General features: G+C 37.7%; 2 protein-coding genes across 7 annotated transcripts; both read left to right on the top strand.

The window, feature by feature from the left end:
- Positions 1 to 18,697: 18,697 nt before the first annotated feature.
- Positions 18,698 to 34,827, top strand: SLC38A11 (solute carrier family 38 member 11). The gene is made up of 12 exons (XM_072342065.1): positions 18,698 to 18,865; positions 21,080 to 21,197; positions 21,529 to 21,603; positions 22,675 to 22,809; positions 24,134 to 24,199; positions 25,641 to 25,747; positions 26,355 to 26,434; positions 29,315 to 29,385; positions 29,635 to 29,796; positions 31,506 to 31,618; positions 32,232 to 32,363; positions 34,582 to 34,827. The coding sequence occupies exons 1-12, from the start codon at positions 18,821 to 18,823 to the stop codon at positions 34,825 to 34,827; spliced, it is 1,350 nt and encodes a 449-aa protein (XP_072198166.1). The 5' UTR covers positions 18,698 to 18,820.
- A 19,593-nt stretch (positions 34,828 to 54,420) lies between these two features.
- COBLL1 (cordon-bleu WH2 repeat protein like 1) lies at positions 54,421 to 129,644 on the top strand. Of its 6 annotated transcripts, XR_011904337.1 has the most exons (15): positions 54,558 to 54,876; positions 96,222 to 96,401; positions 101,149 to 101,350; positions 102,358 to 102,586; positions 103,907 to 103,945; positions 104,799 to 104,896; positions 105,016 to 105,249; positions 111,762 to 111,903; positions 112,511 to 112,579; positions 117,994 to 118,258; positions 120,637 to 120,722; positions 121,317 to 122,941; positions 124,420 to 124,605; positions 127,112 to 128,017; positions 128,492 to 129,644. XR_011904337.1 is itself a non-coding variant. In XM_072342064.1 (14 exons), exons 2-14 carry the CDS (start codon positions 96,310 to 96,312, stop codon positions 127,196 to 127,198), a joined length of 3,354 nt encoding a protein of 1,117 aa, XP_072198165.1. In that variant the 5' UTR covers positions 54,421 to 54,520; positions 96,222 to 96,309; the 3' UTR covers positions 127,199 to 129,644. The 6 variants fall into 6 exon arrangements, 5 of the variants coding, with proteins under 5 accessions (XP_072198165.1, XP_072198161.1, XP_072198160.1 ...); XM_072342064.1 differs by lacking the exon at positions 54,558 to 54,876 and adding an exon at positions 54,421 to 54,520 and having other exon boundaries at positions 127,112 to 129,644; XM_072342060.1 differs by having other exon boundaries at positions 96,225 to 96,401; positions 127,112 to 129,644.
- Positions 129,645 to 144,179: the final 14,535 nt, after the last annotated feature.

The raw sequence follows: 144,179 nt of genomic DNA, 5'->3' as shown, positions 1-144,179 counted from the left end.
TAATGAGCACAGTCAGTTTAGAAATAGAGATACTAGAAAGACTAACAAGCTTTAGGAGAACTAAGTCCTAAAAACAACACATTTTTCACGAACACAGGTGTGTTTGATCAAAGGAACCACAATGACATTAAACCTTTTTGCAAGGCATGTGATTGGGCTTAAGACATTCTGAGATGAAAAATCAGTACTGCAGGAGAAAATCCTGTACGTGGTCTGAAATTGATTTTACCTGTGTCAATTACAGATATCCAAAGGTAAAGGTAAATGATGCGCCACTAATACAGGGGATCAAATCCTATATTGATGACATCAGCCAACAGAAAAGCAGGCATCTTTATGAAAGACACAAGCACATTCTGGTATATTCATTTGCAAGAAAAGAAAAGAAAAGAGGCTGACAAACAAAGTTATAAAGAATTCAGGAAGAGTTTCATATCTTACACAATAAAGAGTAAAAATTGTACTTCATGTACTATTTATTTCATCCAACTAGATACAGAAGCAATTACCATCTACACTACCTCATGTGCAGAAGAAATATTTTTATGTTTTTGAGATGCAAGTATTATGGGATAAAAATCGCTTATATGCTATTTAAATGCTCTCGATCTTAAGATGAGTTCTTGCAATTATTACTAGAATACTAGATAAAATATCAGAGTCAAAACACCTTTAAGAAATGAGATAACACTAATTAGAAGTTCTAAAAAAGAATGTCAGCTTCCCTTTAGTTAGTTTAACTGTACTCTCATACACTTAATTTTATATATAGTGGAATTTGGTTGAATTGCCTGATTCCAGAATCCTTTTCACCATTAGAGCAGCATTATTTCTTAATAGATACTTCTTTACATTACATACATCTTTTTATGAAACATTTCTGCTTTTGACTTACATTTGGATTTAGTCTTTCTACCCTTTCCACCCTTTCCTCATTCTGTTGTGCAGTTCACTTGCTTATGGTGCCACCTGAGCAACAATTATAGGTGAGCATCGGTAACCCTATTACTCAGCAGACTGTTTCTCCTCTCGGGTAGCACCTCTGGGCAGATGGTCTGGCAAGTCGGTTCAGTGATTCTCCCCAGACAGGGAGAGAAATGATTCATCCCTCCTGGCAGAGAAGCTGCTGACATTTCCATCTCTGTTTGCTGGGTTAGCTGACAGATTGTTGACATGATCCTTTTATTGCTCCCCATTCTTTTCACATAGAATTTACATGGAGTTTTAGCAGGTGAACACTTACTTTTGAGCTATAGTCTACAATCATCACATAGAGTCAACTTTGCTAATAATTTAATTTTTAAGGTAAAACAGTCAAAAACATGGTAAAAAAAAAAAAAAACCAACTACATTGCTAAACTCAGTTTAACCAGAAGAAAAATAGAATCATAGAATCATAGAATTACTCAGGTTGGAAAAGACCTTGAAGATCATCAAGTCCAACCGCAGCCTAACCAGTAGCCTATCTCTTAAAACACAACCACAAAACAATACCACAACAACAAACCTCTGCTAAATCATATCCCTGAGTACCACATCCAAGCGGCTCTTAAACACATCCAGGGATGGCGATTCAACCACCTCCTTGGGGAGCCCATTCCAGTACCTAACCACCCTTTCTGTAAAGAAGTTCTTTCTAATATCCAACCTAAACTTGCCCTGGCGCAACTTGAGGCCATTTCCCCTCGTCCTGTCACAAGTCAGTAGTGAGAATAGACCTGCCCCACTCTCACTGTAAGAACCTTTCAGGTACTGGAAGACAGCAATAAGGTCTCCCCTCAGCCTCCTCTTCCTCAGACTAAACAGCCCCAGCTTCCTTAGTCTCTCCTCATAGGGCTGATTCTCCAAGCCCTTAACAAGCCTCGTTGCCCTTCTCTGGACCTGCTCCAGTACCTCCATGTCCTTCTTGTGCTGAGGTGCCCAAAACTGGACACAGTACTCGAGGTGAGGCCTCACCAATGCTGAGTACAGGGGCAGGATGACTTCCTTAGTCCTGCTCACCACACCATTCCTGATACAAGCCAGGATGCCATTGGCTTTCTTGGCCACCTGGGCACACTGCTGGCTCATATTCAGCCGACTGTCCATCAGCACACCAAGGTCCCTTTCCGTCTGGGAGCTTTCCAGCCACACCTCCCCAAGCCTGTAGGATTGCCTGGGGTTGTTATGACCAAAATGCAGGACCCGACACTTGGCCCTGTTGAAACTCATTCCATTAACCTTGGCCCATCGATCAAGTCTATCCAGGTCTCTCTGTAGTGCCCTTCTCCCCTCAGGCAGATCAACACTCCCTCCCAGCTTAGTGTCGTCTGCGAACTTACTGAGGGTGCACTCAATCCCCTCATCCAAATCATCAATGAAGATGTTAAACAGAAGCGGCCCAAGCACCGAGCCCTGGGGGACGCCACTTGTGACCGGCCGCCAACTGGATTCCACTCCATTGACCACAACTCTCTGGGCCCGGCCATCCAACCAGTTCTTCACCCAGCGGAGCGTGCACCCATCCAAACCACGGGCAGCCAGCTTCTCTACCAGAATGTTATGGGGGACAGTGTCAAAGGCCTTACTGAAGTCCAGGTAGACCACGTCGACAGCCTTTCCCTCATCTACTAAGCGGGTCACCTTGTCATAGAATGAAATCAGGTTAGTCAGGCAGGATCTACCATTCATAAACCCATGCTGACTAGGCCCGATCCCATGGCTGACCTTTAGTTCGTCCATGATGATACCTGAGATTATCCTTTCCATAACCTTCCCAGGCACCGAGGTGAGACTGATGGGCCTGTAGCTGCCAGGATCATCTTTCCGGCCCTTTTTGAAGATAGGCGTCACATTTGCCAGTCTCCAATCCACCGGGACATCCCCAGTCAGACAAGACTGCTGAAAAATTATGGACAGTGGTTTGGCGACCACATCCGCCAACTCCCTCAGAACTCTAGGGTGCAACCCATCCAGCCCCATGGACTTATAAACATTCAGCTTTCTAAGTAGATCCAGAACCATCTCATCACGGATCACGCAAGGCTCTTTTGGTTCCCCCTTCCTGTCTACCAGTGTAGGGGGCTGCGTTCCCAGGGAGTTACAAGCATAACTATTGAAGACCGAGGCAAAGAAGGTATTAAGTACCTCAGCCTTGTCCCGATCCTCAGTGACCAAGTTGCCCTCAGAATCCAACAAGGGATGGGGATTTTCCTTAGCCTTCCTCTTGGTATTGATGTGTTTATACCAAATAGAAGGCCAAGAGAAAGGAATCACTCAAGTCACGTGATACAATTTTAGCTTCACATACAGATGTTATTTATTACTGAAAGCAGAAGATTTAGCAAAGATTAATGTACTGAAAAAATACTTCCGATGATGGAAACAGATATTGCTCACTCAGTAAATTAAATCAGAACTAATTTTTATAACTGCCATTGACAATTAGTTACATTCAATAAGAATTATAAAGTCAATTGACAAAAGAAAACATAACAGTTGTTAGAAAGAAACAACTGAGTAAAACTTCAGGAATGTATTTCAGACCTAAAAGCTCTATCTAGCTTTATAAATTTTAATGACACTTGGCAGCTCCATAAATTTTAAACAACTTAATCTTGAGTCTGATCAGCTATACAAGACACAAAACATTCTTATATATAACATATCTTCCTGCAGGACAGGAACCTATCGAGCCCTATGGGATATGGATAGAGGGAGAAGGGCAGGATTAGATACAGAGTTAGTAGAAAAAAAAGTGAGCCACCAGTGGTCTAAGGGAGGAAGCAACCATTAAGAAATGTGCCCTTAAATAGTGTAGTGGTGTTGGGAGTTCATGCAGCACACAAACACGCAAGCTCTTTATCCAGTCTCTCCTTACTGAAGTGTCACTAAAATATTCTTACATTTTAATATGCAAGAAAAAGAACAGTAACTTTGCACCACGACAGTACAGTTTCTAGACTATAAGGACAAACCATAAAGGTAAAAATCGTCTGAATATCAGACTCTGGATTCTCCCTTTTCTTAGTCCTTAAATTCAGCCTGTCATATTTTCTTTTTATCTCCAGTCTGTCCGCTGCTTTTGGGCTTCTCTCAGAAACAGCTCACACTATTTTCAGCTCCTATGTTGATGTGCTGCATTACGTTAAATATTCAAAGCCAGAACATTTACATGTAGAAATAAACGTTAAGTACCTATTAGGCTGAGTAACTATTCAGCTGTATTCCTCAACCTCCAGGTTACTTATTCACGTAGTATTTTTCTGAATAAGTACAATGGAATCAATGAAAATTCTCATATTTTGAATTTGAGTGGTACCTGCAAGCAACATGACACAGAAAAAAGTCATGTAAACAGGAACCAAATATTCTGTTTTTCACTGGTGTTCAAATAGACCCTATAAGTAGTTTGTTACTGTGTCAACTTTTCTTGGACCTTTACATGATAATCTTAAACAGAACTTTTTCCCACTTCAAAAACCTGAAGTTGCAAAAGAAATAATTCAAACGTGATAGATATCAAATACCTTTCTCCTATTTATTATTAATGATTTAAATAATCTACTAAATTCTAACATTTCTAAGAGAAAGAAAAAAAAACAACTCAGGTATTACAGAGATTGGAAATCATTCCTATTAGCAGGCTATTACTGGTGAGAATTATGCAGAATTTGTACTTTAGGATTAGGGAAAAAAAATATTAATTGTGAATAATTCTGATGATTCATATGAATATATTTTCATGAGATTAAATATTGAAAAGTTCTTACAGTTTGTGTTGTCCTGGTATGCCCTCACCTTTCTAGTTTGTTATTCCAGTGCAGCAAACAGAACAAAGCTACACTGATACCACCGTTTCATCCCTATTATATTTAAATGCTGTTTCCTGAAAGAAGGTTGTTTATGCACTGTAAACAGGTTTACAAGACACTCAATGCATTTAAATGAGCTCAGTTCTAAGATGAGTAACAGTCACCTCATGAAACTTTCTGACTGCTTGTCAGTGAGGATGGACCAGGCCACAGCACTTTTCCCTCCATTCTACTCACTTGCACATACAACCAACATTTGAATATTTCATATGCATATCAGTCTCCACAGGACAAAAAAAAAAAAGTTTCTGATAAAGAAGATTTTCAATATCCTTTGAAAAGGATAAACCTTAAAAAACCAAAAAAACCTTACTCCGCTGAAATACTTCATGATCTGCATCACTTTCACAAATCCTTAAACTCTGGTTTCCCCAGTGACTTTGTAACTTGACACCCTCAATGATAGAAAAAAAATACATTGTTTAAATCACTGGATCCACCAGAACTTCACTACTTATGATGCAGCATCTAGTAGGACAAAGAGATTTGCTTACTACAATTAAGAGGAAAAGAAAAGAAAAAGAGTATGGCAGTAGGCAAACCTATCATCCAAAAGAAATGCAAACCTTGAAATCACTGTCGAAGAATCAAAACTGAGATCATTACTTAGATTTAAAATGCCCGCCATACACAACTTCCATCACTGTCAAACCTCTACTCTGTCAGACTCCCACAGAGATACCACATATGAAACCCCAACACCCTTCTCTCACAGATTCTGTTGCTACCTGGACATTTTGATTCCCATCCACTTCTAGGTTTGAGTTCTACCACAGGTATTTGAGTAAACCGACTATTTTTGGTGAAACTGAAGAATTTAAACTATACATGACAGCATTAACTGTACTGAAATAGGACACAATTATTACTGAAGGGTCAACTAGGTGAATGAGATCTTACTAAGAATACAGAACTGTTTCATTTAAAGATTTGAAATTAGGGCAATTATTCCACATTATTCAAAATTACAAGTGTGGAATTAAAGAATCACAGAATTGTAGGGGCTGGAAGAGACCTCCAGGATTAACTCAGAATTTACAGTTTGCTAAATTCTTAGTCTCTAAAAGACTTGCTAATAACTTCTGGCAAATTTTTAAACTAGAATTGAGCAGAATGGTAATCCTCAAAGAGTAAAGACTAGGCTTCACCAAGCTACACAGGCAACTGGAAACATTCAGAACAGGTAGACACATCATTGCCCTATAAATTATTGTTTTCAGATACATTTGCAAACTATGTCAGCTTCTAGACCTGCATGTCACAGTTTCTACTTAAAAACAATTGTCTGTCCCTCTTCCTATCATCACTTCCTATTCAATTCTCATATTTCACCTCATTTTTTGACAGGAAATCAAAAAGGATTTTCCTAGTTTACAATTCCTTTCAGCTTATCTCAAGAAAAACACAAAATTAATTTGCTAGAAAACAAGCATCTTTTTGTATGTTATAAAATGGAGCCCTGCAAGTAAATTCAATTTGTGGTCAAAAGAGAGACAAAAAAAAGAGAGATGTTTCCTTCAAATGCATGGTAGGGTAGCTCAAAATGCTTGTAAAATGTGCTCAGTGATGCAAATGCTTAAAACATTATCTACCGCCAGTAGCTGCACCACTGGCAGTAGATTACAAGCGCAGAAAATTTCTGTCTACTATAGCAGAAAACTGACACTTCATACAAGCTTACAGCTAGGCAGAAAATCCTGACAAAAAGAACAGAAGTAAGTTTAATGAATATAACTATAAAAATCAGGTTTCAGATCTTTCCCCCCCCCCCCCCCCCCCCACCCATATACCATCACATCTTATCTTGGTGCTGGTAAAAAAAATCTATTTTAAAAAGAAATCTTAATCTTTTAACCTATCTCTATCAGAAAGGGCCTTTAAAATCTGAAAAAGGAATATTCTAGAATCTACAGTTTTGAACTCTCAGTGTGTTGAAAATCTGATTGTCTGCAAATGTTTCTATATTAAGAGAAAATTATGTTGTGCTAACATTTTCTTAGGCTACTCAATATTCCTTTTTACAGTTGCATCTCAGTACTGGATGAAGTGTCCCACACATCCCATCAGCTGCTGACAGACCATCACAGCAGGAAGCCTAAAGTAAAAGGCCATTCCCTTCTGAAATCAACACTGTTCTTAAATTTCATCCTAAACCATTTTTTCCACTTAGAAGTGGCAGAAAAGCATGTGAGGAAACAGGTCTGAATTTTGTCTGAACAGGTTACAGAACACTTGCTGTGAGTCTTCCTACTCATAACCCCACATTTCAGTTCATTTCCAGAACCATCAAGGCCTATGCTACTGGAGTTTCAGCTCTATCATAGGCCTTCTAGACCAAACAGATAGAAATGTAAGCTTATTTAGGAAAAGAAAAAAAGAAAAAAAACAGTAGTGACCAACATCACTCAATGACCTTTCAAAATGGAGATCTAAGGGAGAAACGTAACAAACCAGGAAACAATTCCTCCATGCCTTGTAAACACTGTTTGGCAACTCAGAAACTGGATTATGCTAGGTCAGAGTCTTCAGTAGTGAGCAAAGCCCTGGTACCAAGGATGAACTACTCATAAGGTCCTTCTTTGTCTTCATCTACTTCATAGCATGGAGAATTCCATATAGTTTAATCTAATGAACAAAGTCAGCAAAGTAAGAATAAAAGACACAAATTGTCTACATTGATTCCTTGCCTGTTAGCTATTTATAGCAGTTAAGTGATTTGATCAATACTGCGGCATGCATTTTGCACATGTATCTAGCTGGGTGATCTTCACTACCCACTCAGAGTATTTATAGCTATGTACGTACTAGATGTGTTGCAGTACTTCATTAAATGGCTTAACACCTCTAAAATGCTGTATGTACAAAAGCTACTGTCATTTTAAATGAAGTGCAAACCTCAGAAAGAGCTATTCAAAACAAAGTCTTCAAGAAAGTGTTTTTAGAATTTAGCATGATAGACAGTCCTTTTGTAGGTTATGCTTTTCTTCAGTAAAATAAATATTTTCTTATGTTATTAAACGTGATTTAAAATGTGATGCTGTGGAAAGTATTAAAACACCCAAACAGACGCAAATGGAAATTTGAGTGAAATATTTTACAATTTGTGAAGAAAGAGGGAAAGCACTTTTTTTAAAATGTATGCAAAGATATACAAGAAAAATCTACATGTATTATAGACTGGTAAAACAACACTATAAAGAACACTGCTCATGTATAATACCTCCTGGGATCATTTTTAAGTCTGTCTCTTATTTGTGAAGACAGGGCTGTTACACCTAAAATTAGACTTACTATATCAGCTATGCTTTAATTCTTGACTGCGACATCCTTCCAGCCTGCCCCTACACTGCACTCTTGTGAGCTAGCGTGGTAATGCAGCAGCTCAAGATGACTTCAGTAGTATGTGTTTTCTTCTACACAGAGATGCACAATGGGAAAAGAATGACATAGCTACACTCATGGGCCTTCCTCTGCTGCTCTTGGAGGATGTAACAAGAATGCTGGATTTAACAGAATTGCAGCTACTCTCTTCTGAACAGCTGCTGTACATCAGGATGAGTAAACACTAGGTATATAAAACTGACAAGAGACAAATAAGTCAGTCTGGCTTTTAATATAATCTAATGGGTCAGTAATAATAATTACTGAACAACTATGAAAAAAAATAAGTTTGATTTATTTTGTTTTTTAATGGAAATAAACTACTATAACTCACATATTTCCACCTCTTGGCTGCAACAGGAATCAAGGTATGCAGCTCCTTCATAGCAATGTGTTTCTTGGTTTTAAGAAGATCTAAGCTTATCCTGCCTGCAGTGACTGTGATTACATCAGGGAGCTTCTGAACCAAATTGGGTAAACTGTACTAGAAATATGCTGGCCATCAGCTGGATCATACAAACATCTCCAATTTTATTATCAGTATGCAGGAAGCATCTGGAAATTCATAACCCAGCCAGTGTTAAATTTCTAATGTTAAAATTTATTTACAGGATTGTCTTTCTCCCACATAAATCATGTTATCCCAATCCCTTTTACTGCCTCCCACTCAGCCGCACCTCCACCCACCCTACTTCAATGCTGTACAGCTTATGCAAGGTAATCACTGCATATAGTAAAATGATTCTATCTTCTGATCCCTAACAGTGTTTTTTCCACTGTGTATCTTTAATAACCAGTCACAGTGCATTCTCTGAACTCCAAAAATGAAATATTGGTGATAGTTTTATATCCTTAGCAACCCCACATAATAACTAGAGTTGTATTTTGCTCAGCTGTATCATCACATTCCTACTTCTGCTTGCAAACACTCTTGGTGTTGTTAAATAATGTGTGTCAACAACAGGCTTCAACAAGATATTTCATAACAGTTAATATTTAAAACATGTCTTTGCACCCCCAGAAATATCGGTACTTTGAGGTCTTACAACCTTTCAGCCTGGAAGTAGATCTCTACCAGTTAGTACTAAGCCTGATACCTATTAACACTTATTTAATATGCAGACATCTAAAGTATATGTATACACGTATACACGTAAATCTGATGTTGCCTTTAATACTGTCTCATTGCATGTAATAGAGAAGGTAAGAAAAATTCTTTATAGTGACTAATAAATCAGTTACATTTGCTACCAAATTTCATATCACTATTTAAAAAGTCAGGTGCAGGATACACAAGTGTTTGAAGAGATAATGTATCCAGCTTTAGTTACATTCTTGCATACACACACCTCCACATGATAATGGCAGGTGCATTAGAAGATCACCTTTCGTCATTCTGAACATAAACTGAATTCAGGCAAAGCAAACTGATCTGTCAGCATAGACCCAACCTGGATACAACCGTCATACACTACTGTTTACCCTTTTCCTAATACAGAAGACCACTTTCAGAAATGAGGAAAGCCATTAGGTTAGAAAATTCTGAAGCAACATAGCAAAAAGATGAGCTCTCTCTAAGAAATTCTCTGCCCAGTATGAGGATATGTCTACCATTCATATCCCTTGTCTTCTTTCTGGACGTTTTGTTTTGGATTTTTTTTTTTATTTTATTTTTTATTTTATTTTATTTTCTGTTTTGAGGGGGATTTTGGTTGTTCTTTCTAGACAATATTAGCAGTGAACTGCTTACAATTCTGTATTCATTTAAGACTGACCATGCTTCTAGTGATATAAAGAAAGCATAAAAAAAAAAACCAAAACCACATCACTTCAACCCTCAACCTCCACATCAAACAACAACAACAAAAACAAACACCTTAAGACAACTAAAACCAGACCTGGGAAGATTTTCTTCATGCAGTACTACAGCAACATCTTGTTCCATGTATAAGCATAGCTGTTATGACCTGTTTCCCTTTTACTTACATATTGGAATTCACAAAGCCTTGAAAGAATCATTTATACAGTTACTTATGTCAAAGTGAGAGTTTTCCCCATGTTTTGCCCTTCTTTCATCACTCTTCCACCAGAGCCTCACTTTCCTAAAGCTTCTCAGAAGACGGTCAGAGCTACCACATCCTGCCATTACGAATAGTTTAACTCAAAAGCAGATACAAATAATTATTCAATTTGGAACAAAGGAGGTAAGAACTACTGGGATCACTATTGTTCTCTCCGGCTATGAGGATAACCAGAAAAATCTATTACCTAATTTTCCAAGCATATTATTAAAATCAAAAAGCACAAGGAGCTATTTTGATCCAGTACAAGGTAGCCTGTTCCTTTAATATGATAAAACCATGTTTCCTTTTGCCTTGATGTGGAAAAGGTGCATTTTTCAAATACATAGCCATCTGTATAAGCTCAAAGTTCCTTCAGAGGAAGGAAGGCAGAAACGGGATAGCAGTTAAGGCAGCATTTCTTGTGGATGAGAAGGTAAAGACTTAGGCTTCTAAAGGAATGGTTATTGCAGCAGTATTGGACTAAAGCATGCAGAAAGTTATTTAATGATTAAACCAGAGCACCTGGACATACTCTGGAAATATATTTTAAGTGATAGAGGGGACAAATTAAATAAATGATGCAAGCTGCCTCTACTTCTATCAAAAAGACATTCTCACATAAAGCATGAATCTTTCATTCCAAGCTCTTAAATTGCCTCTGTTAATAACTTGCCTACAGAAAGCATGCTCCAGATTTCTGGAGAGATACTAATACCTTCATCTGAATTTGTCTAAGGACCAGAGTTAGGAGCATGTGTGGGAAATATATCATGGATATATTTACAATGTGCACATACACAATTATCAACATTTTTTTCCCCTCCACTGAAATTGCTCCTTGAGTGTTAAAAAAAAATAAAAATAAAATAAAATCTCTTTCCACTTATCTGTACTGAAAATAGAACAACAACAACAACAAAAGATTGTTTTTATGAGGAAATAGTTTAATTGTATGCAGCTATCCTTTCCTTCAGTTAGCTCTTATTACCAATGGAGATGATTCTTAGTCTTTCCCAGTGACGTTTTATTTGTCACTATTCTGGGCATTAATCCAAGACTAAAGATAGGAATTAAAATTATAGGCTCTTCCTACATAGCTTTCCTTTTTAGCAACTTCATGCAGGCTCCACATTAACAAGTTGAACTTCTCTCATTTCTTCCTACATAAGTCACTCCCAACAGACCAAAACTGAAATAAATTCAGCTACCTGCTGCAAGTAAAATTATTCTTTAATTTTCTACTTAAAGTAACTTTATTTGGATTTGAAAGAGATCAAGTCTAACAGGTTGTTCTTTTCCTGTAGTAATTTCTATAGTATCCATCTGTATGGGAAATTGGTAATCACAGCCTGAACCTCTGATTAATCACCTGAGGCAAGTGTTGGGCCAGCTGTGGGAGCACAGGTGAGAGTAATTTAGCTGTGCTCCTGGAAGGAGTGGAGCTTGACTCCATCTCCTCTAGACCTCATTAAAGGGCTGACCACCACTAAAGCAGTATCTCTTGGAGACTGTTCCCTGGTGGAGATTGCCTCAGCATTTTCCAGTGAAGGCATCCATATTGGTGAGTTTTTCCTTATAAATAACCTTTTGAATATCTGTTACCATCTTTGTATCGTTCCACCTTACACCATCACACCAGTATCTAAAGAAAAAAAGTAATGGAGCTTTCTATAAGATGAAAAGTACCATTTTTGTCATTTTTAGAGTAGGGAATTCATACACAAAATGCATGTTCAACATCATACAGGAAGATTGTTAAAATGAGAAATAAACCTTTCTGAAAATCCAATCTATTTTGCTCCTAAGTTTTTAAATGTTTTGGAAAACAATGCTATCTGGCTTTCTGCTGTTCCATGAGGTTAATTAAATGGAACACTAAACAATTTTTTGCTCTTGTTCATCATACTGTCCCTAAAGGCAAAGAGACCCACTTGTGGATCAGGATTCATTCTGTCAAATATTAACAAATTATTATGAGAAATACTAAATAATCACCACCACCACATAAAATTTAATTAATTCCTAGTCTCAATTAATTGACAGCAGGTTATTTTGAAGCAGAAGACTGAACTAAGGTTTCAATGATGCCCCCTGTAATTTATGCAGAGATTTGTAAGGCACTACTAATGGAAAAATCTCTGTATTTCAGTATACAAAGCCTATACATAGTGGTAGGAGTATGTTTGACTAACTACTGCTCTCTCAAATTTTTGGAAAATATTGAATAGATTCTTTAGAAATGCTGTGATATTTTACTGAAGTTAAAATTGACAGCACAAATTTGGGAAGTTGTCTAAAGAGGAAAGTAAGATCAAAGTCTATCAACTCCTTGTTCTTCTCTTTGTTTATAATAATGGAAAAAATAAAGTAGTCATATTTGCATGCAGCTCTTCAATCTCTCTAAAATAAGAAATGTCACCAAATTTTGGTTGCCTTTTACAATGAAGTGCATTCATTGAATGTTAAAATAAGCAATCAGATAAGATTACAAATTGAACCATGATTGGAAGCACTTAGTCACCTAACAGAGATAAAATTTTATGAGTGGCAAATCAGAAAAATACTTCTGAAAGAAAAATCTGAAAGGCTGCAAACACTATCAAGAGAGAAACTAAATTTCAGGGAAGTCATTAGCAAAACAGCATTTGACAAGCCCAATTGCCTCCTACTTATTTTTGTCCTACCATTTTAAAATCATTACTTCCCACAATTCATTTCTACTTCCCTCCTTCTTTCCTTCTTCCCCTTGCTAGTCATTTTGCAAAAAAAAACCAAAAAAACAAAAACAACATAAAAAGCTGACTGTTCTCCTACTCCCTCTCAAAACACATCCGTCTTTACACTGATTAACGTCCTCCAAATCTGTGTTGTTGTAGCACCTAACTGAGGACCTTACAGGTAGCAAAATTCCATCAGATATACAAGCAACAACAAGCAGCATAATGAGATGCTTGATTATATCTTTCTGATGCATGTAACTGGTGAACTCTCATGCTATACTCATAAAATATCAAAGCATTTAAGAGTTATACTGATGACTTCACTATGGTCAAGATTTCATCGTTAATATTCTGCCCATAAGACAAACTTTAAAAGAACAGCAAACAAAGAAAGACTTATTGGGAGCTAACAGTTTCCAAAGTATAGCAAAATATGTTTAGTAACTCAGTAATCAAACTATAATCTATGTAGCAATTGTAATATTTTGCAGTGTAGGTACTTACATGGCTTGACTCAGACACCAACTTCCTTCACCAGATTTGTACCACCTTATCTCTTTACTCTGCATAGAAACAGAGAAACATGAGATTGCAGTAAGGTATGTCAAGTTCCTAAGACTGTTATGAGCATTTTATGGCAAGTTATGTCAGTCATTGAGAAAAACGACTGGAACAGAATCACTGTATTTTATATTTTCTATCTTAAACAAATTCTCAAGGGTATCACAAAAACCCACAGATTATGAGTTAAAGGGTTGTTTTCCCCATTTATTTACAATTGTCATTGTGCTTATTAAAAGAAAACACACACTTCTTCCTCTAGGGCCTGTATAAGTGGTAACTGAAGTGAAAGACAACCCTGACAGCTTTCAGCATATACCAGATACCACACGGGCCGATAGCCTATTGAGGACTGCTAGCCCTTGACAGTACCCATCTAAAAGAAGTCAAATATTGCCCCCTGGTGCCTGAAGGATAAAGCACGTTGTTACTGACTGCTGACATTTTGATATCAGAGGTTTTGTTTCTCAGCAACAGTCTTCCAAAGGGAACTTGCAGACACCTAGTGGATGGCAGTAATGAACAATTTCAAAGCCCAAGAAAAAGCTGCTTTTAAATCGCTGCTGGCTTAGCCCGTTATAACACAGCTCAGAAAGGAGGTGAATGAGAATATCGCTATGTGAAAGCCACTTATTTCTGCAAAAAGGAATTAAAAACACTAGCAAATAATTAGTACTGTGTCCTAGAAATGCAATGTCAATGCATATCGGTATAAGAAAAATAACTCTATTCAATTTACATACATAGATAGAGTATAAGTAGTATAACGTAAGTTTCCTATCTAGAAGAAAAATACTAAGTAAACTTAAGTAAACTTCGGTTTTCCAAGAGGCCATAGTTTGTCACATTGAAGGCATTAGCATTTAAGTGTACGTAAAGTATATATCACTATACATTAAGTATATATATTCAGTTCATTACCTATTTCAGAAAACAAAAGAGATAATCCCTAAAAAGCAAATAAATCATGTAATTGCTATGTGTTTACTCTGAAGACACTGAAGGAAGGTGGAACCAAAGCAGCAGGAGCTAGTAAAAAATTAATACAGCAACACCAATTTCAACCCTTCAAAAAAAAAAAGCCAATAAATATTGCTCAAAAAAACAGATTTTACTTCTACACAGGACTTGCTAGGACACTGGAGAAATACAATATTAAAGGCTGCAGTACTGCACTTCATGTGCTTACTGAACTGCTAACATGTAGCAGAATACCAGTGCTTACATAACGCTGATTTCCACTACAGCTCAGAAAGGGAACCAAGCAATTAAGCCAACTAACTGGTAACCACAGTACAGTTGTACTCAGCATAAATCAGCTATGCACATAGCAAAGAAACTTCACACATTTAACAAAAACACAAATATCTATGCTAGCAAAACATACATCCTTGCCCTTACCTTCTACGTTTCTGAAAACTGAATGCCTTTAAGCTGGCCGGGGGCTGGCGTGCTTTCAGTCACTCACACCTTACTTTTCTCCCTCCAAGTCTCCCACTTGTCATAGTTAAGCCTATATTCTTACATCTAAAATAATACAGTAGTGTTGTTTTTATGTTTGTTATCCTGTAGTCAGGATTTGAAGTTTAATGTACACTAAAATAGCTCACTAGCTTTCTTTCAATTAAAAAAAATTGCATGGCTGGCAGTGTAAAATACCATAAATCAAGAGTATGTTCATTAAATGAATATCTTTCTGTATTTAAGAGAAGAGTAACTGAAATGAAAGGCCTGAAGAGCACAGAGATTAACATCTCATGGCAACACCTACTGATCCAGTATTTCACAACCAGTAAACAACCTATGATATACACTGCATATTACAATTCCTCTAAACATCACCAGAACAGCAATCTCTACCACTTAAGAACAAAACACCTCCAATATAAAGGCATTATGGTAAAATAAGAGCATGCGAAGAAAAGTGGGTATAAACAGAAATATCTGCAAAATTCAGAATAATACTAAAATATACTAAAATACTAAAAGCCAGAGACTTCAAGGGAGAACAAAGACAAGTCTGCCTACTTAATAATCCAAGGCTGTAGCCAAGCACCAGTGTCTCCATTTAGCCAGCACTGAAGGGAACCAGTAATATTTTACACCAGCTGCTTGGTGGTTAGGCTAGTCAACCAAGCAAGGCTAGGAGACTGCTTACAGCTGCAAGACAGTGAGGTTGCATTCCCTAGTATGTCTTGACTGTCCTCGCAGGAGTGTCAATTAAGAGGGACAGTTTCTATTCCATTGTGCTTAGACACATTACAACACCTCACTTATCAGCAATATCTCTTTTAAAAGTTGTCCATAACAACTTGCAGTAGCATGCAAGCTAAATTAACACAGTATTGAGAAGAACAGCAGCTCTTTTCACATGCCTCATAGACAAAGACACGACTAAAAAGTAAAAGATTGACCTTTTCAGGAAGGATTAAAGAGTTTGACATTAAAGTGTCATGTGATTGTATCACCCCTTACAAAAAATGCTCTTTTACGACTAATTTAGTCATTCATTTAAAACGAGAGATAACAGCCAAAGAACTCTCTTATGTTTGTCAATTCATATCACATGGCCTTTTTTTTTTTCTATGCCAGCTTTATATCTAAGTTTTCTCCTTTCTTTTATGTTTTCAGATGACCTGGAATACATCCTTGGACTACACCAACAACTTACTTACAAGTACTGAGTTTCCTCTGTTTATTAATGTCTTCTTTGCTTTAATGCATTTAGTGCTTATGAGTGATCATTCTTACTGGCATTCAGCAATTTAGCAGTAGCATTATCAAACAACAGATATAACAGTGCAGGCTACTCCACAAAACTCTGCCAACATGCTCGAAGGCATTGTATCCTATTATTTACTAGTTTCTTCTATTTTGCTCAATGAAGTTGTCAGGCCTATTGGGTATGTAATTTCCTGCATCGTTTCCTGGAGCCTTAATGTTACCTTGGCAATTTTCTGATATCACCTAGTCTACGTTAATCAAAAGCTTAGCACTCACTGTTCCTGGGACAGAAATTAACTCAGCATTCCAAGACGAATACATCTGATTATCTTAAATCATTATTGCTGATCTTTTCCATTCACTCCATGATAATTCAGATGGAGGCATATTCTCTGCATCATCTTCCATGTGGGAAGAGTCCTGCTAAGGAAAACTTCCAAAAATACTTTCCACTAAAAAAACAACAACAAAATCCCCTTTTTTTATCATGATTGCTCTTTCCCTCTCTACCCACTCATCACAAAACTTGATTCGATGTGGGTTCTCAGGATTCTCTTGCACAGTTTCTGGACTACTCTTTCTAATATTCTGTTTCACCAACAACACCCCTAACTCATTTTTAGCCTGTCTAAAAGTCTTTTCACATTTCCCTTGCAGGTTTATGAATGTTTCTGATTCCTTATTTCAAAACAATGTCATTTGTGTGTTCCTTTCTGGAAGATCTCTCTTTTTTTATATATAAACAACTGCCCTATCCTCTGGGTTAGCTATGTTAGCATCCTCCAGAGTCTGGCCCTCACCACAACCCCAGGACTAAACAATTGTAGAAACTGCAAACTGTGCTAACAGTAAATTCCCAAAGAAAATAAACACTGAATTATGGACTTCTGATGAAACCTGGAATTTTTCACATTAAAATTTCTAATCTCACTGTTAAGACAAACTAGGTTTTAACTTTCTATGCAGTAACCACATCCCAAAGCAAAGAGTAATCCAAATGATCAGAGTAGTCTCATAGCATGGGAAAATGACTACCTACACTACTCGGGAAGTGCTGATTCCTTTCCTTTCCCTAATTCGCTGTTAGCACACTAAACAAAAGCTTCTAGTTTACAAAGGCTGCTCAGTATCACAATAATATGACTGATGTAACAAAACCTCTGGAACTCTTAAATAAGTAGATGCCATTCTTGGACACAGGACTCCTCACATATTTAGAACTACATGGCAGGAGCTTGACTTAATTGGCATAAAAGAAAATGCCACAGGAACATATCTGATTAACAGCAAACAGGAGAAAGCATTTGCACAAAACAAAATATTTTCTGAGGCAATAAATGCATACTCCAAACTAGAACTAAAACAAAATCACAGAGCTCAGGACTCTCATAGAGCACGTGGATGCTGGATAAAAAAGCCCAAATAGCATCATGAGCACCTACCATATTTATAAGGCTTTATTACACTCTGCCTTCAAACAGCTTCTTTCCTTGTTTTGCACAGAACTCTGAAGAAAACAGAAATACCCAAATTGCTACTAAATCGCAGGGACTTTCTTTGCACTGGAGGCCTCTCCAATTTTCTCTGCTGACTCGCATCACCTGACTGGTCACACCACAATACATGTCAGATTTGCAACTTGTCATGGAGCTGATTACAGACTTATTTTTGAAGGAGCTGAAGCTCGTGTGCTTAAGCTGTGTAACAAATATATCATATATGTTCTTTATGTGCACTTTGTTCTTCACATTAAATTACACGCATCATAGATCTTTAAGGACAAAGTTATTGATGCACAACATACTTGCTCCTTTAACCATTGCAAACTTAGCAAAATATTGTCAAATATAAGAGTTAAGGGCATGCAAAGCAAACTATCTTGATTTGTTTTCTTCTGCTATTTAATGCATATTTCATATTTCTGTGGTTTTGGTTTTTTTCTTGCTTTAGTAGTTTAATCTTATTTAAAATGTTGTGTTCAGGTTCTACTGACTTGTCCCTCCAGAGATTGGAGAAAGCTCTCATTTGAGCTGCACGGACCCTTCATTTTGCCTATAGGAATTCTTCATGAAGTTAATGGCCATCTGCAATTACTTTTTGCTATCATTAATTTAAAGTTTTGCTTTAGATACACATTTCTTCGTGCACATTTTCCTGTATGTTTGCACAGTAAAGTTGTGAAGTGAGAGCTTTCAGCAGAAGACAACTGAAGTAACTAAGGATACCAAACATCGACACGGTGCTTTTACCTCTTTCCTCGTAGCTCAACCTAACCGAGAGAAAAAAACAACGAACGCAGTATCGGCTCTGCATACAAGTACGGCCCCGGTTCGTGCGGGCATTGCGGACCGAGACCGTCCGGCTGTGTGTGAAAAGGCGGGAGGGATCCGGATGCCGTTGCCTCCGCCCGCCACAGAGGAGCCCGCCCCGAGAGGAGCGCGAGAGCCGCCCCGCGCCTCTCTGCTTCCTCCTGTGGGGCTCGCGGGGGTCGGAGGCACGAGGGGAGCGGCACGCGGCCATGGAGCGCGGCGGGAGCGAGCAGCCGCCGGCCAGGGCTCCGCAGGTGAGATCGGCAGCTCTCAGCCGTGTCATGTAGGGGCTGCGGAGCTTTGCGCTGCGGCGTGGGCTGTCGTCAGGGTTTGTGGGACCGGCAGCAGCCGTAGCTTTTGTTATCTCTGAGTTTCTCTTTAACGCCCAGAAGAGTAAGAGAAAAGTAAACTGATGAGTCCGTATATAGCCATACATAACCTAGGTGAACTGTCAGAGTTGTACTGCTCTGGCACAGACTGCTTAGGAAGATGGTGGAGTCATTGTGCTTGGAGATGTGGTACTGAGGGATGTGGTTAGCGGGCATGGTGTGGAGAGCTTGGATGAGATGGTCTTGGTGATGTTTTCCGCCCTTAATGATGCCACAGTTCTTTGATTCTATCAGTATGGCTGTTTGATGGCACATGCTGGTCCATCAGAGTTCCTAAGAGCCACTCCAAGAGCCTGTTGCTATGGTAGTTGGCTCTAAGGGCTATGAAGTTTTCAAGCTGTACAGAAAGCACTGTGTTCTTATTCTAGTAATTACTCAAAACAGGAAAGTGGGCTGTTCTAGTTTGGTAGAATTCCTCATGAGCTGTGCTGTCGGAAGCAAAAGTCATTGAAGATCAAGGAGAGAATGCTCCTACTGCATGCATCAGTGATGAAATAACATGTACCATTCACAACTCTAGAACAAACTCCACAAAGGAAGAATGTAACCTTTTGTAATGCTGTAAGCATAATGGAAAGTATAGCAATAATAACAGGGTGGCACAATTCCACGTTACAACAAATGAGAACAAGCCCAAATGCAACAGCCATGGACACAAAAACAAAAGAAGAAAATCTGCTTACCTTCAGGAGGTCTTAAGCAGGCAGGAAGGAGTGGATTCTGCCTTTTCCTCTTCCTGTCACTGAGGGGTACTGCATGCACCTGAGCTCCCCTGGGTTGGCACCTTCCCACCAGGTGCTCAGACACCGTTTTGGGCCATAACTTAGCATTTGCACACCTGTAAAACTAGGTGTGATATGGAGAGAATAAGTAGGAAGTTATGGTTGTTTTCTCTGTGGTGATGCAGGTTTGTTGGAGAAACTATCAGGGATGTTTAATAGCAGATGCACCAAGCATTCCAGTCTTTTCATGCAATGTATAATTAAGATGTGGAACTTTTTGACACAGGACATTGCAGAGGCTAAAAAATATGTAGAGCTTCTTAAAAGGGCATGTTCAAGGAGTAATCTATTAAGGAAGGTAACACAATAAGAACAAGCCAAGACGTACCAAGGTATGCAAAATGTTGAAAGCTAGGACAAGGGAATCTTCCAGTGTGCATTCCATTGATTACTGCTAGAAATGAAATATCAGACAATGCTGGCCTTTAATCTGAGACAGCATTACTATTCTAATGTTGATATTGTATAATAATAGTTTTATTTTCATGGTAAGTGTACAATGTTTTACTTTCGTAGAAAATTCAAAAGGCATTTTCTTTGTTAAATGCATGTTCCTTTTTTAATTACATGACTTCATTTAAAATACTGGCATTCCAAAGAGCAAAGCTAAAATGTTCTCTGGCAATAAAGTGTTGATCTAAGTAGAGGACTATGTAGAGATGCTTTTTGAGGATAATTACTTTAGTTGCAGGAGCTGCCACAAATGTGCACCTTAAATTTTGCTTTGTACGAAACCTTCCCACAGAGCCCTTCTGGGGCTACCCAATTCTATGGTGTCATTTACTTTTCATGATGAACTGAACTACTGAAAAGACAGAGAAGTATTGAAAATACCAGAGAAAACTTTGAATTAGAGCATCTTAATGCACTGACACACTTCACAAGTAACTTTTGAAATTGATTTAATTCCCCTGATTCAGGCGGCTATTTTTACTGAGCTGTAAGATTAACCAAAATATTTTCCGAAATACTTGATTAGTATTTCTGCCTTTGGAACTTGACTAAAAAGCTCCTTATCAGCCTAACTCTGAGTTTATATAGATTTTTGTTCTTCTCCTTATATTTTTTCAGTGAAGAATTAATTACAGAAGATTATGGCTCAGGCTTATGAAGGAATTAGATGCTTTGCATCCCTTTGATTTCTCACTGGAAAAAATGAAATGTAATTATCAAAATACCTCTACAGATCTGGGTCAATGGAAGTAATTTTTTTTTAAGTTTGAATCAACATTTTTAAATACGTGTTAAGTTCATGTTATCACCTATTTTTAATCTTGTTGTTGTCTTCCTGAAACAGATAGAAACAGATGACCATACAGCTCTGGTTAGTAAGACCAGGAGTAAAGGAGGAAATGGTGATTTGGCATCAGCTGGATTTAACATTATCAACTCCATTATAGGATCAGGTATTATAGGTAAGTGTACTTTTCTTCACTATCATATGTTCAGCCTTGTTTATGCACAAGTGACTATCCAGTGTTGAGAAAAGTGCTGTCCTCTTAATTTTGGCTCTTATTGGTGAAAACTTTTTTTTTACTTTTAGTCTCTTCTTATGTGAAAATCCAATTTTGTCAACTGAGATCAGGTCTGACTCTGTGATAAATACCCTATGGCCTCTTTTGCTGTAATGGCCAGAAAGTACTGGTTGGGCAAGTGCTTACTTCTCACACAGAGGTGGCCTGTTGTCTTAACCTTTTTTGAAGCTATTTGTAAAAGTTCCTCTGTAAGCTCTTGGTTTTTTTACAGGACTGCCCTACTCAATGAAAGAAGCTGGTTTTCCTTTAGGAGTGCTCCTTCTGTTTGGGGTTGCTTATATCACAGGTACTGTAAAAGCAGTTTGTGTTATAATGTGAAAATGGGGAATTATTTTCACCTCACTAATCCCCAGAGCCGATTAGTAGAAGTAGAGAGTTACTCTGTACAACATATAAAGCTGCTTTTTGTGTACCTTTTATTTAGTGAAGCCTAATTTCTTAGACTAGGTCAAGGTGACATTTAGAAGAATAGATCTTATTTGTGTGTTATAATCACCTATTTTAGTCTACTGTATTATTGAGTTGGTTGTATGTTACTTGGAATAGTACTGCAGAATTAAAACCTTCCAGAGTAACTATAATTTTGAACATTTTGCTTATGATTCATTTAAAAAAAAAAAACCACATGGATTTTCCTTCAAGAAGAAGTCTTTTTTATAACTCGTAGAAGATAGTAAACACTGATGCTGAAAGGAGCTGTTCCTGTTGCAGCACAGATTACAAGCTAAGTGAAAGCCAGATGAAGAATAAATGAAGTCTAGCCCTATTTGTCAAGACATCTATCCAAGGTAGTAAATTCTGTGGTACAACTAATCCGGACTGAAAAATTACATGGTACCCAAACAGTTACTAAAGCATAGCGTGCAAGAACAGCACATCCCATACTGTTCTTTATAAAAGGATGAGGTTCTGTCTTGGAGCATTCCATCCATGACATAAGCACTCTGTCAAGGCACGTTGCTTCTTCATACAAGAGTGGCTCAGTCCCTGGTTTTCAAGATAAATGATTTGATGCTGGCATTGGTCATGTTTTACTTTACCCGAATATAATGAAATTTTTCACCTAATTAGTATAATTTTCCCTTGTTTATTAAATCTTACGTTTTTGGTGCTTATGACAGTAGTTTCCCTTTAGCCTTATTGGTTATCTACAAGAATGATGAGATTTCTGCTCTCTTGTTGTGACTTTCCTTACCATTCTCTTCTCCAGCCTTCCACTGCTTCCACTTCCACACTGCTGTTTTTCATTTTACAGACCTTTTTTTTAAGGAGTGAAAAAGAGTAGTAACTGACTGCTAGTTGTTAGCATTTCATTAATTAGTTGCTGGCCTTTAACGCTAATTTTCTATTTTAACAGATTATTCCATTATATTACTGATCAAGGGAGGAAATCTCTCCAGCACCAACACCTATCAAGAGCTGGTCAAAAAAACATACGGTTTTTTAGGTTATCTAATTCTTTCAACTCTTCAGTTTTTATATCCATTTATTGGTAAGATGACATAAAATATGAATATCTGAGCTTTATAAATAGTAAGGTTTCTTTCACATAATCTTATTCTTTTGTTTGATAACATTCAAGAACTCTAAATGTATACTATATGCACCTATTTTTTTAATAATTAAGCAGTTGTAGAATGCTGAAGAATGACTGAGGAAGAATTCACTGAATATGAGACCCAGAATAATAAAAATGAATTGAAATGTGATAACACAAAAAATTAACATGCTTAAAAATCAACAGCAAAAGTAACTATAAGAATAGCAAAGGGGAGACTTCCAGAGTAACAGTGCACTGCATATAGAACTGCTCGAGGTGATGATTTGAGATAGTAAGAGTCTGAGTTTGGTAACTGAAATATCCCAGAGCAAAGTTTGTCCTTATGATTATTCTGAAGTCATTTTAGGTACCTGAGATATATAGGGGAGTCAGGTTGGAGTTACTGTGGGCAACAATGCTGCATGTACCTGTTAATTATTTTGTCAAGGATCATCCTTTAAACTGAACTAGTGAATCACATCTGAAAATACTGATCCATTATGGCTGACTTAAAAGAGTGTAACTATTACATCACAGAGAATATGGGAAATAATTGTAAAGACCTCAGTTCTCACCATGAAACAAGTTACAAAATGTGCTTGAATTTATTTACATACATAGTGTTAATAACTTACACAAACACTCACTGCTGTGAAATGGTAAGTTAAGGTCATTGTCCATGTTAATATATGTGCATGTGTGTATGCACGTGTGCTTTCAGTGCAGAATACATTACAATCACAGTTCTTATTCACGAAGGAAAGTAATGGAAGTCCATTTTTATTATCTTCATCTACCCTTCTTGTTTCTTTGGGCTGAAAGATTTCACATACTTTTGACATGAACTAGGAAACCCTGTGCATTTGATTGCAGGACTGATTTATTATGTTAATACAGAAACATTACTAAATTGAAACAGAAGCTTGAAAATCAGCTGACAAAGAATTGAAATTGGAAATGAACAAAGCAATTTTGAAGCCTTTTTTTCCTCCCTTCTGTATTAAGTTTATATGGTAATAGCACAGTGGCCTTGCTTATCAGATTAGATTCTTCCTAGGTTATACTTGCTAGAAACAAGTAAAGGCAGTTGCTAGCTCTTTTATTTTATTTTTTTTTTGTCTTCAGCCTGAATCTTAAAAGTCAGTGTTAGCTAGAATTCATACAAGAGGGGTTGTGGCATGCCACCCTGAAGCCCACACAATACCTATATTTAACGTTTTATCAAATAATCTATATTTGATTTGTACTAACAATTTGTTTTTTAATTTTCTTTAAGCTATGATTAGTTACAACATAATAACTGGAGACACTTTAACTAAAGTGTTCCTGAGAATTCCTGGAGGTAAGATGCATTTTAAAATTACAGAATGGGAAAAAATTATTAGGTAGGAATATAGGATACTTATTTAGGGCTTATCATATTATGGCAAACTGAAGTAGTAATATACCTGTTACTCTCTGTCTGAAGTATTCTTGAATATCAGTCAAGTTATGAAGCTGAAGTGTTATTCTTTTAAAAATAGCAAAATTATAAATCCTGATCCTTGGTTGTCATTGAACTAAATGTTGGTAGAGAGGTCACATTATTTAATGAGATATAAAGCAAATAGTCTTCCACAGTGATGTGATAATAAGATCACATTTTGTCATATTTTTGGATATTTAATATAATAAATATTTAAATACTAATACTGCATTTAGTGAATAATTCTGGATGACTTGCGTATAATGGATTTAATCCATATTTTAGCTTGCATGTACGGTTGGTCATAAACTGTGCATGTAACCACAGATGATCTCTTGGATGAAGGCATTTCAGCTGTATGACCAGAGCGGATGGAGCCTGGTTGCCCCTCTCTTAGACCTTATTTAAGGGCTGACTGCCACCGGGGAAGAATCTCTTTTAGAATTCCCTCCTTTGTGTAGTTTTCCCCTGCAAACCTAGACTCTTCTGATATGGGTGAGCACGCTTATTCCCATTCCTCATGGTACTTTTCTATCATGTTGGTCCATCACACATCTGTTGTGATGCCTTTTCCATTGCATTCACTTGTCCAGTTGCTACAGATAGTGTAAAAACATTTTGTGGTCTTAATCTGTGTACTCCTTATCCTTTTGTGGTCATAAGTTTTCAGTGTGGAATTGTTGGAGCAATTTGTAGGCATTCATCTCTTTCAGCTGAAAGCCACCTAAGTTCAGGTATATTTCACTGGCAAATTAAACTAAAAAGAGCATGTATGCAGTGAAGTAGTAATTAGTGTTTGTACAAACTGATTGATTTCCCTAGGAAGACGATAATATTAAGTAGGAAGAGCCTGCAAGGTATGGAATACAGTTTTAACTGTCATGCTTTGTTCAGCTTGATAAAGAAAATGATTCATATACAATATAACTTTTTAATGGAAGGAATGCACGTCTTTTCACCTGGCTGGTAGAGTGCTTGTCTAGGAAGAAGTGGAAAAGGCATTATACTCTCCCAAAGGATCAGGGAGCTGTACATTTGAGCTATACGTTTCGCTTGTCAATTATCATCCAATTAGAGCATTACACTAGCATATAGGATGAACTGTTGGTTAAGTTTGCAGAAAAACTCTGACTGTGTAATGTGCTCTGTATGGCTTCCCTGTTAATACCTACGCTTTATTTCACTGTTACTCATCTGGAATAAAGGGGACAAAAAAGTGATTAATGTCGAAGTTTGTAGCTGTTGGACTTCTGAGTGCAACTATTCTGTTCTGGTGTCAGTCTCTTAGAGAAATAACTTACTACCTTCTTTGTTTTAGTTGGATCTGAAAATGTGCTTACTGATCGTCGCTTCATAATTCTTTTTACCACCGTCATCTTTACATTGCCCTTATCTTTATATCGTGACATAGCAAAACTGGGAAAGGTAAACTTCTTTTATATGCCATTAGAAAATTAGCACCGGTCATGCATAACTCAATGTATTTGAATTGAATTGCATCCAACTAGAGCATATATTTTTGAAGTTGAGACCATCTTCTATCCCAGGAAGTATCAGACAACTTAGAAAACCATAAACAGAACTTTGGTCTCTACATGAGTGGGTAGTTTATCCATCCAGTGGGTAGTAGTCCGTCTACTGTTAGTAGCAGTGAAGATATATACTTTCATATTATATATATATATATATATGTATATATGTATATATATACATGTATATATATATATATATACATGTATATATATGTATGTATGTATATATATATACACACACTAATGTTATATGTATATACATGACAAATATTTAAATGGAAAATATTTCTTACTGCTAGACAAATCATTGCAATTTACTACTTATCTAAGGAGAACAATGAATGAAAAGATAATGGCGTAGGACAAGCTACACAATTATAAATATTTGATGTGCAATATTTAAGAATTCAGTTGGTTAATAAGTCTTTAAATAAAAATTGCACTTTTTAGAAGAGAGATTTTCAGCAGCATACTGACTGAATTTGTGTTTTCTTTTACAGGTATCTCTTGTTTCTCTGCTTTTAACCATTGTCATCCTTGTTATTGTGATGGTGAGGACAGTAACGCTTGATCCACAGATGTAAGTATTCCTACCCTTGCTAGAAAGTGAATTTTTGAGATATGTCATCATTTGCCTCATTCTTATTTTATGTCTATATAGTTTTGAATGTAGTTGTTTTGGTAGGAATGTGTTTTTAAAGAAGTAAATCTCTACTGATAGTAATAAAAAAATGGGTTGAATCCAGATGATCATTATGGTCCTTTCCAACCAGGCCATTCTATGATTCTAACATAAATAAAATAGTACTTTATGTAGTTGTGCCAGAGAGGTAGCTTCATGCATAGAAATAAAGACCTTGGAGAAGGATGGGATTTCTGTCTGTATTCTTCCCTTTGCCCTCATTTTTCCTTAAGTGACTTGTTTTCCTTACTGTGTTGAAGGTGTACTTGGAAGGTAAATCTCAAAATTCCCTGTTGAAAAAGGAAGAAGTTTATATATAGTAGCTACTCCTGACCTAGTTACTATGGTAACATTTCTTCTCAACAGTGGCGGTGCATCAAAATATGAAATATGTGGCTTTATTGTCTCTTAAAATAAGTTGTTGTTTTTTGAGTAATTTTTGAAGTCTTACCACTTAATTTCTTAGTGACTTTTCTTTTTGCCTTTATGCTTCTTGTTTTCCTATTATGCTACTTATAAAAATAAGTTCATTTAGCATGTTCATAAACTGTTAGTTACTTTTTTTACCTCATAGATTGCCTTGAGTTGGCAATCTAGTGTAAATAATGAACTCTTCTCTGCAGAACTATGAGCTGGTGGTTTTTCCTTTTTTTTTTACTCTGTTCATGAAGTTACTGTAGAATTATTTTTTGCGATGATTTGATGTGTTTGAAACTGTAGGCTGGAAACAGCACTTATGAGGCTTATGAGTGTTGCACTTTGTTTTATTTTCTAGTTGCTTTGGGAGTGGAGGGAGTTGTTCTGGAATGTAATGACTGTTTATTTCTTGTTACTTCTTACAAAGGGAAAAGACATATTTCTGTTGAGAAATTATTCGATTTAATTTATTTCCTCTTATGATAAAGATGAAGTTGAGATCCTTTTTTCTACTTTTGATTAGACTGGGTATTTTATTATTGTTGTCTGAAGGATGTTATATTCATGTGAATAAAATCTGGTGTTCTGGACCCGGAGCTTATTATCAGTTATTTAAGATGCTGGATAAAAAATGCATTTAGATGACCTATTCTTTGCTGTTTCCACCTGCTTGTAGCTAGGGAACTATCTACTGTGATCAAAGAGTTAACTCGCACTGTGTTTTCAGATACCTTTGTACTGCAAAAAATAATGTTTCAGAAGTGAAGCTAACATTCATTGCTGGATACGGCAATACTTTTAAGTGTCTTACAAAGATGGATTATTTTAATTTGATCTTCTTTTGGGAAAGATGTCATGATGCTGGTCTATATTATACATAAATATACAGGAAAAAAAACTGGAAGAGCATCTGCTCCAAGTAAATATGATGTGAGAATTACTCAACTGGCAGCTGATCACAATAAGTGCACAGAAAAATAACTTGAAAGTAGAAAGCTGTTTCTTCTTTATGTTTAAGCCAACAGTAAACAAAGATAAGAAGTTATTGTGTTGAAAACACTAAGACTCAAGCTTTTATTTACAGACCTGTTAGTTCTTCATTAAGGAAAAATGGAGATTAAAGGAGCTCTAAGTAGGGCTGATATATTGCTTTACCTTGTCTGTGCTGTTTAACAATTACAGTTACATTGTCTATTTAGTGTTAACATTTCGTTATAACTTCTATATATTATAGATAGTGCAGCTTTCACTAAGTGCATTTAAAATCACAAATATTAACTTTCTTTGTGTTTCACCTGAGTTGCGCTTCTCCAGTGTGAGAAAAACCTTTATCAGACATAGCTTATGTTTATATACACCAAAAATAGAGAAGTAAGCTGGTTTATTTTTTTATCATTTGTGGATGTTCATTGCTACTGCTGTTCTTGTGAAAGCAGAAGATGAGATCTTTCACCCGCAGTTCAAATAGCAATGAAGTAGATCAGGTTGGGTCAGAACAAAGATCCTTGTCAAAAAAAGGAAAAGTGTCTTTAGAAGTAGGAGCAGGATTGAGAGTCAAGCAGCTGAAGTGTTACCTGGTATTCTGATATACTTCATCAGCCTGTGTATGCATCTACCTGCATATACACATAAATTTGTGTATGCTTTCCTTGGTCTGTATGTGGCTAGTGTGCTTGTTTCCTAGACCATGATACTCACTATTGGATCTCTATCATGTATTTCCGAAGTCTTTGTGGAATCATTTGTTTTTCACCTAAAAGTGTGTATTAGATGAAATTCTGTAATGCAAGTGTATTAAAGTTTAATGGGGATCTTTTAATGGGGATAATGTGTTCTTGCCTGGTTATCAACATCTCTGTATATTTTCTTCACCTTTGGGAACTAGCATGCTTCCTTTAAGATGAGGAACAGTTGAAAAAGATGTAAATAAATACAAACTGCGTCGCTTGATTTGTGGTCTATAAATAAGTCTCTAGAAACAATGCATTATGTGTGTAAATTCAGAAGAATAAAATGACTTCATATAGTCTGAGGAGGCTTTGGGTTGAGAAAACCTCATCCAAAGCTAGTGACAGCACGTACCTTTTCATTTACTGTTTCTTGATAAATGATTACTTGAATAATTTATTTACATAACAGGTTGCTGAAACAGACTGACAGTTTTGGCTGTAAGAAGTAGTTCCTGGGATACTTTTCTCAAAGCAATAAGTGGGAAAGGCATCTCTTTGGTTTGAACTTATTGTTAATGAACTCTTTGCCTTAATTCAGATAGGAATTCTGTATTATAGCACGGTGTTTAAAATTAATTTTAGTAACTTATGGTTGAAAAGAGCATAACATAACTGACAATTTCTGTTTTAGACCCAAATCAGAAAATGCATGGGTATTTGCAAAACCAAATGCAGTACAAGCCGTTGGGGTGATGTCTTTTGGTAAGTCATTTTCTTATTGTCAGTCTTAATATCAACTTTAAGAAATGATTTTCTGAACATAAAACTTGTTTTGTCTTTTTTCTTATTTTGGGGTGGTGGTTTTTTGAAACTTTATGGGGAAGAGGGGAGGAAACACCATGGTATTTCAGGGTAATGTCCTCAGAGTTATCTTTATATCTTCATTAATTTATTTTGTATGTACATATACATGGATTCATTTATTTCCTTTAACTATTATGTGTATTTCAGCATTCATCTGCCACCATAACAGCTTTTTAATATATGGCTCTCTGAAAGAACCCACATTAAACAACTGGTCTCGAATCACACATGTGTCTGTTTTACTTGCTGTTGTTATCAGTGTACTATTTGCTGTATGTGGATACATGACTTTTACAGGATACACAGAAGGTAAACTTCTCAATCCCTCGATCTTCATGCTTCCTTACAGTCTTTACACTTTCAGTCCTGTTGTTAACAGCTTTGTATGATTTTGGTGTGCTTGCACCTATTATCGACCTGAATAGTTAGAACAACTATTTCTCTTAGTTACCCATCAACCAAGGCAGGATACAAAGATGTCAGGTAGATGTTAATAGTGGAAGCCTCCCTGGTGAAAATCCCCTTTGAGTGCTTCCACATCCAAATGAGGACTAAACATTTATAACTTAGCCATGTGGCCTTCTAACAAAGAGAGAAAGAAGAAGAAAGTGTTGTCTTTTTGTATAAGGTGCCTACTATACGCTTCTGTACATTCTCCTGTCTGTGCAAATGTGGCATCCTAGCTCTGACTCAGGGATAAGGTATAAGGTGCCTAGTATACGCTTCTGTACATTCTCCTGTCTGTGCAAATGTGGCATCCTAGCTCTGACTCAGGGATATTTCCTGTCTTTACAACAGCCATCTGACATAACTGGTGCTTCCATCATCTCTCTGTGTATATACAAATATGTAAATACATAAAGTAATAAATATGTAATGCTGTTTAACATGATTTTGTTAAAAAGAAATTGGAGAAGTGCTTTCAAAAGAAAAGGCGTAATATTCGTCAATGTATTAGTTCTTCAAGGTAAAATAATACACTTTGCAGTCAGCTCTTTTGTTATTTAATAGTGCTGTATCAAATCACAGGAGAAGGTGTCCAAGCCGTAATGAGAGCAGGAATTGTGGGATGGAGGTTCCTGGTTTACCTGTCTTTTTTTTTATACTGTCTTTACTGTTGGTGCAGAATGTACTGTCCTAGACACAGCTATAGGTAGAGTAAGTGCAAACTGGCTTGACGTTTCAAACAAGAAAGTTCTGACTGCAACTATCCCTCAGCTTATGTCTGTGTTGCAGATGGGCTCCACCTTGTGTTCTGCATCTCCTGTCAAAATCTTTTAGATGTCTTTTTCTAAAGCACGCTTCATTCTTTTAGTGCCATCATGAGCCTGAAAGTAGTATAATAACCAGGTAGAAAGGATGTAATACATTGTCTTAGTGTGGTCTGGTGGTTTTTCTTAAGTCTCATCAATTGTTATTTCAGATTCATTGTTGTAACCAATGATAAAGCAAGATGATGATTTGTACTCTTTATCAGTGTTTTTGTTGTAACCAGATGTACTGGTTAATAATCCACATACTGGATGTTCAGGGTCAGAATATTTGAAATTTTTCACTACAGTTTACCAGCTGTGATAAGATACTGTAAGAGAAATACGGTTATGCAGAGTTAAGTTTCTGGTCTACATGTATAATTGTTCTTGTTCTATGACTTATATTTTTAAATGAAATATGTCTTTCATATGGAAGCTTTTTCTGTTTCCTACCAAGGTGAACACCAGCATTTCAAACAAAACTGATAATAAGGGGGGGATGACAGATGACACTCTGATATGCATATATTAAAATATTCCTATAAGATGTGCTGCTCCAAGTAAAGAACAAACACAAAACCGCAAAAAAAAACAAACAAAAACCTGCTAATAGTTTAAGGTGAAGATTCCTCTTGATGTTAGAGGAAAGGGGATTAGGGGGGATTAGGAAATTTCAGTTATGCCAGTGAGTGATTCTATTAACTTAACTTTACAAATAAGCAAAAGATGTGAGTTCAATCTAATTGTTGTTTTGCTATACCTCAGGAGATATATTTGAAAACTACTGTAGAGATGACAATCTTGCTACCTTTGGAAGGTTTTGTTATGGAGTTACTGTAATTCTGACTTTCCCTCTTGAATGTTTTGTCACCAGAGAGGTAAGCATTTATTACATTCTCCCCTTAACAATGTTGATACATTACTAGTGTTCTCACTTATTGTTGCTGGAGTCAGTGGCTGATGTGTAATAATTATCAGCGTTATCTTGTTCTGCTGCATGCTGTTCTGAATGTGATGGTACATGTACCATTTAGATTCTGGCAATATAATGTTACATTCATTTTCCAATATGTTAGTAATGATAGCTATATGGGCTGTGTGGAATTCCAGGATTGGTATAGCTATAAATGCTACTGTTGATGTAGCATTTTTATTATGCCTCCCATTTTTGCTTGATTAAAGTATTTCTGTTGAGGAAGTCCATTTGTTCAATAAACAATAGAAAGTGGGTTTATTCTGTAGCAGCCAAATGAGAGGAAAACAAATTCTGAAGATGTTCTAAGCCAGTCTGGAAAGTGTTCAGCAATTTTCTTAATGTTTGCTCTGAGTTACTTTTGGAAGCAGATGATGCATTCATGAAGCAACAAAGGTAAGGTTCAGTCAGTATATTCTAACCTGTTCTTTTTGTTTCTTAACATTAGAAGATTTGTTATAAGGCATTTGTTGAGATTGAGAGTAAAATCAAGGTTTAAAGTGATGGTTTTGTTTCAGGTGATTGCCAATGTATTTTTCCGTGGGAGCCTCTCAACTGCTTTCCATATTGTTGTGACAGTATTTATCATTGCTGTGGCGACTGGTGTATCGTTAGTGTATGATTGCCTTGGAATAGTTTTAGAACTGAATGTAAGTGAACCTGTATACTCTTATATTTAATTTTTCAAAAAAAAATTATTATTTTTTTTTCAAAAAAATCAAGCCAAGTTCTGAGATGTCCATAGCTCTAGTAGAATTCTTACACAGTTCAACATAGTATTCAGATAGAAATGTCAATAGAAGAAAAGGGAATTATTCAATGTAATTAAAGTAGAATGTTTTGGAAGAAAATTTCAAATGGATGGATGTTTTTTTATTTTCCTTAGCAATTCATAGCAACTTGGAATCTTTACCTGTCAGGTTTAGCAGGGAGCAAAACTGAATGATTTCATAGCATGAATGTCATAACTTGGTTTCATGAGAACTGCTTTGTTTACCAAACTTTGCATGGGAGTTATTCTTTATGCTTCATGATGCATTCAAGTACGTTGATATTGTTCTAATCTACTGTGCAGTGTATCTGCTCACTGAGAGGGAGTGAGTGATTCTGTAGCAGTGATAATGCAGAGTGTGCTTGGACTAAGCTTATACCATTGGTCTGAATATTCAGATAAACTGCCTAATTGCTCTCTGTTTGAAATATTGCCTACACAAATTTCTTCTCAGCTAACCCTTTCCAAATTGTAACTACCTGAAAATAAGCAGTGGTCCTCACTAATGACATGGTAATTTATTTTCTATCTTTTTTTCCTCCTGTTTTTACATCACAACTGAATTGATCAGTGTGTTCATATACACACCGATAAAATTATCTGTATTTGTGCATGCATACATGCCTATTTGGATCAAATATCTGAATTCTGGTAAAATGAACCTCATTAACTGTGTGTGCTCATCTTACTTCTATGTATGTGTATTAAGTTTTTATATTTCAAGAATAAATTTACATTAGAGAATAGTAATTTTTTATTATTTTTTTTTTAACATGAATAAATATGATTCCTATTTGGGATTGAATTATTGAATCAATGCAATATATGTTTACCCAAAGAGGCCTATGCATTTACAGAACAGTTAAGCCAACAGTTTGGTTTAGTTTCAAACAGAAGTTGTTAGCCAGGCTTTTGAGTGGGTAGCTTATGTCTCATATTTTGAGACAAGCTGACATTAGACATGCATGTATTTCTGGGATGTAGTTGTGCTTACAAAGAATGTTTGGAGTCTTGTTTGCTGCTAGTAGAAGGGCCTATGTTTAATATTAGCGAATGGACTAAGTTTTTGCATATGAAGGAGAGCTGATCTTCTAAGCAGACTTTTGGTCCAATAGTAGGACCATTTTCTGGTTCTTCGCTGGAGATGGCATTCACTGCTACTTCTGACTGCTTTCCTTTTCACTGTTTCTTGCTTTTAAAACAAAGCAAAACCTTCATGTTTGTCTGCTGTCAGTTCTCCAGGGAAAACATTCAGTCATGTGGCAGTTGAGCATCTATAGACTTAGCATCTTGTAGCGCTGGTTTGCATTTCTTCACATAATCATGAGCCTTATTTTTTTTTTTTTATAAAATATACCTGTTACAAGTACTGATCACTCTTAACAGGTTCTATCATAAAGATGTATGAAAGAGTGTACAGTGAGGCAAAGGTATTTAGTAGGTTGGATTGCTACCTCACCATAACTTAGTTAAAAAAGTTTCTTAGTTTGTGACAGAAGGTGTTCAACATTTTTGCATAAATTGATGTATTGGCTTGTTACTCATATGTTAATCAGCAATGTCTGTACTATAGTATTTGGTCATTTGCTTTTAATCTACATTTGTATGTGTAACGATGTGTACTGAATTTTAGTAAGTGATGTTTACTCTGCGAAGGAGCTTAGCTTTCATAGAGAAGTTGCTGTATATCAACACATTAAAGTTTATTACCACTTTTTGACCTACTGCATGCCATTCGCATTTCTTTGAGCAGATCTTGACTTATAAGTGGAACATCTTAAATATTTCATGTAAGTTAACATATTGAAGAACTATTATGCTTGGACCTTCTGAAGCTTAGAAACCTCTGCTAATCATATCTAATGATCTAATGGAATCATAAAATAATATTCTATATCACTAAAGCACAAATAGTCTTTTACAAGCTATTTGTGAATTAGAAAATAAAGTTTTCTATTTAGCAACACTGGTTAAGGCCTCTATTCTCCATCTTTACTGCTGCATCAGTCTATAACAGCTGTTTACAAACACAGGTTCTTGTTCTTCAGGTGCTAAATATACATGCTTATTAGAGTTTTCTTGTTTCCCATATGCAGGGAGTTCTGAGTGCTACCCCACTTGTTTTTATCATCCCAACAGCGTGTTATCTAAGGCTGTCTGAAGAGCGGTGGAACCATTCAGATAACCTCATCTCCTGCCTGATTCTTGCTGTCGGTGTGCTAGTGATGACAGTTGGGTTTGTTTTGACTATCTTGCATCCCCAGGAATGTAGCCATGGAAAAGAAATGTTCTACTGCTTTGCTAGTAATGTTTCTTTTCACAATGGTACACTTCCCCCATAGGTAAAGCTCAAATCTCTGAACTTGATCAGGGGCATCCTCCAGCAAGCCATATGTTCACTTTAAACAGAGCTGGAACAAAGATTTTGTTTTCATATGCACATAACTAAACTTACCTACTTGATTTTATACTGCCATCCTATTTCAGGTAAAACATTTAACTTTTGAAACAAACTCTCAGAGGTGCTTTGATGTGGACATTACTTGTATAACTGACAAACCTATCAAAAAGGCTGTGTTTTTTATGTCACCAGTACTGCTTAAAAGCTAGGTGAAATGTGTAGAAGTGTAAACATCTCCCATGTTTCATTGCTTTTCATTATGACATTTTTATCAATTTTAAAATAACTGTATATTTATTAGTATGCTATAGCATGAAGGTTTTTTGCCACCCTGAGAACAAGTGTGTCTGGGTCTCTCTCCATGTATTCAACTTGTGCTGTTAAAATGAAAAACATCTATTAATTGACTTTTATTTTACAGTAGGTGTTCTCTAGAGTTGAAAGCATACTTTGTACTGGCTCTCCAGTCAATGTTAATTTTGTATTCTAATTGAGCTGTAGCTGATAGAATCCAACTGTAATTTGTACAATTTGTGTTCTTCAGATAAAAAGATTTTTACATGAGTCAGTCTACATACCTGAATTTTTAAAAGATTTAGTTAAACATCCTTTGTAGAAATTGTAAGGTAAAGAAGAAAATGATGTGTGTAGCAATCACATCTTCATTTTTATATTTATAACTTATTTCTGGAACTTGTCTGAAGAATTGATGTGCACCCAGCATATGATTCATTTCAATATCTCAGATTTGGTCACAGTTTGTTGCATTTTGCTGATTTGTCTTGTTCTTCAAAATTCATTTAACATCAAGGATTTGTTAATGTTAGAGGGAGATGTAAATATACACATATGCCTATAGAATATGAGTAATTTATTACTGGTAAAAATCTTAAGGATTGTCCTTATCCTCCCTATAAACGCTGGAATTTCAAAAATGTTTTGTATCAAGTCATGCTGTGTATTTTGCCGTGTCAGTTTTTTATTTATCTAGATTGTTGGGATTCCTTTTGCTAACCAGACTTTAATAACTGGTCATGTAATGTTACTCAGTTTTTATACAGCTAAATGGCGATGCTTTCTGTCTCTGTTTGTTCTGCTTGACAAAGCTATTTCATTCAAATCTTTTTGCTAAGTAGATATTCAAGCAAGGGTCAAGCAAGGTGGTGATAATACTAGACTAGAATATTATGAAAGCACTGCATTTTTTAAAGTAAATGTTTTAAATACTGTTGGTTGGTTTGTTTGCTTGTTTATTTTTTGGTGGGAAGAGATGTTAATTAGGAGGTTGAGTTTTGGGGAGGATAGATTTGGTTTTTATTGTTTTCCCTCTAAGTTGTAAAGCTGTCTGAGAGAACTGGGAGTAAACATGTTCAATTTCCCTACTTGGAAAGTCAGCTTTCAGGGTGATACTTCATCAACTGCCCAGACACTTGTTACTATTGACAGAGAATATTTTTCTCCAGTTTAGATGCAACCAATAGCTCACTCGTCTTAGCTGAGTGGTCACTGGATTTATTCCCTTCCTTCTGTACTAAATGGAATTTAAAGTTACTGTTAGTTCATAACAGCTGCTGAAGATCTCAGTATCAGAAGACTCACGAGCTTTTATGTTTTTCTGATTATTTTTACATTTCTTTTGATTAAACTATGTTATCCTGCTTTAAGTATTAATTGTGATCCTTGCTTCTGAGAATCAGGTTCAAGGGAATTAATCTGTAGGATGTGTATTGCCTGTTCAACTTAAAGATTCTGCCGTCTCAATATTGAATCACATTTACCTGTCTTTTATGAAGGGTAAAATCTTTCTATGCCTTGCTACTTTAGAAATGTAGATTTGATTCATATGCTCTTTAAATTACAAAGTGCTAAAAGGTAAGGTAGAACTCATCAGTTTAATGTGTTGCCGATAAAGCTGCTTTTGCTCCTAAAAGATTGTTTCGCTAAAACTAATTGCGCCCATTTCTCCATATAATTATGAACATCTCAGTGGTTTTCAGTCATGAACTTGCCAGGTGAAGGTGGAGTTCTCTTGGCTATTAGTGTACTGTAAAAAGGGAAGTCAGTAATGATAAATGCCTGAAGTTGGTTAACTGCAGTTTGGCAAATGGCTTTTTAAAAGCTACAGTTCCCTCCTTTCCAGTATTGGTATAACTTATTTTTATTGAAACTGCAAATAGTAACCTGCTGTATATTTTCTGAATACAGAAGGAATCACCTTTTTATCATCATAATAAAGCTTATAATAGCATAATGGTTTTTTTTTAAACAAATAATACTCCTCAAAAATAAAGTTGTAGCTAGCTGTCATTAAAGGCAATGCATAAAGCATGTAAGTCTATAAATATTAAAAATTAAAACCCAAACTCGTAAGTATTACAGCATGGAAGTCCTGATGTGGCAGAAAATATTTAACCTGAAAAGAGGAAACATGGCACCAAAAAATGTACAGCCACAATAAAGAATTAGTAGTGAATGTACTTAACTTTTTTTTTCTTTTTTTTTTTTTTTTTTTTTTTTTAAGCAAAAAGCAACCATGCAACTAAGGCAAAAACAGCAACTTATAAGCTGCTAGCTTTAATGGAGCTCACTGAGAATGAGTGGAAGATAATTACTGCCCATGTTGTCCTACTGGACAGAGGTTTTCACTGAATTGGAAGGAGTGTTGGAAGCTATTCCAGACTCTGCAGAGAGACTTCATGGAGTCCAGGCTGAGGGAGAACAACAGTGTTCCATAAGCATTCACTGGCAGGGTTTTCACATCAGGAGCAGGTAGTGTGAATCACTGTTTCTACTGAATTCTTTCTTTGCAGCTGAGAAGGCATTTCTGGACACCAGATGTAAGATCGGCTCTCCTGTAGGAGCTTAGCAGACAGTTTCTTAACTTTCTAGAGCAGTATACTTCTTGATTCAAGAAACTTGTGAAGTATTTTTGGCTTGGTATGTGGGCAAACTTCATATATCACCAGCGTTTCCCTAGAGACTGAATTTGCCATCCTCCTCAAGGTTTTCTATGGAAGGGGCAAAATGGCGTGGGTTTGCTAAATGGACATTATCCTATATACTATTTCATGCAATTTTTATATCTCAACAGGCGTGTTAATTGGATCTGGTGCGGGAAGGATTTAACTCTTCACTGTTTTCTGTGAATAGCAAATGAAAATGTAGCGTGAGGATTTAATAGGACTCTGTCTGGTGTAAACATTTAACACTAGTAGGGGAAAAAAGACACAGATGATAGAATAACAAAATGTATTGTGAGTACAAAACATGAGACTGACAAGATTCCCATAGCAGGAAGGAGGGAGAAATCCCCTCTTGTGGAGAAAAACAAACAGTGCACAGAAGGTTTGTATTTTTATAATAGTGTTCTTACACGGAGTTCTCATTTTGAAAAGCAGTTCTTCCATTCTGGCCTGTTGCAATGTTTGGATTTTTTTAGAACAGAACTCAGGCTAGTGAAGGAAATAAGTAAAAATTTTCTTGTTTGTCATTCAATGCTGTATTGTAATCATAATCTGCATTCAGGTAACTACCTTAGTGGGATAGCGTTTGACTGCTATAAGAAATGCTTTGGTCTCAATCTGTTTTGGTTGTTATGAAGGCTACTTCATGGACATATGTGCTCACATTTGTTTATAAATACTAGGTTCTGGTATGCATCAAATACCCATACCTTTATACTTCAGGGTAATTACTCATTTTGAAACTGGACAAGAGACCCCACTTCATTCCTTTTGTGTATGCAGAAATACAGAAAATTATGCAGGAAGCTTGTTATTTTAAATTAAGAACTGATACTGCTATCTGCTTCCTACAAATATCTGATATTGTACTGCCTGAGAATATCAGTGGTAAAGACACAAGTCTGCTTGCTGCAAACATTCAGGCTTTTGGAACTGGTTTCAGATAGTTCTAACTACTTTGAAGTTGTTGCAACAATTGGTTAAAAAGTCAGGGAAAAGCAGGCAGTATAAAGAAACTTGAAAATAGCCTCTTGACTTTGTTGGCAGCTTCCTCATTAAACCTCACCTGAATGCAGATGTTGATGTAAGCATTTAAAATGCAAGACTTCGTTAATAGATATGATTGCTGTTTCCTTTAATACACCAAACTATCTGTAACACTAAAGAACAGTACATTTATTAGAGGAGACTTAGCTAGAAATTTGTTGAGTTTTGCTCCATGCTATATTGTGTAATAAATTGCGTGTAGTTCATTCCTGCCTTATTTTATTAGGATTTATTTCTTCCTTACATGGACATTTGCTTGTAATTCTTTTCTTTCTTGAAAGACTGGAACTTTCTGGGGCTTTCCAAGAGGCTTTACACCTTGGAACTAAAGCAGGATGCAACAAGTTAAACATCCTGAAACTTTAGTTGAGACATCAAAGAAAGAGCCTCCTGGAACTGAGGAAGGAACTTCACTGAAAATTTGCAAATACTCCCAACTGATTTTAATGCTTCCAACACGAGAGCCAAAAAAAACCCAACATTGTTCTTGTGCTCTAGTTAGATGTAAGCTGGGAGCTCTTGGATCTCCAGTACCTAACACCAGTGCTATACCAGTGTAAACTGTATTTCATTGGGCTATATTTTAAATTGCTGAGATAAGAATGTATTATAAGTAATTTTTGCTTATGATTAGATTTAGTGTAGCATCTTCTAGTCCTTTCCTGTAGTTACTAGAATGTTTCATGATCATAGGAATATAGAATTAGGAAGCAAATTCCACTGGTCAGAATGCCAGTAGGCTTTGAGTATTGCATGACTGATACAAGTCTACAAGGAATGTTGGGATAACCTCAGACCAGGAAGTTACTGGCATGAAAAGATGGAGACAACTAGTTACAACCAGGCAAATAGGTAAACTGTGGTGTTGCTTTCATTTTCACTCTACTTTAGAAACCTTTTCAACTTAAAAACTTCACTGTTAACTTACAGTCCTACAAAGTATATTGGTAACATCAGCTATTTTAAGCTTTCCGCCACATCTCATATGAAATTCTCCGTTATTAGATGTATTCTGTTACTTTCTTTAATGTGTTGATAATGTATGATTCATAGGAACTTCTGATAAATAATGAGAGACAGTAAATGGTAAGTTAACAGAGATCAGGTATTTAGCTGTTACTGGCCGTTGGGTAATCTGGTAGTTGTTTTAGAAGCAGACCAGCAGGTGGTGCTCAAAAGTTAATTGCAGCGTAGCTGAGTTGTGATAGCGTTTTGAATTTATTTTCTGTTCTTTTTTGTTCTATAAAGAACTTCTTAATTAAATGGGAATGTGAATAAGGATGAACATACAGAGCATTCACCACTTCCCAAAAATAGTTTTCTGAATTCTTACTGGTTTTACTTCTAGCAACAATTATTGGATTTAATTAATTAATCCGAGTTAATGTGTTACAAGTTCTGTCTTAAAACTCCACCCTTTTCTAATCAGACTAAGATGATTTGCCTTGTAGATGGTAAAGTAATTGTAATGATATTTGAAGAGGTGATTGAAGCTATAGACAATTGTCTCTGAATTTCAGGAAAATAACAACAACAAAAAAAAATCTCTGCTTGGACTGAAATTAAGCTGCAAAGATATCAGCAATCTTAAGAGCCTTTGAAGCTTGTACACAATACATCAACTATAAGACATTCTTCAAAACAGAAAATTCAGTGTTAATTTCATATTCACAAACAAAGCAAACTTAACATGCTCTGCCATCCTGTTAACTCCCAGTCTCAGTCTGTGACAACCTGTTGACGTGCTGTATTCTAAATGCTGTGAATGATATGCCCAGGTACTTTGAAAGCTGTCAGCTTTGCAGTCCCTGTTTTCTTGGATATTTCACTCACGGACACCTTGATAAATATTCACTTCAGTTTATGGAGCAGAGTGTGAAAATGAACCTAGCTTGGGTGTTTCGGTAAATGCCAACAAAGCAGTAAAGTCATTTTCATAATTAAATGTATTGGCATGTTAGTGAAGCTGTTTCATAAATGTTTAATGTTGGCAGTAACTGCCTTTAGGTAGCTGTACTGGAAAGAAGAGAAATTGTACTTGGAATCAAAAATGTGACAAATAGTAAACTGGTGCTGGCATTTTGTGGAGGATGAATTAACCTGGCCCTTGGTAGGATAGGGGTATTGTGCAGTGCTTAGATAGTATATCGGCAGAGACGAATGCAGGACTCCCAATTTCCGAGCACACACAAAAATATTCTTTGGAAACAAGAAATAACAATTTGGAAACAGGAAACACTTGAAAAATAGGACATTTACACAGAATACAAATATAACAAGTATCAGTCAGTCTTTATTTCCTGCTGCTAAATCTATTGTATGTAGTTGCTCTGAAAGTAGTGCCTCCTATTTATTTCTATGGAAACTACAAGAGATGAAAAGAGCACAATAATACTGTTTGATAGAGCAAATTTTCAATTACAAAGCACTATTTTTCAACATAGTCACCACTGTTAGTTATATGTTTTTGTCAGCAATGTACAAGAACCTGTACACTGCACTCGTAAAATTCTACACCAGTGCAGGTGGCCTACTCTTTCATAGCTGCTCTGATGGCATCAGTGCTAGGAATATGCTTCTCACATAGTCCATCTTCCATTGGCCCAAACAGATGGAAGTCAGAAGGAGGCAAATCTGGATTATGTATATGGTTGGACAGTCCAGCAAAGATTGGCATTGTGCTTCATGGTCTTCAAACAGATAAGGGACTTAGTGTTACTGTGTTACAGAAGAAAAGTTGTACTCTCCTCTGACCTGAGTCTGGAAGTTTTAGCCTTCAGCTTAGTCTGCATTATGATGTGGCTGTCCAGGTTCCATGAAATCCAACAGGATCACCCCTTTCCTATCCCAAAAGATGCATATCACTTTACACACTGAGGGCTGTATCTTGAGTGTTTTCTTCAATGAAAAATTCACATATTGACACTCTGCACTGTTGTTTTGTCTCCAGCTTATAGTGGTGACACTGCATCTAATCACCTGTAATGATATGGTCCAGGAAATTGTCACCTTCAGCCTCATTGGTTCAACAGGTCCTGGCAAACTTGCACGCAGGGTTCTTTCTATTCCTGTGTAAGCATTTGTGGGATCTGTGTGGTGCAAACTTTGTTATATTCCAATGTTGCCACCACTGTGGATCAGCATTGAGGCTGATATTCAGCTCCATAGACAGTTCCCTGATGGTAATCCACTGATTCATTTGGACTTTCAAAAAAGTATTTTCTGCTCATTGCAGCTCTTATAATTTCTCTGTAACCCTACAGAATGTGGTATGTCTGCAGCATCCATGAGACAAGTCTCCTTAGTTTTTGTGTTCTACATCACTGGGGTTGCTGATTTCCCAGACAAAAAAAACCAACAAAGTGCAGAAATGTATATTAGGATTCAGTGCAAAACTGTGATTTTAAGGAACTATAAATATGGCATAAGAGCTTTGATAGACAGAGAATGTTAGGCAGGTTGAAAGCCATATGGAGACTGACTGACTGACTGATTTCCATTTGTGCTGTATGCACGAGCAGAACAAGAAAGGTATTTTTGAAACTGCCAGTGTCACAATAATCTGGTTTGGAAGCTATATGTGCTGTGACATCTCTTTGAACTCAGAACTGATCAAAGTTTTCTGTTCCTTAGTTCTTATTTTGCTGGCAGCTTTGGCTCCTAGATATAGAACACGTCTCTTTGCTTGCTCAAATATAGAAATGAAGCCATTTGTTCATGTTTTTAGTGAACAGGCAAGCTTTGTAATGGTGTTTTCATTCTGCAGCCTGCATATAGTCCCTGAACCTCTATGGCAGAGTTAAGGGAAAATGGAAACAAGAATTCTATGCGGACAGAGGTTGTGGATGCATCAGTAGCTACATTCTGTACTGCAAATGAAGTTAGAACTGCATCTCATGTGCAGCCTGAATTCAAGGCCATTGGTTAGAGTTCATCTACCCTAGTACAGGATGTTCTGGGTATATTTCTTTGGAAATAATATGGATGTTGGTGACTATTAATATTAAACAAGGCCATAGTTTTTTCTTTGTCATGTTGCCATGATTGCTTTTTACTGACTTTCAGTGCTTTTGCTGCTTTGTTACTCCTGTTGCGTGTAATATTTACCACATTTCATTTAGTGTCTGTCAGTTCTCTTATTCCAGAAAAGCCTGTTTAAAAGCCTTGTTTCATGCTCTGAATGCAGAAGTGTTCAATTAGCTTTATTTGCATTCAGCTTTGGCTGTGAGATGAGATCATTCTTCCCTGAAGCTGAGCACATATCTTTATGTTTTTGTTGATCTCATCCCCAGTACACTTGGCCAGATGGAAAACCAGAACGGATATGCTGCAAAGAAGCTCATGGGGCTAAATGTCACAGAGTTCAGGCAGGCTGTAGTTGCTGACTGCTGTTTTTCTGTGGGCTGTAAGAGATCTTTTCTGTTGGACTCTGAAACTTCGGACCACATAGGGTGGACAGCCAGCAGTAGGCTCAGAGCAGGCCTCCATTAGGCCACTTAGAATGGGGGAAGGTCTGTGATAGATTTTGAACTGTCTGTCAACAATATCAGCAGATTCCACTACATCACTTACAATTTTCAGATAATGTCAGTGTGATCTTATATGGACCAATTTATTTAGTATCTACTTAAATGAATAGACAAACTCAAATCTCAGAATTATAGAGGTTTCTTGTTCTACCTGTAGAGGGCATTCATACTATTCAGTACATCATTCCTCTCCTGTTGGCAGTGAATTCAAGGCATTATTTATGGTTATTTCAGTTAAAGGTGAATGAATGAGCATTATGCTTGTTCTTAGTTTACTGAGCACACCTGCCTTCTGTAGAGACTCTGAAAAAAAGCCATTTTGTGTACTGAGCTATTTTTTTTCATTTTAATTAGAAATTTTATTGTTGTTACTAATTCCTAACCTTTTCCATTTTAATATTTTTTACAGTATTGTAGCTCGTGCACAGTGCCAAGCTTTTAAACTCCTTTTCAATAAATAAAGCTGTTCCACTCAGCTTGTACTGAACATGCAGAGAGCAACAGAAATTGCAAATAGGAAAGTTTTGGAAAAGACTTAATAAATGAAGCTAGAGCATAGGAAGATGTTTATCAGAATCATGAAGTTTTAGGGGAAAGAGATCATTATATCCAGATGATTAATGAAAATATTCTTCAAAGCATTTGTTCCAGTTTTAAAATAATAATTAAAGTGAATGCTGTTTCCTTGAAAGGAGAGCATGTGTCTTTGGGAGTCTCAGGAAGGATCTCCCCATCCTGGAAGTGGAGAAGGTGAGGAATGTAGACTAGCTGGAAGAACAGGTCTGATAAGTGGTAATCTAGGCCCATTGTATCAGACAATGGCAACTGCTGAACAAACAGTGGCAGCGCAGTTTTAGTCTGCAGAGGCAAACTGAACACTTGAGATCCTCTCTGCAAGATAGCTGTTGAAATTTAGATGTCTGGGGTGGAGATCACTGTTAGAAAATTAGCAGTCAAGAATGGTTGAAATTGTAACCTTAAGAAACGGAGAAAAGAGAATATTTTTCCTTCTTTTTGATCCTAATCAATCCACCCTTGGGCATTCACACTTATAACAAGCTAGAAGATAGTATTCTGAGGAAGTTGCCATTCATTAAGTCAAAGTAACTCTGATGTATATCACTGAGAATCCAGAACACCAGGTTGAGGATAAGGTGCTTGCCAGGAAGGTCATCCGTGACAGCAGCTGCACCTGTATCGCAGAGCATGCTATCACTAGGACTGCAAGTGGGGTTATAGCTCTCTGAATAATTATGCTACTGAAGGCTCAGTTTTCTTTCATGTAATAATCCAGCACGTATTCATGAAACTGAGAGTGACTGAATGCTAACTTCTGAGTGCCTGACAGCTCTCCCCCTTTGGATGCATATATTTCTGTAGTCTCTTTATACTGTCATAGGCTGTTTGACACACAGTTTTCTCCTCTGATCTCTCATCAGCTCTCTGGCTAAGCTTATTGATTATTCCATAGTGGAATTGTGCATAATAAATATTTGAGTGCAGTTACTGCAGATGGTGTGCTCAGACTTGCTGCTTGCTATCGTATTTTATGTACAGGGGCCTTTCTGCTTATTCACACTTCCAGTAAGAGAGTTTGAGCCTTAACAGTTTGAGCACTGAATGGAGTTACACTGTCTGCCAGGTGCAGGGAATTCAAGGAAGTTTTTCTTGCTGGTTAACAGGCATCATTTCACGGCATCCCCCTTCCTTACAGTGGCCTCTACCACATTCCTATAATTAGACTTAAAATGTTGCATACGTGTATTTAAGAATGGGAATGCAAAAAATACACATAGTACTGAGAGATCAGATGTTGCTACAGAGATTAAGTTGCAGTAGTTTTTGTATGCCTCTGGGTAGAGATAGGGAGGACTGGAGGTGTTGGAACTTGTTGTTTGCTTTAGATTTGACAGGGGCTTCTAACCATCATATTATTTCTCTTTTCTCTTTCATGTGCTGCAGATTAAACATGAGGATTATTCACGCAGGGCCTGCTATTGAGGTAGATCTTGAGGCAGACAAGAATGAAATTTCTAACAAGTGGGAAAAGGCATTATGACCCCCTTCCTTTACTCCCAGTCACTAAAAATAAAATAAAAATAAAATTAGATTATAATTCTAATAGGTCCCATATTTTTTTGTTATGCTTACTATCTTACATTGTGGCCAGACATAACAGATGTTGAGCTGACTCTTAAAAATGAGATCAGTGTTTGGTGGCTGTTTGTTTTTGTTTGTTTCAAGGAGCAAGGTGAAACCACTGATGATCTCTGGAATGTGTATTTGGTCTTGATGAGACTTGAGGTGTAAAAATGATAAGCTCTATGCAAAATCTAAAACATATACTACAGTCAGCACCTAAAGTTTTCCTGTAATTTCCAGCATGCCTTTTATTTGTACCTTGCTTTTACCAACGGCTTCTAAAAATTATTTATGTTAACCTGTAACTGAATTAGGCTGTTTGCAAATGAAATGCTAGAGTTCTAATCAGATTGTCCTGTAGCATTTTGCAGTTCATGATACTCTGGTATGATATTTGGTACAACCTAGAGAGGACTCTGGAATGGCAGATTTGCTGGATAAACACAGAGAGTAAACTGTTGTACAGAAGGATTTAAGAAATACTACTTCACCTTCTTTGTCTATAAATTATGTAAAGTTTTACTGGTGAAATTGCACAAGTTTTTGTGATTCCTACAATATTGTGACTCCTACAATACATCGCATTCACTTTTATTGTTTGCTTTGTACTCCACAGAGCATATTGGTTAGTCTCATTTGAAATTCATAAGCATCATATAAGCTGAGTAAATATGTTATTCAGGTTAACTATCGGTGGTTTAAATCTTTAAACTACTGTTTGCTTTTTGAGACAAACATAATTTTCATAATGAGGGACTGAAACTTGTTATTGAAAAACACGGACAGAAATAACTTTACATTCTGTAATTCCAGCCCATTAAAGTAGTTTAGGTGATTAGAAATTTAGTTTCTGCTATCTCAGTTCAAAAGATCAGGTTCAAATTCATAACCTTTCAGGTTTGCATCAGAACGATAGCTGCCTGGTGTAGTTGCAACCCTCTGCTTCTGTTTTCTTCACACAGATAGGTAGCAACAAACCTATTTCCTGATTCAGTCTTAGAAAATTAATCAAAGTTATGGGTGTCTGCACCTTGAGGAGTGTTAGTATTTCCTTTAAGCTCTCTGATTCTTGACTAGAAATGAAATAGTTGCAAAATTCATATTGAACTTTATTTATGCATTCTGCATGTTTGTTTGTTTTTTTTATCAGTCAAGTGAATTGAAAAAAAGATGTCTTGAGAAAGGTTTTTTTTTTAGGTTTTTTTTTTTGTTTGTTTGTTTTTTGTTTGTTTTTTAAAGTTTATTTGCTGGAAATTATGACACATAGCAGTACATCCAGATTAATAGTCAAACAGATCTGAACAGAATGGAGCGACGTGGGGTTTAAATCCTCACAATGCAGGGTTAACCTTTAGACCAGTGCAGTCAGCACAAGACCATTATTTTTTCTTGTCGCAAAACTTCCAGTGCACTCAGACACAACAAGCCATGTAGTCTAGCCTTGCTGGATGCTTTTGCCTCTTGATTCTCTTTTTCTCATCTCAGTCTTTGGATCTTATACTGAAAAAAGTAATGTTTCTTTTTAATGCTGATAATCACAATCTACTTTTTAAAAACAATTTTGCTTGCAGGGATCTATCTCCTGAGCTGTCATGCAGCTTTATCTCCTTATACTTTTTCAGTCACTTTAAACATTTCAATAATTTTCTGACCTTCAACCAAGGATTTTCTGAAGTGCATCTTGAATTTCTTAAACAGGTTGTGCTGCAGGGTTCTGTCTGCAAAGTCAAGAGAAGAGTTAACTCACTTGAAAAATGGTTGTAGGTCTTAACCCAAATTGATGCCGTGTTGACCAGAGTCTACAGCTTCTCAAATGTAGTTTCATAAGTAGCAAAATCAAAACTGTGCAAAAGTTTAGGCTGTTTTCACCCTTGCTTTCTCCTGCTCCTGCATTTCAGCAGCTCAACTCTGTTTCTGTTTTTTGTCTTTAACTGTTTGGGCTAAATAGACTCTCATGCTTTCAGTTAGCATATACATGTTTATCTTTGTGAATCGTAGCCTGGAATGAAGCCAGAGAACTTGGATCTGACTATAACGGGCTCACTTTGTAAGGTCCAGCCTGGTGAATAAGCATTTACTGGGACACTACAAGAAATAAAACATCTCCTGTCCCTACGCCATCACATCCACATGCACTGGCCTTAGAACTGTTAATGAAGCCATTCTGCGTGGCCACTTTCCACAGTGCTTCTAAAGTCAGCATTCAAGCAAGACATACAGCAGAGCTATAATTTACCTTCTAACACCGCCAAACTGCCTTTGCCAGTTCACTGGGTGCCTAATGAATGAGGTGTGGTGCACTACAATGAAAAAAAAAAAAAAAAAAGACTGATGGCAAAATCCTGAAGAAATAATTACAGTAGGTTCAAAGAAACCACAGACGTCTATAATACACCTTCACTTTTATTAAAAATTAGGCATTTCTCTTTTAAAGTCAGACATTCAAATATCTAAATAAGCCTCAGAACTTAGGAATGATCTTTCTAGGTCAGACCAAAGGTCTTATCTAGCCTGGTATCCTGTCTACCAGTGGACAAAAATGGACATTGAGAAAGAACTGAAAATGAAGGAACACATATGGAACTTCCACAAATGTTCAACCGTGCTGCAATCTGTAGTTCAGGAACTTCCTGATCCAGAGATGTTGCTTTGTGTTTATCAACTCTTGATGGATTTGCCTTTCATCAGCTTGGCCTTCTCCGGGAAGAAATAGTGAAAATAAAAACATCGCTCTTCATTTCATACCCTTTATTCCTGGGAAAAGCTTTGGCCCTGTTCCACGAGGACAGAAATAGCTATAATATTATAGCAGCTGAGTGGCCTGAGGATCCAGTATGCAACATGAATGGAAATCTCACATCACCTGGCAGAAACCTGTGGCACTGGAGCTACATGGAGTGGGACTGATGTGTTCAAAATCCTTTTGCTCTATGCAGCTGTTTTTGTTTGTTTGTTTTTAAATGTTCCTTTATTTTTAAGGAAAAGATTAACAATAATTCAATCTTTAATGAGCTAGCTTTTTAAAACCTGAATCTTCGGATCTTTTAATTGTGCAGTTGTACTGCTATGCTGAATACATTGCAGTTTTCTTAATCCGGTCTAATACTCAAGTCAGGTTGAGCCAAGGGGCATTTCTGTAGGTTCTGCGTGCAGCATGTCATGCTCTAGCCTAGCTTGTTCTCTCTTTAAAAATTTATTTTTTAATGAAAATATCTGGATAATTTCATGCAGTGTTCATCTCTGATTAGTACACAGTACTTAACTAGGGTAAATTGATAGATGTTAATGTGCAGTATAAAGCAACATAAACCACTGAAATGACTTGAAATTATTTATGCTAAATCTCAACACCAATCAGTAATAGTCAGCTGAAGACCTCAAGGAATTCCTGCAACCAGTGTTTCATCTCCCCCTTTTGAGGTAAATATGAGACATTAAGCCAAATTCAGCGGTAACTGAGCAGCCTGCAGCTCCGTCTGTGTTTGTTCCTGTTTCTTCTGATCAGCATGATAGGTGATGTACTTGGAAAATGTGTTTGGAAGGGTTATGGGAATTAGCACAGTGGCAAGCATGTCTACAGTTTGACTTCAGTAGAACTTAGTGAAGCAAGGTGTACTTGAAACTGTGACCATCTGAAGTAGGGGTGAACGTTATTTTCAGCAGAGTTCTCCAGGCCTCTAGAATACAATGTGTCTGCATAGATGGATGGAGTTATCTTAGTTTTGTCTGTGCTGAGCATCTCTATGCCACTTTGTTTTAAAAAACATTAAAATAGGTTTCCCCTTGGAGTTCTGCTGGGGTCCGTTCCAGCAGCAGATCCTTAGCATGTATCTGAGTAAGCACACTGCACCCTGCAGCATGACTTCTCCTGTTTGTGTTCCAAGAAGGGAGCGTCTCTTCCTTCTCTCCACCCCAGTCCAGTCATAGCACACATTTCATAACATCTCAGAGAGTTGGGTTTTTAACTCCTTCAAAGTAGCTTCAAAGGCATCAAAAAGTAGAGCACTGGATTCTACTAAAATGTATGCAGTAGATACTAAAATGTGTGACAGCAGAGGCTGTCCACAAGGCATGAGGCCTGCAGAATTACCCAGGCCAGCTCTAACTGACGTAGCTGGAGTACTGAGAGGAAGATTTGGGCAGCATACTACTTCTGTCCTTGTATGTTGCTTCCATGATCCAGTGCAAACTGCAAAAATAAAATAGTAGCGGAGTGAAACCATAATGGTAGCAATGGGAATGCATTGTGGTAAAGTGTGTTAATCTTAAATATGCTTCAACAGAGCAATGTGTCTCTAAGAAAGTAAACGATTGTAATGTACACTTAGAGGAGCAAAAGATATTTTGGAGTGTATTGAAGAAAAAGGAAAATTTTGTGGATTTGATCCTGCGTTTACTATTATAACTCACTATAAAAAGCCAAAGTGACTTACCTGACAGTATGTGGGCTGCTTTTTTGTAGTTAGTGTTAGACATGTTCATCTGTCAGGCCAGCGTATGCAGGCAATGGCATTGCACACAATTTAGAATAAAATGATCTGTTTCCTTCTGAGGGTGAAATCTGTCTTTGTGTAGATGGCCAGCATAGATATTGCAAATATAAATTACTGAAATATAACATTAATAACAAAGACTAAATTATACTACCTGTGTAATCTTGTCGAGGTTAGCAGTTACACTTTGGTTACTGTAATTGAACTGCAGTGGAAAGCAAGGCCCCTTCACAAATCCAGCTATGGGGTAATTTTAATGTTACCTTGAGTCATGTGGACACACAGTTCTAACTTGAAATATCATCACTGTTTTTCTTGTTTAACTGGAGTTAAATCCTTTACATGTTCTATTGCACTTAAAAAAATAATATAAGTAGTCATACCATAAAGTGGATAGAAATCCATCAGCGTACTATATATGATGTCTTTACAAAAGTACACGTCGGTGACTTGCTTGGTGAATCTCTGATGCAACCTTTGAGCCCATTCATTTTAAAATCAATTTTTTGTGTCCTTAAAAGCATAAGATATGCCCAGGGAGATGCCATTCCGAGTTGTGCTTGTTAACTAGATGGGATTCTGGCAAATTGCTTAATCTCCAGGCATTGAAGTTATTTAATATGAGAAATAGATGTAATGGTTTTAACTTCTCAATGGTAGTAAGAAACTGATGTTTAGAAATGCTTTCAGAACTCCTTAGAAAAAAAAATGATGTTACCAAAATTTTTGTTACACTGTTGCATATTTATAGATCAGGTGCGTATAGTATTCCAGAATGAAGGTGGGCACAAAAACCTGTCCCTGTGCCTACAGCAATACGTTCAGTGGCTGTATGCATGTGTGTGCATGCTCCCTAAAACCTCACCCACATGCTGGAATGCAAACACTGAAAAGGCAACTGTTGTTCAACAGGATGCGATGCAAACTGATTGCCTGTTCTGTAAAAAGAGAATTACATGCAGATTTGGCTTCATTTAAACAAAAGCGAGTCATAGAATAACTTCTTGATTTATTGTTATACTGTCACGGAAAAAAAATGATTTTATCATGTCTGGAACAACAGCAGAATAGAACTGCCCAGCTTTGTAACTTATTTAATTATGCATCATAAAATTAATTTCACAAGGAAAACACTTCAATTCTACTTTATTCCACACCTGTATTGCACAATATTATGCAAAATGACGACTATATGGTACAGTGTAGTTTTTTTAACTACAGAACTGCAGTAAATGCACATTCAATTTAAAATTAATTAAATTAAATCACACAGTGCCTGTAATATGCTGCTATTATGAATAAATTAAAGCAGACCTTGCAAGCAGACCTTTACAGCAGGGGAAACATTGCATGACTTCTGTGGTCTGTTTAGCACTTTCAGTAACTTCTGCCATGAGCAACAATGGACATACCTGTTTGAAAATTACACAGTATATTATGGCACCTTTCATCCCAAAATATTTGTATTCCGCATTTCTGGCAACCTCTTGAACAGGGGATAGCAGCCACCACATGGATGGAGGCAAGGAAGCTTTCCCCAAGACATCTAGGACAACCACCAGCTGTTACAAAAATGCCATGGGATATTACCACTTTTTCTGAACAGGCAGGACTTTGTTTTCAGTAATTTATCTTGTATGAAAAACCCATACTTAGTAGTTTCCTGGAACTCCATGTCCTTACTTGTGGTAGAAGTTCTTCAAACAGCCATTGGAATGAACAGTTCTCACTAGTTGAAGGTTATGCTAACAGTAATCAGAAATAGGTACAACTCTGCAAACATTTGTGTTGAAGTATACAATGGCACCAAGTACATGCACTGGGTACAGTGATTGGCGCCTTGCCATGTGGATTAATGCTTCCAGCTAAATGATTGTTTTACCTCAACGCATAGACAAAGGATAACATTATTGCAACTGTGCAATTAATAGCCTGCCACATTGTTAACCTCTACAATGTTATCTTCTCAGATTAGCTTGAAAGAAACACGAAATTTTTCTTCAAATGTTCTTTTATTCCTTTAAAATATTCAACTGGGGAGACATATAGTGCATTAATAGCCCAGTTATTTGGTATCCCTTGTTGCAGTCTTCTGTCTATTGTGTATGAGAGTTACATGTGCTTTGTGTGAGCAATGGTTTGAGTTCAGGCCAAATTTGTGTATATTATAAAAAATAAAGAATAGATTTTGGCTCATCAGCATCTTTAGAAACACGAACACAGAACTGATTTTCTGTTGTTTTCTGTGTGCCGTATCAGTCCTGATTTTGGTTTTGAAAATCCCTAGGACAAGAATTATGTCCAGTATCTCAGAAAAGTGACTGTTTTAAGTCTAGTCACCATAAAACTGTTACTGTAGAACACAGCCTGCCTGTGCTTGAGTTTATTGCCTGTGGTGTTCCTAGTGATCAGCATTTCAGGCTTGCTTAGTTGACAACTGAGGTTTGAACAAGGGAAGTGTTAGCATAAGAAAAGCATAACCTCTCCCCTGAAATGAGATTAGCATTACTGACAGAATTGCTTTATTGGCAGCAATTTTGTTTTAGTTTATTTTCCTTATATTGATGGTCACGTTTCTCCCTGTTTTTGTTGAGTTTCTGTTATTAGCCCATGTGAGCTATTCAGTTAACTGCAATCTTTATTCTGGATAAGTACTTGCCCAGAGAAGTAGGCTGTGTAGTATGTGGTTATTTTCAAATGAGATGTTAAAGAGGATGGTAGAGCAGTTTCTTATCAGCTTCTGGTCCAGCAAAGTGTACTAGAAGAGATAACAGCATCACACCAGTATACATAATTACTTTAAATAATGTATAATCAGATATGATGGTCTTCAGTTCAAATAGCAGCACTATAGTGTCAAATCATCTCACACCTTTGTGATGTGGACGTTTGAGCATTTAGAAGATGGGATCACTTAAACATACTTTAAGGCTATGCTCTGAACAATAAAAAGTCACCCACCCTTACTGTCAGCATCCAAAGGGATTACTTTTCAGCCTTCATCCGAGTCTGGAAAGTGGTTAAACAATTTGAGAAAAGAGTGGACTGCCAAAAGACAAGAAGGATCAGAGATGTACTTAAGGTCTTCTCTGGGACTGTTCTTCAGATTCTTCTGATCAGTTTGTCGAACTCTGAAAGCCATGGAAAATCCACCTTGACTCATCAGTGCTTTTTTGGGTTTTGAAACTGAGGCAGGCTTATGGGGCGTGCCTGATAATGGCATGTGGTTATTCAGGCTGTGATCAACCTCTGCATTTGTCAAAGCTTGAGGGTTATTTAATCTTATTGAGGAAAAAAAAAAAAAAAAAAAAAAGCAAAATCTTATTGGTGAAGCACAGTGTAAGTGAGAAGGGTGTACAGGGAGAAGGCGGACTTTGTAACTATCGTAGAATTGTGGAATCGTGCAATCATAGGGGTTGGAAAGGACCTCCAGAGATATTGAGTTAAACCTCCCTTCTAAAGCAGGTTCTTTACAGTAGGTTGGGCAGAAAAGTGTCTGGGCAAGTTCTGAGTAACTCTAGTGAAGGAGACTTCACAACATGTCTGAGCAGCCTGTTCCAGTGCTCTATAACGGTCACAGTAAAGTTCTTCTGCATGTTTTATGGAACTTGACCCTTGATCTGTTGCTGCGCACCACTGAAAAGAGCCCGGCTCCATCCACTTGAGTCCCTCCCAATAGATATTTGTAAGCATTGATAAGATTCCCTCCTCCCAGTCTTCACCAAGTTAAATGGTCACAGATGCCTCAGCCTTTCCTCATACAGAAGATGCTCCAGGCCTTTTATGATCTTTGTGCCCTGCTGCTGGACTCCCTGCAGCAGTTCCCCATTTTTCTTGGCACTGAGGAGCCCAGTACTGGATAGAGCACTCCAGATGTGGCCTCACCAGGGCAGAGCAGAGAGGGATGACCGTATCATACTAAACAGTGCATATATCATGCACTGTATTCACATCAAATGGGCTACTACAGTAGTTTTCCCCAATATTTAGTTGTAGAACTACTGATAAAAAGAGCAGTTATACCTCAATGCCACTCTAACTCTTCCCCCACAGAGAAAATAAATAAATAAATAAATAAATAAACATATATATATAAACAGTTACTGGCTGTTTTTCTGCTTGTTCTTAGCAGCGGCCGAAATACTACCCGTCTGAAAAGCTGTGTGTTATCTGAAAAGCTGTGTGTTATCTGTGCCGGCACCTCCTGCTCACCCGGAGTGACACCGGCACAGCTGGCGGCGCTCACAGCCAGGCTGCCGCGGGCCGTCCGTACCTGGAGGCGCTTCGCCCCGCGCCCTGCTGGCAGGAATGGGGAAGGGCTGAACCCGAGGCGGCGGCCGGGACGGTTCGCTCGGGGAGAGGAAAATTCCAGCCGAGAGGAGCGGCCCTGCCCCCGCGGGCCCTGACAGCCGCGGCCGGGAGAGCGCGTCCCGCACCGGGCGGGCGTCGGGCTGGAGCCGGTGGGTGGAGGCGGGCCGCGGAGGGAGGAGCCGGGCCGGGAACAGGGAGCCTCTGTGTGTGCGCGGGCGGGCGGGGGTTCCGCGCTTCAAGTTTCTCGCCGCCAAGTTGTTGTTGCTTTTTTTTCCTTTTTTTACCTTTTTCATTCCCTCCCTCTCCGCTCGAGGAGTGGTTTGGCGAGCGGCAGCCCCGGCACAGGCAGCCCGATGGCCGCGCTCTGAGCGGCGGGGAATGCCCGCGTTCGGGAGCGCGGCGGAGCGGGGCCGCCTTCCGCAGCCCACCCCGCGCAGGTGAGGCGGGTCCCCGCCGCAGGCATGGCCGGGCGACCTCCGCAGCCGGCCGTCCCGCCGTCCTCCGGGTAAGCGCGGCGCTTCGCGCGGAGCGGGGGGGGCGGAACGGGGAGCGCGGAGGGCGCGCGATGCGGCTCCCAGCGGCGCGAGCTCCTTCCACGCGCTCCGGCAGATGGAGCGGCGACCGTTAAACGGCTGCCGGCGGGGCGGGAAGGGGCACGGCGCGCGGCCCTCCGTTCCTCGACGGCACTCGGGCGCCGTCTGAGCCGGGAGCGGGCTGCGGGCCGGCGGTACGGTCAGCGCCGAGAGCCCTCGTGCCTCGCCCAGGGCGTTCCCGCCGTCCGCGGAGCACCTGCCCGGCGGCATTGCGGAGCGGGGAGCGGCTCCTCGGGACGGCTCCTTCTTGCAACCTCCGCTGTCGGCGCAGAAGCGGTGGTGGCGTGGGGGAGCGGGGCACGGCGCAGCGTAGCGCTTCGGTAACTGCGTGCGCTGAGAGCCTGAAAGGTAAAAGCGCGGCGTGTCTGCGGGGAGGTAGCGGGGGGCGGCAGGAGGGCTCGGGTGTGGGAAGCGCTCATCCCGTGGCAGGGCTGGTAGGTGTCCTGCAACTGGCTTTAGGGCGTTTGTGTTTTAGCTCAGAGACATTCTGGGAGCTTTCGTGTTAGATGCAGAAGTTGTCTAACAGGGTGCGTGGTAAGCTGATAGAGCTGGTGGTGCTTGAAGCAGTGATCAGATCGGTGTGGATGATGGGTGGTGGAGTGAAGGTGGAGAGCTAATAAGGTGCTTCTTCAGCTTGGTCCTTGTGGCAATCCTATGGTAATGCATGGCCACGCAGAAGTGAAACTGACAGCTCTAGGCGATGCAGAGGGTATAGTTGTAGCAAAGATAATTACTGCGTTTCTAAGACTTAGGTACGTGGGTTCAGTTGAAAGAACTGAATGTACAGGAACGGAACATGATAACAGGTTAGGAAGGCACTAAACCAGTGTGCCTTCAAGGTCCTCTGTTCTCCTTGAGGCTGGAACACAGAAACAAGCGAAGGCCACATCAGCAGATCCCATAGGCCTGCAGCCTGCCCTAGTGCTGCCGGCTGAGCTGTACTGCTGCTCAGCCTCCCCAAGTCAGGAGGGGTGTGTGTTCCCTTCACGTGCTTCAGGCACCCGTCAGCATCCACATCTCCGTTTTGTAGCTAACAGCGATGCTAGTTTTCATTAGCCCTGCAGATATATTTTCAGGTCTTTTATCAGCTGTTCCCATGCAAGTTAGTGCTTGGAAAATCAACTTATTATTCCTTACTTGTTACAACAAGAGTCCCACCTTGCCAGTCTTAATTACTTCCTGAAGATAGTCTCCTCCTTTGCTCATCCAAATGCTGAATTTGAGGGGGAAAAATAAAAATCTGTGTGTCCCAGCAGCCCCCTTCCAGTTAATGACAAGGATCCCGCTGACTTGTGTTAGAGCAGGCAGCAGTGCTGTAGTCCTCTCCACTGGGTGAGATTAGAGGGAACATTGTGTTTTTGAAATAGCAGCATTGTTTAAACGCATTGCTGAGCACTGTGGTATGGCGCTGTGACTCCTATCCTGCCTGACCAGGTGGGGAAGGTTGGTAAAACACAACTGGAATCTGTTACCAGCAAATATGTTCTTAAAGCCCCTTTGAAGCTGGGAGGTGTAATCTGTGGTAACTGTAGAGCTTGATAAGGCTCTTATGCATACTGCCAGGAGGGGTAGATGTAAGCCACGCTGTTATGTGGGTTTTCACATGTCACTAGTTAGTTAGCCTTGCAATTTCTGTATAACTTTGTCCTCTATGTTATGTTGTGTCTGGTCTGTATGGAATGTTCTTATTCTGTTGTTCTCAAAGTGTAAGATAAATCAGTAAAGGTTTATAGCTTTGCTTCTTTTTTTTTTTTTTTTTTTTTTTTTTTTTTTTTTTTTTTTTTTTTTTTAAAGTATGGTGAATAGAGGCCATGCCCAGTAACTGGCTGGACATGCCACAGAGTTTCTTCTGGTAAAAGAAGCTTGGCCGGACATACTTTTAATACTTCTATAACTCATCCATCTTGTCTCATGTCTGAGGAGCATGTACTCCTGCCAGGCCAGTGACACAGAGCGCTCCTGTTCAGAGCTGAATTGGCTTTGTGTGTTCACTGCGCTACAGGATGATAGGAAAATGTGTGTTTTAATACTTAATAAAAAAAAATAAAAATTGACCGTGGGTGGTATCCAGCATTTTGACCACAGTTTTCCTACTGTCACAAGAGAGCAGTGCTGAACTGCTGGTGTAAATAAATTTTTAGGTTAACAAGGGGATTTGACTACTTGACAAGGCTTTTACTGTGTGAAGTATTGCCAATAAATACGCTGTTAAACTACTGGAGCAAACTTGGATTTCAGTAAACTAAAGATTTATTTCCATTCAGATATCAGAGTGACATTGAGGTATGCTTTTTAATTCAGTTCTAATCGGTTTATGATAATTTTATGATTTAATTTGTTCCCTTTAATCATATGTATGCTTACTTTCAGAACAGCAGCTTCTGTTCTGCCTTAGCAAAGCAATAAAAAACTTTGTCTCTTTATTTCCATGTCTCATGAGAACACGGCTGGGGGCTACAGCTTTTCCCCAGGACTGAAGGCAGTGGGGTCAGTGCAGAATGGGGCGGTGCTGGGGTGCTGCAGGAACCTCCTTGGTGTGTCATCACGCTCTGCTCCCTGGCAGCTTGGCCTGGTGAGCGTACTGAACTTAATAAGAGGAGCAAGACAGAAATCTTTTCACTTGCTTAGAGCTGCCTTTGAGAAATAGAGGTGGGTGTTTTCAGAACGAACAAGAAATTTAACTTATCTGTTGTGTGACTTTGTCTCAGTACAACTGTTGAGTTCTTTTTATCAAATAATTTCAATCAGATTACAGATCTCCAGAGACATCAGCTGTGGTTCAGTGTTGAAAAATGTCTGGCATCAAGCTTAAAATGCTGGTTTGAGCTCTTCCCCTTTCAACTTGTCAGCTGAGCCAGTTCGCAGCCTGGCCACAGATTTAGTGCAGTACAAATGAAGATCCTCTATGGTGTGAGAGTGCAGTGCTGATGGCAGGGCAGATGGTCAGCTGGCACACTACAGAAGCAGGTTGGAGGAGAAAGTGGAGAATGCAAGTTTCCCGTTAGGTAAAGTGTGGGTTAGGCCTGAAAATGCATTTTCTGCTTCCAATGAATTAGCTGTTGCTAATGATCTGTGTTCTACTTTATCATGTATAGAAACTCGAGGATAAACTGTTGTGCTTGCTGTAGCACTCTAGAATCAGAGTGTAGGTTGGCCTGGGTGCAGTGGGGCCATCTGATCTTAAATCTACTCTACATTCAGGAGTTCAGGATAAATAGCTCATTTTTTCTTGTTCTTTAAAAAAGATACCAAAATGGAAAGAACTTTGAGAACTTGTGCCTGTAGCGTTTGCTAAGTGTTTAAAGCAGGGAGTTAACCACTTTGTGGGTGGATCCCAGACAGGAGCCACTTGAATGTTCCTCGTTCCAGGGTGTAGTTTGCCATCTGAATTTGGAATGTATATGGAACGCTCCTCAGGGTGATCTTGTTGTTCATTTTAATGTGTCTGCCTTAGTCAAGACAACACTGAAAAGCTGCTTGATGCAGTAGTGCCTTGAACTGAATCTTGTATTCAGTGGCTGGTTTGGATATTCATACGTCGAGTCTGAAGTCATAGCCGAGTATTGAGCAGTTACATTCTCTGTTGGAGTGTGTTGCTGTGGGAATGAGATCAAGGAAACATGAGGGAGCTAAGGAATGTGGATGCTAGAGTGAAAAGACGTGTGGGAGGGTAGTATACAAAAGAGAAATCAGCAACTATTTCAAAGCTTTGTCCTGCATGATGCTACCTCCAGAAAAGGGAGAGCTAGTTACTAGTGATGGTTGAAAGGCATGTGAGAAAAAAAGTGTTTTGGACTAGAATGTGGGTTTGTTTCGATGTTATCTTATGTGCAGTTCTTCTTTTCTGTTGTTACTGGATGCTTTTGTTAACTTTATAAGAGACTACAGTGTTCATCTAAGCCTGAAGATCACTGTATTTTGAGTAGTAGCATCTGTATTGGGTGGAGGAAGAAAAGAGCCCATTGTAAGGGTCCAAAAGTTTAGATCCCAGAGGAGACCTTTATAGCCATCCCATCATCTGACAGGTAAATTGACTCACCAGGAATGTTTCAGACTCGCAGTTTCTGCTCTAATCTAGTAACATCTAAATAGGCCTCCCTTCATGAAGCCCAGTACCGCTTCTGTTTTTTGACTGTACTGTGGAAGTTTTCTCAGTGTGGACGTTACAGTGTGGCTGCTGTCGCTTCCAGCTGCTACTGTTGTGTATGCTGGGGAGTGGCAGATACCAATTTATCCAAGCAGCTCTTGGATAGCGCCTGCTCAGCTAAATAGTTACCATATATATATATTTTCTTTTTCCTTGAAATTTACAAGCCAGTGTGAGTTGTATCCACTCCATTAAGAGAGCAAGGAATGCAGAGCATTCTTTTTCATGGCTGTTTGCAAGTTAAAACAGGTCTTTTCTTCCTTTTCACCTGGCTCTCCCTAGCTCCCCAGCAGCTGACCTGCTGCTTTGGCTTCATACTCACACAGCTGCAGGCTGCTTGAGAAAGGGCTGCTCTTTCAGCAGCTGCTGAGCTCTGCGACTCAGTGAGTTGACGTCAAGGCATTTGAGGATGACAAGAAGCTGAGATGTTTTCCCCTAGACTCCTGTAGAGTTCTGTGGCTGTGCCCAGCGTTAGCACAATGAAAAGGAAACTGTGCAGCATGCGACAATGGGGAGCTCTGGAGGGGAAAAAACAACACTGTTTAGACTTGTAACAGGCAATTAAAAATTCGAGGTTTCACTTGAATTCTCTCCTAAGTAAGGTCTAACATTTAAAAGTGCGACTCTTTGTACGAGAGTGAACTTTTACTACCTGGAGTTTAAGTGGTTGCATTCTAACTGAAAATTTGTATGGTGATAGATACATGTAGAAATGTGCATTTTATTTTTTTCACAGTTAAGGAAATATTTTTTCTGCATCAGGAGTGCAATCCCATAGAAGTCTTTACCAAACTAAGAGTTCCTGGATTTGTTTTTCATTTGCTTGCCAAGTTCAGAAAGGGCACTTGCAGTTTTGTGCATTTTTGGTGGCTGTAAATGATCAAAAAGATGAGGGTGGGTAAAGGATGGGTCCCTAACCTGTGAATGAAACGTCTCCCTGGGGAGCTTGGGAATTCATCAGCTGTTCTGCAAAACTGGAGCTGTCAGGATTACCGTTTTTGGTTAAAGAAAATAGAACACACAGATATTTTTAGCGAGGCATGAGCTTTTTCTGTGAGAAAGCATCATTTTTGTTGTCAGGATTGTTAATTCATCAAAGATGTAAATTGGAGAAATAGCTTCCAAGGTGTATTTTCTAGATGTACCTTAACAATTCTTTCTGCATGCTTATTTGAATGTTATTTACCTCTGTTCTGGAAGTACAACCACTTGGTTTAGACGATGTAATTTGATTTTGTATAAATTTATGTATGTAAACATTTATACACTTTAAATATATCTAAGTGAGCCTCTCCAGCTTGCCAAATAACGTCAATAATTCCTGTGTGTGAGCTTGACTTTTTCTCAAGTACTGGTGATCTTATATTTTGTTCTTTGCCCTGCGTCTGTCCTATGAAGTGATAATGTCTTAGTTCCAAAGAACACTCTATTTCAAAATAAAATAATTAGAAACTTGTGCATTTGTCTTCAGAATCAAGTCCCTTTTCACATTCATATCCCTAAAAAGAATTTCTCTGTATTGGCTTTAAAACTCTTTTTCCTTTAATTTGCTTTGATTTCTTGGGCATTAATTCTTCTCTTGGGAATTTTACCTGCTTTCATTTCATACCTTTGGATACATCATCTTCCAAGGACTGAAGCTTTGTATGTGGCTGCATGCTGCATAGCAGCTAATTTTTATGCATCTTTCTTATTGGAAGGCTTCAGCATCTCTTTCAACTCTTCCCAAAAGGCTGTGTAGTTAAATACCCATATCGGGTTATCACCAGTTTGATCGTGTCCTTTACCCAGACCTCTCCAAGCATGGCAGCGTGCTGTTCTTCATCCTCAGGTTACGATCTGCTGCAGAGCTCTGATTGAGCTGTATAGGGATGTTGTACTGTGGTCTTGGGGCTGTTACCTGCTTTGGTTCATATGATATGCTATCCTCAGAGGGCTTGTTCCAAAAGGGTGACACATGCTTGCTTGCAAGTTATTGATGCACAGATATTTTCAATGTGCAGGTAATGAGATGATTAGAAGTACAGTAGGGAAAAATACAGCATGGTAAGTTGAGTTCTTGTCATTTGGTATGTTGCCAGGTGTTTAACTATCTTTTCATTGCTTTTGACCTTTGTAGAACATAGTCCCATGTTTGCTGCCAAACTAGAGGGCAAAGCAGTTGGATGCTATAGTGTAGGTAGACTATAATCTGCTGAGCTATCTGATTACAAGGTCTTGTGACAAGTGTTGAAAGCCTTTTCGACTTGGGAGGTGTATCTTTGTCTTCTTTTTTCTTGTTTGGTTTTTATTTTCTTCCAAATGATATGTACAGTAATCAGAGGATTTGGTAATTAAAATAACTTTTGTTTTTTTTGCTCTACACTGAAGAAGAATATTCATACCTCCTCTGCTTGCCTCCACCTAGGTATAGTGGGGATAAGTCTCAACAGATGAGGTAATGCTTGTTTGCTTCCATAGAAAAGCAAGGTGGAAAATCAGTGCTCTAAAAGCAGTCTTTCAAAGCTGATTGTCAATGGCAAGGGAGATGTAGAGAATCTGAAGCAGCGTATTTTGGAACAGTAATAAGGATCTGACATCATTGTCTGAACTGCTGGAATCTGTCGTGAATCTAAGCATCTTTTTTTGAGTATTCTCATATTTCTGCTGCCCAAACGCTTACAAACTTTCCAGTCTTCCTCCCAAAATACACTGCTGTAATGCCACTTCATCTATAAATTTCAAATGAATAAAGGGAGAGGAGGGAAGTACAACGAACTGTGAAAGTTATATGAAACCTTCGCAATATGAAATGACTTAATCTTGCTACTTTTAGAAATATTCAGACAAATAAATTGTTGTTTGTTTTCTTCTTTGTCCTGGTGGTGTTCTTTAAGATACTGCTTATACGATGGTTTTCTTGTTATTTTTCTTTTCTTTCTTCCATCCCTGCTTTTACTAGCAGAAAAGTTTTCCTGGGTTCAGTAGTTCCAATACATAGAGCCTGTGAGCCAATGGATTTGCAAGGTGCTTTGTTGTTGTTTTTGTTTGCTTTTTTTGTAGAATGGAGAATGTTTGGAAATAATGATATATGATGTACATGCTGTGACTTCATCCTATGCAGTGCCAACCAGCCAGTTTGTTATATGTGTGTTGACCATGGATGGACTTTACAAAACAAACAAACAAAAACAAAACAAAAAGCCACCACCAAACATTTGTTAACCTGAGCAATTTCATGGCATGTGCATGGGAGCTCTGCCCCTTCTTCAGGGAGAATGATAATGTTGTACTAGTGTGACATCTGTGGTCTCAAAAGATAATCAGGAATGTCTTTAGGTCTCAGCCTTGAGAGAATTAAAGTATGACTGTAATTGTGGCCCTCGTCTAGTTAATAATACCATAAACTCTTTTGTATGAATCAACAGAAGCACTAGAGCAAGAAAAAAAGCTATTTGCTTTCAAGTTTCTTTTTGCATGTGGAGTTTGGACGCTAGTGATTATTATAACATGTTTAGTACTAAAGCTTGAAATTTCATTTGGGACGAAATACATTCTCTTTCTCCTTGTTTCAAACATTTCTTTAAGACATGAGGTCATATTCAAAAAGAATAAATGGGCAAACAAAAAAAAAAACCACGTTTTTGTCTTGCGTGTTTACTGTAGTGTGGGACTTCTTTGAGAAACTTGGTCATGATCCTGTTACTGATTTAACCTTGTAAGACTAATCATGTTGGTGGTGGTTATTTGTATTTTGATAGTTACAATGAAATGCAGGCCTGTAAAAATCTAGTGTAAGCGGAGGAGATCATAACCATTTTATGGGCTTATTTACTTGTATAGGATGTAATCAGGAGCTGAAGTTATAAAGTCTTATAAAAGAAATATGAAAATAAGTTCTGCTTTATGTAACAGTTGTGTAATATGAAGAAAAGAGGTAATAGCTAATACTTCCAGTATTACTTCATCTAAATGGCTTTTTTGGGGGGGAAGATGTTTTGATTGTCAGATTGTGGTCACTGCTGATGGGTGGATTGCCCTCCCTGTGGGCACAGCTTGAACAGTGTGTTGAAATTTCTAAACTCCCTTATTAATATCCTCACTTTTGTGGGTAAAATCCAGCCTGCTGCTCTGATCCTGCATTTGGCAGAGGATGGCATGCTGTAAGGGCTGGTTATAGATTAATTTGCCCTTTAAGTTGGATATGCTTGATATTTTAAACTTGGTGATGTGGGACATGGCTACTGTTCCTTCCGGTATCTTTTAGTTCAGAAGAGGTTCAGGCTTTGGATTGCTATTGAGAGACTTCAGCCTGTTTGCAGCAGCATTTGTAAACAAATGCTTGTCAGAGCTTCTTGGAAGAACTTCAGATAGAAATACCCTTCAAAAATCCTACCCTAATTAACTGAGAAATGTACAGTGTGGGTGCCAGCACCAGTCTTAGAGAGGAAGAATAGTTGAATATCCAAAGAATTTTTCTCTTATATGTAAACAAGTGGTTCAAGATTAGAAAAAATAATTTTATGAGTTTTTAACAGTCACGTAAAAATATGATAAAAGCCAATGAGTTTTGGACAGCTTTATAGTTACAGGCCTTTCCCACATCCTGTCAGATCAAGATTCACATCTTGGTTGTACACTGAGTTGCCCTTAGTCTGTGGCATCATGTGAATAAGTGCCCAGTGTGGTAGAAAGAGCTCCAGCTTGTTTGCAGAGCTGCTTTACTAAGGATAGGAAGGGAGAGCTGAAACATGTCAAAACTTTAGCAGAAATTGTAAAAATTCAGTTTTTAAGCTCCACCCTTCTGACAGTAACATGAGATGTCAGCAGATGTGAATTACATCCTTAAACTAATGGCGCTGTGTGCCAGTAGGTCACGTCTTCACTGCATTCATCTGTGGCTGTGATTGACAAATGTTTTGAGTTAAACATTTGAATGGAATGGCTCTTTATGGGAGAGACTGATTGATCCTTGTTTGTTGCAGGGGAGTTGAACTAGATGGCCTTCAGGTATTCCTTCCAACTCTAAGGATTCTATGATTCAGAGATCTGTCACAGGCTAAGGACTTTTCTTACTCTTTTGATAATAGTTGAATGCCTTAACTGTGTCTTATATGGACAATCTAGATGGAAAGAAGTTTGTGCCTTGTTCTGAGCTGAGCAGATATACTGCTGCTCTTGAGCTGGTGGAGTAATAAGTTGTAGATTCTTTAAGTCTTTCTTCACTTAGATGTTGACATCCAGCTTTTTATGATTACACAAGTCTTTTTTTAAAATTGGCAAGATTTTTGTTGCTCTCAGGCCTTCTCCCTTGCCTGCATTCACCTCAGGATATTCTTTTTAATTTGATGATGTTTTTGAAGGATAAGCTTTGAAGTTCTGCCCATAAAGAGAGGCTTTCTTCCTTATGCTAGCTGCAGTATGGAAGTGACCTCAAATCTGTGTACAAAAATGCAAAAAATTGTGATCGTTTTTGCTTCAGGTGTGGCTAATGGCTATCTGGCTGTTCTTCTGAAACAGCCTGGAACTCTTGCATGATAGGAAGCTAGAGCCGTTTCTACGGATGTCTTTGAGTGATGTTTGAAACTTATTCCTTGTTATTGGGAGAATGAAAACATGGCAGCGAGGAGAGGTGAATAGGTTTGAGGCCACTGGCTCGTAGAGTTCTAGTTTGTAGAGTGAGGGTGAACAGAGATTTCAGGTGAATTTACATCTCTTGTTTGTGTCTTGTTCTCCTGTCATCTACATAGATAGCTGCCATTAGCTTTACTTTCAGCTTAATACTGATATTTTTTAGCATCTTAAAAAGAGATTCATGTTCCTTTTGTTCAGATTTTGAAGCATTGATGCACTGTAGTAAATTTGAGGGAACTGAGACAAATCTAAGAGGTATCTTACAAAATGAATTACCTGCTGCTTGTCCCCAGCCTAACTTACACTATTAAGGACAGTAGCAGAAGCTGTGATGTAGGTTATGTTCAGATCTACGCACCTTCTGGACACTGAAATTTCTACTGCTGTTGCTATATTGGTGGTACTTCTGTCTGTCCTTCCATCTTTACTCCCACACCAGCCCCTTTTTTGACTAGTGAAGACAAGTTCTCTAGTTCACTTGAATCAGGGTTATTACTTTCTAAATGAGAACCTTGCTGTATATTGATAAAGGTAATTGCCTTAATGCTTCCACTTATGCTTTGCTGGTATGCTGCTTATCCCTTCCTTGAGTGTAAATCAGTTTTTGTTTGTTTGTTTTAAAAAAAGTAGTAGCTATAATTAGAAACACATTCCTCATTTTATTAGATTTTTGTGGATTACATTCAACAAGTGAAAAACTTCTTCTAAAACCGTTTTGAGCAATTGCAGTGGTTAACAGTTAAGCACTCTCAATAGTTCTATTTCTAAGAGGTGACAGCATGCAAGTGGAATGTTCATGAGTTACTGCATGGGCACAGAGTATGCGTGTAAATCATGTACAAAATGCTTCTTGGCTAGTTCCTTCATGGGTAGTGGTGTGGAAAAGTGATTTTATGACAGAATTCTGACTTGTGGTAACACAGGATACAGAATTATTAAATGTTTAAAGTAGTCAGAGAGGTATCTAATAAAAATATTAATTTTTTTTTAGGCATTTTACTGAGATTCTCTGTTATTCAGAGAAAACTTCTAAATTTCAGGAGGATTCACAGAAGTAATTTCAGAGCTTGGGAATCTTTGCTTGGAGGGCTTTATGAGATCTTACAGCTTAGGTCATTCAATCAGTATTCCTGTTCTTTCCTCTGAAAGCCAAAACTCCTCTTCCTCTGAATTTTCTTGGGTATTTTTACATGACTTCTCAGGTGGGAGGAGTATTTTTACTTTAGTTTGTAATCGTGAATCACGTTGTTTTAAAACTCTCAGTATATTAGATTGATGTAGTACATAAATGTAGATACCACATCAGAATTTTTAGAAGAGTTGGGAAGATAAGAAATGCTTGCTAAACTGGATAGTATTGTTTCTTATAATGAGAATGAACTTTGTTAGAGGAACTCTGATAAATGAAGCCTGTAGGCAACCTACCCAGCTGTACTTTAAGATGAAAACAGGATGTTGGTTGTATTGCTGGAGGACTACTGTATAAATCAAAGGATATGCTGTTATTGCTGTGTAAGGAAGCTGTTCTCCCTTGGAGTGGTTCTGTGTATAAAAGAATTGTAATTGCCATGCTTATCAAGGCTTGGCAGTTCTCCTTTTCCAGTTGTGACCTGGTGAATCCACCTTTGGTACATGACTTAAAATGTTGCCAGTTATTTTAATCCCCTATTCAATAGGACAAACAAAGTGGTTATTTTTATCTCTTTATGGCTCCTTAGATTATAGAAATAGAAAATTCCTTTCCCATATTCAGGCCAAGGGTGGTTTACTAGAGGGGATGTGGATTGTGTCCCTGGTGCCTGTTAAGTTTTGCCAGTTCCAGTTGTGTTACTCTGCCATGTCATCTGGAATTGGCTGAGTATAGAGAAGAGGCTTTTTTTGTGCAGTTACTTCTGCCTAATTTGTGGAGGGACAGCCTTATCTGGGGTTAGAAATTAATGTATTTGAAAATGTTTGTTGGTCAGTTATTAAATGTCTTGATGTCTTTAACTGGTGTTTGTCAGCCACTTGGAACACATCTTAGGAGGAGAAGCTGATGGAACTAGGATTAGTCAGTCTTGAGAAGAGGAGGCTCAGGGGAGGCCTTGTTGCCCTCCACAGCTGCCTAAAGGGAGGAGGTAGTGAGGTGAGGATTGGCCTCTTTTTCCCAGGTAGCCACAACAGGACAAGAGGTAGTGGCCTTAAGTTGTGCCAGGGGAGGTTCATGTTGAATATTTTGAAAAATTTCTAATCAGAGAGTGTTGTAGTATTGCAACAAGCTACCCAGGGAGGTGGTGAGTTCACCATCCTTGGAGGTTTTCAATAAGAGGGTAGAAGAGATGCATGGGGAGATGTTTTAATGAACATGGTGGTGATAGGTTGGCGGTTAGACTAGATGATATTGCTGGTCGTTTCCAACCTTAATGTTTCAATGATCAAATGAGGATACATAGTAATTTAGGATAGACCAGTGATTTTTGGAAAATATATGCAGTTTTTAGTAGTCATACCCTGTGTTCATTAAAGCCAAATTTCAAATTCCTGCTTTTCATATAAACACATGATGCTCATCCACAGGCCAGAAGCCTGGTATCAGGAGACATGCCATGAAATACCACGGATGTGACCTTGTAACTGGTGGATTTCAAGAGCAGTAAGAATTATTTGAACTGTTCCAGTACTCTGAATGCCTCTTTACTACCAGAATTATTTTCTTAAACTGGCCATTGAATGAGGTTGTGTTCTGGAGTTCTTGACTCAGGTGTGCACTTGCACAGACAGAAGTGGCTGTGCAGGTTGTTTTGTAACTTCAGTTGTCTACACACGTCTGTTACAACTCTTCATCCACAAAAAAGTAGCTATGGCTTTTGATTAGTAACTTAAACCTTAGTAAGCATGTAAAGTCCTTAATAGGGCACTGATTTTGCAGAGCTACTTATGTTCTAGTGAGATTTTTTTTGAACAAATTGTTTTGGAACATATGACTTTTTGCCTTTTTTTTTTTTTTTTTTTTTTTTTTTTTTCTGTCTTCTGTAGTGCATTATCTGCACTGATTTACTCCTTTCCTCCAGGAAACACATTTCAATTACAGATCCGGTCTTCTGTTTGTTTAGTTCCTGCTGAAATGGGGTCCTCTCTGACCTTACAATTAACAGAAAAATAACTGATATCCTGGGAATTAAATCAAGCAGGAATTTAGTACTGGAAGCTGATAAATTCTGATGAATTCTTTTACTAATCAAGCTTCCGTTTTCACTTGTGAAGAGCCTTAGTAATAGTAATATAAATAAATAAAGATTAAAAAAACAACACAAAAGGAGCATGTTCTTTATCACATCTCTGGTGCTTTGTGAAAGACTTTTAATTACAGTGGTCAAGTTTCACTCGTGAAGTGTTAGCTTTGTCCTTAGGAAAAGTTCACGTTTATTTTATGGAAGGTATGCTAACCCTGGCCTGAGCCATTTGCATCTGACCTGTTTTGGCTAATTGCATTTAATGTGGAATATTTGCATTTCATGTTTGCTGTTCATAGTCCTGATTGATAAACCCCAGTTTTTGTTTCCAAGTGGTCTCCTGGTGTAAGGATGCTTGCTGTAGTTCATGCAATACTGAGATAGTAGGAAGTTCAAGGGATTGCTCAAGTGGCTTTTCAGATTTTGCTTCATAGGCAGGGGAGTGTAGTAGTAAGTATGATACATCCTACGTAGCACTTCTGGGAATTTTGAAACTTGTTTGTTGAATAAAACACAAACTTCTGATTCCTTATTTGCACTTAGCTGCAGTGAAAATCTGGTATTTAGGTGAAATCTTTAAGTATGAAAGGTGAAAGTCTGTGCTTCAGGGAACTTGGACATCAGTCAGTAAACAAATAACCAACATTCATAAAATGTGCCCACCCCCCTTAATAAGTAGGCATTGCTGCTTGTCTGAAAAGGCTGAAAGTAGAATGAATGATTTTATTATCACCTTCCTTACAGCCATGTGGTTATGTCATCAGCTCCCAAACCAGCTTGTAGCCCATAGGCTTTTACAAAACAACTAGAGGACAAGCCTATTCCAGCTGGTTTGTATTGGTTGCAAGGCTAGCATTTGCACTGCTGATTGAAAGACCTTTTTAGGAATCTACAAATTAAAAAATGCTGCAACCACTGATCTAGATTAGTAGACTTACTCAGGATTCAAGAATTTAGCTGTAATGTCTTTTTCTGTTTTCAGCAAATGCAAATTGTTTTCTCCTTTATTTGGAAGAAATTAATCAGAGGTTAGCTGAGCTGTGGATAGCAGAAGGCATGGGTTAGAGTGTGTCTTTATGAGCGTAGCGTTACAGAGTCAGGGAGTTAGTTTAGAGGGAGCTGCGTGGGGTCACCTCATGTCAGCTGTGGCTCAAAAAGCATTAAGATGGTCAGGATCTTATTCAATCACGTTTTGAAAGTTTTTAAGGACAGGAATTTCTCTGACAATGGGTATCATTTGCTAGATAGTGAAGGAAACTTGCAGAAGTTATTTCATGGTCCTACAGCACTGATAAATTTAGTACTCTGTGCATGAACATCATGTGTCCTATTATGAGTCAGTAGGTTTTGCATGCGCCCATGTAGTTATGCTGCAGTGTGCACATGGTGTCACAGGTAGTGAGTTGGAAAAGATACATACTGTGATTTTTTTTATTATTTTTGTTTTCCCCGGGGGGGGAGGGGGAGAAGAGAAGTCTTTGATAGATTCAAGTTTTTGTATTTATTTTAGTACCTGGTCTCTCAAGTCACTCTTCTCATTTAAAGTTGTAGTGGATGTTCTCTTCAGTTTTGTTTTGTCTTAAATTTTGATCCCAGCTCTTTGTTCATAATCTTACTTTGTTTTGTTTAAGCTTTTTGTTTTTGAGCATGGCAGCCATTATTGTACCAGTCCAGCAGTGTGTTCCACAAAGACCGTTTTCATCTCTTGTAGAATGGAGCATTAAATGAGTTTTTGTTAATCATTCTTTTTTTTTTTTTTTTTTTTTCAAGCTGTGTGTCCTGTTCTGGCATTAAATAACAGTTTATGGCTTTTGCAGTGCAAATCCCTGTCCCGAAACATGCAGCAGCAAGAAGATAATGGATGCTGGATGGGTATTTGGAATGCAGCTTGTGTATGGTGAATCTCAAAAGTTTTATTTTAACCTTGTACAGTAGAAGAGGCACAGTCACTGAGGTCATGTACATCAAATCCAGTGAAATAAAGGTGATAACTCTGGGGTCTATTTTGTTTGTCTCTTCAAGTTGTAGTATGTCACAGGTTTTTTTTTGTAAAACAAAACAAAAGAACTGGTAATGTCTGATTCAAACGTAGTGCTTTCATATTTGAAAAGAGGTTTCCAAAACAGGAAGGTGATTTATGTCCCCTGGGCGTCCAAAAGGGAGAGTTCAGGCTGGAATTTAGCTATAAAATGTTCAGATTTTTCAGAGATATCTACATGGTGAAATACAATGGGGCACCAACATCTGTAGCCTGATGCATTGGCAGCTGAGTTTTGTACATACTCCTTCCAGAGTATTGGAAACTTCTGGTCTGCCTTGGACGACTGCCAGCTTGTTTCAGTTTCTATTGTCCTGAGTGTTATATTTTATATACTTTAGGCTAGTATCATAAACAAGTTCCACAGCACATCTTAAGACCTGACTGCCTTGCTGATGGCTCAGATTATTCCTAAACTCTTCTGATAAGAGGACCAGATGAAATGATAGCGAGTCTTAATATTGGTGAATTAAAGGAATTGTGTTGTGCTGTGCTGAAAGAACCTATCCATTAATTAACCTGCCCATGAATCCATCTTGCTTGTGACGTATAAGTAAATTTTGCAGATGAAATAACCTAATTCTAAATACTGCTTGTTTTGTTGATATGATTTACATATATCTATGCATATTCCTCTACACATGCTCGCTCAGTATTCTGAGTTGGGGCATTCTCAGAGCTTAATCTTTGTTTTTTGAAGTAGGAACATTGTAAATATTGTCACTGGTGGTAGTTGCCAACAATAGAAATAGTCCTTTATACATTTAACTAAATGTTAATACGCACTTACCTTGCTACAGCTAAGTGTCTAGAATTCAAAAACACAAACCAGTATGTTCAATGTGCTCTTTCCTTCAGGAATTTCTGGTAACAGCCATCATTGACTGTAGTGTGCAGTTTCGCATAAGCTCAAGATGAGTAGGAAGACTGTTTTTTTTTTAGTCTCAGTTTGTGGTCTCCTTTGCTTCTAGCTCACTTGTGTAAGAAGTATGGGATGGGGGGGATATTCAGCTAGTATTTCTGCAGCAGATCTGCCCAAGTATGAACATGTGGGGACAGTTTCCTTTCTTCTTTCTGTAATTTAAAAAAAGTAAAAGAATATGACTTGGACTGGGCTGAACTTGGGCAGAAAAACAAGAAGATTGAGAAATGATGGCTAGTTCTAGCTGTAAAGTTTGCCTTATAATGTTCTCAGAAGCTTATGTCGTTACGCTCCTATGACAGCCACCTGGTATCCTCATTAGCCACATGTGACCACAGAAAGCTAATTGTACATTTGTAAAGGCTGCTGAATTGCTCTTAAACGTATAATCTAAAAAATGTTTGGCACGGACTGCAGTGTTTCTGTGACAGATGTATCCTTGTACAACCCTGTTGTTCCACATCTCCAAACAGGCAGAAAATAGTATTATGAGCTTAAATGTGATGTTGAGCTTGAGAAAGCATGTGACTACACACACACAAGTAGAGGACTGGCATGAAGAGTGTTATGAACAGATATTTAGCCATGTTAATTAATTACTTTAATTTTTTATTTTTTAATTTTTTTTTAGAAAATAGATTCAGCCAGCCAGGTTCAGTGTGCACTGAACAGCTCAGAGGCATGGTCTAGCAGTTCACAGTGTGATTAAGAGTTGGATCCAGTAAGGTTTGGAGGTTTGGTAGCCTGTTGCTGATCCTTGGATAAAGAAGATGGTGAGAATGTGATAAACCTTACTCAGAGGATGGGATGAAGACAGAGCAGTTGAGAATCATAATCTGCTTCTGTGTCTATGAACCGTAATCCTTAATTTGACACGATTTTAGGTGTCTCCTGGCAAACTCCCACAGCTTGTTTGAGGCTCTCTACATATCTGAAGTGATAAAAAAGCTGCTGTTTATTTTTCTGATCCCAGTCTGTTCATCTGAATCGATGCTAGATTAACTTTGTCTAACAAACGTAATTTCTGTCTGTCCCATCACTTCCAGTACAAAACCACTTACGTATTCTCATCATTGCAGTTACGTGATTACGTCTGTTTTTTTAATGTACATTCACTCCCTAGGTTTTTATGTGTGCAGGCTATATTTTAAAACTGGCAACAGTAGAAATCCAGCAATGAAAATCACTTCTTGATCTGTTGCATAATTGTTGCTGTTATTCATCTGTTTTGAGTAGATGATAGAATAAATTTATTTACCCTAGAAAAATGCAGAATGTTAGCAATAGTCATATGTCATCAAGAAGAGAAATAAAATTGTCAACGTGTGGTGGGGCTTCTGCTGCACTGCTCTTGGACTCTTCCTGAGAGTGATCTATTAATAAAAACAGTTCAAACAGGTGACTATTAATTTTGCAGAATTTGTGCTCCTGCGCCACTCAGTGAAACAGTAGCCTTGGATATGTTTTAACTTAACTGTCAGACATACCACACATAGTAACACACATTTTTGTCTTTTTAAAATCTTGCAGTAATCTGTGGTTTTGAAAACAAATGACACACACAGCTGTGTAGCCAAGAGACCCAGAGAAAATGAGTTCCCATGATCTGTGTATCTGTACTGGTGATGGGGGCCAGAACTTGTTCGTTTTCCAGTGCTTCAGTTGTGCATGGCCTCAAAGGAATATGTGGCTGTGCTCTTCTTGCTGCTGACTTTCCATGGGAATGCAAGAGCGCGTCTCAGTGTTGGATGAGAACAGTTGTGTGTGGGTTTTGTTTTGCTTTGTAAAATGTGTTTTCATATATCTAAATTCCTGTGGGTTGTATGCGAATTTGGGCTGTGTACTGATTGCGCTTTTGAGGAAAAGTGTGAAGTTCTGTGTGATAAGGCAGTTCTTTGTTAAGAGTTAGACATAGATGCTTTGTGGTACAGTGACAAAAGCTATGCAGCCGTTTGAATTTTATTATTTTTGTTCTTGAATAAATTCTTTTGTTCTAGAATATTTGGAGACATGGGGAAATTCTTAGGCATCTGCATAAATAAATTCATATGAGGTATTCTTAACTTTGGATAGCTGAGAGATAAAAACATAGATATTTTTCTAGTGTGGATGAGACAGTGCTAGGAGTGGCTGAATCCTGTCTTTAGTAATTGATTTTTGTGAGATAAAATTGTAGCACTTGATTTTTTTTCTTGTTTTGTGTAGGCAGACACTTCATCAGAAACCCATGTTCTCCAACCCCAAGCAGATAAAACAATGAGCAAAAAACTTTTTCCTTTGAATGTGTTTTTTGTTCTAACTCTGTTAAATACTTGATTTTCAAGAATTATCAATTCCTAGAACTGAGGCTTTGGTGCTGAACACAGTATGTTTTATCATGTTAGCTCTCTTGCTAATTTAATATTTATTAGGCACATGTCCTGAGATTGTTTTTCAAAATGTAGAATGCTTCAGTATATGTGTCATCACAATGGGTAAATAATGGGCTGCAATGAAGTTTATATATCTTTGGAAATCAGTACTATCACATAATGTGTTGGGTAAGGCAGAGGATCATTTTGATTTAGGTCCCACTGAAGTCTCTGCTATGTTGACACATTTATGTGCCAGTGAATTAATGCCATGCTATCTAACAGTGGTAGAATCCCCATATATGAATGGTTTAAGAAGTATGAGGAACAAGCTTGTAGCAGAAAGAACGGCATATTGCTCCTTGGCAATTGAAATGTTTACCAGTCCTCTATTCAGTTTCTGCCCAAGGGAATAACTGTTTTATTTTTATTTTTTAATCTCCAGAAGTCTTACCCTCTGGGATAAGAAAATGTGACAGCAGATGAAATGCATTCTAGTTCATGAGATGATGTAACTGCACTAAAATACAACTTTTTATTATTACTAGAAACACTGACAGTACTAATTGTTGCTGCTCATCCTCTAAAACTGAGAAATTAAAAATGTCTAGGTCTTTAGGTGACTCGAATGATAGTACGTGGTCTTATTCTATCTGTTAGTTTTGAACCTGCAGGAATATCAGGTTTATAATTTGAAGAAGCCTTTTGTTTAAAAATGGAAAGAAACTACTGCAATCCTGGCTGACCTCCAGATCTCCTTTGAATATCGGTTTATTCACTAAGTGAACAGAAATAGCTTTCCTTGTAAGCAGCCAGTTTTGGCTTTTAACTGAAATGGCAGAAGTTTGAAACTGGGGAAGGAAAACAACGCAGCAGAAAAAAATAGACTTGTAAGTCCAGATTTGTGTTACTCTTCTACATCTTATATTTTGTGGGTTTTGATTCTTTTATATGTGAGAAGAAAAGTGTCTTAAAAGGAAGTGACAGTACTGAATACAGCGTTAAGACCTTTTTTCATAGACTTTTATCCACTTTCTGAGAAGATAATGCTGTCCTACCTGATGCTTGAGAGAGAACTCATCACAGAGTTTTGCAAACTCAATATTGATTTAAAAGACAAAATATGAAGAGAACATTACAACTCCTGTATGACAATGCACGTGCTTTGTGCAAATTTGTTAGTTATTTATAATGAACTGGTAAATCAGAAATTCTTGCCAATTCTTAGATTGTCTTTAGAATGTCGTTGTTTTTATTCTATGCTCTTCAAGACCATTTAATATGCTTATAAAATACCATGATATCTTTGCAGTAGACTGTCTCTTTTAAGATATGACTTATGTGCTAGGGATAGCTGAACAAAATAATGAAAAAATCCTGACAAATCGGTTTATTCTTTCATACAGATGGAATAAGATATGTGCCAGTTTGCTTGGAAAAGAAAAAAAACAAACAAACCGTTTCAAAACAGAGCCTACCTGCAGTGCCACCCTGTGGCTTTTTCTGTCATGGCTTCTCTGAAACTAACCAGTTTCTGCTCATCCACCACGAGAAGGGATTGTAGAACTGCTGCAATGCCTGTCCTGCTGGCTGCAGACCCGCTCCAGCTGGGAGCACAGTGCGCTCCCGGCATGTCTCATGTAAGGCAGCAGCGATGTGTCCCTTCTGAACTCACCTAGGGGAAAGAATAGAAGGAGGATTTCTGGGCAATTCATTCATCTGCTGCATTAAATCAACACGCAGTGCTTGTTTTGGTTTTTGGAAAGGAAAGATCAAACCGGAGCAGGAAAGGAAAAAAAGTGCATCCTTTCACATCTATAACTTGGGAGCTTGTTAAGTGGTCTTTCCTGTTCCATATTTTATCAGTGGGTATGCTTTAGGTACATAGTCAGTTGTGGGGAAAGACAGTTCCTTCTTATAACTCACTTGTCTAGGTAGGTTTCTTATGTAGGTCCCTCTGAAAGGAATAGTTCCTGTGTGCCTGTTGTTCCCATGGAAATACATAACACTATCTGTTAGAGCAAATTCTCAGCTACAGGACACTGTTTTTCAACATAGTCACCATCATTATCTGTGCACTTTTACCCATGATGGATGAGAGTCTGTGTGTTGTGCTTGTAAGAAACTGCGCTAGCAGAGGTCACTCACTGTTGCTGCCACCACTGCTGAAATGCAGCACCCACAGCCTTACTGTGCTCACATCCACTGCTGGGTCTCCATAAACACTCAGCAATTGCAAGTGAATATCAGTGGGTGCTGTTTTTTCTGCATGAAGGAATTCAGTTCTGCACCATTGTTTCATTTGCACTTTTGAGTCATTTGCTGTTGTGTCAGACTGCCCCTCTTCTGCCGTCTGCCACATGGCAACAACATGAAACGGAATGTTGGAGGAAAGGTTCAGCCTGTATCACCATACCACCACCATCTGCCTCTGAGGTTGCAGTCCAACATGATAAATTAGCCCTCATATTTTGCGTTCAGGACTTTATGGACTCTATAGACTTTAAAAGGAGAATGAGAGAGAACTTCATACTTACTAGCAATGATGCCATGATCAATGGTTGTATTTTGCCTTGCAGCACTTTCAAGGGTCCAAATCTTAGCAAGGATAAGTACCTGAAGGTTAAACACTGTGGTTTTCAGTGCAAGACTGAGGGTGTTTCACAGCAAGCAAGCATTTGATAAGGAACATTTCAGTGCTCTACCTGCCTAGCCTGCCTTACAGAGCAGAACCAGTTTTATTCCTCATAGCCAGCTTTGCCTTATCAGAATCTCAAGTTGAAAGGCAGGGTTTTCCCTGCATTTCCCTGCATGTCACTCAGCCTGCCAGGCAGGGCAGGGGCCGGGTTGGTTTGTCACTTCTGGGCAGCAGTGGCAGCACTGCCCTCGATGCAGCAGCAGTTCTGCAGGTGCACTATTGTGTCCCACTGCCTGTCTCTGGACACAGGAGCTGATCTGCAGCTGGCTGTGCAAACTTTTGAGTGTTAAAATCTACTGCCCTTATTCTGTAAGAGTTGCTTTTGCAATGCTTTGAATGTGCTTTCAGTATTTTTCTTCCTACAAAAGTCGCTTCTTTTTAGTGAAATGAGCTCTGGTAACCATACATTGCAATACCATCTGAGGCTTTTATTGTCCTGCCCTTTAGTTTTCTGGGTCTTTCTGTGTTAGCATTGCCCAGGCCTGATCTGGCTGCCACAGTTTCCTCCCCTTTACTGAGCTGAGTGCTCACTGCCCACCTGGCTCTGTGGGGGCGTAGGGCCGGGTGCAAACCCAGCTTGGGCTGGCAGAGTCTCCCTGCCTGGCTGCCAGCCTGCTGCAGGGCTTCAGTGCCTTCAGCACAGCCTTGTGCCCTTCCTTAGCAGGAAAGTGCCATCGGTAAGTACCAAGCCGTATATCTCATACGGTCTCTGATAAGCAGCACTTATTTTCAGATTTGTCCTTATTATGGCAGTTGGTTTCTTCTGAGTTGTGTGTTTTCCTTAGAAAGTATGGACACAAACATGAATGTGGGACCAGAGTTCTTATACCATCTTAAAGCCAGAAGTGGAAAGAGCTGGTGCTGCAGCCCATACTTGTGCGTTGTGCCGCTTGTTCTGTGGCACTGCAGATGTAAATGGGGAGAACTAAAAAACTGGTACTTTTTCCAATGTTGGCAGAAAGAGTTTCTTTGTTTGACAATAACCCATTGTATTTTTCTTACATTTAATATAAACGTACTGTGTATATAAGCAGAATGCTGGAGTTCTCACTATTCTATGCTTATTCACTGAAGCAAAACATTTGAAACAGTTAAGACTGTACTGTATTTTCTTTAAACTACTTTGTGTCCTTTAGTGCTTTTGGTTGAATACATCTCTTTATAAGCCTGGCTTTCTGGGCAGTAACAACAAAAGTTTGAAGTGTACCTGAAGGAAGACAACAGAGGTCTTTGATTCTTCATCTTTATTTAGGAAGCTTGTTTGCTCTTTGTATCACTCAGGTTTCTGCAGTAGTGGGACATGTAAGCTAGAGAGTCTGTGTTTTAAGGTAGTTACTGCAGAAGGTACTGCAGAATTTACTCAGGTCACAGAAAGGTGCAATATGAGAACAGCTTCTTTGTATGTGAAATCTTGTTCTTTATTCAGTGAATGTTTCTTGAATGACTCATATAAGTTATGGACAATTCCGATTACTGTTTCCTAAAAAATAAACCAGAATACCGAAAGGTACACCTGCACATACCTTTTCGTGTATTGCAGGTCTCGGCTTGAATCTGTTCTGCATCAGAAATCTAGGCTAGCAAAATATCTCGCTGCATTCTCTGAACCAGAAAAAGATTACAATAAGAAGTGATGTGTTTGATTACTTACTTTTAAAAAACTTTTCTAAGTAGGCAAAAAGTTGAGCTGATGGCCCTGCTATGTCAAATGCTTACAAGAACCTGGTATGATTCACCAGGCAAAGTTTGGTGTAGTATCTATCTCATACAACTGCACAGATGAGACAGGCAGCACAATGCTGTGATGAGCTGTATGCCCATGCAACACAGCATGCTGAACCTCAGCAATAGCTGGCTTGTCTAGTCACAGCTTCATGGCGTCTGTGAGCTCTTGCTGAGGTAGCAGGAGGAAGGCTTCTGCATTCAGGTGAACGTAGCAACATACTAGGAGGGTGTAGCGCGGTCTGTCTTTGCTAGTGCCGCTTAAGCTTGCCGAATGCATTTTTTAATATGTTTACTCTTGACAGAATAATAGTGCAGGCATACCAAAAATAATTTGCTAATGTTTTGCATGCGTAATAAAGCTCAAGAATGACGGCAGCACTTGCGCTTCTTCAGAAAATTGCCTTAAAATTATGATTTCATGTAGACAAAATCAAACATAAGCCTTTAAAGATGCTAACCTGTTACCTTCATGCTCCTTAGAGGTGTGTTCAAGTGGTTTGTCGAGGTTACCATATTGTTTGTGCTGTGTCTAGAATTTGGCTGTATGTTGGAATTGTTTTCAACTCTTTTTGTTGATTTTGAAATATCTTAAGTGTGGAGGAGAATCCGCAAACATGCTTTGCTGCCTATTCCAGGGGTTGGTATGGTATACTCCCAGTTAAGTTGACAGTGATACTGATACCAGATATGTGCTTATCTGTATCAAGGAGCTTGTGTGTGTGCATGTTAAGTAAGAGAGAGGCAGCGCTGCTTTTCTTCCTCATTCCTGTATTGCACATTGCAGTGAACCTGGAGCATATTCTTTCTCAGTGTGCCATGTTTGCTGCTATGAGTTTTTGCTGTTCGCACAGCTGCTTATCCCTTTGGAATGAGCATCCTTCTGTACAACAGTGTAAGCTCCTGTAAAACACACATGAGATCCAAATATTGAGATAACCCATGGAATACGCTGCTCTGAAGAACTGAGGGAGTTGCTGCTGGTCTGTGTGTGTATAGCAGAAAATATGTAAAGTGGTATATCATATGTATTCATTCAGAACAAGAGTCTTGTTAATTTTTTTTAAGGCTACCTCCAAATTCCTTATAGTAATGGTGCCCTAAAAAGGTCTGGCAAAGTACAGCATATTCTGTCAAGAAATGAATGTGATTATGAAAACTTTTATGTGTAACTGGATCTGAATATTTCTGAATTAAAGGGTTGAAGCATGGGATTTTCCAAAGGAAAAAATGACTGTGGGATCTTTATTTTGCCTGTCAGTTTTTCATTAACTTCCTAGAGCCCTGGCAGTGATTTAAGGAAACAAAGGGACTCTGCTGGGAGCTGTACTTCTCTGATCTCCAAAAACATTCAGATCTTTTTTCAATTGTTTGTGTTTGGGTACATGTGATCGGTGAATCCCAAAGTGACATTTAGTGCTTCAAAAAGGCTTTGTGTGCAGCTCCTGCTTCTGTTGGTGAAGGAAAACAATGTTGTTTCAGTTCTTCTTAATGTTGTCTAAATAAAGTGTGAAGGAATGGGAGGGCTCCAGAATCTGACAAAATAGCCTTGTATTGACCTTTAAATAAAAAGGCGTTTGTTAGAAAATCCAAATTCTCTTTCCCTGCAGTTCTCTGACATAAGTGAGCTTGGGAGCTTAAAAGGTGCTTTTTGCCTTGCAGCTTTTGGCTTTCTTTAACTCTGTAAACCAAGTCACAAGTTGTGTTTTTTCTCATCATGTTTTCTTTCATGATAGCTTGGTAGTGGCCAGCCTCTCTGGAATCCGTACCATTTTAAGAAGCGGTACAGATCCCATTGCTCTTTATCTCATAACTCAGTATTTGAGTTGCTCCAGTTGTGCAAGAATGCTGCAGTTTCTCTGTGTAGATCTTTTTTCCTTTTTTCAGCTGCCCCATCCATTAATTTTTTGGGAGCTAGCTCTGCTTGGGTATCAGTTTCACCGTGCCTTAACACATGGGTAGATATGGGTTATCTGCTGGGGATCCTCCGGTGACGCCCAGGGGAGGAGGAGATGGCATGGGTCGGACTTTCATCCCTGCTCTCATTCTGCAGTATTGAGGAACGTGATGATGCAGGCACATTGGCCTGTGGATTGCTGTGAATCTTCCATTGCTAGTTGAACTATCTTGTTGAAGTTGCAGTGTTTGTGTCAAAGAAACAGCTTCTCTCATGGCAGTAACCTGAGTGTGAGATCTGTGGTGAACTGTTCCTTTCATCTTTCTAGATTCTAGATGTAATGGGATGTTGGTGTGCTGCTATGCACGTCATGCTCCAAGCTTCCGTGAAGGGTTATTAACAGGGATTTAAAAGACACCACTAAATTACGTGATAATTAATCAGTGATTTTACTCAATGTATCAGCAATAGACCAAGAAATGTTGATCCTAGCTTTTCCCTAGTGTTTGATTTAATGTGCGTTTGAAGAATTCTTTTAGTGTGAGTCGGTATCTCTAAAATAAAAACAAGCATTGCTGAAACTTCCCAGAGGAGCTGAATTAGGGCTGTTCATTGCTCTCCTGCCTACACACTCTGCTGGGTAAAATAATGCAGTTGTTTCACAAACAGAGGGAGGGTTGTAAAGGTAGCTTCACTGTGACATGAAATCTGTCTTGAGAGCTTTCCCAGAAATATGAATATAGTAATTATATGATTGAACAATAAGGAAACTTATTGGGTTGAGCGGTTCCTCGGGCTATTAACCTAACCACTAGTTAACCAACAGGAAATTCCAGACCTCAAAGTTTCATTATTGCTACATTAAACTGTGAAAATATAAGTGTGTTAATGAGAATTACATTACAGCCATCTGCAGCAAGTTTTTACATTGTGTCAAAATAGGAAAAACATAATATACCATCTGTTACCTAGCCATAATGTATTGCATAAATCAACACAAAAAATATTGGAAAAGTCTTCCAGTTTGCAACTCAAGTTGCGTCTTATGTTGTATCTTATTTGTAGCAGCCACTGGTGCCATGACATTGCCACTGTGGCAGGAGTACCAGTTTACTTCTAGGATATAACTGCAGCATTCTGAGGGGAAGAGCTGACTTCTTGGAATGATCGATTTTGGACAGTCGACCCCTCAGCTTTGTTGTCTTTTCCCTCAAACATGTGTGAATCCCTCAACCCAAAAGCTGACTATTCCCTTGCAATTTGCTGTTTCTTTTGGTTTTAAGTATCTTTTTTTTTTTTTTTTTTTTTTTCTTCTGGAGAAAGTTTTCTAGTATCCCCTCTTTCTCTTAACAGTGAGCATGATTCGAAGCATTTCACTGTTGTGCAGGCTTCTGCTGTGCCTTTTAATCTTAATGCTTTTATGTTCTTTCATGATTTTTTTTTTTTTGTTTTTGTTTTTGTTTTTTTTCCTTTCTCCATTATTTTATGTTCCTCTATAGAGTTTAATCCATGCAGAGTTTCCCATCTCCCTTAGTTTGTGTTTCATGGGAAGAAAACCAGCACAATAGAAAATACCAAAAACAGCAGTGGATTAATGAGCTGTATCCATAATGATGAGATGAAATGTTACTCAGCAAGGTCTAAAATACCGTGAACGTTTGCATGTTTCCTTCTGTGCTGAGTCAACAGAACAGTAATCTTTGGTGTGAAAATGAGGATAAAAGGTTTATTGAGATAGAAGTGGAAGAGTCATGCTGCAGTTTAAGGGAAGTCATGTTGTGGCAGGTAGCCCAAAGTATGGGTAGGTGGCCTAAAATACAGTCATTTCGTCCCCTGAATAAGGGTGTGGATTTTTTTATTATTTTTTTTTTTTTTGAGCAAACATTGTTATTTTGTCCTTAATTTGCACAGCTGTGGTGAGAGTTTGTAAGCACTAGCTTAGTGTTCAAGTTAAATTAGCAAAATCTGTTTATCTGCAGACTCTGATGCAGCAAGCACGGCTGGAATAAAGAAAGGAACTCCTTGTGTAGCAGTATACCTGCAGTGTAAATGTCTTATTTAATGCTATAGAAAAAACTTAAGTGCTGTGCTGACCAAATGGCTGAGGGGAAACCAGCTGACATTTTTTTCTGGCCTTAGATTTAGTTTCTGCTAGTCTCAAACAAAGAGCATTTTAAGAAAACTAAGTAAGTGCGGCGTATGATGGTGAGCTTTGCATGGCTACCCAATAATTTGCACAAAAATAAGAGTTCCAAATGCTTCTCAGCTAGAATTTTTAGTTTGGTGTATTAATAGACTAGCAAAGAGGCTGAATAGTGACCTGGCAGTTTTAAGACAGTAAAAATCTGTTATTCATGGTAATTAGAGGAGATGTGACTGTGAAAACCTAGAAGAATTTTACAAAACCAAGTGACTGGATAATGAAATGAGATGAAATTCAGATAAATTCAGTAGGAATCTGTTTGTTGTGTGAATTGGTAAAGAAATGAAAAGAGAAGACATGATTCTGGCCCTTTATAAATCTGTAATGGCAATATGATGAACAGTTCTGGTCTCTGTCTTCTCCAGAAGGGCATAATGGAACTGGAGAAGGTTCGGAGATGATCACTGGGTATGGCTGCAGGCATTATATGGTGTTCGTTTGAGACTTCTTGATGTGGGCTCTCTGCTCGTGTGCTTACATTTACTGCTTGTGCTTGTACTGATCTGTTGTTTTCTGATTATTCCAAGTAAGTGAAAGGAGAACATGCAATAGAAGTTGTCTAAAGGTACTGCACAAAATCTTTAGGCCAAATGTTAAATAATGGGAAAACAATTAAGTCCCCCTCAATTTTGAATGCTTAAACAACTTTCCTTGTCAATGTGTGACTTGCCTAAGAAAAATTCTTGGTCTGGTTCCAAGCCATTTGGAAGCCTCTGTCTATGCTCTCTCCTCCAGTTCTTTATGATAGAACAAAATTGTTTGTCTTTCCCTGGAGACTTGACTGTGTTGATCCATGACATATGAGATGTCATCTCAGTAGGTGCAAAGCAACTGAAGAAACAGAGTACTTAATAAAGCAGGAATGCAATCTGGAAGAATTTTTATTCTTAGCTAGTGATGCAGGTTTCCTGCTATTCTTGCTACTTTCAGACTTCAGGTTCTCATGAACATTATTTTAAAAAGTAATCACAACTATTTCAGGATTAGATGAAATATCAGATTGTTTTAAAGTCTTTTATTTATAACAATAGAGACAATAGGCTCAAAGAGCGTCCACCTCCCCCAGATATATCCCTACTGGATTAAAAAGACCAACAACAAAACAGATAATTCTGGGTAACTTGTCCAAATACAGATAACTGGTACACATCCATTGTGTTCTAATAACCATTAGGCTTTTTTGGGATGCATGTTGTTTGTTTTTTTCTTTTTCCTCAGTACTGCAATGCTCAGTATTTTGGTTGTCTTCGGATTCGCTTGTCTGTGAATAACTGGAGATCTGAAAACTAAGTATTGGGAAGTTAGTTTTACTTCACTTGCTGGTATATGCAAATCTTCATATCTGTTTGGTCTCAGAAACAGTTCTGTGGGTTAGGGAGTGTGAAGCAGACCCCAGAAACCTGCACTAAACAAGTGAAAGGGACTTCTTTAGAAACTTTAGTATCTAGTGCTATAGTGCTGTTGTATTTAGCAATATAGATTGTTGCTCTCTCTTAAAGCCTACAAACACAAGAAATAAAATTAGTTCTATGTTTATGAATGTTCACATGCATTCCCTTTTGCTGCTGAGAGCAGTCAGTGTTTCCTTTTTAGGGCATCTTTTCCAATGCAGCAATGCCAAGATGAATAGTTGAAGTAGATTTTTTTATGGGAAAAATGAGAAGAATTTAAAAATTCTAATTCTAAAGGAGTTCTAAGAAAATATTTTAATTCTTCTCCCTTGGATTTTATTTTCTAATACTCTGTCAAAACTCGTTTGGCCAGGTCTTTTAAAACCCTCAACATTTTCATACGTATTCTAGGAACTCATTTAAAGAAGAAACAAACCAAGCAGCAACAACAGCAAAACACACTGGGGCAGTTCTAAAGCTGTAAGGAGGGAATTTCTGTAAATAAACAGTATACCAAACTTGGTACTTCAGGATAGGAGAACATTGGCACCTCCAGCTACAACCCTTAGAGCAGGGTGTAAATTAATGCTTCCAAGCAGAATTTCTGGATGTTTTGTGCCACGTAGGACAAGCTGGACTCAAGGATCTTGTTGTCCGGCTTGTTGTGTTGGTATCTTAAAGACTGCACTGATAGCCTGTTTGCACTGAAACTTTTACTACTGGTTGTCTTAAGTCCTGCAATGCTGCCTGGGTCCGTGATATGCACACAGGGCCTCATGGATGCTACCCTCTATCTGAAGGGGCACACAGGCCTCTGCAAAATTCTCTGTGACCTAGCATGGATCTAGAAGCGGCATTTATTAATGATAGGATCCTGAAGCATGCTACAGCTGATATTAGTCCTTGCCCAAAAGATTTTGGCTGCATTCCTTCCCGTCACCTGGGCAGATTGAATTGTAAGCAGATTTCACATTTATGTATACTTTGAGAAGAGATAAATGAACTGAGAATTGCTTTTCAAGCAGCTTCTGTTTTTTCTTGACAGTGATGTCATGCTTCTGTTACTGTCCTGCTGCAAACACTGCAAAGTTTGTTTTCTTCCAGGGCAATGTAATTGTTGTACTTCTATTTGTGATGCTGATTAGAGAGCGTCAGTCATTTCCTAGGCAGCATTGATGACCAAATTAACTCGGAGTTATTTTCCTCTGCAGTCCAAGTATTTCTCTGGTCACCAAAATCTGCTTATCTGAACTGTTTGGTTGGGTATCTTATAGATGGAAAAATGGGGAAGGATAAAGAAGTATGGAAGAAGAAAGATTCCTAATTCTAAGACTTCCCATTAAGGTTTTCTTGTAGAAAGAAAAGAGGCACAGAAAACAGGATTGGTTTCTTTTTATGGTATCATAAAGACACAACAAAGCTACTTAGTACTCCTTTGAATTGGCTGAAGTAGACGTGTCAGGATTAATGACTATACAAATCTCAGATGTACTGTGTAGGCTGTTTGGTCAGGTGGTGGGATTATAAATAGGTAGGCTTAATGATGTCAGTGGTAAAAGAAAGGAGTGACAGCGTGCTTGCCATGCACACGCTTGATCCAACCCTTCTACCTACATATGGTGCTGAAAGAAAATCACTTGATTTTAATGGAGAAGGGAAACCTGACTTCTCTTGGAGGTAGGCAGAAAAGTAGCTGAGCCAATTTTAGCTGTTCTCCTGCTCCCTCCCCTTATTTAGATGGCTTCCAGGTGGTGCTTATATTGCCTGACTGGAGACTGTCATTCTAGCAGCTATTGTGTTAGGCATATGCAGGTAAAACTTCGACCTGCAGTACTGTTCTGGTTGGAGAGGGTGGGAATTCTGGAAATGTTTACTGATATAAGGTGACAAATATTTTGCAAGACTAAGGATGAAAAAGAATTGGTATTTACACAGCACTTCCTTGCTTGTTTGGTTTAACTTGTCTGAACTGTTGTGAGGAAAAATATTTTCCATAATTACACATCTGTAGCAATGTTTAAGTCTATGTTTTTGTGGGGAAGGCAGACTCATGGGTAGGGTAGTAGTAAAGTTGTCAGAATCCAAATACAGACCTGTAAAAGGAAAGAATTAATGTCTGTAGTGTTGCATTCAGAGAAAGTGTGTAATTCTTCCAGTCCAAGATACAAAAAGCTTTTTATCCTCTTCCTGGCTCAAAGACCAGGGTGAATAAAGTCCTGTCAGTGTATCCAAGTGGATGGACAGCTAGAATTTCAGTGCCACGTTTTGGGCACAGAACTGTTTCGTCTGTTATTTTAAGTTTCAGGTTGCCACCCAGAAGTTCAAATAAGGTTACTTTAAATGAAGAATATTGTATTGCATGGATACATTAAGGCTTTTCTGCCTTTGTCTTTCATTGTCCACCTAATTTTAATCTTGTTTGAGTTTTGTTTGGAAGAAAAACAGTTGTTAAGAACTTGTAGAAATCAATGCCTTTTTGTTTCTTACAGCAGTCTATGCTGTGTATTCACTTAGTATTACACAACACTTCTGTCTATCCTAGAGCATTAAAGCATTTTGATAATATACAGTGTTGTAGCCCAGTAATCAGAGCAAGTTACTCATCTACATAACATAGTAAAGTTTCTTTACACTCCGTAGTGCAGGCTGCTGCTGCTGATAGTTGTTACAAAAGTTAGTAAGAACAAAATTTTTCCTACTGTGTAGTTCAGGCTGAATCCCTGTACTCTTTGCAAGGACTTTTACTAATGAAGTGCTGGGGTATCCAAACCAGCTTTGATGTCACCCACCATGGTGCAAGGAGTCAGACTGCTGTGCAGAAATGTTGTCTTCTGTGCCTGTTGCAAGGATGCAGTAAGAAGTGGATTGCAGGGATTTTGAGTCCACAGGTGAAAGTGGAGAAGGGAGCTAACAGCAGCTCTCGCATGTAGTAGATTTGCCAGTCTGGAGGGAGCTCAAGTTAAAAGGGATGAAGGAGAAGGAGATTCCTACAGCTAGCAGTAGCTAAGGTTGGAAAGAAAACTTCTGGTCAGGGTGATGCTAGGAAGTTAGCTGGAGCATCTCTTCTGCTGTGTTTCCACCACCCAGCTCCCTGCGCATCAGTTTTGGGCTGTGTCAGCAGCACTGCAGTTAGGGGCGGCAGGGGGACTGCCCTGCTCCAAGGGGTAGGGACTTTGCTGCGTTCTTCAGGGTGTGGGTGTAGCTCTATGAGATAAGCAGGAGATGGGCACTCATGGCATTTGTTCTTAGTTTTGCAAGGAGTGTTTGCCCACAGAGTCTGAGTAACATACAAGGTGGGGAGAATCTTTTTTTTTTCCTTACACCCTAGCTTTCAGGATAGTAAATAAGTTGAAAAATGTGAGGGGATTCTTTTCATAGAATTTAATAAAGCTCGTACTTGTTTTGGTACATTTCTCTAGCCTGAACTTAACTTTTTTCTCTTCCACTTTCTTTTCTGTAATAAGCAAATGAGGTGTGTTAGTTTACGTGGTTCTGTGCAAGTAGTACATGGTTCTCATACATAAAAGCTTTTTCTTGCTTCACTTATGTCAACTTTTCACATCACATAACATCTGTGTAACTTAAGTATTTTATTTTGTTTTTTAAAGCTTCTGACTTTAAATGCTTGATATCACGTCTCTTCTCCCATTTAATAACCCTCCTATTTCTTGGATATGCAAATGTACAAAACACTCTGGAGTTTCACCAAACTATAGGTGCCTAGATGGCCTGGCTGCTGGTAGTTGAAGAGCTTTTTGCCCGGGAGAAAGCTTGGCTTGTTCCAAAGAGTTTCTGACAACCAGAAATCAGGGCAGTTCTTTTCAAAGTTGAATTATGTGCTTGGCTCAATTTTTCCTGTAGTGAATCCGCAGCTATGAGACTGGGAGGCTGCAGCTGAAGGCAGCAGGGGTAAAGCTTGGCCTTTCTGTTGTTGCTGCAGAGCTTCCTAGCTCCTGGCCTGCATTTTTGCTTTTTGCCCACCTGCACCTGTTCCCACACATGTAGTGAGGGCTGTGTGTATGGGAGAAAAAGAGTAGAGTTTGTGTTAGTCTCTTTCCCAGCTGCTGTGATGCTGAGTGATTTCTCTTCTTACCTTGCCCAACCTCTAAATCCATCCAGTGCCTGCCTCCAGTGTTACTTCTAAAACACGATTTTGAGCAGCAGAGAAAAGCCTCAGAAGAAAAGCTCAGATAAAGTGGCAATTCTTTGCTCCATTGATGTTCAGAATAGCAGCTGAAAAACCATGTGAGCAGAGCCAAGTGTTTCATCTGCGGGCTTTGAAAGATGGTGCTGCTATACCTGCTTTCATGGCTAGTAGGTAACAGCCAGAAGGGCAGATTTAGGTTTTGCTCTATTTGAGAGCCCTTAATTGAACTTCTCTTGCTGGTCACGGGAGAAGAATATCTGTACGAGTGTGCTTTTTTAGAAGTTCTTGAACAAAAGATTTGAGTTTGTTCCTAGTGGAGCTGACATATGTTTGCTTGAGTTTTAAATACTTGTTAGATTTACCAGTGTATCAAAGGTTAAGCTCCCCCTTTCTGATCAAGCTGCTCTTTGTTTTCTTTTCCTGTTTATTCAGCCAGTTATATATTACTCAGTCACTGTTACAGATTTACTGCTTTCTCTTCCCTGCTCCTTCCTTTCTGTCAGACTGCTTTCATAGCTGTAAATATAATAAAGACCAAATGAGTCGTGAAGTTTTTGTAGTTTTGAATGCTGTTCAAGTTGTTTGACTTCTCTTCAAAAAACTTCATTTTCACATTTGATAATCCGTGGAAAAAGTTGTGAGTGGCTGTAAGTATCTGCTTATTACAGAGACATGCTGCACATCACTTGCCAAATCTGTATTTTGTGTTAGTGTTATTTACTTCACAACTCTAAGATCTGAACTTCCTTAGAAGTAATGTTGGAACTAAAAGCTCTCTTTTTTCATTTTCTCCTTTTAAGAAGTAATACTACTTTGGGCACAGCAGGATGTGAGATAAGGATTTGCTTGTGCAAGTTAGCAAAACTTGTATGTGTTTTGCTAATTCCTTAATAATGATATTTATACTAATTTATAGCATAATTGTTGTTGTTGTTATTTTATCCTCTGTTGCCTGATAGGATTGCAAGCTCTTGGCTGTCTTCTAGCAGCAGGATAGTTCTTATAACTAGGAAGGAGCTCACTGTGTTTCGCTGGGTAGTGTAAAGCAACACAGGTTTGGTGGCTATCTGTGTGCAAGGGCTGGGCAGTCTTTGTTGTGTTTAAAGTGACCTTGAAAAGTTCACTGTCATCATAGTTACGATTTGGTTTGTAAGAATGATGAACAAAAATCTCCTGTTTTTCTAGAAAAGTTTTAAACTTGTACTTGACTTAATTATGTTGAAGAAATCTGTCCTGGAGTTGGTGTCCCTTTAATGCTAGGAGGGCCACCATTAAAAACATGCTTGTGCCATACTGATTTGTTTCTTGCTTGTGAATTTCCTCTTTTTCCTTGTAAACTGAGAAAGCATTGCATGAATTATGGCTCAAATACAGTCTCTTCTATTTTCAAGGTTGCCACTGCCATGGGGACAGACAGTCAGATGGGTGAATTTGTTCTAAATGGTCTGGAGGGAACAGAAGGATTCATTTGCTGCTTTCTTGCTTTCAGTGTGAACCAGATGCCCAAGGATTCCATTAAGCTTTCACCTTACTGTCATGGTTACGGTCCCGGTCCAGTGATTTATTTCCTTCTAGGGTAAAAGCTCTTTAAAAAATTTCTGCTCTCTAGAACTCTGAGTCCAGTTAAGGAGGGATTCAACACGTTCCGCTGATTAGGAAAAGTATTTTCTCTATTGAGAGCTTTAAAGAAACATCTTAGTTCCTGGGATGCCTTATTCCTGATCCTTATTTATTTATGGGAAGACAGATGAGATGTTTTTTTGTTGGTGGTTGTTTTTTGTTTGGCTTTCTTTGTAGCAATCTCCTAAATGTAGACACAAATAAGAGAGACTCGGCAGATTTGTTGCTTGCTGGACTCTCACTGAGTAAACTTGTAGAGGTGATCTTTTAAGATCAACTTGTTAATCATATCACTTGTACTATCACTGCTGGCATATCAGTCAGTATATTGGTTGCACAAAGCATTTCCCTTTTAGAAGAACCCTTCGTCCTTTCTTTCTAGTACCATCTTTTTCTTTTGTAATATTTTTTTGTAATGCTGGAACTAATTTGCAATATTTATCTTCTTTCCCACTTGTGAATATGTATAGAAAGTACACTGTGAAATGCTTCACTGTCTCCAAGATTTACAAGATTTCAAGATTTTCTAGGTTACTTCGCCAGCTGGAAATTGGAGTTAAAATGTATTTCTGTACTTTTTTTTTTTTTTTTTTTTTTTTGTAGCTGTTGAATTGCCTGGTAGATACAGTAGCTGTACAGTGTAACTTCAGAATCTTCCCCCGATAGCTAAGCGTATGAATTTAGAACCTGAAAGCTCACGTTTATCTGTGAGCAGATACAACAAGCACTTCTTTCATTTTGTTCTATGCATATCATAAGTCTGGCTTGAAGGGATAACCTCCCAAGAATGAACCGTGCTTTCCTCTCATTGATCCATACCTTGATCTTAACTTCCAGCTGGTGCTTTCATAGTAGAAATAAAGATACAGGCTGTGTATCAAACAGTGATATTGATGTAGAGATGAAAGCCTAGTATCTAGGCTGATTGGCATGTTATATAGATGTCACGAGGCTGGCAGAGCAGTCAGCTGTTTAATTTAAAGAATAAATATAATACTGTAGTACTTAAAAAGTAATCAGTTTTTTTGCAGAAACACGAACCCCAAGAACAAAACATTGCAGAGGAAGTCTATATATATAGCATAACTTTTGGTTTCTTGAACTGAAACTTTAAAATACTGAAGTAAGTCTACATTTTTTTCAAGTAACCTGTTAGAAATGTATATGTATAGAGGTAGGATACAGCAAACAGCAGTGAGAGGTGGTAAAGATGTAGTGTAGACAGTTACAGATGCTGGTTTCATTTCCATTTTCTGAGCATAATGGCCATTGGAGGGAAAGGGATGAATCTCTAGAACCTTAGAAATCAATTTTTTCTGTTTTTTCAATTTTTTCTGAAATCAAGTTTTTCTGTTTTTGAGAATGGTTGGATTTTGTGGTTGTTTGTTTTTGAGGAGAACGGCAATTCTCCTCAAAAGTAGAGAGCTTCCAGTCCTTTCTTCACTGTCAACTTGAAACTTGGGCTGGAGGAAACAAGGATAGGAATGAGTGAATCTAAGATAAGAAAGATAAGTCTCTGAAAATGGAAAATAGAAATGGCCTTTTGTTGTGGTATGAAATACAATTTTAAATATGTGCTGCAAGGTGGACTCATCAACTATTGCAAAATATTAAGATGTTTATGTGCAGTAACCCAATCACATGCGCTGTTGTATCTCTGTGTAATATCATTAGACTCTGACTGTAGTGGATAGTATGCAATGTTTCTTCATACCGATGAACAGATACATAGAGACTCAGGCTTTCTTTGTCCTTTACTAATAACTTGCAGGATAACAGAAGCTCATACAGCAGAATGTCTGGAAGAAATTTTTTGCTTTGAGTGAACAGATGCCAAGTATGAGATCAGAGGTAGAAAAATGTATGGAAGGTAAATCGTGCTCACATATAGGCTGTTCTGCTGTGCTGGTGGTGCTAAGGGTATGAAAAGAAGTGGTACTACTTGAGTGCTTTTGTTTTGGTCTACCACAAGATTATGCAGAGTGGCTAAACAAGGTCTCTGTTCTGAAGAAAAGTGTTTGCACAGAGTAGGTATGTCAGTGCTATTGTTAGTATTCAGATGAAGAACAATGCAGATGAAAATTGAACTGCATTTCAGTAAGGAAGAGAAATCATCTGTAATTATACTGAGGATGAAAGTGATGATATTGTATATTATTCCGATTTACTTATCTTTGATTATGTAATTATCAAGTCCTCAACTGGGAGCTCCAGCTTGCCAAACGATTTATGTCTTATGAAATACTTACCTTTTTTATTATAAAGGGGTTGTGTATGCATACATCCTGAAATATATAGTTGTGATTTTTATAGAAGATGTAAAGGCTTCTTTTTTCTTCTTTTTTGAGTGGCTTACCTTGGAAACTTTAGTCACTTGTTGGCCTATAGCTAGCAGAACTTGACAATAATGTGGTGGATGTCACTGAGCATTTTCCTTACAAGTAACATTACCTTGAAGATATGCAGCATTGATGCTGTGAAATCAGTTCCATCTCTGGGGATTGTGAATGCAGCAGGAAAGTTGGTGTGCAAGACAGATCTGTGAGTATTAAAGATTAGTATTGAACTGGGAAGGCTCGTAGAGGAAATTTGTGGCTTAAAATGTTTAGTCTATATATTGCCCAGAACTGATGCATCATTGTAAGTGAAAAACATTAAGGTGAACCGGAACTCTTGTCAACTGTTCTTTCATTGAACAGATGATGTGCAAGATTTCGCCTGTCTGCCTCAGCTACGTAGCAGTGCAGAAGCATTGTTGTAATAATCAATTGTAATAACTGCTTTGAATGAGAAGTCAGAGACAAGAAAAGCTCTAGAAGCAACTTCACTAAAGTGGCCTCTTTCCTCTCTATGCTTTTCTGACTTTGAGTGGGGGAAAAAAGTTCTGCTTGTCATTTTGGCTTATATCATTTTGTGAAATCTGAAATAAAATAAAAAAAAATCTCTCAACCTTCATATGATTGTGTGTTTTTAGTGGTCACTGGGCAAACTTCGTTTAAGAAAGTGAAATCCATCTGTTGTACAGCAGAAAGCTTTTATTCCTCTAGATTTAATGAATTTTTTCAGTACCTGAGAGCTGACAATTGCAGTTGAGGTCCCTTATGTTTTTAAGTGATCTCTATGGAAAACTTGAGAGCTGATCCTAATGAGGTTATAGCCTAAACAATGTTTCTAAAAGGGCAATTAAGTTGTCTCTGTGTGGTATCTTATGTAATCATGCTTAAGAATGGAAGTTAAGTGCTGTAAACATTAATACACTTTGAAATAAGGAATTGAAGATGTGGATTGTTTATGCTGCAGCCTTTGCTTATGTACAAATGCAGCAGATAAATTTCCTCTTTTTCTCTGGTCTTTGGGGAAAGTGATCCTTATCAAGAGGAAGTGCTGGCAGTAACTGGAATATCCAGGTCACTGTAAGTTCAAGTATTTCTCATTATTTTACAAGATCTTTTGCTAGTTACTGGTGCGAGATACTTTTGCTAGTTATAAAATACACTGCTTGATGAATTCTAATAGGATTTTTTTTAAAACTTTGTATATTTTTTCAATGTAACATCAAATAAATATAGCTTTATTTACTGTACCTAGACTTTTGTTTCAAAAAGGACTTTCACACATTGAAATCATTGGCACTGATGTTTTTTATTATTTTTTTGCAAGCATGAAACACATTGATATACAGCAGCAGAACTTAATTTTGTAAAAGTGGGACATGAAGCACTTCAAATATTGTCTAAATAAAAATATTGTCTTTATATGCCTAAATGTCTTTGCATTTGATTTGACAGCTGTTCTGCTTTTACTTAATAAAAATGGTGAAATCTATCTATTTTAGCTGAAAGAATTCTTTAACATCCTCTGGCTGCCTCTTCTGGGTGAGGAAGAATTAGGAAAGAAAGTTGTTCTGCTTTTTTTTTTTTTTTTTTTTTTTTCCTGCTTCATATTAAGCGGTTGATTAAATGGATGACACTCATGTCACAGATTAGTGGTGGCTGGAGTTGTTTATCCTGTGGTAAACTGGGGAAGCGCATCCCTTGGGTGGGCTGGCATCTCTGTGCAGAGAAGTCAAGCAGTTGGGGAGCAAGGAAACGAGAAGCACCTTGTGTGGGATGCTGCTGCACAGTTTTCAGGAGTTTTAGTTAAGCTTTATCCTTAACTGATTTAAATTTCTATGTTAACTCACTTTTGTATGCTGTAGCAAAATCAGCTGTATATTGATTCTTCCCACAGCTGTCCTTCAGTTCTGTAGTAGCCAATAAAGTATGTTTTTGGTTGTTCTAACTTCTGGTGTTTACTTTGTAAATTAGATTAGAATAGGTGAGCTTAGCTCCCAGCACATCTGGAAGCCATCTGAACATGAAAGCTGTTGTGAATGGGACCATATACTGAGAACCTTTTTCTGACCCCTAAATGTTTATTTTTATATGATTAGTATTTATTCCTCCTTGTTATAGTTGCGTTTTGTCTTACTTACATTTCAGAGAAGAAACTGCCTTAACCACTCCCTCTTTTTAGCAAAATGATTAAAAATGTTAGCAGCTTTCCGACAGAGATGAAGAGATGAGAGAAAACCAGGCTTTTACTTGGTTGATTTTTACAATAGATGAGAGTTTGAAGTGACATCACAAACTTGGAGTTATTTGGATAATGCTGTTTTTTGGTGTTTGGTCCCTCAGGGTGCCTGAGAGAAAGCACTTGTGGCAACTTCTGCTGACTACACTGTGTTAAAGAAGAGAGGAGGGCTTGCAGGGTAAAAGTACTGCTGCAAGTGGATTCCCATTACCCTGTCACTTGCTGCTTTTGCTCAGCATCTACAGATGTAGCAATGCTAATGTTAATTGTTTTCACTGTACAGTAGCAACTCTGGGACCATGGAAATAGAGGACTCCAAAACAAACAAGCAGAAACCTTGTAAGAGGTTGGGGGGAGAACAAGAAATGAGAGAATAAGTAAAAAATGAAGAAAACAGTCCCTGTGACATCTGAAAACAGAAAACAAGAGTATGGAGATACCTGTTGCCTAATAAGTGTCTGCCAAAAAGACAGTATAACTTCTAAGAACATACAGTTGGAGGCTTTTTCTCCTTTGAGTGAATTGGGAAATGTAAATATGGCTAGCCATAAAAATCCACGCAGATCTGTTATAGATAAGAGAGGTGTGCTATTCTTCATTGGGGTAAATGACAGTTGGCCTCGCTATGCTGCCTAGCCCCACCTCAGGTGCTTGTGCTCTTCATGAATGTCACATCTTCTGTCTAACTGTTGCACACAAGTTTTGTCTGCTTTTTTTCCAGTTCAGGCTCTCTGCAGTGTAAGCTGGACGCTATAAATAAGGCTGCATTTTACTAATACAGACTGCATATTAATTGATGAGTTTGTTTTGGGTTGATCATGATCTGTAGTGGAGTTTTAGCAGTGAAATAGCATTTGTCTGCTTAGTGGAAAATAGAGTCCACTAGCATTTGTGAACTTTGCCATTTAGTCTTCAAGGATTGAATTCTGGGCTCATTTGTGATAAATAACCTGAAGTTACCTAAAGATGTTGAAGATGACTATGGAGGGGGAAAGGCAGCATTGCTTTGCTTTGGACATGGATTTCTTTTTCCTTTTCCTTTTCCTTTTCCTTTTCCTTTTCCTTTTCCTTTTCCTTTTCCTTTTCCTTTTCCTTTTCCTTTTCCTTTTCCTTTTCCTTTTCCTTTTCCTTTTCCTTTTCCTTTTCCTTTTCCTTTTTCTTTTTCTTTTTTTTTTTTTTTCTTTTAAGTAATGTGTTTTAAGGGATTTTTGTTGTCTGTTTTTTGTTTTTTGTTTTTTAATAGTTGTAATTATGTTTTTCTTTTTGGCAGTTAGATGAAAGCTAAGCTTATACAGAACAAACAAACAAAGAGGAGGAGTAAAAGGCATCTTGATTCATAATGTATTGCTGTAGAGACCAAAGCTAAATGTGCAGCTAACACCACGTGTCATGAGTTGTATGTGGAGGGAGGTGTGCACAAAGCTAATTTGAAATACGAACAGAGAGGAGGCACAAATGTTGATGATGAGTGTTCATTGGGTGTGTTGGGACATTCAGGAGTTGTGATGAGCTGGGAGAGGCTGTGAATAGTTAATTATTCAGCACAGAGTTCTGAAGTTCAAAACTCCAGGTACTTTCAGAAACAGCTCAGTCATGTGAGCCCTCGTTACACAGTCATCTTTTGCAATGTTGTTCTGGACCTTGTTTGTTCTTCACTGTAAGTGACTTTAAACTTTGTTTTGCCAAAAAAGATGTGCTTCTAATTGTATGCTACATGGTTTATGTTACTTCCGTGGGACAAATCCAGAAGTTAATGTTTTTTGTTTATTTTGTATTTCTTTTGTTTTGTTTTGAAGTAAACTAAGTTTGGTACCACACCAAGATCTAAATTGCAAGCATATTTCTGGAACATTGCTGAATAGTGTGCTAATATATACGTTTGTAGTTTAGCTTTTAGTGAGCGTGGCTTCCTCCTAGTCTTCTGTGTTCAGAATTTACCATAGCACAAACAGATTGAGATGTAGAAAATGTTCCTTTTGGACCATCTAGATTTTATTTTATTTATTTATTTCATGGTTTGCAAAGCTTTTGTGTGTGTGCATGACAAATAAGACTGGGGAGAAAAGTGAGAAAATAAAAATAGGAAATAACAGAGATGGCAGGAGAACGTGGGAGCATTTTGTGACTGAAATGTCAGGAAAGATCAGTAATATTGCTATTTTATTACTATGTAGAACCAGATAGAGTTGGTAGAATTTACTTAAAGGATTTTAATAATCAAAAGAAAATATTGGAGAGGCAAAGTATGGATTTTACCATGTCTGTCTAACCAGTAGATTAAGCATACAGTGTGATTTAGCTGCATACAGTGTCGTACAGTATTTCTTCTTGTACCAATCCAGTGAGTCTGTTCAGAGAACACTCAAACAAGGTCCTGACTTTTTATATCCCAAAGGAGAAGAAAAGTAATTCATTTACTTTTTTAACATATATTTAAAATATTAACAAAATCTTTTAGTTTTGGACTTGCACTATTGCTTGTTTGTATTTAAACTTACCACACCAAAAACAAATAAATTTTTATTTGGTAAGATGGATATTTTAGTTTGGTTATTTATCTTTAGTCCTTGCTTGACCATAAGTGTAAAATATTCTCATATTCTTTCCTTGATTAAATGCCACGAGGGAAAAGAACTAAATATGATTCATTCCTGTCACAAGACTTGTTAGTTTGCAGTTTTGGAATCAAATTTTTGACTATTAACTTTTATTCATTTATTTCAGAAGAAAAGCTAAAGCACCTCCTCCTCCATCTGAAACCAAAACAGTCACTGATTGTCCATTTGATGACACAGAATCAGCCAACATCATCATGGAACAGAAGGAGAATGTAATTGATAAAGACATTGAACTGTCAGTGGTCCTGCCAGGAGATGTGATCAAATACACTACGGTCAATGGGAGGTATGTTACATGCAATCACATTTCTGTTTAATTTTCCTTTCCTACTGAAGTTTACTTCAACCTTTATCCAGGCTTAACCCACTCTGTAAAATATACAAGTTTTATAACACTGAATGTTTTAAAATAAATATGTTTTGCTGAACCTGGTTTTAATTTGGAATAAATATTTCTGTCTGTTAATTGATGAAATGGACTGTGCATGTAATTCCCAAGTCACTTTTAGATCAGAAATTGGTGAGTTGAAATCATATATCCTGGGACTTAAACTACTGAGATAATTAACATTCTGTTCTTGCTGAGAGGATCCTATGCAAACCCTTCCGTGGATCAGAGTGGTTGGAATACCAGTCTGAGCTGAGTAACGTAAACATGTAACTATGCCTTCCTCACGTTGTAATGAGAGATACTGGCTGTTGTGGCTTAAGTCTGTTTGCATGCTTTGTCATTTGCTAGAGTTGATGAAGTCATTTTTTAGATATCAAATATCAGAGCTGCAATGGATGAATTTTTATGAATTATTATTATTTTTTCTCCAGACTCCATCTGGGTTTTCAAGATAAATTAATTCCTATGTTATATTTCTTAAAAACAGATGTTCTTAAATAATTTGTTATCACTGTGATACTTTGCAGTGTTCTTGCTAGCAAGTTTACAGCAAGGAACGTCTCTGTCTATAAATGTGGTGCTTTCCTCTATTTTCTAAATTTCTTAAAGGAAAGACTCCATATGCACACTGTCAAGCAGTTCTCCTTCTCTTCACTCCTGCCCAAGCTTCTGAGTACCACATGTGCTGTATCTTGCTTTCCCCAGAACAAAGTTACAAAAAGGAATTTTGAAACTTCTGGCATAGGGTCTGTTGTGTGGATTCCTTTACTTAAGCCTAGACAGCAACCTGAATTTTGTAGTCATTGGTGATATTCATAATTGGAGGATTTCTCATGGTGCTCCGAGCAAGCATTTGGTTAGGTATTTTTTAAGAAGTCCCAGTAGGAGCAGTGATGATGGGGGAAGGTACGTGCTTCAGAGAAAGGAATTGACAAAGCTTTTAAAAAAGTCTTTCCAAATTATTTGTTCTTGAAATGTTTTTGTGTGACACTTTTGAATCTTCTCATTAGTTCTAAACACAGCACAGGATTCAAGAGTTGTTTGCAGCCAAAGAAGAAGATAAGAAATAACTTGACAAGTTCCTTTATTTAGTGACTTGATTGTCATCTTTTTCCCCAATGAAGAAATGTAGTTTGAGAAAGATTTTTCTGAATGAAATAATTGGTTTCAATTGCATAGGTTTGTAAACTATCTTACAGTTAATTTATTTGGAGTTTGTGCATTGAATTATTTTCCTGGGCTGCATGTTTAATTTCAGACTCATTTCAGGCAGGCCTAAGCTTGGCTAAATTTGTTTCTTCACAGCCCTTTGAGTTTCCATTTTATCTGTTCTTGAGTATTTTGAGTCATTAGGGTTTGCTTAGAGAGCTGTTGGTTTAGTCTGTATGGTGAATAGCAAGCTTTGTGGTGTTGCCCTACTTTCCAAAATCTATTGTGCTTACATTTGTTAGTAACATGTTCTGGAGGGTTTGATGGTTTTTGTTGTTCTCTGTCAAAACAAGTGCCTTTTTCTGTTTAGAGAATAGCATTAATGAGCACTTTAGCCAGGGAGCTACAGACTTAAGTAATCAGAGATTTATAGGAACCCAAGTTGCTTGTGTGTAGCTTTATTCTATGTACACATTCATTTTTATTTTTGCTCATCTTCCAGCCCCACCTAATAATACTTCTGGTGACTGTTAATGGGGTTTTGTCTATTCAGTGGTGTTCTCATTATACTCACGATGGGAAGACCTTGCCTCTTAAATTTAATTAGGTAGGCATAGATACTTATAAAAAAAAAAAAAAAAAAGTATCAAAAAGAATGTAGAAACTTGATTCATGTCTTCTTGAAATACTTGATCCACTATTTAAAGTGACATCTTTAATGGTTGGTTTCAAACTCAACTTGCTATAAACATAACATAGTTTGATGTATTATGTTCATCATAAATGAGACAACTATTAGCCACTTCTTGTTGTCATATAGTCATGTGGGTATAACCAGAGGAAAACAGATGAGGATGTGAGGAGTGCAGGAATACTTGTGATGAGGGATTTCCAGAAAACTAAGTAATGTGATGAGTTTAAACTAATTGCAAATAAAAATGTTACTGAAATTAGATTAGTAGTTTTACTCGGTCTGAAAGCTATTAAATTTACTGCATTGTATGTTTTCTGTACCTTTGTTTTTGGAAGGGTTTGGCAAAAAGTAGTTTTACAAGTTTTGGAGAATGTGATTACAAAAAAAGATTTGCTTTTTGTTTCATTCTAAGGAAATCTAAAGCAGTTGTGGGTGGCATCTTGGCCTCCAACAATGTGGGGGAACTTAAAGTCTGACATCCTCTAGTCATGCAAGTTGTTTTTGGAAGTACTAATCTACAGTGAAATGTTGCCTTTATGTACTAATTTGCATGTACATGTCTGTTCTTTGTGAGTAGCTGTGTTTCTTGCTTAGTAGTCTGCCAATATTTGTAACTGGTCAAGGTGAGGGCTTGCCCTTTTCTCCATGGTGCGTTTTCACTGAAGGGCTTTCTGAGCCCTTTGCCTGTGAATTCCTATCCTGCTCATGTTCAGCATTCTTACATTGCTCCTGCAGCTGAAGACCATAGGAAGGGCACCTTTTAAAGCTAGCTTATACATAAAAAGTAGCCAGAAGAAAAGGTAATGGGTAGCTTCTTGGGTAGCCTGGTAACCAGAAGGCAGGCAGTACTTCTAGTGATGAGGTGTCTCCTTTGGCTGCCTCTTCCCACACCAGCCCACCCCCAGTGAAATGTGCATTTCTAGCTCCTTATCTTCTCTAACAAAAGAAAGTGAGATGGGTGCAGCTGTTTTGTTGGAATCTTAGTAAGTGGAGTTGTCCTTCTTCCTTCTGATTGGAGCAGGCTGTGATATGAGTGAGGAACTCAAATAAATTCTCTCTCTGTACAAATGAAAAACCAGTTTGTTGTTTGTTTTTCATTTAGTCATCAGTGCGTTTCTCATGGTACTTTCAGGCTGATATACATCATCCAGACGAGGGCACAGGGGTTTATTACATTCTTTTATATCTTTTCACACTATTTGATAGCTGTTTCCTGACACCTTATAGAGAATTATTTCTCCATGGATTTTGGCTTTGTATTTCCACCTGCTTTTTTCTCCTGAGGCGTGGAATCTTTCCCACCATTTAACCAGGCAGGAGCTTTCTCTTGAAAAAGAAGTAACTGGAAGGAGCTGTGTGTGCACCAGGGAGTCCAGCTGAGCCACTAGAATTTAGAAGACAGGCTGCTTAAGGGATGCACAGGCTGTTCTTTTAGAAGAGGTGAAAATAGAATTAATTTCTAGGATTTTTCCCCCTTTAATAAACAATATTACAGTAATTTCTAAGCTTCACCCATTCTTAATTCTTTTTACAGAGCTGGATTGTGTAAAAAGTCTGTTAAAATTCATACTTGACGTATAAATATATTCATAATCTTTGCCATTTAGGATTCTGTTTAGCTTGATGACTCTTTGAGGGTATCTATTTCCACATTCTGTTATGCTACCAGAAGACTTCCATCTGTTGTAAGATTACATCTAGAATTTCAGATTTTTGATAAAGCCATACTAGCCGAGTTAATTTTCACTTAGACACTGCAATATTCTTTTCAACATATCATTTGATTGCTTCAAACTTCTGTATTATTTTCATGATATCCTTGTGAGACAAAGTAGGTGATGTATGTCCATGTTTGTAATTGTAACGTGGGGGATGTCTACATGCAATTCTCCTTACAAATGATTATCCAGTTCCAAAAATTAGGACTGTCGTGCTCCAGTGAGCTGATAATTCTATAACTGTTTAGTTGCTGTACTGTGAAAAGTTAGCATATTCTCCTTATCTTCAGTGCATTTAGTGTTTCTGTTATACTTCTATTTAAAATGCAACTTTAATGAATTCATTCCAGTTGCAACTGGAAATGTTCAGCCTATCTTAATATGCTGGTTTGTGGGTTTGTTTGTTTTTTCCACTGCTCACTAAGAGCAAAGGGCATAGTGTTAGTGATCATGTATATAAAATTTGCTTGGACTTGGTTCATTGTGAAAAGGGCATCTGTTGCATCGCAGAGATTTTAAGAAATGGGATTCAACTGCTGTTCTGTGATTTTGCTTCTTCCCTTCATTAGTATTAAACGCACGGCTCTTGTTTTGCAAACCCTAAGTCCTTAAAAGGTGACTTCCTCAAACTTCATCTCACCTGCTTCTTCATGTGGCTCATGCTGAGAATTTCTATAAATTTGTGTCTCCTGTAACCTCGGAGTAGATATCAAAATTTTAAGCCTTGCAAGAAAGCCGTTCTTTACTGAATAGAAGAGCATTAATCACAACTAGTGCAGTTCCCACTCAAATAAGCTGGCTGATCCACATCTCTGTGCTGCTCTCAGGAAAGCATCGTTTTACATAAGCAAAAATGCCCTTCTTTGCCCCAGCTTTGCTATAGTTGTGTATAACCTGTTTCAATTTCGTGATGTTTTGAAAAAATTCCATTTTGTTTTTAATTTTGTTGTTCCAATTGAAGATATTTAAAATCAGTGCCTGACGGTAATGACAGTCACGGAAGGGCAAATGCTCAGCATCATACTTTGTTTAATAGCCTGTTTAATTATTATCTGTTGTGACTTTGATTTACATTTTACAGGAAGCCCATGATGGACTTGCTGATCTTTCTCTGTGCACAGTATCATTTAAACCCCTCAAGTTACACTATAGAGTTGATATCAGCAGAAAACAGCCAGGTTAAATTCAAACCTAATACACCAGTGGGAATGCTTGAAGTGGAAAAAGTGATTGTAAAACCAAAACAAATGGATAAGAAGAAACCTGCTCCAGTGATACCAGAGGTGAGTACTAAAACTATAGGGTACTGAGAAACTACAGTTACTACTGTATATTGTATTCAACAATTTAAGCTCAGCCTGTCTTTTCAGCTTTTCCTGTTATTTCCCATCCTCTCACTGTGGACCCCCGTGAAAAGCTTGTCAATGTGCTATTGATGACCTCTTAAAGTAAAAATATATCTTAATTTGTTGTGTCAAGCATCTTTGCTGCCAAAAGAAAGAAACATTGCGATATTATTTGAGATTCTATTTCTTAGTGTCTATCTGAACACTTTTGAAGATGGAATGTGGCTGAAGACAGCCTTCTGCAAATTGGAAGTCAACAACTTATAACATCTGTCATGCTGTGTGCAAGACACATGGATATAAAAAAACTATAGGACCCATACACCCTTCTGAATACACGTTCGTTTTCCTTTGTTACATGCTATAGTTTTTTTTCCAGTTACGTGGCTTTCCCCCTCTCCCACCCCCCTGCATATACCCTGAAGAAATCAGGGGCTTTAGAAGTGCTAAAGCAGTTTCTGGGAGTTGCCTAAGTCTGTCTGTCCTTCTCTGTCTCTATAGAATACTGCTAATTTTGTTGTTGTTGCTTCTTTTTTGTGGAGTTTCGGTTTTTGTTTTAATCTATCTAAAGCACTTGCACAAGGTCAGGGGTGTGCTTTTCAGCTGCCCTTTTAACTTGGTCCTGCGCACACACACCGTGCATGTACTCACTGCTCATTTGCTGTCTTCTCTAGCTACCTAGTGTGACCAGGTATGGCATCCTAGTCCAGGTGTGTTCCCTGCTGGACAGACAAATTACAGATGCTAAAGGAGCAGGCTATTTCAAGCGTCCTTTCCTTGGATAAAAAGGAATTAGAAATGATTTCTCAGTTTCTCTTGTACTGAATATATAACATCGAATCTGGCTCTAATGGGAATTCCAGTGATTATTGTAAGACTGTTATGAAAATGTTGGTTGTTTCAGAATTTGTGCAGGATATTTATTGGAACTCTCTTCTCTTTAGCAAACAGTGAGGGTAGTGATAAACTACAAGAAGACGCAGAAGACAGTTGTAAGAGTTAGTCCGTATTCACCGCTTCAGGAACTGTTGCCAATTATCTGTAGTAAATGTGAATTTGATCCTTCACACACTGTGTTACTGAAGAATTACCAGTCTCAAGAAGCCCTTGATATGACAAAATCTCTTAATGATCTTGGACTAAGAGAACTGTATGCTATGGATATCAGTCGAGGTAAGAAACCTTGCAATGTCTTTGATAATTCGTTATTGAAAAGATAATTGCCTAATGTTTCCATAAAATATGCTCTTTGCTTTGGTGTGAGTGGGTTTGGTTTTGTTTGTTTAGTTAAAAAAAAGAAAAAAGCAACTCTTGAAGAAATTCTCGAATTTCAGTATGTGCTTCATTGATCTTCAACAAAATTGAAATTGGGATGAGTGTACCTTTACTTATCCCAAGGAAATAGCACAGGTGGTCAAGTCCAAAGCATCCTTTAGAAGAAAAATCCCTTTCTTTCCTCTGCCTTTTCTGAAAAAATACCAATAGTGCTGTATTTCCTCACCTCATAGAGAGGTGTAGGATTGTGATGAGCTGAGAACAGAAATATCATAGAAATGCAGCTTTGTTCCATAATTTTAAAATATTGGAATACTTTAGAATGTTTTTAGACTAAATTAGAATACTTTTCAGTATAGTTTGAATATCGTTTGATAATTTCACATATAGATCATGAAGGAACCATAATTAACTTTTTAATCGTGGTCCAGCAGGGGCAGTGTTAAGTAACTAGTCTGCATTTGTTTACAGATCCTATTTCTGGTTTTCACAATAGCTATAAGATTGTCCTTATTTTACCATGATTAAAAATTACTTCCCAAAGGCCAGTTCAGATTTGGAAATTATGCCCCTTTTCTATGGAGAAAGCCATCACAATTTTTTTTTTTTTTTGTCACAGGAAAAAAAACAGAAGCAACTGTTGCCTAAATGTGGTGTTTGAACTACATGCACCCACAGTAAATTATCTTCTTTGTCATCTGACTACCACTTTCTTCTACAGACTGGCAGAGCTGCCTTTGATGCAGCATGAACCGTGTGTCATTTGAATGAAGTAACAGCCAAAAATCCTTAGGAGAGGATGGGAGGGAACACAGATGTCCCATAAGGCAGTACCTCACTTGGAAGTTCAGATATACTATAACTCATTTAGTGCCAAGTAGATTAGCATTTCCATTGTGCATATAATTGAAAAGCTCTCAGTTTTCCACTTTCTTCATGAAAGTAGATGGCGAGGTGTACCTTTATATAACAAATCGTGTTTTACTCAGACTATATTTTCATTATATTCATTGTTCTCCATGCAGTCTGCATTGCAGTCTGCATTGTATGCCTTCAGACTCGCTCTTAAATTTTATATTGCATTGGGTGATAAATATATGCATTATTTTCTTCAGTTATTTTTCCTAACACTGAAGATTCAGCTTGGTTTTCTGTGTCACTTAAAACTACATCCTTTGTTCAACTTGACATTTTCTGTCTTTCTTATCTGTTTTGTAGCCACATCACCAGTTGACTTAAACTTGCCATCTTTGAAAGGTAGGCCTTACTGAAATAGGCTTCAAAACTGTAGAACTTGCATGACATCATCATTTTCTCCTGTAATAATATCTGCTTAACTGTGACTTCAGCAATTATCTGAGCTATCATAAATGCATATTAAAAAAAAGTACAAATGTATATACCCAAACTATGTATAAAGCATTTTTGTACTATTTTACTTAGATTGCTTGAAAATTTATACTTGTGCTTATATTCATCCTAGCCTTGTGGTATTGCTGCTGCCTGCTGTTGGTTGCTGCATTTGCATTCAAAGGGATTTCCTTATGAAAATAAAATCTAATAAAAATCGTAGAAAGAGAATGTCTGTGTTTACAAAATGTCGATGTGAATAAGGGCATGTAAAGCAGGATAAATCCTGCAAGATTTGGTTATCTTTACCATGACTGACATGACAGTTACATATGCAGCACCTATCTGGTCTTTCAGTGGTGCATACCACGTGGAGGCCTGTACCTGAGCTGCCCTGCTTCACACTGTGCTATGTATTTAAGCTGATAGGAACTGTGAACTAGGGAAGCTGATGCTCTTTTCCCTCCCATAGCCTTTTTTGCGTGAACCGTAGCTTTTGACAAGTGGGGTGGGCTGGGGTAAGTGCTGGAGTTATTAGTAGCAGCTGAAACGCAGCATTTCTCCACTCTGAGAAAGAGGAGAAGAACACTGATGGTAGGAACCTGTTCATTTTACAGCTTTTAGAAAAGCTATTAATATAAGTGATTTGTGGTGAGCTTTGTATATTACTCCAGAAGGCCTGTGACAGAGAAAAAGAAAGAACGCAGGAGAAATAATCTCTACAATAAATAACATCTAGAACTCTTGTCTCCTATTTTAGACTCCGATCGTGTGTCTGAAAACTCAGATGTTCTAAGAGAGAAAGAAAACAAGGGGTTTTTCAGCTTTTTTCAACGAAGCAAGAAAAAAAGAGAACAAGTAAGATGTAACTTCATATAAGCAGAACTTTTCTAAACATATTCATAGTGATACATCAATGTTTTCCTGAAAGCTTAAGTAATATATGTATACTTCTTTTCTTTCCCCCAAATCCCAAGACTGCCAGTGCCCCAGCAACTCCATTAATGAGCAAGCCAAGGCCAACGTTTACCACAAGACCTAGCACTGTTAGCAAGCAGTATGATTCCAACACACTGCCATCTGAAATGCCAAAGAAACGGAGAGCTCCTCTACCACCCATGCCAAATTCTCTGAGTGCCCCCCAGGAACTTGCAGAAATCAGGACAGAATCCGATATTGTGAAATCTAACAGCCTTGATATGAATCAACAGGTTAGTTGAATTTGTTTCGCTTCCCCTAAACCAAGAAATTTAGAGCTGATAACTTCAATAATCTTGATATATATTTGCTGGTGCTTGAAATTAATGGGAAATAAAGCTGTAGTATCTGCTTTTGAACATTTTAGTTTGAAAACAACTACGGAAATTGGAAGATGTTTCTTCTAGTCTTCGTGTTTCTATCTGAAATAGCTGATCTATTTTGAAAAAGCAAAACAGACATTTTATATAAGCTGTATGAGCTGTGAGGAGCTTCTTGCTCTTATGGACTACTTATTTATTTATTTATTTATTTATTTATTTACATGAAGACATTTTACACAGATATTTAATTTTTTTATTTTTATTTTTTAACATCTTCTCATTTTAGCATGTTCTGTAATTTATTTATTTTTTTTTTTCCCCTGTCATTTTTAAAGTTTAAGTTATAGAGGACAAAGAGTAGTTTGTTCGGTTTGTTCGTTATGCTACTTGAAAAAGGTGAAAATCTTGGGAAGGAGTCTTAAGAATCTTGAGCTTCCAGCAAGTTAAAATGTTTTATTTTAGTGAAATGGGAATGTATTTAATTGAAGCTATGAGGTGCTGGATGTGTATTTAGTTACCCATGTACTCATTGCACTGCACAAATTCAGCCAATGGGATTTGGGGAAAAAATGAGGCATTATGCAGTATCACAATCTTACCTCTAATACCAGTTAAGAATTACAGTTAAAGCTCAAGACTAAAATTATCATTTTAAATGGAGAATCACTTTTTTTTTTTTTTCCCTCTCTTTTTTTTTTTTCTTTAAAATCAGAATCTAAAGATGGTCTTCAATAAATGAGGTTACCTTCATGCTAGAAAGATAAACTGTAGTACTCAATGAGATGCAAGTCTAAGGGATCTATTGTTTGTTAGACTAGGAGGAAATCAAAAGAAATTTCAAGCTGTGACTTTGTTTATACGTTGATTTGATCATTCAATGATGCACAGGGCCACAAGAGAGCACTGTTTAACATAAGTTCTGAATTTGTGTATTCTATGTTGCTGAAAACTTTTATCATTAAAAAGACAGCAGTTTCTTTTTATATTCTAGTAAAAGGAATTTCAGGTGGTTTTTTTTTAACCTCATCGTGTTTATCTTCTAACTGAATTCAGTTTTTTGGAAAATAATTTATTAGTGTCAGCGTGTAATGATGAATATCCTCTTATATCTAACAGTAATGTATAACTGCAGGTTTGAATCTGTCACTCAATTAAATAACAAATGTATTGTTTCATACTGGCATTTTTTATCAATCTAAAGTGATTTGACAGAAGTTGAATAACTCATGAGGAAGATTCCTTTGAAATGACTCCTCTTTAGCTCTGATTTCATTGTTATGCTGTTTTGGTTGGCTACTGCAAAGCTTGGGACTGAAGTGTGTGTGAAGATTTGCTGTGTACTTTGCTTTTTACAAATTCATGTAAAATATCTTCTTTTTAACATCTATGAGGGCTGCTCCTAAAGTAATGCTCCCTATTTTATTATGTTGACCAACAATCTCAGAGGTGGATGTTGGTGGTATGGCAGTAGAGGCTGAATCTTTGTCAGTATTCTGTAACGTTTTGTGGCTATGCAACAAATGGCAGCAGAGGGGCAGTTTGGCAAAATGCCATCTGTTATGGAAGTGCATATGAAGCAAAAGTGTGTCATATAATTCCTTCATGTGGGGAAAAAATTATACATGTTGGCATTTCTTGTCTCTTGTACATTTATGTAGAGCATACAGTGGATGTGAGCACAGTGAGGTGCTGGGTGGTACATTTCAGCAGTGGCAGCTGTGTTGTGAAAGGCAACCCATGTTTTGGCAGCCATGCACACCTGTCACACCATTAAATGAAGAGCATCTTGATTAGCTCATCCGTGGGAATTGGTGGGCTGTGACCAGGGAACTGTTTACAGAACGGAATATTAGCTTCAGTGCAGTATTGAACAGCAGTTGCAGTGCTGGAATATTGCAAAGACTGCACCAGGTGGGTCTCACAAAAGCTCATGCAGAAAGAGAAAGAATATCATGTGCAAGTCTGTTAGGACTTACTGAATCAATATGAGGATGAATGTGATAGTTTCCTGGATTGCATCATTAACCTTTCAGGAGATGTGATGGCACCAATATGAGCCAGAGTCAAAACAGCAGTCCACAATGTGACAGTGTGTGAATTTCCTGTTGAATAAAATGTTCAAGATGCAGCCTCCTGTGGGTAAGGTGATGTGCACTGTCCTTTGGGATTGGAAAGGTGGGATTCTTCCGGATTTCTTGGATCTCAGACATACTCCTAACTCTGACCTCTGCATCATGATGCTAATAAGGCTGAAGGCTTGAACAGAGTCAGACGAGAGAAGAAGGCCACCTTTCTCTTGCAAAATAATAACAGGCCTCATATCAGTTTGAAGACCAGGGAGCATATTGCTAATCTTGGCTAGACTGTCCTACCATACCTGCCATATAGTCCAGATTTACTGCTTTCTGACTTCCATCTGTTTGTGCCAATGCAGAATGGACTGCACAGGCAAGGTTTTCTTAGCAAAAATGCCCTCATAACAGCTGTGGAACAATGGATCACATCCAGGAAGGCAGAGTGAAATATCAGTTTTGTCTTGATAAATTGTTTGCCTGGTCTTGATAGCAACATGCTGAAGTAGTAGCATTAGGCAACAGTGGAACGAGCCAACATTAAGGGAACAGTGTTCTCACTGTTGTTTTTCTGCATATTCACAATGTATTTAGTCCAGTTTCTCATGATTAAAAAAAAAAAAAAAAAAAAAAAAAGGTTTTTAATGATTACTTTCTTTTTAGTTTCTTTGGCTTCTTTGCTTCTCTAAAGAAACAAAGTGCTTTTTCTGTATTTGAACAGTTACACTCTGATATGAAAATGATTCTTTTTCCGCCTCAATTTCAGAATGATTACAAAACTAGTTTTTGAAGATGTTGTCTTATTTTTAGGTGAGAAATCCATATGATATGAAGGTAAGGCTGTAGCTTTTACACGTTAGGGTAGTGTGAGTTGTTCACTTTGATTCAGAAGATGACCAGTACAGCTTAAGTTCTGTATTTTTGTCCAGTAATTCCAATGTTAAATCAATTAGGAAAAACTCTCACTTACATATTGGTTCTAATTTTAGGCAAGATGGCTCTTGCCAGAAGTACATTTAGAGCTAGCTAGTTTAAACATATAACACAGTCTGTGTATCTTCTGTTTTCATAAAAGTAGATGCATTATTCTAGTAACAGCCATTTTTTAAAAGAAAAGTGTTTCTTTTAAATTGCTGTTTTTCTTTGGAATGCTTTATTTTTAAAAAGTGGTGATATATTTCTTTGTCATGAGTGTTTGTCACCTTATGCTGTTTCCAGTTACTGTAAAGAAGTATATGTAAGCTGTGCTTGCATAGGGGTGAATATTTTTAGTCAAACCATGTACAGTTTAAAATGATGGATAGAACATCACAACTGTAGAGATACAGCTTGCTTTTTTTTACTCAACTGTAACTCCCGAAGAAATTGAAATCTCCAGTCTCTCTTTTAGAAAAGAAAGGAAGAGCTGCCAGAGGAAAATAGAGGGGTTAGGAAGCAACTAAAGCATGAAGTGTTCCTGAAGAGGTTTATTAGTCTCTGTCATGGAACAAGTTGGAAGACTGCTGAGGGGGGATGAGTTCCATGCTTCAGAAGTTAGATCAGAAACTCAGTAGAGCAAGGACACAGCAAGCACTGTGTGAGCCTTAGGAGGTCTTCATAGAGCCAGTGCTCACTGTGGGATGGCAGTGCTCAGATTCCCTGTATGGCCTCTTCTAAACCTACTTACCCTTGGAACAAAAGGGATGCTGGTGATAGGAGAATACGTATATAGTCAATATTTTTGGTATGGTATGCTTTTGAACACAATGAAAATGCTCCACTCTATTCTTTCCCCAGTACTTAATGTTTTTCTCCTATTCCAGCTTAATGTTTTTCTCCTATTCCAGCTGCAAACTAGCTAGCTTTATTTGCCTTTCTTTCGCTTTTTTAAAAATGTTAGGAAAAGTCAGGCACCGCATCTGCCATAGCCAAGAGAGGCTGGAACATGGGAAGCAATGGTCTCTGTAAGTTTTGGCTTAGGCTGGTGTGGGAATTGGGTGCTAAATGCATCTGCACACATTTGAGGCTAAAATGTTGCATATTCATGCTTGTTTCCTCCGGGATGAGGGAGAGGTACAGTGTGAAAAGTGGAAATGTTCTTCCTGTTGTGGAAGTTAAGACAAAAGTGTTTGCTCCTGTTTCTCCTTTAATTACTTCAGGGATTCTAACATGAACTTTAGTTAAAGTGCAGCTGATAAAGCACTGGCTATCACTGGGAGTTGGTATGACAAATGAACGCCCAGATGTACATTCTAAACTTTGTCAAATGTATCTCAGTACCATTATTTTTTTCCATCTGTTTAAAGTACTATTTTCACATTACAGTCTTTGTTAGGATTTGAAAGCTCTTAATATTCATATGTTGAATAATTCCTTAGAAAATCTGTTCAACACTTGAACCGTAACTGGAACATTTAGTACTTTATTGAAATCTTTTTGCAAACCGTTTATTTCTTTGAATGCAGGGCAGTAGAGAGGCTTATAAAAATCTTCTAGGAGCATTTGTGCTCTTATACTGAGAACATTATTCCCCTCCCTACACGTACACCCTTTCTTGTGCAGGTGGAACTCTGGTGACATCTGTTTTGCTGAGCGAATGAGCACAGAGCTCCAAGCCAGCCGAGTCAGCTGAAGAGGAGGCTGTGCAGAGCAGCTGAGAGCGCAGACCTGCTAACAGAGCAACAGTGTGTGGAGCAGAACAGAGGGGCTGCTGCCTGGAGAGTAGATACCACAAGGAGAGAAATAGAACCAACCCAATAGCAAGACAGGAGATGGATTAATAATAATACAGCCTTGTTTGTGGAAGTAATATTAAATTTCACATTCCGTCCTGCAAAAATTCAGACGCTGAATGCTATTAATTTAATCTCCTATGGAACTGCTCAGGAAGTGTGAAGTTTTAATCCAAGAACTGACTGGATCCTCATCAGTTGATTAGGAGTGGAGTCCGATGCCCATATCCTCTGCTGTTCTTAAAAGAACATTTCACCTTTTGCTTTGCTTTTTATTCTTAAAACCTGAAGCCCCACTTTGATGTAAAAGGTGCAATGCTTCAGCACATTAGAGTGATTGCCAAAAAAATCATCTGAACATTTTGGATGTAGCTGCTTCTTGCAGTGCAGTAGAGTATCTATTTGTCATTATGCGATGCTGAGTGTGAATGAAACACAGCAGGTGACTGAGTATCCCAAGGGCAGCTCAGAGGATGGTTTTCATTCGTTCAGGTGTTGTGCTGAGATCTAGCAGGAGCTGCCAAACATTGCTTCATGGGTGGCTTGCACCAATATCTCTTCTCTTGTAATTTTCTTGATAATTTTATTACGTAGGACCCAGTGCTGTAGCTTTTTATCTTTAATCAATCTTCCTTACTGTAAGATGTTTATTCCTTTCCTAGTGTTAGCTTGATAAATAATAAATATTCTATGGATCTTATGGTCAGCAATTCAGTTGTCAGTGATCTTTTAGAAAGAATCATCTGGGGAAACAGAAGATTGTAGGCATACATATATCATCTCTGCTACTTGATACTCTCCTTTGTGAAGGTTTCTTCAGTATGAGGCAAACTGCAGTTAAAAGTGGCAGGCAGATTTACAGCTGCTGTCTTTCGGAATTGGAGTGTATTTAGGAAACAATTTAAAGATCAGTTGGACTGTTGCATCATACAAACGGATATTCTCAGTAGGTATCCTGTAAGTAATCTTCGTTCATTTCTTTTCTAATGCTTTTGATTACTTGTAAATTAAGAAGTCTGTCTTCTGCTATGATAATATGAGGGGATTATTACAACTGAACATCAATGGTTAGTATAATTATTTTTGTTATGATTTACTGCAATTTAACATGAATAGATGTTATGATGAGGCAGTTGTACTTTCCAAAATAACTTCTGAAAGATGGCATTAGGGAAATTTCTATAGAAGTTCAAGTGTTTTAAGCAGGGTAACAAAATCCTATTAGTTACATGTGTAGTCTAATTAAATATGCTGTTGAAGGAACAAAGAAGGAAACACTGTGTAATTTCTGTTGTGTCTAGCTGAAGGAAACCTTTCATAATTACTTTACCTACTTCTGAGAAGATTGGTTTGAGTTTTGTAGAATGGCCTTAATAGGTTATAAAGGGAAAAAATTCTCTTTTGTGTAAATTTCTGCTGCACCTCTGCGTATATATTCCATTACTATGGAAAGTGGTTTTTTAGTTTATTATTTTTAATTTGAAGAAAAAAAGGTGAGAAACATCATATGTTTTGTAATAGGTGAACAATCACTCTTGCCCAATTGCTTATTAAAAATACTTCTGGAGAATAATTACAAGAGCTATTTTGCTGGCTTTCATTACTAATAATCATTTTCCCGTCCTATCTACCTTCATAGGCCCCTTTGGGATTAGTAAGAAAAGGTTCTCTGCCGCTCAGTGACACAGCTTCTGTAAGCTCTCTACGGAGGATGAAGCGCAAAGCACCCTCACCACCCTCTAGAACACCAGAAGATCAAAGTGAAAGCAGCAATGGGACTGGTAATCTTTTTATACTCTTTAATTGGGAGGTATGGCAATTTGGTTAAACATTAAAGAAATACTACCTGATAAGGTAAGAACTTTCAGTAAATACATCAGCGTTAAAAATCTTTGGATTGTAGGGAAGTGGTAATGCTGCTTTATTAGATTGACTGATACAGTGTGAAAAACATTGTTTTAGGGCATACAGATTAGTATCAAATATGCACATGCACACTCACCCAATTAGTTGTTGTTAGGTTAACTATAGCAGTTGTCTTTGTGTTACATATATGGGGAGAGAAGACTAGTTTCTCTGCATCAGGGATAGCTTATTAGGGGAGCTTAATTAATTAATAGGAAATGGACCAAGAAGAAGAATATTTGTTCTTGACTTTTGTTCTTTTATAATTCTTTTATTTGATCAAAAAGTCAACTCTCTGAGGTTCAAAAATACCTAAGATTTGATATTAAAAATATGTGGGAAATGTGATAACAAGCACTGGTTACTTAAGAGAAGGTGTATTCCTTGAAGTACTCACCAGTCTGTAAGATCATAATTTAATGTACTGTATAGAAATGGAGAGGCGATGCTTGTTACCTGACTTGTTATGTATTACCTTTTCAGTAACGGAGTCAAGAGAATCAGTCCTCACTGAAGTGGAAGGAAGAGCTGCTGAAATGCGGTCTGAAACAGGTTGGTTTTTTTCCAAATGTATCAGTTAAGTGTATGTCATAATAAACTGTTATAATAATAAATCACTGTACTGTAGATATAGATATGTAGATGAGTACATACTAACTTCAGTGTTTCAACTCCATTAAGTTTTTAATTGAAAGACAAATAGGATAATTTATAATAATGATGTACAGTAAATTTTGTATTGATTTTCTGTGCTTCACACTGAAGAAACAAAACATTATCCCCTTTTTATCCACAACAAGACTAGGCAAGAACAAGATAGAGTCTTGGTGACTTCTGTATATCCCGTAACAAAACATTCAAAAGCTAAAACCGAGTTGTTTCCAGAATCCTGTGTTGCTGCCCTTAACGTACATAATCTTAGGGGTTCTTGCTTTTTGGTTTGCATCTGAACAGCCTTTGAAAGCACAACTTATAAATGTAACTATCAACTGCATGCATACATAGTTCTTTATAATCCATTTTATTTGTTGGGTGCTATGGAAAAATGTGATATATAAAAGTATAGCTATTCAAAATGCAATTCTTTGGCTGCTGAACACTATGTTATTGTAAGCTCTTCATTTTGTACTACTAAGTGCTGCTATTGGTAAGTAGAGTTCAGATACAAGACAGAGGATCTAGAAGTCTTCTAAAACTTAGTAAAGCGCTTAGAATAATCAGTGCCAGTGCAATCCAGAAAAATTACTCTTCTGTATGTTTCACTGAGGATGTAATACGTGAACGTCATGCATGTGGGACTCCATGAGCAGTATATGAGGTTCATGTATTTACTCAGTTTCTGTGCTAGTTATATTAGCACTCTAATATATATTAATTTTCCAACTTGTTTATTGGAATTGTCAGTCAAAATGGTGGTTAAGGAGAAAAAAAAAAAAAAAAAAAAAAAAGGAAAAAACAACAACAACCATAAATGCGCCCCAAAAAGACTAAAAAATGTAAAAAATGTCACCTGCTTCCTTAGGCCTCTGGTGAAGGAAAAAAACCAACTAGAAGGATCAGTCATCAGTACATTTGGTCTCCATTTGTGACACTTAATAGAAACAGTAGCGAGAAAGCTCTTTATACTTAATAAATAGAAAGTATTAGCTTCTGTTGTGCAATCTGAATTTGAAAATGTGTTAAAAATATGAACATTCCTTTTCCTAGTTGTAGCAGAAGAAAGGTGGTGATTATAATTGAGTGAGTCATTCTTAATATTTATTAGTACTTGGTTTTCTCTGTTCAAAACCACATTCATCTACATGTAATGGATCTAACATGAATAGAAAGCTTATCATTTAATATTAAGCTTTTTTGTTGATTCTTGAGCTTGTTTCTGTCTTAAGTAGATAGATAGAATTTCTGCATTTCCCTCAAGTATAATGTCTTAAGTGCTGCACAAATAAGCAGTTTTGAGCTTCTTAGCAATAGCTTGACCACTTTTCCATAGACTTAGTAGCCTCTGTTTGAGGTATTTGATTTCTTGTGATTAAATATCTATTGTGTAATATAGAAAGAAATGGAAAAAAAAATAAAAAAATAATCATCCTTATTGGGTTTAGAACAGTCTCTGTGAGGCTTGGCATCTACTTCCACAGTTATTGACGTTTTTCATTCTCTAGTTTGGTTTGTGGTGTCTTGTATTCTTTAATGTCCTTTACAGACTGAGTGCAACGCATTTTTATTTTTATTTTTAACGTGGAGATGAGTTGCATAGCACAGCCTCATTTCTTTTTGTTTGCTTTTTCCTCATGGGATACTACTGCTCTCTGGTGGTATCTCTGAAACTGTCTAGAGGCCTCTTTGTAAAGGGTCCTTTTAGTACATGCTGTGAGAACCAGTATTCACCTGCAGTAAAATCAATCTTGCTACTCTTGAGTTAATCCTAATTTGAAAAATATTTATCAAATTGGGCACTTTTTAACATAGATAGGATAGAATAATAAATTGTTAAATTGGATCTCGTTTTAGCATTACATTAACTCAGTGGATTCCTTTCTTTTTGTCAATACTACTTGAAGTGTCAGGGTTCCAGAAGCATCAAGTTTTTCATCAGCCATGACTAACATTCTCAAGGCAGTTATGTTACACATTTCTCCTTTAGCAAATAAGTAAGGAAATTTAAGTTATGAAAGTAGAGTTACCTTCTGCCCTATAATAAAGCATTGAGTGTTCAGTAAGGGTTATTAGAGTCTTAGTATTGCATGACTACTAGCACTGTGTGCAGTAATTGGAATTATTCTGTTTAGTTCAGAATAGGCAACATTTAAAAACAGACTGCACTTTGACAAAAGTGATATGAAGACATCTAATGGAATAAACATTTAAAGAGAATTAATTTGAACGTTTGGAATTGTAAAGAACAGTTTATTCTCAGTTATGTTTTTCGTTCCCCTTCCCAAAGCTTCACTTTTTCTTTTTTTTCTAAGGGAGAAGGTGTAATTTTTAAGAAGAGAGAAGCTAAAGATCTGTACATGATTTCCCACTAAACAAATCCTTTTATATAATGTTCTTGGTTACAGATTCTCTTAAAAAACTTTCCAAGGAGTATAGGGCTGAGCATTTACATGATATAGTCAGGCTTTCTGGCTTTGATATTTACAAGTGTAAAAAGGCACTGACAGAAATGTCATTCTGTTATCTGTTGTATTCTTACAGACTTAAAGGACACTTGAAGTCGGTAAAGCAGTCATCAGGTATTCACAGTGCCATCATGTAGATTCTAACAATGTTCTTGTAGAACTATTGAAAACTCAGTGACTAATGTGCATAGAGAATAAATCGCCCAAGACAAAAATACAGTTTATGTTATATACATATTTACACAGGGAGATACATAGGCAATAAGGGTGCAGTTTGTATCCTGTGTTGCCATAAGTAATTCTTAGTGATATGCTGCATATAAAACTCTAAATGAAGGATTTGGAAATAAGTCATAGAATCCAAACTGTTCATCTGCATGATGTAAGTGAAGGATGGCTGTTACATGTTGTGAATGAATTTGGTATATACACACTTCATTCTGCTGCAGCACTGGCAGCCCAGATCTTCTAGTAACAGTTACAGACATAAACTGCTAGTAGAAATTAACTCTAAGTAAGTCTGATACTCTGCTGACAATGCAGTAGAGAGATAACTATAAATATGAAGGTTTGCTTTTTGTTTTTACTGTTGTCTGGAATTGCATATTTGTAGTTTAGATTTGGAAGTGATCCTAGCACAGCAAGGGAGGGACTTTCATGTAAGAGTAAAGTCAGTTTGATCTCCTACCCACCCAAGCTAAGTTCCCATCCCATCAATATAGGAATAAAAACTTAGTGTGCTAACTTCACCTTTGTTATGCTTCTTCAGAGCAAGAATGACAGAGATAACTGCATTTACTAGGCATAAATCATAGCAACTCAAGAATTATTCTGTTTGTCCTGTTAGAAGTCCTGGCTGTGCTTTATTATATAAGTCAAGATTCCACAAAGTATTAGGCTGAAGGTCTTAGTCTTTGTTCTATGGTTCCAGTAACATTTTGGTTGTTGATGGCTTGAGGTCTGTGGCATCTAGGAGCTAACCTGAGCCTCTCAGATGCTGCAAGGTGCTGCAAGGCCACTTATCAATTGTAATAGTTTTCACTCATTTTCAAGCATAGCAGTTGTCACCTGTGAGGAGGATGTGGTCTTGTAGGTTAGTCTCAGCACATTTGATGTTTGCCAGTATTCTGCTATCACTGAAATCTCCCAGGATGTTTGGCTGCTTGTATGATTTTACCCCAGTTTAGAGATCAAATAGATGTGGGTGAGGGAGGGAGGAAGAGAAAAGGGCCTTGGTGGTTGTGAAGTCTAAGGAATCAAATCCCCTTGATATAAACACATGTGCTTAAGTAATATGGAAGGAGGTTTACCTACACCATTTTGCAATCTTCCTCCTCTTTCCTTGGAGATCTAGATTACCTCTACACTCAGCTCCTTGACTTAATGATGACAGTGCCTAGTCTGCAGCTGCAAAGCATTATCACAAGAGAGTACTGTGAAAAACTAAATAGAATTAAATAGTAAATTTTTCTTTCTTTAGTAGTTACTCTGCAGCTGTGAATGAGCTCAATAATGCCATTACTGAAAATTAATTACTGAAAAAAAAAAAAAAAGTGTGTTTGTTCTCAGTGAAGAGTTTCTCCGAATCACGTACAGTTTTGTTTTTATTTACTTTCCTTAGTGCTACTTCTGTAGAAGTACTGGGACTGCTGCAGGATAATATTTTGTACAGTAAAATCAGTCTAAGATGTTTTTTATTAAAGAAATATGGTCTTGGTTCTGCCCATTTCCAGGATTGCTTGCTTCAAGCTAGTACTTTGTTTTCAGTCTTAGCCTTTTTGTGTAGAGTTGGATTGCGCTTTGAAACTTGCTGATTCAGCCAACTGCAAGGCCTGTACCTAATGGGTATTGATGTATGCAAAGCTAACAGAAATACTCTGCTCAGATCAGAATGCACTGATCATATGAGCTTCTGTTATTTCCAGTAGCTTTCCCTGTCACCATATTGCCATATATAGATGAAATTATTGTTATGTTGTTTGTTTTGCAGAATGCAAGTTGCAAAGACGAGAGGTTAATTATATGGTCTACCCACTAATACTTGATAAATGTGAATCAACATCTTGGTGTAGGAAGATTCCTGGCAGGAAAGTAAAGCCAGAGACAGTCCCTCTGGAAAGCAAAAAAACCTGCATTTATTAGTCTAACATCAGTTGCACTGTCTTGTGTATCCTAAACCAGAAACTAAACCTTTTTCATTATGGTCTAGCTGAAAATTCCGTTATTCTTATAGATTAATGCTTTTCCATATATTTTTTTTCTTATCTTTGTTTACTTATTTATTTGCACAGGGCAGAGCACAAGACTCATCTAAATGTGTTTTGATATCCTTGGGATGATTATGGGAAAATTTTGATAGTGATGAACAGGCATGTTCAAAACATGGACTAAGTTCAGATTTGGTTTGATTTCTAGTTCTCTAATGTACTTACTGTGATATAAAGGAGCAATTTATTTTAAGCCTCGCTGGAGAGCTAATGGAAGTTGTTAGAAAACTGTGTGAAATAAACTGCCTGACTTCATATTTGTTACATATATTTTTATCCATACTAATTCAGTTCTTGAATTAAACAAAGGAAAACATTATGCAGTAGTTACAGATGCAGAAATGGATGGACATTGGCACGACAATAAGCATATCTTCATGTAAAAAGAGATATTTGAAAAGAACTGGAAAATACTATGAAACTGAAACTGATACGTTTTTTTTTCCCCATCCATCCCTATATTATGAACTCTCAGTTTTCCTTCATCAAACTGCTTAGGCCAGCTTCACAGTCCCATTTTAATCTATACACTGAAGGTGTGTTTCCTTTTCTTTTTTTCTTCTCTTTGTGAGCTTAGGTGGTGCCAGGAATACCTCAGAATACAGCCTGGAAGAAATTGATGAAAAGGAAGAGATGAGTGTGCAAGAGGGTGAGGAAAGTGGAAGTACAGATACCTCTCTCAGGACAGGGGAGGTTACTGCAGCCTTCAGCTCTACAGAGGTACCACAGGAAACTGAAAGAAATGATCGTGCTTCATCAGTTCCAGTTGCTGGCACTGTTTCTGTAGACAACTCACAAAGCTTCGAGGAAGAAAAACAAGAAAATATGAGCACAGATGGCAAGTAAGTACGCTTTGTGACAAAGAAAGGAGCACTGGAGAAGGAATGGGGGAGGCAAATAAAATGCAGGGTACTGTTTCATTGTGGAGCATAAAATAGAGAATTGTGAGAAAGGAATGAGATCAATACGCTTAGCTTTCGTTGTAGCACATTATCTGGACACAGTAATTCATGAAGCCTTTCAACATAAATGACAGAATGTTCTGCTGGCTGTTCTGGTTAGACCATCTTTTTCTTACTACTGAAACATCCAGACTCTGGAAAAGCTGTACCCATCTCTAAAACATCTAGCATTATTACTAGAGCACTTTTCTGAGGAGAGGAAGGAAATAGGGTGGAGGAGAATGAAGTGAGTTAATTATCGATTAAAAGTTCATTCATATAGTTGGAGGAAAACAGGTATTTTGCTATGCTGATCTATTGCTCATCTGTTACCTTGCTCTATGTTTTTGGTTTTTTCTTCGTATGTTAGCCACTTGTCTTGACCTATTTTGATTCATCTGCTCTCAGGAAAAACAAGAATTGACACATTGTTTTCCTTAACCACGTTTTTTTGGTGATGCTCTAACTTTGCCCTGCGGCATTTTTATTAAACCACTTTCTGGTTTGCAGGTTCCCAACATGAGTTAGTGCCTGGTTCAAGTCAATGTTCATTGTCCTAGGAGGTCCCATTGTGTTAATGTAATTCACAGTTGGGCAGCTGAACTTGCTACTGTTCCTGATTTAAATTGCAAGAATTATTTCAATTATTATGCTAAAATCAAATTGTGTGAATGCTACAGTAGCTGAAAACTTTGAAGGTAATATAGAGAGCTTTGAATTGAATTTCAAGGGTCTTTCTGTCAATTCAGAGCAAAGAAGGTCTTCAAAAATTGGTGTTCTGCCCCTGAGTACTGTGCCAATTGCTTGGGTGTGTCTGCTCTGTGAGGAACTGTGAGGGGGTGCCTCAGCCAAGTGTCATTTTTAAGTTCTCACAGACTTGCAAATTATCAGACTTGTGTTACTGTGCCAGTTTGGACAGCAGTCATGGGGACATTTCCTCACTGCTATCCCTTGATTTGTAACAGCCTTTCATGGCCTATAATACTGGAATGTCATCTAATATGCACTGCACCATAATTTCAAAGTTTAGAAATCTCTTCCTTCGTGAAATATCACAGTGATGAAAATGAGAGCTAGAGGGTTTCTGTGACATTTGTTTATGAAAATCTTCTGGTGATTCAGATTTTTGTAAGATAGGCCTGGTGGCTCTGACACTCTGACACTCGGTGACATTCTTTTTTGGTTTGTTTTTAAACAGTTCAGCCCATTGCAAATGGTTTCCCTTCATTCCCTTTGCTCCATTCAAGGGAATGAAGATAGGCAAGATTACAGAGGGCAGGACTGAGCTTTAACGTTCTTCCAGCAAATTTTGAAAGCTTCTGTTTAGCAGTTGTTGGACACTTACCGTACGTTTTGGACTGTACAGGCAACATGAGGATGGGTAATTCATTATTTGAAATGATTCAAAGCAGATGCTTCATTTCATGGCAGTGATTCCTAATGATAACTAAAACATTTGATGTGGCAAATGAATTGGAATCTTCATAATGACAGTATTAGTTACTACAGAAAATAAAAGTATCACTGAGATGGAAGGTTGAAGTTCTGATAGGTTTTTTTAGTGAGAAATTTTAAATATGTTGGCATTTTCCACTTAACTTTTGAAATCAAATACTTAATATTTCCTGAAAACAGAGGAGAGTTTTTTCAGTACTTATGCAGTTCTTTTGTCCCATCTGATCACAGGACAAACACTGTATGCGTTTGCAAAATGTTTAGTATGCAAGTAACACATTTTATGCATATATCTTTGCTGTTCTCAAGATATTTCATGAAAGGGAAAGAACATCTTTCATTAGTATTTCAAAAAGTCTGTACTGCACAGTTCATATGCAGCTGGTGTCTCATGCTGCTCCCTGCAGATTATGCTGGAGACAAAAATCAAAGACATTGTAAATGTTGGAGGATGCCATAAGACTTCACACTGAGAATGTTGTTAAGGAATGATAAGCCATTGCCTGAGTGATTCACTGAAACTTGAGTTTTAAGAATGGGGCTTGTTCAGAGTGCACGAATCAACAAAACAAAAAGAAAAAAGAGGAAAAGGAAAATGGATCACGTTATGTGTACATAAGAGTGAAGCTGAATGTCATTTTGGTAAAATATCATAGCAGCATTTCCTCTCATTTAAAAAAAAATAATGTTTTTTGTTTAGTACTCCAGTGTTTGGCAGAATGATTTCTCCATCTGTGTTTGGAGAACATTGCCAGTTCTCTTGCATCTTCTGTTTACTGAAATGAATGATACCAACATATTTAATGCACTGTTGTGCTTTGCAGAGAACTACAGACTCAGATAAGCAGTGACCAAGATGCATTTGAGAATGACAGGAAGCTTAGAATTTTGGAACAAAATAAAAATTATGGTGAGTAGTTCCCACTCATTTTGTTGAAGAAAACTCCTCTCTTCCTTTAAAGACAATTCAAATGCTGTCACCTCTTGAACTGTGATTATCAGATTATTTTCTTTATACTTCCTATGTCTTTGGTGTATCCCCTCTGAGATGAGGTGACAAGAATTGGTTGAATTTTTGTTGTTGTAAAGCTAACAAAACACTTCTGATGTTCAAAGCATGGAATAGAAGCCACAAAGATGGAACTAAGCAAAAATTGCATCTAACTTAATACTGAATAGGCTGAATAGAGTTCACCTTACTGGTTTCTATTATAATCAACTGAAATTTCTTAGGACTAAAATGATTCAGTAGTAGCTTCTTATTAATTCATGCATGACACCAGAAGGCTGGTAATGAGGAATATCTGTGTAAGAAGAGAATTATTCAGTAACATTAGGCAAATATAACTATAGTTTTTAAAATAAGTGTTAAGGAAAATAATAATAGTAGTGAGGAGCTACTCCTTGTCGTTAAATTTGTTGGATGTTTGGAACTTAGTGATATTAGAGGGAAGGTTAAACCTTTTTGGCATTTGTATTAATTTCTGGAATCTCTTTTTTAAAGATCACAGTGATAGAACACTCCTCCCAGAAAATGAAGAAGGGGGAGAAGAACAGACAGCAAAAATTAAAGCAGTAGATTTTAGCGAAAACAGCAAGCTTGAAGTTGACAGACTATCAAACTGCCAAGCATCTAAAAATGACATCGCCATAAGTCATAGCAATTACACTCAACTGATTCCAGGAAAGCAAGATCAGAAAACAAGTCAAACCAGCCTGGACACCGTAAAAACTCATGATGTTGCAATTCAGGCAGGTCCATTGGTTGGCAATTTGGGAAGGACTGCAAAGAAAGAAATGACTGTTCCTCAAGACTATGAATCATCCACATTCAAAGGAATGGTCCGTCAACACAATACAGACACAAACAACCCTGGTCTTGGGGTGATGCAAGGAATGCGTAAGGATGAAGGAACTTCAACAGAACAAAATCTTCAGAGACAAGAAGTTTCATATGAGAAAGCAATACCCATGAAAGATGAAATTCATATTTGTACAAACGGCAGTAATGTTACTTCACTAGAAATGATTGCAAAAATCCCAGAAGGGTCTCCTATTATAAGGGGTTACCCTCTTTATAGGCAGGACATGAAACCTAAACCTAAGCCTGCTAATGAAATTACAAGAGATTACATACCAAAAATTGGAATGACTACTTATAAAATTGTGCCTCCTCCAAAATCCTTGGAAACAATGAAGAGCTGGGAATCAGATGTTTCAGATTGTAAGGTTCAAGAGGTATCTGCTTCCAAAAACACTCTGGAGTATGAAGACCCCAAAGAATTAATAATGCAAACTGAAATTCCTCATCTTCCAAAAAGTACAGGTCACTTACAGACTGGTTTGCAAAATATACCTGCTGCAAAAAGTGATCTGCTGCACAGAACGCAGAAAATTTCTGAACATGGGGTGCCATCTGGAGCCAGGGTTACCTCCGAGGTCAGTCAGATAGAGACAATGTCTTCTAAGCAGCTTGTCCCACCAATGCTAAGCTTAAATAATACAAATGCTTCTTCTGAGACTCAGGAGAAGTCAAATACTCTAAGTCCTACAACAACTAAGCCTAGTTCGTTTTATCTGCAGATGCAGAGAAGAGTTTCAGGTCATTATGTGTCATCTGCAATTGCCAGGAGTACCATTTGTGCTCCTAATTCCATTCAAAATGAAGTTAAAAACACAGAATTAGAGAAAAAAATCTCATCACCTGATGAAACTTCGTTACTTACAACAAGTAGCTCCTCTCTTCCAGTAGATGAAAACAAAGATGATGATGGGAAAAAAGATGAATCTTCCACTTCTCCTGTTAAAAACAATAAACCACCGAGTTCTCCCTCCTGTCAGTCAGCACCATTGAACCTAAGAACTCTAAGAACTTTTGCAGTTCCAAAGCCATACTCCAGTTCGAGGCCATCCCCTTTTGCACTTGCTGTCTCCTCAGCAGTCAAAAGATCGCAGTCATTCAATAAAACGCGTACAGTCTCCAGCCTGGCACCAAGAGAAGAATGTCCTGTTGAACTCTCATCTGCTTCTTCTGCAGCTGAATTCTCATCAGCTACCTCCATGCCTCAAGTGAAAAACCCTTCCTTACACAACATCATCGGAGGGACACAAAATAGTCTAACGGATAAGGTAAAGTTTGTTAATAGTTTTTTTTTTTTTTTTTTTTTTTTTTTTTTATCATTGATCTTCTGTGATGTCACCTTCAGCAGAGCAGAGACTTTGGCTACTTTCTGAACTGTTTGTTTATCAGAAAGTTCTGTACTGATACGGTTTGAACTACCTCTGGTATTTGGGAGCAGCGCAGCACTGTAATGAAATAACTAGAAGAAAAGGAATGCTAGCTAAGATGAAAACAATATCATTCCGGGTACTAGAAATAATTACTCACCATAATTAGCATCTAAAACTTGGAAGGACAGTAAATTAAACAATCGTTTATACTGTATGCACCTGTTTTCATGTTCAGAGCGTTTGTGTTCTTTATGGTGTGGTATGTTGGTTTCTTTAAGCAGTGCGGTGAGTTTTGCTTCAAGAGATCATGGCAGAAACACTTGAACCAGGCCTAACTGAGTGAGAGAGGAGCTTAATAAAAAAAAAAAAACAACAAAAAACAGTCATAAAAATCAACTAAGGTATTAATGCTGTGAATGTGTAGATGGAACTGTATCATAATTCAGAGAGCTGTTTTAAGCTGTTCTGGGAGCTTGGCATATCCATACGTCTGTGATGTGTAGATGCTGGCTGTCCTGCATATTCTGTACAGATCTGCAGAATTCTGACAAGAAGCAGTACTATCCAAAACTTTCTGTTTCTGTAATGACCGTTTTCTTCAGGCATGGAAGTTAGAGGCTAATCTTTGTTTGGTAGATTCAAAATACAGCAATGCTTTTCCTCCTCCCTGCTTGTGGTTCAGAATACACTGACAGACTTTTCAGAGTGGCTTCTGGAATATTTTATGTCAAATTTAGATTTTCATACAAATGCATTAGTAAAATAAATGTGGAGATAACCGGTTTTATCTGGGGATACTTTGTAACTGATCTTTGTTAGATAATTGTTCTCAATTATGCTACAATGTGGTGTCAAGGGACCTACATTTAGGTGGTGACACTTTGGAGTAAAAGCCTGTCAAGTTGTCAGGGGGAAAACAAACAAAAAACCTATGGATCTCAACCAGTTGTAATGCTTGAATACTTTCCTGTTTACTTAAGATATAATTTCAAGTTATAAAATCATGGGGTTTTTGAGTGCTTGATTTATTATTTTTATGTTTATCTTTCCTTCTGAAATATGTTTTTTCCATATCATATCACTTTGTGGTATCACATACTCATCTTGGAGGAATTACTTCATCATTTTAATAAGTTTCATAAGTTGCTTTTATATCTTCTTTGTTCCTGATAAATTGAAGATCACTTTCCAAAGCTATAGTAGAAATGTGGCTTATACCTGAGATCTTGAACAAATCAAATTTTATAGTAGCACTGTCTGACATGTGACCTCCTCTATGTTTACATTGATTTTTCTTTGCTGCTAATTAGCTAATTAACAATAAAGGATTTTTGTTTGTTTGTTTGATTTGTCCTTCTCACTTCCTCTGTTTCTAGAAAAGCAGCAATGTAAGCAATATTGAGCAAAAGATTCAGGCACAGTCAGGTGCTTCAGCTGACCACCCACACCCTATCATTATGAGACAAACCTCGATGCCAGTCCAGCGCTCTGACCCAGAACAGATCCACCAGAGCTTGCTGGCCGCAATCCGCTCTGGAGAAGCTGCAGCCAGATTGAAAAGGGTGAGTTTTTGTCATTGCATCCATAACAATGAACTCATGGTGCTTCCTTCAAAATTACCATATTAATGCCTCACACTAAGTGCAGTCAGCTTGGACATGAAGTGCTATGTACAAGGTCTCCCAATGGGGATGGGAGGGCGGGAGGAGAGTTTGGTTCTGCAGAATGAGGCTGGTGAATGCATTTGCATTTGTACAGATTTGTATGTTCGTATATTGAAATAGAACAAATGCATGGTGATAAGCAGCTTCATCCTAGACTCTTCATCCTAGACTCAAATTAGCTGCAATTTTTCTAGGTAGATGAATAGAAGTTTTGGATGTTTATTTTTTTTCTAGTTATTAGACTTTATCAGGTCCCAAATTCTTCATAAATGTATTTCAAACCTCCTGCTTGGTATCATTAGTAAGATATTTCTCAGTGGCAGGACTGTTCTCCTTCACTCTCTCAGGTAAAAAAAAATTGATGCTTGGTTTTGGTCTCCTAAAATGCACTCTCAGAGGGGAAGGTAGTGCAGACTTTAAAAATCTATTGTTTTAAATTTGAACCAGACAATTTAATGATAGTCTCACACAAAACTCAGCATAGACTCAGCATTAATATTTTGCATTCTATATTGAAGAATAATTTCTCATTGCAGAAACTTTGGAAACTCAGTAGGTTTTGTTTTTTTTCCCTTTCCCACTTGAAACTTGCTTATATTCAAGTAAAGTGTTGTGGGTGGATGTGAGGGTATTTTTAAATTGTCTTTAATGGAAATGTTTGATTTCCCTTACAATCACAACATGTCAGTTGATGGTTAGATATTAGAATAGCCTTTTTTAAATATGTGAGGTTTTGATTCAGCGTTGCACTACAACAGCCTCTCTGAGACTTACGCATCTCCTGGTATTTCTATCCTGAATAGGAAAGCTGTTTCCTGGAAAGGTTATAAAAATGCATAACTTGTCCACAGCTTGATAAGCATGCTGAACTAGTAGTCAGTAAGAGTGGTACATAATGTGCTGTAGCATTGCTTCTAACTACTGTGTATCACTAACCACAAGCCACTTAGAAAACGTGTTAATGAAAATACAAAATGTAAGAAAATGTAACACAAGATAGGTGGGAAGGTTCAACCATACCACCACCATCTGCCTCTGATATTATGGGCCAGTATAATAAAATAGGAGGCATTACTTTCAGAGCACCACTTGTGGATGTATTTCAAGTATTTTTATTAGGGTATTTTTCCAATGCATTATTACATTGTGGGTAATACTTAATTTTATTTATTTTGCATAGTGTATGAACTTTCTTTTATGATTCTATGGGAAATATCCATGGGCTACACAGTAACTTGCAAGTATTTTATAGAATAAAGTTTATGAAGTGCTTTTCAGAATTCAAGAAATGTACTGATACCGAACAGACCAAAGACAAAAAAAAATTGTTTGTTCATTATTTTCTAATAGAGATGTTTAGTGACCCACACAGTCCTTATCAGTCGTACGTGTACGTATGGTGTTACGAAGAACGAGGTGATGACTAAAAACCTTTTTCCCCCATCCCTCTCTCACTCTTCTGTGAGTGGGAGATGTTCTTTCCCCATGTAGCATCTGTAGAGGCCTGTGGGTGAGGACAGGGCTGTACTTCTAAGGAAAACCGATTAGAATGAAAGCCTGTAAGCATGAAGAAAAGCATGCTGTAATATAGGAAAGAACCAAAGAAAAATGGGGGAAAGATGTCAGGTGCCTGCTTCTGCATTTACCTCTCACCATATCCTCTGCTCTTGCAGCTCTATGAGGGAGTCATTTACTAAAAAGGGGGGGAAGGAGGAACCTGGCACTACTATCCAAATCCTCTTTTTTCCCTTTTGTACTTAATAAGTTGTCAGTATGTGGTGCCAAGATCTGTAGTCTTTTGTGTTTCTGGCCTTTTGCGTTGAATAGGACCTTCAGTAATTACGAACCTAAAATGGGTCAACTGAGGTTTCTTTTTAACTATTTTTCTCTTCAGAATGTTTTCATTTTGTTTAGTAAACTCTGAGCTGTGGTATGTTGCTCGCATGGCTCTCATTAACTCCAACTGGAGTTACTGGTTTTTTCAACTACAGTGAAAAGCAGAAACGTTCCTGTGTCATAAATAAATGTCAGATTTTGCTAGAAATCAGTTCTGCTCAACATTTTATTTAAAATATTTGTTCGGAATGATATTTTTTTCATGTATTTCTTCTCAACCATGTCTCGAGATTGATTAAAAAAAAATTATGTGTTTTTGATAGTTATGTACTGAAGTTTTTACAGAAAGGTTTGAAATTACTTAAAAAAACATATTTAGTGCTACTTCTGTAGCACATGTGCTTTGTTTAGAATAGATGTAGGAGATGGTTCACTGTGTGAGAAGAGCACTACCTGAAGGAACAGTATTGCACTTCTCTTTAAGATAATACCCTGTAATGTGCTCCACACAGCAGCATGGTAAAAATTGGGTTAATATTTCCTTTTTCTCTTTTTTTCCTCCATCCAGGTTGGTCCTCCATCAAACACTGTATCTGTCAATGGAAGAGCCAGGCTTAACCATTTGTATTCCACAGAAGCGAAAGCGAATCATTAGATATTATACCAAATATTTTGCACTTTACTACTGCTTCATAGGCCACCTTAACTACCAATTTTTGAAAGTGATTAGTATATATTTGTCCAATGGTTTAGGAATATGACACTGGTTTCCTTTGATGCCTTGGAAAAGATTATTAGAATACGTAAATTATGGTAATAATTTTCTCTATATCAAGCTGATTATGCTGCTAAAAAGGTGTAAGAGAAGGTGCAGATGATCTCAGCTTATGTTGGAAAGAATGTCAAAAATTTAATGATTTCAGCCTTCAAGACAGAACAAATGTAGTTGTAGTGTGCTGAAATTACAGATTTAAAGCAATCTAAGGATTTTAGATCATTAATTTTCAATTGTGTATTACTTCAACAGATTGTATGAATTTAAATCTACCACATGCTGCCTCTATATTCCTTTGTTAAATTAAATTTGTAATTAGTAGAAAACAAGATGCAATACTTTTGTTTCTCTTAAAAAAAAAAAAAAAAAAAAAAGGAAAAAAAAAAAGATTTTGTTCGTTGAGCTGATGTAGTTGGGATTAGCATTTTGGTTTTAAATGTCCTTTAATTTTTTCCTAGTAAGATATCTTAAAAGAAAGAAAGAAAACAGGATATAAATTACTGGAAATTTTTGTACTGCTTAAACTTTTCTTAACAGTAGCACTGCATGATGTTTCTAATCTTCTCTTAGTAACTGTATATACTGCTTCCCTAGCACTCAGATGAGCAATGCCTTTTGTGAACTAGATATGTTTTTAAATAGTCACTTACAGATAGAATGCAAATTCCAGTTTTGATATTTAATGAAATTTACAAAAAGGTAGACTTGGGTATTTGAATAAGAATGTACTTTGGACTTGTTCATAGAAAATATTTTAATCTTAAAACAGCACGATAATACACTTACAAAGCATCCTTGTGTTGGAGAGCTTCTATTTATAGAGACTAAGCGTTAAATACCAAAATGGGAATGAAAAAAAAAATAAATTATATATATATATACGCATATATAAAAAGAAAATGCTTCCTATTATATTTTATCTATTTTGCTGTTCTTGTCAAGATGAGACATTTTTGGGAGAGAGTGGAAATTGGGTCACGTCTATGATGAAATAGCTAGATTGTGGATATGCAGCAAGTGCTGGGGTATTTGCCATATTAAAATATTTTCATGCTGGATTTAAATAAATATAATTATATTTAGTTTCTATTCTTTAACTATATATTTATTTTATACTTCAGAGTCATTGTGTAACTCATTTTCAGAAACTGATCTGTATGTGCATTTCAAAAGGTTGGTGTTAGTTTGCTGCCAGGTTTTTGTGCAATAATCTCAGATCCCATTACTTTTCTGGTACAGGCTCAATTACTGATTACAAGTAAAACAGTGTTAACCTAATGCTGAAACCTTTTGAAGAAGATTTTAGCAAATAAAATTCATAAAGAGAACTGATGAACATGTGTTCACTGCTGTTCTCTCATATTTCCACACCTACAACTTAGTCCCCTGTCAGTGCATGCCACCACTTCCTTTTCCTCCTTGTTCTTGCCTCCAGTTAAGGGCTGATTCCAATGGGAAACCTTACATGGTAGTTCAAAAGATCTGTTTTGGGGTCTGACTGTAAAACACTACTTTACTTCATCTTTCACTTGAAACTATTGAGATAGAAGAGGTGGTTGTTTTCTAGCATCTAACTGGGTCATACTTTCCTGATTTCTTTATGTCTTGAGGGACAGTCTTGAATACTGTAACACATTCCTAGCAGTCTACAAAGCATCTGTGTTTGGTGTGATATTTGAATTCCATTTTTCAAGCATTCCTGTACAACAGGCTGATCTGTAACTGGCAGGGAGAGCTTGCACTGCAAAGTAGTTGTCTTGTTTATATCTTGGGTGGGTGAGGGTTACATATTTGCTCTCAAACTACTTTTGTTTTCTCTGCAGAAGGTGACTAAATCTTATTTTGTACAATGTAATCTCTGTCAGTAGACTACATGATATTTCATTATTTCAACCAAGTGTGTAGAGTCCAAACGTTGTGGGTTTTGGAAAAGATCAAATAACCTTGCTTTGTTGTTCTTTTATTTACATTTAACTCCTGTACTACTATTTTGTTTCTGAGCTCCATGTTAAAAGTGTGCTGCCCTTTGATGTGAACTCCTGAAGGCAAATTTGTATGTAATAAGAGATTAAGACTAAAAACATCTTTCCTGAATTTTAGGGTTTTTCGTTGTATAACTGAACTTGCTTGGTAATTAGCTTAAATGTCTACACACAGAAGTACCGTGAATTTGTTCAGCAAGATTTTCTGTTACTAACTGGCAATATTGTTTAGCAAAACTTTCCCTTTCCCCCCCTCTCCCAGCATATATGTAAAAGATTTTAATATTTTGCTATTATATTGCTAGAGATTCTTTTTTTTTTCTTAAACTCTATTAAAACTCTCGGTGATTAACTTGATGTGTTTGTTAATTGTTCAAACCAAAACATCTTCTTAAGTAATAAAGCAAGTTTTTCTAGCAACAGCAAGCCTAAGCTCGGCAGAAGTAAATTTTTGTTGTGGATGCCTTACGTGCATGGAAAATATCTGTATGTTTTCCTTTGAGTCCAAGAATAGTTGGTTTGGGGAATGGTATTAGAGATGCTTTCCAACACAAGGTAACTATTTCTGCCGTACCTCTTGCTGCTTTTGAACAGTAGACGAACTGTTTGGGGAAGAAAATGAAGGACTCTGCAGTAAATGGTATGTCAGTATAATTATATGGACATAATAACAGACCCTAGTGAAGACATGCATTTCTTTTCATCATGAAACAGCAGATATTGGTATAGCACAAGAAGATCTTGCTCTGATTCTGTCTTTAAGGCTTTGTAAGTAAAGGATGGATGGGGGAAAAACTAGTAGTTAAAACAAATTTTTTAGTTATTAAAGCTTATACTTTTATTTACTCTGTGGAAGAATAAAATCAAGACTACTTTAATTGATACAATTAAGAGATACCTGGAAAAGGAAAGCTGTTTTGCTCGGAGAGCTTAATTCATCATGAGGGAATATTTGGAAATCATCAGTGGTGACAAGAGGCCGTGAGACCAAGCCAAGAGGTCTCAAATTTGCAGATGAAAGCAGTTAAACCACTGGATGTTGCCATTCTAGGAAATATATTTAGTATTCATTGCTTTAGTTTTTGCTCACTACTTGTGATTTGTTCCCTAGCATACTGTGGCATGTAGCATGAAGATTTCTAAGATGAAGGAATGCCATCAGTCATTAAAGTGATGTGGATATATGGACTATGAGGCATGGGATCACACGTTCTTGGTAATGGATGTTCATCACTGGTGAAAATGCATAGCTAATAAGGTAGTGACTATGTTAAAGAGTAGTGTTTCATAGCTGAGAATTTGCTCTATCAAGCATTGCTGTTGTGCTTTTGTATCTGTTGTAGTTTCCACGGAAACAAGTTGGAGGCATTCCTTTCAGATCAATCTACATATAACTGAATTGGGAAATGATTTTGCATGTTTTAGTGACCCAAGTGTTACTCAGTTATAAGTACCCCTCAAGAGGCAAGGGAGTTTTTGATAAGGAAGGGGAAGCTTTAAGATCAGTTTGAACTCCTTCAGAAAAACATACCTTGCTGATTGACCTTTCTCTTGGTCCTTCTCCTTGCAGAGAATAAAATGAAATATCTAAATTGCAAAACCTGAAAGATTATTTTAATTTTATTGTGTTGACATGGTTCCTCTTAGTATACCTAACCATGTGCCATGTATGAATTAAATATTATATTCCCTTAGTAATTTAGTGTCAAAAACTGGAGACAGATCACCAGCTGGAATATTCAGAAGTATTTACCTATCTATCGAGCACTTAGCAGTTTAACCATCTGATTTATCTGCATTTTTATGCAGCTGTTGTGGTATCCAGTTGTATTGTTTTAAATGAACTGTAAATCCCCAGAAGTCTCCTATAATTCAGTTTACCACGAATACAAAAATTTGTAGTGTGCTAAGAAATGTTCATTAAGTAATGTTCATTAGTCTTCAAAGATGAGAAAGTTTCCAGTTAAACGTTAAAAGCAGAGCAATTGTTAATGTAGGGGTTCTGTTTCTTCTGTTGCTGTGTTCAGATAATGTCAAGCAATGGTGGATTTCTTTCACATCTGAATTTCATATTGAACTTAAATGTTGAACAAATGTGTAATTGATAAGATATTTTCACATCTTCAAGTGTGAAGGATCCCTGGATGTCTCACAGTATGTAGTCAGGTGGACCTAATCAGATTAATTAATGAAATAATGTCACTTAAGTTACGCAGGGGCTTTGATTAGACATTCTCTTGCTAAATGAACTAGGACAGCACCTAAGGATGTCTCCACTGGGTCAGTGATTCTTGAAATATTAAGCTGTTTCTCTGTTCTAGAGTCATCATCACTCCTTTACAGCTGTCTCTGTTCATTTCTTAGGTGTAAATTTAAGCCTGCTCTGATTTATAAATTAGTGTCCTGCTGACACTAATGGGAGTCAGAGCATTAAGACTCGCATAAGAAGGTCAACATTTCCAATAAGAGAAAAATTAACCATTAAAGTGACTTCCCACAAAAAAAAAACAACCAACTTTGAATTAGTCATTATTTACATTCTATACGTGAAGATCATAAATCATAAGCTTAATGCAGAGTACTGCATGGGGTTATATTATTGCATAAGGTTTGATGGTTTAAAATAGTATCTTACTTTCATGTAGTATTCAGTTATTTAAATTCTAACAGATAAGAATGGGAAAAAGAACAGTGCATTCTTTGCATCAGTGTGCTCATTACAGAATTTTGCTAAGTGTGAAATAACCTGATACAGAGGTCCAAAGGAGAGAACACGGAACAAAGGCTATGTGAGGGCTTTAAAGAAGCTTACTGGCTGATAGCCCTTACTTTCAGATAAGGATTCCACTGGTTTGAAACACTGAAGCTGAAATGTTTGTAGCAATTGTTTTGTACATCTCTCCCAGGTGTAGACTAGCACTAAAATGACATAGATGAATCTTTTGCAAATGTTGAAAGTTGGGTATGGAAAATACAATTATTTAGAATGCAGTCTGTCAGGAGAGCTGAGTGTTTCACCTTGGTGTAACTAAATGGTCACATCATGTGAACAGACCTCTCAGACCTCCTATTTTTGTCTTCAAAGCAAATCTCTCTTGTATCACACGGAGGGTAAAGATGCTTGCTTGAAGCTTTTGCTCAGAGTACTAAGCTGGACTGACCTTGCTTAGCTTGTGATATTTAATATCATCATAGCCAGAGCAGTAAGAACACAGTAACACAGTAGAGTGCATAGAACTAAATTTTCAAATGTGATAAAATACAAGAATGGGGATTTTAAGTAACGAGCCTTCATGTGCAATACTGAACATCCACAGGGGTAAAGAACTGATGCCCGTCTCAGTGCAGGGGGAGATCTAAGACCACAAAAGCTGCAGTTGCAGAAATAGTTGAATAAATCTGTCCAACAGTGGCTATTTGCCAAGTACGAGTGTACTTGGTGTACTAGTGCTACTGCTCATTAACCACTAGCAGACTTCCTAATGGTTGATGTATTTCTAATGACAAAAATAATGAATAAGCTACTACTGGAGTCAACTTCGTTTCCCCCCAGCTGTGTGTGTTTGTCTCCCTATATGTTTCCCCTTCTATTTTAATGTGTGCTCCTGAGCAAGAACTAAGACTCAACGGCTCCACTGAAGAGGTAAAGCAAGGGCGAAAACATAAATCCTTAAGCAACTGTGAAATAAGTTTCTCTCTGATTTAACAGAAAGTGAAAATAATCCATTGTAATATTGATGACAATTTTCTAAATGAAACGTTTGAACTAACTTTGGCTAGACATGCTTGATCCTGTCAGCAGAAACTGTTCAATTTCTTCAAATGCTGCAAGTCAGTTAAATGCTCTGAAACTTACTGAAGTACACAAATATGGATCACATAAGGGCACACTTGCAGGCGTAACGTTCACATACAAAGCAAGCTCCTACAGTGTGCCAAGCTGCTGTACTTCTAAACTCCAATGCCTATGTGATGCAAAGAGGGTGAAACAAAGGCTGAAGAAGTGGATCACAAGTTATTTCCTTTTAAATTGTAGAGGACTGGGAGAAAAATGGATATCCATGCACTTACATGGTCAGGTGCCTCACTTCAAGGATATCTGTACTGTTAACACTTTTTAAAAGGGCCTTTTAAAAAAAGATTCACCTTCTGAAATCCTTTAACGACAAGGATGTCATGAGGGACAGTGTCAAATGTTTTGCACAAGTCCAGGTAGAAGGCATCAGTTGATCTTATCCAATGCTGTAATGCCATTATAGAAGATCACTAAATTTGTTGGGCTTGATTTGCCCGTAGTGAAGCCATGTTGGCCGTCACCAGACACCTCTTTGTTTTCCATGTGCCTTAATATAGTTTTCAGGAGGGTCCGCAGCATGAATTTGCCAAGCACTGAGGTGAGACTGACTGACCTGTACTTATATGTTAGAGTTCACTTGTGGAAAAACATTTTGCTAGCAGAAGCACACAAAGCCTTGCAGGCAAAAAATGTGACAAAGAGGGAGCTTTGCAGAAGCTGCTAACATTGCTGTGGTTTTCTCATCTCCTTTCACTCCATCCAAACTGAATACGGTAGGTAATGTGGCCGTTGTTTGCACTCTTCTTAAAAATAATATTCCTACTGTAATGAATGCCTATACTGAAGGTTAGTGTACAGCACCAGATGAATGAAGGCCATGTACTTACCTGCATGGTCACTTTTACACAGAAATGCTGCTAACTGCCCAGAATTCTGGAACACAGAGAGTGCTTATACTGCAAATATTTGTTCTGGCCTTATTTGCATTTAAACACAGAGTTTTTCCTAAAGTATTTCTGCTGATTCATTATTGACTTACTTTGTATTTCAATGTTAATGTGAATTATGCTTCTCTGTCTTCAAATGAATTACCTTTGTGGTGGTATTTTTAGATGAGTTTTGATACCTTCTTAATGGTACATTAAAACTTAAAGAATGCTGAGTAACAGTGGAATCACTATAGAAGCACATGTGGTATCTGTATTAGTACTGAATGAATGCATAATGATCAGTAAAATCTGCATGATTTTCACATGAATCAACATTGATGAGCCACTTAGTGGCTCACTCAATTACACCATGTTTAATTTGTGTAGTATTATTTGGACATTATGTTTAAAATGCCTTTAGTAAATCATTGAGACTCTAATTGAGTTTCCATTCCAGTGACAAATTACACTGTAAACATTAAATTTAGTTTTTTACGCAACAGTCAATTTATTTTGAAGCCTGTTTGCAAAGGGTCAAAATTTGATATATCATATTATTCTCTGAAAAATGGAATCCCGATATGAAAACAAATTACAATACCTTTCAGATTACTTCTTTTTCCCTAGTTATGCAGCAGCTGGACACTGGGAAAGCACTAACTCTCTGAACTCTGTAAATAATGGCAATACCTCAGTTGTTCTATATGGCTGCTGCCAAGTGGCAATCCACATTCATTCAGCATGCTCAGAATTCACTCCTTTTGGGTGGCCCTTCTAGTACATCCCGTACTCACTCTGCATATAGAGTAAAGGAAGGTGGACCAAGAGCTTTGGGAAGTGTGACCATGCCAGCAGCAGCCAAAGAGGGAGGGAATGCACAGAAAATGTAGATGCTGTCTTTCAGCTTTTCTCTCAATATCTGTCTGAGCTTACATATGGCAGCTTGTGCAGGACATGGAAAAACAGCAAGTATTCCCACTGTGTTGATTATTTGACAGCCTCTGCAGAGAAAGTTAATCTTGTCTCATTTCCAAAGCATTACAAAAGTGTGAGGACCCAAGACCAGACTTCATTTCTCCTGGTTTACATTGCAGTGGACTGAACGGGGGCAGTTGCTGCCCAGGCCCTTTGGTGAAGGTTCTTTAAAAGGCTGCCAGTGGCAAAAACACTGTCAGCAGCTGTAGTCTTTCACTGCAGTCTTCCACAGTACTGCTGAAGCAACAGCTTTCTTTTGCATCTATGCAGGGCTGAGACTTACCAGAGGGTGATATGCAAGTCTTCATCTTTACAGGCTGTCTCCACACCAAGACGAGGGATGTACTGACATCTGATCCCCAAGAGAAGAACAAAGAAGCAAACAAAAAGACAACCGAGTAAATAATCTTTGTAAGGGAAAAGTGTAAGTAAAATAATCACCTAACCACATTCCAAACTTCCCTACGGAACAGTAAATCTCTGCTTGGCTTTCATTTTTTCCTGTCAGGTACTTAGATAGAAGATGAGCTTCTGAGACACCATTTCAGTGGATCTATGCTTGAGCTGGCTTTGGAGATGATCCAAGGCAGGTCAGTAGATATTCATTTACAGAGAAAGGCTGGGGTTGCCTATTTTACTCCATCAGCTCAGTTAATCAATAATCTGAATGTGTCTGATTTTTGGCAAAGATAGCCTAGGCCTCCCACTAATTCCTCCCTCCAGAAGGAATTTTGCACTCTATTCTCAGGTTAGTCCGCACAAGTATTTCAGGCCAATTAAGAGCCATTGTGTCTTTTAACATTCTTCCTCAAACAGCTCTTCAATACATAGTAAGCTTGAGAGGTCAGTTTTCAGTTCTAGGAGGCTGTGTAGTCTAGCTGCCTCAACAAGGAGGACTGGTGAAACGAGAACAGTTTGGAGTCAAAGTCCTATCAGCTATTTACAAATAAGTCCATCACTGTATTTTTAGCTTCTGCAAATTTCCTGTGCTAGCTGCTAGCACTAGGCACTGCATCCAGTCGATTCAGTTATAGAGAGTTTACCATCTGTGAACATATGAAGCTATCATTTTAATCTGGTGTTCTTTTTGATTTACTATGAGTTAATCTGATAACTGGAAAGACATGTAACAAACAGGTGACCAACAACTTTGTTAGAAGTGCAGACAAGGAACTTCATAATGATAACGATCATAACAAAAGCTGTTCTCATTTCTCTGGATTGCTGAAAAATGCAAATTCAGACCTTTAATAATTGCAGCCCAGGCTTTGATTTCTGATAACAAAGTGAGAGAAAAAAATCCATCCTAGGAAGATGTAAAAGAGGCTTTCTGCTCCTTTATAAAAATCACTGCATTTTGTTAGAAGAATTCAACAAATTAAGAGAGAAAAAATACTTATGGAGAACCTTTTCATTTTGCTTTAAAATCTTTTTTTTTTTTTTTTTTTTTTTTTTTTCATTTACGTTGATCACTTCAATGATTCTGTTCTTGTGATTTGGGAATTCTGTGTTAAGTTTAATTCAGCTTTAATTTGAATTGAATAAGATATTGGCTAGTTAGCTAACTATGATGAAAAAATGTACATACTGCTTAAACAGAAAGTGTTTGAACTAAACAAACTAATCTGTAATACACTTCAATATACACCTAATAGATTTTAATGGTATAATTATTTCCGATTTGTTCTGTAGCTACGTATATTTTAGAGACTGCTGTGTAAGAATGTATTTAAATGTAAAATGTAATGAGGGTATAACACCACTGTATTGGCTGGAATAATACTAATAGAAAAACTGGTGCAGGAAAATGGTGGAATGTATGCCTTTAACTACATGGTGACTTCACAAACATCCTTCACAGCAAATTAGATTCCCTTGACTGGTGTTGTGGTTACAATGATATAATTTATGTTTCATAACTCGGAAGAAATAATGAAGGCACTGTAACCAAAAATGTGTCAATTTGAATAAATTTATTATGAATTGCTTTTGTTTTAAAAGCTCCCAATATGTTATAATAGAAGCCTACGTCCTTGCTTGAGAGCCAGCCAAACTATCTGTAGAAAATGGCTTTTTAATGTCTTAACAAATTACTTAGTAGTAGATTTTCCATTCAAATAAGCAAAAGGAGAAATGTTCTCTAAATACTATCCTAATAAAAGAGAGTGGAGTATATGTTTCTTTTAAAGCCACTTTGAAAGAAGACTGGTGTCATATTTAGATGGTAAATTTTATTGCTCATGGAAACTCACAACACTGTAGAAACTGTGCATCCATTTTTGCCTGAATCTAAGTTGCAGTCAAGCAAAGCAGCCCATGCAAAAATTAACCCTATTCGCTGATAGCTGAACTGCATTACATTGCGCTGAATGCAATACGCAATGGGCTACTTCCAGATATACTGAAAAATACCTTCTCCCACTGAGATCATGCAGGTTCACAGAATGTAAATAAGAATTTAGTCAAGGCACCATCCAACATGCACCACACTTTAGGGCTGTTCTGAAAGTAATGCCTCCTGTTTTACTATGTTGGCTCACAGCAAAATATCTCCTGTTTTATTATGTTGGCAGATGTTGATGGTGGTATGGCAGTAGAGGTTGAACCTTCCCAGCAATACTCTATTACATTTTATGTGACAGATATGACAGAGAGGCAGTCTGACAAAATGGCATCTGACATGGAAGCGTGTATGAAACGAAGGTCACTGAATTCTTCCATGCAGAAAAAATGGCACCCATTGACATTCACTGATGCTTGCTGAACATTTCTGGAGAATAAACAGTAGATGTGAGTACAGTGAGGTGGTGTGTGATGTGTTTCAGCAGTGGTGTCAGTGATGTGTAAGAAAATCCACATTCTAGATGGGCAAGCAGATTTTTATGAGTGCAGAATGCAGGCTCTTGTTCATTGCTGCTGAAAATGAACAGATAATGGGGAAGACTATGTTGGAAAACAGTGTTTTGTAGCTGAGAATTTGCTCTACCAAATAGTATTATTGTGGTCTTTGTAACTTTTAGTTTCCATGGAAATAAGTAGGAGGCATTACTTTCAGAGCAACATATGTATGTTTGAATGGTTAAGACATTTCAGCAGCACCATCTGGCTTTTCTGATTTCTTGGGCAGAGGCCTATGACAGTTTTCTATACATTTGTATAGTTTTCTTAACATTAATACTATTAAAAAACGAATACTATTAAAAAAAAAAAAAAAAAAAAAAAGCTTTTAAAATAAAGTGGCATTGAACAACTCCAGAGCACTGCTTAACACTGCTTAAGTAAACCTGAAAACGAAGGCAAATGTACTTTATTTTTGCAGCTCAATGCAAAATCACCTTTTATACCAGCCTCAGAGCTTACTGTCAGGAGTACTGAGGTATTAATATATTTTACCTTATTTTTAGAAAGAAGAAACCTTTATTATAGTTGCAAAGGCGGATGGCCTGATTGCTAGCGTACTAATTTTGGACTTGCAGTCTGTATTCCTTGCTCAGCCACAAATTCCACTAGATCTTGTGAAAGTCACTTAGCAAATGAATTGCACTGTCAAATTTGAGTTACCTAAGTCAGGAGTTCTCCCTAGTTTTCCAGTGCAGTCACAGGATACAAAAAGTTCTTCTAGAATGGCTGTCAATACTAAGAGCCGTAGTTGGCTTTTAACTGAACTCTGGAGTTCTGTCTCTGGCTGTGTTAAATCATTTCACTATTCTGGTATCATGCAAAGTCAGATACTTTAAATACATACTTACTGCTAGTTTTCAAAGACATAAAGGTGCAAATGTTTGCTCATCTGCAGGAACGGAACTAACACACTAAAATGTTAGGTGTACTGATTTTGTGACAATGATGTTCATAGTAAGTGCTGAGATTGTTGTTGTTACATAGTGTTCCTTAATTCTGCATGAAAACTTCTTAATGCAATAAATTCCAACCAGTCAGCTCAATGCTTTTAAAACATGAACAGCGGGTTGCTTTTCAAAGGTTTATTCAATATTGTCACTTCAGTGACAGAGCACACACCATTTCTATGTGTTAACCTTGGAGGGTTCATTCATCACAAAGATGTCCTATCAGGGGATGTATTAAGATAGTGGCAGATACTGTCCAATATTTGCAGTACCTTAGGAATTCCAGCTGGTCAGATAAATGTTTGTTTTACTTTATGTTATTTGAAAGTGGTGTAATTTCTGCATCATTAATGTCTGGCAAAGCTTTCCATTCCAGAGCCCATTTTCAAAGCACTCTAAATTGCACAAATGTAGGCATGTTCACTTAAAATTGCTTTGCTGTGTTAGGGCTGGTGCAAATTTGTGGGTGCAAATCTGGGCTAAGTTATTCTTGTGACTTTTGAAGAAAAAAATGTTGAAGAATTAGTAGAATTTCAATTATTTTCATAAGCTCATAGACAATCTGTATCTATTTCAACAATAGCTAAAATGCACACTGGGCTGTCACATATGACAGCGGACAAACACGAAACCCATTTCCCTAGGACAAGGTAGAATAGGTATCTAAATTAGTAGTAGAATTAGTAGTAGAAGCCTACATTTAAGTAGATGAGTCACTGTACATCATTTTTTCCAACATACATAATTCATTTTGACTATAGATTTATTGTACCAAACGTGTACTTTGATAGCAGAATTTAAATGCTAGTCTATGTGAGTCTGACCACATATTTATTTATTTATTTATTTTGCCTTAAGAAGTTCTCCATCTCCCTTCCTCTTTATGCATGTCAGAAGATAAGCTTTGGTACTATTGCTTCAGAGTCCTTGGCAGCAGCTCAGAAATGGCTGGGATTTAGGAGCGGTGTGGCTGTTTTGTAAAAAGCTCTCCTTTTATCACTACATTCCTCGGTGGTTTTGTTTTGTTTTGTTTTGTTTTACTTAATGCTTGTATTTTGTTTCCCCTTCACAAAATGACTCCTGTTAAAGGATCTTTAATTTGATCTCCCAACAACTCACCTCACGGAACCTGAATTTGTGTGCTCCAGATTAACACAAATGGTATCAGGTAGCGTAGCAACATGCACCCTTCCTTCCATAGTAAATATATGTTTGTGTTCGACACTCTGAAGATACATATGTCCAGAAATTGTGTTCTTCGTATAAAATAAGAGTTCTAGAAAAGAGGATATAAAAAGTATCAGTAATACTCTGCTGTTGTGAAATACTACTTTTAAATTTTAACTACATATTTTCTCAGCTATGTGATATTTAAAGTTGTTCACCGTTCAAAGTATTTATTCCAGAGGCACTCAGAAAACATTAGTTATCACAAATGTATACAAGGGATTAATAGGAACAGAGAAATGTATTCAAATAAAACTTTTTCTTCCTCTGCAATACTGTAATTACAAACATTTGGCAGTGCCCTGACACTTGACAATTCTGTTCCACAGACAACCATAGCAGTATATTATGCAGTTCATCCGTTCATAACTACCCAAAAGAATACATGTACTCTACTGGATTCAGATCCATTAGATGAAGGCTTAGTCAGTGTAACCCATCCACATGTAACATTCACCTGGATCTTTCACAGTTCTCTCTATTTAGAATGGAACTTTGTGCACTCGAGATTTTCAAGGTTGGCCAGTGCAAATCACATCAGCTAGCGTACAGTCTATTATAGATGCCACTGAATGACTGCTTTCATACAACTTTAGACTGAGGTAGCAGAAGCTGGTATGTCATTTTGTCTGACCTGCATCTGACATCTACATAACACCCACTCATTCCTACACCAAACCTAATTTTTTTGCTTTTAGCTACAAAGACCTATTTCTGAAATCATTAGTTCTCGTCTTGATTTGATTGAGTTGAAAGGCATCATCCTCAAAACCCTGCAGTGAATTTAATTCCGTTCTTGTGTTGCAGTTCAAGGGAAAGTTCCAGCAAGGAGATGTTCTGGTCTGAGGACAAAGCTGTTGCAGGAAATCACAGAACCTGCTGTTGAAACAGCACTGTTGTCAAAGCTGGCAGTAAAATCCACCCCTATACTCAAGTTTCTTATAAAAGTACACTTAAGTACTCATATTTTTTAATGGGGAAAAGTCCCAAGCCCAAACTAAGTAACAAAACACAGCACAAATCTGCTTCGTGATAGTAAGTGCAGAAGGAGAACATTAAGCTGGGGGAAGCATTACTGTGCTGTGGTTTGTGCAAGCATGCATAGAGGAGGGAGGTTTCAGATTAGTCTGAAGAGCAGCTCCTGGAAACTACTGGGCTCGGCATTACTGATTTAATCCCTTGGAACCTATTCTTTATCTGCAATGAAAGATTACACATTTTAGCAGTAATTCTAAACCTAACATTCAGTGTCAGCTATAACAACGGGCAAAACTAAACTCCTTCAAAACATTCAACCACAGATAAACTTTCAAAGAGTTATGCATGACTGCCAAGAAGTTAGCTACTGATATCTCTGAGCGTTCATGGGATATATTTGGCTCTCCCCAAGTACTGCCCAAACAGATGGGCCAGTTGTCAAAGCTAAAAATGAGCTTCCAAAGTGCTCAAGAAGGTGCAGTGTCACTGTCACAGTTCCTTTCTTCCTTGTAGACCAGGACCACAAGGAAGAAAATATAATGCGTATTTAGCATATTCTGAGTGCACTGATACAATAAAGTCACAAAAATTACAGATGGAGGAAACACTGGGAGATAAGACTTGAGCGTGGTTATAGCCTTGCACTGGAAAAACAACCTACTTACATTGTTTCAATCTAGTAGGTTCAGTAGAAACAATTCCTTGCTATTGCTACTTTGACACAGGATGGTGTAGAGGTGTGGTACTGTTTATCTGTGTGTAACCATCTTTAACAAATTATAGCCACGTTTTTCAGACAAGTTTAAAAATAAAACCACAGACAAAACACTTTGATTAAAGCAAGCGGTAACGTGTGGAAGGGGGAAATGAAAAAACCCAATGAAAATCCTTCACGGTTTTTAGAGATAATCACCGATAGTTTGGATTTTTAAAACTTTGTCAGTAATAACTGTGAAAGTTTACTCTAATTAAAGGCGTAATTTTATCACGTTAATCAAGTGCTGTGGTTCTAAATAGCATATGGGCTTTTGAGAACTGAAGAGCTTGATTTTCTGAAAGTGGGGTGCATACTGAATAGCTTGAATCTGTTTTTCAGGATGTATTTTTAATTTAACTTGAGAAACACCTGGATCTCACAAGGACTAACAAAAATCTGACATTTTTAGAGAGAAAACAAACTGAGTCAAAGGTAGAAGCGTGCACAGAAATGAGGCTTTGGGGAAATATATGTTAGCTTCTGCAGAAGAACAGCCCTCATTCTAAGTGCCAAAAAGCAGACCAGGCAGCTTACTTGTGTTCATGACACAAATGAAGCCAATTCACACAGTTCGAGAAGTACTTTGGTGCTAGGAGTTAGCAGAAATCTGCTTGCCTTTTATTACCAGCATTATTAATTGTTCTGGGTTTGTACTTGTTCAAAGAGAGAATTAAAATGTTACTCTCAAACAGAGTCTAGGTCAGATGCTCCCAGATTCCTTCAGTCAAACTCTAGCAATATCTCTTATGGGGATTCAAAAGGAGAAAGTAAGTCAGAAGAAACTAGTTCCACATTCTCATCTGCACAACGCTTCCTATGCTACACTGAAGCAATCCCTGAGGTCCTTCTGTGCCTCAGCTTTGTGATGACTGCATTTTCTTGTGTGTGCACAGAAAGCAGAAGGCACAAGGACGGTCTATAAGAGGATTGTTTCTTAAATTACTACATTCAAGTGAAATTATAATAGTGGCTCATTTTTTTGATCTTTTTATGTAAGGGCTCTTTTGCTGCCGTGACTCATTAGAAACCCAGCAAAGTTATTTTGAAGCAAGTAAGTATTTATTTGATAATATTCTAATTGTGTTTTTTCTATTTGCTTTCCATTTAAAACCAATTACACGACAGAGCCTAAGGCACAGAAGTTTACCATGTATATCAATTTGTAGCTACAAAATAAGTTGCCCAGACAGGATGAAAACCTCAAACTTTCCCTTCCTGGATGAACTTTTTAAAAGCTGATAGCTGCTTGAAGTTTCTTATCTCTTCCTGAGCCCAGTTTTCTACCCAGAACACACACGCAGTTGTCCTTCTTGCTAATCTTTTGCAGAAAGTGAAGCTTTGTATGCCACATATATATACACCAGTGAATCTGTTAGACAGGATTAGTCTGGCCTGCGCAAACGTATAAAAAGATAGCTCTTTGCAAGCAACAAACAAACCAAATCAATCATCCGGCAGTGTAAAATTCCAGATCTGTCTGCCAGTCTCTGTATATAAGAATTCTCAATCAACTCACACTTGCACTTCTGCTGTCAGCAGAACACAGAATGAACTGTTCTGAAGACAAGGGATCCTTAGTTTCATTGAAAAAAAAAAGTCCTGCAAAATCATCTGCAACTCAGCTAAAATGAAATCTGTGATTATTGCTTCTATTTCAGGAAGGAAAAACAACAACCCATGTCTTTCTCCTATTGAAAAATTTGGCTTGCGTGTGAGGATTTCTTCAGTGGGCTCATGAAAACAGAAAAACACGTTTATCCCAAAGCACTCTCTAGTCTCACCAGTCTGAGATGTCAGCTCTGCTTCTGAGCAAGCCAATGAAAATCAGGTTTCTACATACAGCTGTTTCTTCCAGGGCTTGAGCCCAACCTCTGAATTATTTTACCTTTCTATCCTATTCAATGGCTTACGTGATTTTATGCATTCCGCTTCGTGCTGTGAAACTGTTCTTCGTGCAGCAAGGGGGTATTTTTACTTTATATTGGGATGAACGCTGGTAAGAACAGCAGTGGAACTGCCACGGGGATGGCATCGCGTGTAGCTGAAGCACAGCCGGAGCTTCCCCTCAAGGAGCAACCTTCCTGCTCCGCTCCGGGCGAGCTGAGGCCGAATGCGCGTCGCCCTTGGCCCACCTGGGAACGCAGTTCTTACCCAAGCTGCCAGCTCGGCGTTAAGGTAATGGCTTTATTTCCCAGCTTTACTCACTTCACATTTCTGCGAGGCGTAATCGTCAATTCCCGACCTCACAGAGGGACCGGGCAGCTCAGTTAATGACCTGCAAGACGCTGAGCACGCTGCCGGGGCAGGCTGGCCGCAGACGGCAGCAGCGGCGGGTCCCGATCGTGAAGCTTTACCTCAGCGATGAGGCG

The sequence above is a fragment of the Excalfactoria chinensis genome, chromosome 7 (assembly GCF_039878825.1).
Source record: "Excalfactoria chinensis isolate bCotChi1 chromosome 7, bCotChi1.hap2, whole genome shotgun sequence".
In the NCBI taxonomy this organism is placed as follows: domain Eukaryota; kingdom Metazoa; phylum Chordata; class Aves; order Galliformes; family Phasianidae; genus Excalfactoria; species Excalfactoria chinensis.
The sequence above is the reverse complement of the archived record's forward strand: the minus strand, read 5'-3'. Positions and strand labels throughout refer to the sequence as shown.

Bases quoted from the DNA above. Each gene is read 5' to 3' on its own strand.
- SLC38A11 (XM_072342065.1), top strand. From the start codon at position 18,821: ATGGAGCGCGGCGGGAGCGAGCAGCCGCCGGCCAGGGCTCCGCAG. The intron at 18,866-21,079 runs GTGAGATCGGCA...TTCCTGAAACAG, and splicing joins CGCCGGCCAGGGCTCCGCAG to ATAGAAACAGATGACCATAC. The intron at 21,198-21,528 runs GTAAGTGTACTT...GTTTTTTTACAG, and splicing joins TATAGGATCAGGTATTATAG to GACTGCCCTACTCAATGAAA.
- COBLL1 (XM_072342059.1), top strand. From the start codon at position 54,833: ATGGCCGGGCGACCTCCGCAGCCGGCCGTCCCGCCGTCCTCCGG. The intron at 96,402-101,148 runs GTATGTTACATG...TACATTTTACAG, and splicing joins TACACTACGGTCAATGGGAG to GAAGCCCATGATGGACTTGC. The intron at 102,587-103,906 runs GTAAGAAACCTT...TCTGTTTTGTAG, and splicing joins TGCTATGGATATCAGTCGAG to CCACATCACCAGTTGACTTA.